At 35.5% G+C, this 144,179-nt stretch overlaps 1 protein-coding gene across 2 annotated transcripts; it reads left to right on the top strand.

The window, feature by feature from the left end:
- Nucleotides 1-49,036: 49,036 nt before the first annotated feature.
- On the top strand, nucleotides 49,037-143,923 carry IBTK (inhibitor of Bruton tyrosine kinase). Of its 2 annotated transcripts, none has more exons than XM_047733565.1 (29): nucleotides 49,037-49,229; nucleotides 63,975-64,683; nucleotides 69,641-69,737; nucleotides 70,918-71,042; nucleotides 75,112-75,222; nucleotides 77,544-77,714; nucleotides 80,975-81,092; nucleotides 81,172-81,352; nucleotides 83,574-83,697; nucleotides 85,728-85,905; nucleotides 88,992-89,166; nucleotides 90,369-90,968; nucleotides 92,303-92,389; nucleotides 92,876-92,958; nucleotides 93,038-93,075; nucleotides 93,506-93,602; nucleotides 102,197-102,298; nucleotides 105,038-105,155; nucleotides 108,711-108,771; nucleotides 109,535-109,656; nucleotides 111,091-111,203; nucleotides 115,287-115,435; nucleotides 116,979-117,142; nucleotides 118,439-118,531; nucleotides 119,204-119,347; nucleotides 128,891-129,037; nucleotides 139,859-139,930; nucleotides 140,337-140,469; nucleotides 141,522-143,923. In XM_047733565.1, the coding sequence occupies exons 2-29, from the start codon at nucleotides 64,363-64,365 to the stop codon at nucleotides 141,651-141,653; spliced, it is 4,056 nt and encodes a 1,351-aa protein (XP_047589521.1). In that variant the 5' UTR covers nucleotides 49,037-49,229; nucleotides 63,975-64,362; the 3' UTR covers nucleotides 141,654-143,923. The 2 variants fall into 2 exon arrangements, with proteins under 2 accessions (XP_047589521.1, XP_047589520.1); XM_047733564.1 differs by having other exon boundaries at nucleotides 88,989-89,166.
- Nucleotides 143,924-144,179: the final 256 nt, after the last annotated feature.

Raw genomic sequence — 144,179 nt, 5'->3', positions numbered from 1 at the left:
TGTTCAAATTTTATTTATCTTCTTTTGGGGACCCTCTATTATTCTGGAATTTTTTTTTCCTGTTTGTTTGTTTGTTTCATTTTTTTAAGTAGGTTCCACACTAGGCATGGAGCCTAATGTGAGGCTTGAACTCACAACCCTGAGATCAAGACCTGAGCTGAGATCCAAAGTTGCATGTTTAACCAACTGAGCCACCCAGGTGCCCCTGTTCTGGAGTGTTTAGGCTAGGTCATTTATGGGAATCCATGAAAAAAGACATACTTTATCAGCATGATTTCATACCATGACTGTATACTTTTATAGTGATTGTCTATGTAGGTTCTGTAACAATATTGCCTTTTTAGCACAAACACACACATATATAAAATAGGGATAGAAGGGAAAATCTCATCCAGTGTCTTAACTTCAGACAAGTTCGAGATCAAGCCTCAGGGAATCCAACTCCTACTTGACAAATGTCCCATGTGAAAGGATGCTGAACCGCCCAAGGCATTTAGTGAAGTTCAAATAAATCTTGACTTTAATGGAGAGATGATCAGGTGTAGGAGCTGCTCTGGTTTAGAAGGCTCTTTCAAGAACCACAGACATGTGGGTACACCCCAGCATAAGAAAGGAAGTCCCTGCAACTTTAAAAGGATTTCAAAGAGTAATAGCAATACTTCTGGTTTTGGATTACTGGAATAGTGGATTTCTAAAATTATGGTAAGCAGGTTTCTGTGGCTGTTTAGCTCACATTCATGCTTCATCTTAGTGAAGAGGAGAACAGAAATAAAGGGGGAAAAGTAAACACAATATTTCATTTCCCTTCTCCAAGGCTTCCTAAACAAATGAACAACTTCCTTGTGGAGGCTTTCTTTAACTATTCCTTCTTTTCAACTTTGTTTTATTTTTTCATAATACTTATGCCTTATTTTGTTTATTGCCTGTATCCACTTCACTGGAATCTATGGTCTGTGAAGGCATGGATTTCTGTCCACACTGTTCATAGCTATTGCCCCCATGCCTAGAGAGTTTCTGGCACTTAGTAAGTGCTCACTAAATACTTACTGAAAGAATGAATAAATTCTTATTAGATTATTGCCTTCCCACAGTCAATGATAATTAGTATATTCTATGCAGTTTTGGAATTATGTGCCCCCTAAATATGTTGGTAAAATATTTAGGGAATTGGATCAAAGTGCAGTGTTTACCCGGCTGCTTATTTCCGGCTTTAAGATGAGGCAATGTAGTCACTGAGAGCTGCAGCTCCGGAGTTAAACTATGTAGGTTTGAATCCTGACTCTGCTGCTAACTAGCTGTGAAATCTCCATCAAGTTAATTCTCTGTCCCTCAATTTCCTCCTCTGTGAAATGAGATGATAATAAGGTAGCTCTGAGTATCAAATGTATCTAAATGGAGTCTTGCACATAGTACTGAAGAGTAACATTTATTGTGGTTGCTTTCCTGTGAGTATCCTGAGTTATATTTCTTCCATTGATGATGCTTTCCATAGACCATGAACACACACTTACATTTATGTTCATGACTTAAATCTGAATTTCTTGGAATATGTAGCTCCATGAACATTATGAACGTCAGAAGATGCCATTTGAGTCCAGGAAAAAAGGAAGGGCACTCTTTGGACAATGAACCCTGGGTCACAACAACGACAATGACATAATAACTATTATTTATTAGTATTTTAAATCTATCTATTCACCCTTCTACCTATTTACCTATCCATCTATCTATCTATCCTAGTATAATTGTATGGCCTTATCTCTTAAGAAGTTATTTGCTTATGGATGTTTTCCCTTTGAAAGACTAAACCACCAAACACACATATAGCAATTACTTTATACCAGGTGCCATTCTAAGCACTTAGAGAAAATTTCCCATTTGCCAGTGTAAACACCCATGTATTTGCTCACTACTTTAGAAATTCTTTTTAAAAATTTCAAACTCAGGGGGCACCTGGGTGACTCAGATGGTTAAGTGTCTGCCTTTGGCTCAGGTTGTGATCTCCAGGTCCTGGGATTGAGCCCCACAACAGGCTCCCAGCTCAGTGGGGAGTCTGCTTCTTCCTCTGCCTCTCCCTCTGCCTGTCTTGTGCTCTCTTTCAAAATGAATAAATAAAATCTTAAAAAATAAATAAACAAAGCAGGATAACAGTAATTTCAACACAGAACACAAAATAACCTTCAACAATTTCAGACATAACTAATCCTGGCATTTATGACCATTTCCCACCACTGACAATTTCTCACTGTTTCCTGTCATATCTTGAGGTTCCTCTCTTCCATGACCACTTTTGCTTTCCTTTCTTTCTGTTTTCCAGGCCCTTTATTCATCTACTCACTCTTATCTTCAAGGTTTCCCCCAAAATATAAATAAGTTCTTACTCCCCACCCAACCCAATGACAAGGGGGGGTCTTTCTTAACCCCTCTTAATCATCTCATTATGATCTTTTCCCTAACATAAACATGTACCCCAGGATTGAATTATGATATCCCTTATGGCAGTTCCAGAATTTCTAAGTAGAAGGGGCTTTGTTGGGAGAGTCTAATCGAAAGGGAATTTAGAAAACTTATCTTCAAATTATACTTGCATAGCAAACGAGCTATTTTTAACTTAATCGTGTAGCAAAGTCCTGGCAGAAATCAAAATTCCATTTAATGGCATTTAAGTAAAGAGACTTTAATTAAAAGAGTGTCTCCAAAATGTGGACAGGTTAGAGAAACCAAAAATGAACACTGAGGCACCCAAGGACAGCAACAGTGGGAAGACATTACACCCTTAGGCCTGAAGGAGCAAGGGAAGGAAATGGTCTCTCTGAGCCTGGTGATGGCTGGAGTTGTGGAAGAGCCAGGAGGCACTGTTATAATAAGGGTTATATCAATAGGGGTTACAGGGAGGGAGTGGGGGAGGAAATATACTGATTTCCCCTTCCTCTTGCTCTTCAGATGCTTCTCATGGGCTGAACCCAACTAGAAGCCAGATTGCAGGGGAGCCCTGCTGAGGTCATTTGCCAGATTCTCTATCCATGGACTAGAACAAATGGGGTGAGTTTGGGTGATGAAGAAGAACCAGAACAGATTCTGTATTTATTTGGGAGTAACTTTGAAAGCAGAAACTGAGGAAGATTAAGGATGGCTAAACTGCTCCGGCCACTTCCTATAAAAGAGAGAGAGAGAGAGAGGGAAGCAAACTATGAGACTCCTAACTATAGAGAACAAACTGAGGGTTGCTGGAGGCATGGTGCATGGGACTTGGGCTAAGTGGTTGATGAGCATTAAGGAGGGCGCTTGTGATGAGCACTGGTGTTATATGTAAGTGAAGAACTGCTAAATTCTATACCTGAAACCAATTTTACCATATATGTTAACTAAATAGAATTTAAATTAAAACTTGAAATAATAAGTAAACAAACAAATAAAAGGCAGAAGCAAATGCAGGTAAGCTTTGTTGGACACAGAAATTTTCCCCTCCTAATACACTGGAAGGCTGTTGGGGAGATAGGTTAGGCCTCCCCTCCTTCCCTACTTTTGGGGAAGCTCGGAATTACAGGCAGAACAAGGGGCAAAGGAAGTATTCAAGCAGTGTTCACCTTGTCTTATCACCAAGATTCCTACGTCCTTTCTACCACACGTTAGGTTGAAACACTCTGTATTGTAAAAAATAGGAAAGCAATATTTGAAGCATAAAACTAACTTGCAACAACCAATCCAGAAGTCAAGCCAAGCACCTGGAGAAGCCAACACATTTGAGGATGTACACTTTTTTAAAAAATTTAATTTTTTTTCAGTGTTCCAAAATTCAGTGTTTATGCAGGATGTACACTTTTGAACTCTAAATTTTTTTTTTTTTGCTTCTAAACTCAGGCTCTCAACCAACCATAAGAGGAGTTTGCATTAATCTTTGAAATCAGCGAGGCAAAAGCAAATTACTAAAATAGGTAGAGAATGGATATAGGATTGATTTTTTTTCTCAGAGCTGAATATTAATATGAAGGATGTCTTTGTTTCTTTGCAGAGAATAGATGCTGCAGTATAAACCCCTAGGTGCTTCCAGCCAACTTGGTTGCCTGCCTGGCCCTCCTTCATCTGGTTGTGTCTGCAATCATTAAGGGAGTGGTGGAAGAATTTCTGAAAGACACTTAGGTTCAACCAAACTCCTTAGATGGGTCAGTGACTACCTCAACTCCTGGGAGCAATCATAGCATGCAGATATGGCCCTAACCTGCACATACGTGGGGTGTACTATGGTGTCAAAGGGAGGGTGTTAAGAAATTTCTAATAGGAAAATACTGTCTTCTGTAAAGTTAGCCCTGACATGACTTGAGGAATGAAAGAAATATCCTTGGACATACATATTGCCTGAGCCTCTCATTCATGATTTTGGTGTCCAGGATGGCCTGTAGGAGAGGTGCTGAGCTGAGTGCTTTAATTTAATCACCTCAAAATAAATCTGGGAGGTACATGTTAAAATATCCCTATTTTACAGAGAAAGCGTGTTTAGGGAAATCACTGGTTTGCTCAAAGATACATAACTTGCACATGGTAGAGACTATATTAAAGTCCAGTTCTGTTTGTGTTCAAAGCTTTCCTTCTAACAACACCACCACCACATTGAATGAATATGTCAGGGAGTTTGGAAGGAGGGTATTGGTGAGATGGTATTTCATATGGATGGTTAAAACTTTTTCCAATATTATGGATCTATAATATTTCTACTTATAAGAAATATATATTTAATCATTCAGATGACCAAAATTTATTGGTCAGATATATTTAGTCTTCATCCACAGGTCCTGGCTCACAGCCTCCAAAACTCCTATAATTTCCTCTAAGTATCGAAAGTAATAAAGATGTCTTTTGTTATTTTAATGAGGTAACTTTTCAAAAGCATCTAAGGATGGGACTCTTACTAGGAGAACCAACCATGTGAATAGAGGTTTGGAACTTTCATTTCTACCCCCTGACCTCTGGGGACAGGAATGGGGTTGGAGGTTGGATCAATCCCAGTGGTTAACAGTGTAATCAATCATGCCTATGTAATATAACCTCCATAAAAGCCAAAAGATCAGGGTTCAGAGACCATCCATTTTGGTGAACATTTGGAGGTTCGAGGAGAGGGACTGACCAGAGAGAGCATGGAAGCTCCAAGCCCTTTCCCCGTATCTCAGCCTATTCATCTCTTCCGTTTCTGAGTTATATCCTTTTATACTGTAAACTAATAACCTAGCAAATAAAACATTTCTCTGAGTTCTGTGAACTGCTCTAGCAAATTAGTCAAACTTGAGGAGGAGGTCTTGGGAACCTCTGATTATATAGCCAATCAGTCAGAAGTACAAGTTACAATCTGGACTTGTGACTAGCATCTGAAGTGGGTGGAGGATTAGAGGGGAGTCTTGTAGGACTGAATCCTTAACCTGTGGAATCTGATGCTATCTTTTGGTAAATAACCATCAAATTTAGTTGAATTCTTAGACACTCTGCTGACATACAAGAATTTCTTGGTGTTGTATGGTAAGTTCATCTCTCCCACCTAATATACATGTTGAAATTGCGTCCAGTAACCCCAAATTATATAAGAATAAATTTAATTAGCCAGTACTCTTGGTTGTAAGTCACAGAAACTGGTTCAAACCAGCTTAAGCCAGAAAAAAAAATGGCTCATTTAACCTGAAAGTCCAAGGGGTGATAACTTCCAGAATAGAACCACATATCTAAAATGAAGGTATCATTCAATACATTATTAATTTACTAATTTTGCTTTTTTTTGGTATTGGTTTTAATTTGTAGGCTGGCTGTGTCTACATAATGGAGAAGATGAGTCCTGACAGCACCAGATTTACATAGTCCTTCTAGTTCATGACTTCAAATGGGTAAATAACCCTGTCTCCTTAATCATTCATTTCAATCTTTGAAAAACTTTCTGTATTCCCTTGAATCACTTGCCCATCCTTAGACCAATCACTGTGTTTGAGGAGGAGTACAATATTCTTGTTGGCCAGCCTGAGTCACCCGTTCACTCCTAGTAGGACTGGTGAGGCCATGAGTTCCATAGCTCTGTCTCTAAAAGAAACACCCAAACTGGAGTCTGGGCAGACAGGGAAAGGTAAGAAAATAAATATGGACTCAAAAATTACTATTTTACTAAATCAACAGGGCAATCTCTAGCTGTGGGTGGCTGAATGAAAGATGTGAGCAACCCAAGCACATGAGAACACATTGCTTGCCACCTCATTGAACAAGAGCTACAATGTGTTAAAAATAACTCCCTTGAAGAGAGTACACTGCTTGAACAAGAAGGGATGTTTTCCTTATTCTTAAAATATAAACCTATGCTACTGGAATAATGATAACTCCCATCCCTGAAACATCTTTTTTTCCTAGGAAGAAAATAAAGAAACTCCATAGACATTAACTCACTTCATTACTTTGAAAATAAAAATCAGTTTAGGAGTAAGAGCTATTATAATTATTTTATTGGCGGCGGGGGAGTGGAAGAGAAAATGTCTTCATCCAAAGTCAATGCCTGGTAGACTGAATACAGGCAACCTTTAATTTAGAAACTCTCCTGACATAATAGCATCTGGATACCTACCTCTGGATTTTCTCAAGCTCAGCAACCCACCAGAGCTGTGCTTTTGGAAGATCAGCTTAGCATTCACCATTTGAATTATTCTCTCCAGCCTCCCCTTCTGACTGGTCAGTGCTCAAGGGATCTTGGACTAAGAAAGTGCTTGAGGTTAGTGCTACAGATGAACTAGCCCATGGAATCCTTTCCCCTCTCTATCCGGTTCCCCTGCTTCCTCCAACCACCTGAAGCACTAACTTCTAGATTCTGATCAACCAGCATCTCTTTTGTGCATTCTTGAATCACAGAACTTTTCTTATTTTGTTATCCTATTTGTTTAATGTGCACCCTTCCCCATTTTCTCCCAGTCCCCAGTATTGACAAGTTGATAAAGCTCACGTTAATTCATCCTTGTTATCTACAGCAGTTTTTACACAGCCTAACAGATAGTAGACTCAAAGTTATTAGTTTATTAATAGTAAAAATACTATTGAGTAAATAATATTTATTCAATAAATGTTGGTTGAGTGAGTGAGAACTTGACCATTATTTGTGAAGTAGGGATTCTTGGGTTTGTTAAGAAATAGAATAGAATTCAGGGAATTTTTTTTTTTTTTTTTTGCAGAATTCAAGGTATTATAGATATCCCAAACTTAATTAAATAGCTAAATGGATAATTTTTTACTAAATTGAGTTCCATACTTGATTTCATTGTGGAAAAGTAGCAACAATATCAAGGAAAGCAGTAAGATGTACAGCTTAAGATGAGCATTAGAGGCCAACAAACCTAGGTTCTGGTATTGGCTGTTCTGGTTATTGCTTCATAATGAATTACCCCAACACTAACATAACAACCTACTAGTACTCACTTGAAATCTCTCATGCATTTGCAGTCATATATAGGGCTGTAGGCATCTGAAAGCATGCCTCTGCTAGAAATTTAAATGGCTTACTTAATGGCTGACAGTTGATGCTGACTTGATGACCAGAGTCTATGGCTTCTCTAGCAGGGAGGTCTCAGATGGTCAGATTTCTTACCTGCCAGTTGGCTTCCACCAGAACAAGCATCACAACAGAGCTAGGTGGAAGCTGTATGACCTTTTCTGACCTAGCCTCAGAAATCACAGTGTCACTACTGGATTCTGTTGGTTGTAAGTGAGCCACTAAGGGGAAAAAGACATAGACTCTGAATGAGAGAAATGTGTAAAAGACTTTGTGGACATGTTTAAATCTACCACATTAGCTCTATTACCTAGTATTTGAGCAGTGTGGGGGAAAATTAGTCATTTTGTTTTTCTCTCTATGTAATAGGGATCCTTGTGAAGATCAGATCAGTTGAGTGTGTAAAACACTTAGCTCACAGTAAGCTCTCACATGTTCTTTTATTATTGAGAGAAGATACGTGGGGAAAACCCTTTAAACCAAGAAAATATCTAATAATTGCATTACCCTGAAAATTGGGGAAAGACCATCAGTCTTTTGTATTTTTCTGTAAAAATTCCTTGTGGGATACCAGTGTCCAATTTTAACATAATTTTAAAAGCATTAAATTCTAACAATATTTTTGTACATCTAATCTTCCAAGTTTTAATCAGCTGACCTAAAAGTGAACTTTTGAAACCCAACTCATTTGTACTTTGCAAAATGATTTCCATATGTGTGCATGTATATCCATTTATTATGCTAGTAATACATAACCTTACTATTCCACCAAAGAGATGAAAGAAAAAAGTTTACCAGAAGAAAATCTGTTAGTCTTTGACTGATACGAGTTTGCATTATGCTAAAAAATACCAGAAGAGAGACAGATGGTTGATCTTCATTTAACACAAAAGCAAGAATTTTAAAGACTATCAAAGCCTTTGCTGAAATATCACATTGATTCAATAGCTAGAAACACAATTAGTGAAGAACAGAAAAATCATGGATGAAGACAATCATCCTTGTAATCAATCTTTTATAAATTCCCTGTGGGTAATTAATTTCATATAATACTATCCAGTGTTGTAATTTCCTCCCTGTTATTTCACTTTCCCAAGCCCAGAAATACTTGAAATTCAGGACAAGAATTCTTGCCACAGAATTATACTAAAAAATTTAATTAACAGGATATTCTGCATAGCATATCTATCAACCACAAGGGAATTATTCTCTATAGAGATCCCATGGATTCCAGAGGAGCCTCTGCTTGTAGAGCCCACTTGCCTCAATGAATCTCTGACACATTGTTTGTCATCCAGAAAAGCTGTGGCAAGACGTTGGTTTGCAATTACTTTCATATTCAACTTCCCAGGGCTTTCTAGAATTTTTCATGTAATGAATCTTGAAAGTGACCAAGAATTTCCTCTTGGCTCTTGGCCTGTGGAATCATCACCTCTCCTCTCTAGAAGCCCTCATTCCATTTTTCTGGCTGTTTTCTATTCATGCAACACCTTCTGGGTATTTGCTGCCTCTGGTCTCGAGGATTTTGTCTCATATTTAGGTTTTATCCACTTTGAATTTATTTTTGTGAATGGTGTAAGAAGGTGGTTCAGTTTCATTCTTTTGCATGTCGCTTTCCATTTATTACAACCCCATTTGTTGAAGAGACTCTGTTTTTTCCATTAGATATTCCTTCCTGCTTTGTTGAAGATTAATTAGCCATACAGTTGTGGATCCATTTCTGGGTTCTCTATTCTGTTCCATTGATCTATGTATCTGTTTTTGTGCTAGTACCATACTGTCTTAATGATTACAACTTTGTAATACAGTTTGAAGTCTGGAATTGTGATGCCTCCAGCTTTGGTTTCCTTTTTCAACATTACTTTAGCTATTTGGGCTCTTTTCTGGTTCCATTCAAGTTTTAGAATTAGTTGTTCTAGCTCTGTGAAAACTACTGGTGGTTTTTTGATAGGGATTGCATTGAATATGTAGAAGGCTTTGGGTAGTATAGACATTTTAACAATATTTGTTCTTCCAATCCACAACCATGGAATGTTTTTCCTTTCTTTGTATCTAATTCAATTGCTTTCTATAGTTTTCAGAGTACAGATTTTTTACTTCTTTGGTTAGGTATATTACTAAGTATCTTAACTGGTTTTGGTGCAATTGTAAATGAGATTGATTCCTTGATTTCTCTTTCTGTTGCTTCATTATTGGTATGGAAATGCAACAGATTTCTGTATATCGATTTTGTATCCTATGACTTTGCTGAATTCATGTATCAGTTCTAGCAATTTTTTGGTGGAGCCTTTGGGTTTTCTACATAGAAATGTCATCTCTGAAGGGTGAAGGTTTCACTTCTTCTTTGTCAATTTGTATGCCTTTTGTTATTGTCTGATTGCTGAGGCTAGGACTTTCAGTACTATGCTGAACAACAGTAGTGAGAGTGGACCTCCCTGTCGTGTTCCTGACCTTAGGGGAAAAGCTCTCAGTTTTTCCCCATTAAGGATGATATTAGCTGTGGGTCTTTTATATATGACCTTTATGATATTGAGGTATATTTCCTCTATCCCTACTTTCTTAAGGGTTTTTTATGAAGAAAGGATGCTGTACTTTGTGAAATGTTTTTTCTGCATCTATTGAGAAGATCATATGGTTCTAATCCTTTCTTTTATTAATATGATGTTATCACATTGATTGATTTGAAGATATTGAACCTCCTGCAGCTTAGAAATCAATCCCACTTGATCCTGGTGAATAATACTTTTAATGTACTGTTGAATTTGATTAGCTAGCATCTTTTTGACATTTTTGCATCCATCTTCATCAGGGATATTGGTCTGTAATTTTCCTTTTTAGTGAAGTTTTGATTGGTTTTGGAATCAAGGTAATAAATGTTTTAATGTTTTTTAAAATATTTTATTAATTTATTTGACTGAGAGAGATCACAAGTAGGCAAAGAGGCAGGCAGAGAAGGAGGGGAAGCAGGCTCCGTGCTGAGCAGAAAGCCCAACATGGGGCTCAATCTCAGGACTCTGAGACCATGACCCAAGCTGAAGGCAGAGGCTTAACCCACTGAGCTCCCCAGGTGCCCCTAATGTTTTAATGTTTTAAACTCATAGAATGAGTTTAAAAGTTTTCCTTCCATTTCTTTTTCATGGAACAGCTTCCGAAAAATAGGTAATTCTTTAAAAGCCTGCCTACTTGTGATCTCTCTCTTTCTCTTTCAAATAAATAAATAAATACATAAATAAATACATAAAACCTTTATTTTTTTTTTAAAGATTTTATTTATTTATTTGACAGAGAGAGATCACAAGTAGACAGAGAGGCAGGCAGAGAGAGAGAGAGAGAGAGTGAGAGGGAAGCAGGCTCCCTGCCAAGCAGAGAGCCTGATGCGGGACTCGATCCCAGGACCCTGAGATCATGACCCGAGCCGAAGGCAGCGGCTTAACCCACTGAGCCACACAGGCACCCCTACATAAAACCTTTAAATAAAATAAAAGCTTGGTAGAATTCCTCTGGGAAGCTATCCAGCCCTGGACTCTTGTTTGTTGGGAGATTTTTGATTACTGATTCAATTTCTTTGCTGGTTATGGATATGTTAAAATTTTCTGTTTCTTCTTGTTTCAGTTTTGGTACTTTATACATTTCTAGGAATTCGTCCATTTCTTCCAGATTGCCCAATTTATTGGCATATAATTGCTCATAATATTCTCTTATAATTGTTTATATTTCTTCAGTGTTGGGTTTGATCTCTACTCTTTCATTCATGATTTTATTTATTTGGGTCCTCTTTCTTTTCTTTTTGATAAGTATTGCCAGGGGTTTATCAGTGTTGCTAATTCAGTCAAAGAACAAGTTCCTAGTTTTCTTCTTCTTTTTTTAAATATATGATTTATTCTGTTCTAATCCAAACCATTGCTCTTCTTCTGCTGGTTTTAGGCTTTTTTGCTGTTCCTTTTCCAGCTCCTTTCGGTGTAAGATTAAGTTGTATATTTGAGACTTTTCTTGCTTCTTGAAGAAGACCTGTATTCCTATATACTTCCCTCTTATGGCCACCTTTATAGCATCCCAAAGGTTTTGGACTGTCATGTTTTCATTTTCATTTGCTTCCGTGTATCTTTTAATTTCTTCTTTAATTTCTTGTTCTTTTTTTTTTTTTTTAAGATTTTACTTATTCATTTGACAGAGAGACAGGGAATACAGGCAGGAGGAGCAACAGAGGGAGAGAGAGAGAAGCAGGCTCCCCACTGAGTAGGGAGCCCAAAGTAGGGTTTGATCCCAGGACCTTGGGATCATGACCTGAGAGGAAAGGAGATGCTTAACCAACTGAACCATCCAGGTGCCCCTCTTCTTTAATTTCCTGATTAACCCATTCATTTTTTAGTCAGAAGTTCTTTAGCCTTCATGTATTTGTGGACTTCCCAAATGTTTTCTTGTGGTTCACTTCAGGTTTCATAGCATTGTGGGCTAAAAATATTCATAGCATATCAACTTCTTGTGCTAGTTGAGGCCTGATTTGTGACCCAGTGTGTGATCTATTTTGGAGAGTGTTCCATGTGTACTTGAAAAGAATGTGTATTTTGCTGCTTTAGGATGAAAAGCTCTGAATGTATCTGTTAAGTCCATCTGGTCCAGTGTGTCATTCAAAGACATTGTTTCCTTGTTGATCTTCTACTTAGATAATCTGTCCAGTGCTGTGAGTGAGGTGTTAAAGTCCCCTACTAATACTGTATTATTATCAATGAGTTTCTTTCTTTAGGTTTGTTATTAATTGATTTATATATTTATCTGCTCCCAAGTTGAGGGCATAAATATTTATAATTGTTAGATCAACTTGTTGGATAGACTTCTTTATTATGACATGGTGCCCTTCTTCATCTCATCACATTCTTTGGTTTAAAATTTAGTTTGTCTGATATGACTCTGCCTATCCCAGCTTTCTTTTGATGTCCACTAGCATAATAGATGGCTCTTCACCCCCTCACTTTCAATCTGGAAGTGCTTGGGCATCTAAAATGAGTCTTTTGTAACCAACATATCAATGGGTCTTTTTTTTTTTTAATCCATTCTGATGCCCCATGTCTTTTGATTGGAGCATTGAGTCCATTTACACTCAGAGTAATTATTGAAAGATATGAACTTAGGGGCACCTGGGTGGCCCAGTCAGTTAAGCATCTGACTTCAGCTAAGTCATGATCCTGGAGTCTGGGATCTAGCCGCACATCAGGATCCTTGCTCAGTGGGGAGCCTGCTTCTCCCTCTCCTTACCCACTTTTGTGTTCTCTCTCAGTATCTCTCCCTTTTTCAAATAAATAAATAAAATCTTAAAAAATAAAAAAGAAAGGTATGAATTTAATGCCATTGTATTACGTGTAAAGTCATTATTCCTGTAGGTTGTCTCTGCTCCTTTCTAGTGTTTGTTGCTTTTGGTCTCTTTCCCACTCAAAGGGTCCCCTTTAATATTTCTTGCAGAGCTGGTTTACTATTCATGAACTCCTTTAATTTTTGCTTGTTTTGAAAACTCTTTGTCTCTCTCCTCCTGTTCTGAATGACAGCCTTGTTCTTGGCTGCATATTTTTCCCATTTAGCACATTAAATATATCATACCACTTTTTTTCTGGTTTGCAAGTTTCCATGGATAGGTCTGCTGCTAACGTTATGTTCCTACCCTTGTAGGTTAAGGACCTTTCATCCCTAGCTGCTTTCTGAATTCTCTCTTTGTATTTTGCATGTTTCGCTATAACATGTCTTGGTGTCAACCTGTTTTTACTAATTTTGGGGGGAATGTTCTGTGCCTCTTAGTTTTGAATGCCTGTTTCCTTCCCCAGACTGGGGAAGTTCTCAGATATAATTTGTTCAAATAGACCTTCTACCCCCTCTTCCCACTCTTCTTCTGGGACTCCTATGATACAGAATTTAATTTACTTTGTGGAATCACTGGGTTCCCTAAGTCCATATTTGTGACCTAGTAGTTTTCATCCCACCTTCTTTCCAGTTTCATTATTTTCCATAATTTTATCTTCTTTATCATCTCGTTGTTCCTCTGCTTCTTCCATCCTCATTGTGATTATATCCAGTCAGTTTTGCATCTGTTATAGCATTTTTTTATTTCAGCCTGATTAGTTTTTAGGTCTTTTGTCTCTACATTAAGGGTTTCTCTGATATCTTATCTGCTTCCTTCACGCTCAGTTAGTGTTCTCATGACTGTTGTCATAAATTCTGGTTCAGATACATTGCTTATATCTCTCTCTTTTTTTTTAAAGATTTTATTTATTATTTATTTGACAGAGAGAGATCACAAGTAGACAGAGAGGCAGGCAGGCGGAGAGAGAGAGAGAGAGAGAGAAGCAGGCTCCCTGTCGAGCAGAGAGCCCGATGCGGGACTCGATCCCAGGACTCTGAGATCATGACCTGAGCTGAAGGCAGCGGCTTAACCCACTGAGCCACCCAGGCGCCCCTGCTTATATCTCTTTTGAAGAAATCCCTGGCTGTGATTTCTTTTTGATCTTTCTTTTGGAGAGAATTCCTCTGTCTTATCATTATATCTAGATTTCTGTCTTTTGTGTATTATGAAAGCTTGTTATATTTCCTGCTCCTGAGAGTAATACTATAGTAAGATGGGGTCATACATTGTCCAGAGCCTGGCACTTCAGGAAGTGTTTCTGGTGTATGCTGGCAGTTACACCATCTTAAAATATCACTAACAGTGCACAATGTTCCAATCTCCTTATCCTCACCAACACTGATTGTTTTCTGTTTTTTCAGTAGTTGGCATCTGAATAGGTCTGAGGTGATACCTCATTGGGGTTTTGATTTGCATTTCTCTAATGATTAGTCATGTTGAACATCTTTTCATATGCTGTTCACCATTTTTATGTTATCTTTGTAGAAAGGCCCATTCAGCTCTTTGGCTGTTTTTAAATTGAGGTTGTTGTTTGTTGTTGTTGTTCTTTATAGTTGTAGGAGTTCTCTATATATTCTAGTTATTATTCTCTTATCAGATATCTGATTTGCAAAGATTTTCTCCCATTCTATAGCTTGCCTTTTCACTTTGCTGTTTTTGTCCTTTAATACACAGATATAAAGTCCCATTTGCTTATTTTTGCTTTTGCTCCCTGTGATTTTGGTATATCTAAGAAATTATTGCCAAATTCATTGTTGTGAAGCTTTTCTCTTATATTTTCTTCTAAGAGTGTTATGGTCTTAGGTCTTACATTTAGATCTTTAATCCATTTTGAGAATTTTTTGTATATGATATAAGATAAGGGTCCAGTTTCATTCTTTTTCATATGGATATCCAGTTTTCTCATCACCATTTGTTGAAGAGACTGTTTCCCATTAAGTGTCCTTGACAGTTTTGTCGAAGATCATTTGACTCTATGTGTGAGAGTTTATTTCTGTACTCTAATTTATTTCTGAATGAACTCAAGTCTACCACAGTTAGGTAATTCTTTGTATATAGATAAAATGCACAGCTTCTTGTATCAGCCTGGATGATTATAAGTACCCAGCATTTACTAATTGTGTGATGTTAGATAATTTACCTTTCTGTGCCTCACTTTATTTATTTGTAAAACAGGAATAATGATACTACCTCCTACAGAATGAGACTGTGAAGATTAAATACATAAAACTTGTTAGAAAAACTTAGTTGTTATTATTGCCTAATTTGCTTTCTTATAATTTTACTAGGGCACATCCAATACAATTATAGCTTTCTAAAGATCTTCAGATCATAGAAATTCCCCCAATTCTAGATATCAACACATTCATGCCTACTGTCCATTCTCCCCTGGTATTCCAAAACCAGGGTTTTTTGTTTTTAATTTTATCTTAACCTCATAAAATCACTTTGCTTGTGCCCTTCTATGCATCCCACACTTTCCCTGAATATAGGAAATAAAGAAAGATCAATATTGGGGAAATATAAAAGAAGATAAAGGTCTCTGTAGTTTCTCAGAGTTGGTATTCAGTATATATTGATCCATGAACCTGAAATAGGTCTAAGAAAGATCAAAGACTTCCTGCACTTTTTTGTAGTCTATTGTGAAGTGACTAAGGTCAAATGGAAAACGTGGCGGGGGGCGGCTAGAGGAAAACTAAAGTTTTGTAGGACAATGTAATTTAAAATTGACAGGTGGCTACCATGAAAATGTTCCTGATTTTTAGAAAGCTGCTCTGCCTAATTCCTTACCTGACTGATACTACTGCTTGAATAAGGCTAAATCAAGCTTACATTAAATTAAAAGGAATATATCCAACAACTATCTTGCACACCTAAAACTAATGTAATGTCATGGGTCAACTATGCTAAAAAACACTCAAAATATGAATGTATGAACTATACTAGCAGCAGAACAAGTCAGAGCAAGTGAAATCATAGTAAATTTCAGGAAAATTGTATAAATCTAAGCAAAAGTAAGCATTAACGTTTTTGCCATTCAATGTGGCGTGGTACAGCTGGGGTTAGCCATATCTCTATACTTACAGTCCTTTTCAGATGAATTCTTTCTGTTAGAACTTATGTTCTTTTCATTACCTTTTGATCTCGTTCCCTTTCCATAATAAAAGACCTCTGGAAAATCAGAAGTATAAATGTTGTTTATAAAGGTTTTTCTTGTTCCAATATTAATGCAAATTAACTGTGCCTGAGATATCAATGTCCAATTGATCTCAATATAAAAAAAACTCAACCATATTACAGTTTTAATTAAATTGATAGCTATCATTAGTTCACATTATTTTATCCCAGAAAAGACAAAAATGTTTAAAGTGGATATTAAATATTAAGAAAGCTTTTATTCCTAATATACTTAATATAGTATTTATCAGCATGTAATTATGAAACATGGAAGGTTAATAATTTTTTAAAACCTTGGAACATAATGACTTCATTGTCAGGGAAAACTTTCATGGAAATTTTTAAAAGCAAAGACTCTAAATATAATTGAATATTGTTTTTGAAATGAGAAAAACTTCCAAATTTATTCAAGAGACTAGCAAGATATTTCCTTCATCTTTCAAAAGTTTCTCTTATAGAAATAAAGAGCATGTATTCTGTGGTTTTACTCAAAACCTGTAGACTCATTTATAGGCTTCTATTGCTTCTCTAACAAAAACAAACTCAAAAGTAGGAGAATTGCATGTTATTTCAAATCAAATGCTGTGTGCATATCTGCATGCATGTGTGGAATCATAACTCACTTTTGGCACCCCCCTCTTTTCCAAATCTAATCCTTGTTCATATAGCCAGCCAGATGCATGGCAAGCATATCTAAAGGACATGTTAAATATTTAAATAAGTGAATTGTTTTCTTTCCATTTGTTTTCCAAAAGAAAAAAAAATGGTTTTCTACTTTTTTCTATTTGGATTTTGATGGGATCGAGAAGAGATGTCATATAGTCATTGATCCAAGGTTGTCAATTTTAAAGTTTTATTTATATATGTAAAAAGAATGATAGTGTGGTGCTCTTTGGTCCTCAGTAATTCTTGTTTCCAAATTATGACAGGGCTCCACATTAAAGTTATATGTACTTGGCAGACTCAAACCAAGTGTTCCAAGGGGTGGAGAGAAAAATTCATCTGCATTTTAGGCTGTGCCACTGGGTTCAGTGCTGTGGGAAAAAAATATGATGTAGAGATCTCTTCCAGGGAGGAAATACAAGGCAAAAATTCTCTTCCCTTCCAGAGGAAGATAGAGCTTGGATATTCAACTCCTGGAGTGGAGCTTTGAGGAAGAAGCAGGTGGGAATAGTGAGGGTGGCACCATGGGCACAGTTACACTTCACTACATGTGAGTCAGAGACCACTTCAGACTAGCCACTGAGGATGAAGACCAACAGACAATAATTAATAAATGCCAAGCAGCCACATTGCTAAGAGTACTTCCCCCTATGGTCGTTATCTTGAGTTTTCTACTCAAGGAACATCCCTAGTAGGGAGCTGATCTTTGAACAAAATATTTACTTGAACACAACTATTTCATCTGGAAATTCTTTTAATTGGCAAGTTTAAGCGTCCCTTGTTCTGCCACTCTACACCTAAAAATGGTTATGTGTGTTTTACCACAATTTTTAAAAAATTAAACGTTAAATGTTTTTATTATTATTATTTTTTAGAATTTTATTTATTTGAGAGAGAGAATGAGAGAGAGACAGCACAAGAGGTGGGAGGGTCAGAGGGAGAAGTAGACTCCCTGCTGAGCAGGTAGCCCTATGCAGGACTTGATCCTGGGACTCCAGGATCATAACCTGAGCTGAAGGTAGTCGCTTAACCAACTGAGCCACTCAATTGCCCAAAAGTTAAATTTTTTGAAGTGTCTATTGTTCTTTCACCTACTTCCCACCCTAGTCATAGGAAGTAAAGGAGTTATCCTTCTTTGCATTTCTAATAAAACAACTATAATTTAACCTTGAACCTCCACTAACGCACGCACACACACACAGATATACACACATACTTTCTATTAAAATTCATTAGGCTTTCCACCCTAGGACCCTTTTCAAACTATCCTTTCTTTTAAGGGTTTTTGTAAGTAAAATTCCTCCAAAGTTTGGGATCACACCTGAAATGTGACCTGGCCCTGGATTTCTTTCTTCTGAGTCCCTCATGGTCATATAATTATATTCACTCACATCTGACTAATAAATTTAAAAGCAGAATTGGGCCCAGGCCTGTGCTCAGTCTTGTCCTCCCCACAAATCCCCGAATCTAGAGTCTCTGAGGAAGTGAGAGCTTTGAGAAAGTCATGTGTACATATCAGATTCCAAAGGGAACTTTGCAGGTGGTTGGTTCCACAAACTGTTTTAATAATAATGTAAACTTTTCTCAGTATTTCTCCATCCCTAATAAAATCTGGTAGCCATTTCCCTAAACTCCTGCTTTTTTCGCATGTAGAACTGTTACCATCCATGTCAAAAACCTCTATCTCTTGGGGCACCTGAAAGGCTTGGTAGGTTAAACATCTACCTTCTGCTCAGATCCTGATTTCAGGGTCTTGGGATCGAGCCCCAGGTCTGCTTTTCCCTCTGCCCTTCCCTCAGTTCATTCTCTCTCTCTCTCTCTCTCAAATAAGTAAATAAATAAATAAAATATTAAAGAAAAAAAAAACATCCTATCCCTAAATAGAAGTAAATAAAATGAACTGAATGTGAAGTCAGGTTGGACTGTACCATTCATGAACTATGAAACTAGACAATTAATTATCTCTTTGACTTTTAATTTTCTCCTTCATAAAATGGGGATAATTCAAACTTCTTGAGGTTTGTTGTGAGGATGAAATAAAATAATGAATGTGGACTGTTTAATCAATCTGTGTTGCTATTATGAGTATCTCCTTAGCCCCTCTCACTTCTATTTCTGAATTACAAAACAATTGTCAATAAATTCTCCTGTACTTCCAATATTTTTAGTCCTTTTCAGAGCACCTACGATAGACCAGATATAATGCTAACTTCTGGTGATCAAAAAATGAGTAAGATACTGACAGCTCAAGATGTCCTTGGAGTAGCTGAGAAAACAAACAAATGCTCCAGAAGCCCAGAATGGGGAACAACTGAGTCTGCCCAGAGTGAGAGGAAGGTGAAGGAAGACTTCTTGTGAGAAGATGCTTGAGTTGCTCCAAAGGGGAGAGTGCAGGCAGCTCATGGTGTGCTCCTTGGGCCTCATCCTTACGAAGGGGGTATCAGAGGTATCCATGAATCTCTGGGCAGCTGGTGAAACCCTGTTTTCTTCAGATGGACAGAAACCCCTCTGCCATAGGACTGAAACATAGAAAGGATGTTTCTCCTCCTCATGGGGAAATAAAATCGTTGTTGTTTCCTTATTCATGCATGTTTCTCCATTCTTTTCTTTACTCACCAAACCTTATAGAGTATCAGTTAAGTACTGAACACTGTGATAGATGCTAGGAATAGAAAGAGACAAGAAACTCAGTGTAGTAAAAGAGACAAAAAAAGAAAATCAAAGATTATAATACACTGATGAGAGCTCTAAGAGAAATACGCTCAGGGAGACTGGGGGAGCAGTGTTAGGGTGAACATCTATTCCAGTTCACCTTCTCCTGTCCCCATTTCAGCAATTAAAGGAAAACCCCTCAGTCCTGTACAAACTGGGATAGTCGTTATCCCTAGTTCCAGGCCAGAGTGGGCTCCCATCAGGCAGCCTGGGTAGGGCGAGGGCGTGGGAGTGTAGTCATATTAGAATTGATGTCCAGCATAAATTTAATAAAACACCAGATGAATGAGGATGTTGAAACCATTTGTTATGTGAACTAATTTAGCACATGGGAACTACATTACATTGAAAGCTTAGGAAAATCCCGGTGCCCACACTATCTAGCGCTGTATGAAGATTAGGTGATTGAAATACTTTTGAGCACCTGTTACCTGAAAAGATCATTCTGACAAAGTCATTGCCTACAAGAAGCTTACAGTTCAATAAAAGATAAAGTTGTATATAAAAATCATGATAGTGTAAGGCAGAGAAGAACCTGAAACCTTACTTGGATTTCAGATAAGGAGTATCTTTGGAGGGCCTAGGGATGACTGCCTGGAATGAGTGTAGGAGAGCAGGAGAGAAGAGCAGAGAGAATGAGAAAGAAGACTCTCGGGTGGAGAAGCAAGACCTCCCCCACAGAAACACAGCAGAAAAACTCACCTGACACCCTGGACCCCAGCACAAAATTGAAGTGTAAGACTGAGAAACTCTGTCTATCCTCTCCTACATGCTTAACTTTGTCTCCCTCAAAATCTTTCACTCCTGCAAAAGATTTCCCAGTAACTCTGAAAATGTGATCATTTGGAGTTAGTTGGACTATGGTTATACTTTTTTTGGTAAGAAACAAAAAAAGGAGTCAGTATACTAGGGTGTTTGTTACCTGAGAGCTTTCTTTACAGTGTTAACGAGTTTAGTTGAACAGGCTGTGGACGCTTTAGTAACTATCCCCAGTGTGTCTATTAACCAGCTAATTTTTCAAGCTGATTCTGAATGATAAGTGGTAGCAAAATCCAAGTTTCCCAATTTCTTTTTCCCAGTTGCTAGTGCTCTGAACTTCCATAAATTCAACCACACCATTCACTGTTGCTTCTCTCTTGGCTTCCCTCCTCCAACTCTTCCTACTACAAAACATAGTGTTCATGTCTCATTTCTCAGCAAAATTATGTGTGGAGTGAATTCACATTAATAATATTTAGCTAACAACACTTTGAAGAGTCTACAGATCATTTACCAAGGAAACTAAATTATTTCAAATACTTGTGTTAAAGTAAATGAACCAAGGCTTTTCTGATGTAATAGCCCAACATTTTATTGTGGGTATAACCACAACTCCCTGATTTCCAAAATTCAGCAATACTTATTAGGTTCCTTCTTCATTAATGAGAGTAAAAAAATGTTCCCCTATAGATTTTTCCATAACCGTTAGTAATGCAATAGGACATTTTTTTCCCTAAAGTAATTCAAACTGATATGAAATCCTTTTCTAATACAAAATTTTCTTTAGGACAGCTTAGAATTATTGTAAACGATAAGTAGAATTTATTAAAGTTATGAATCAAAGAGAAATGTGTGCTCTTGTTGTCATTAAAAAAAAAAAATTAGAGGCTAATCCTTTCCCCATGTTTTGGCTTAGCAATGACTCTAGCTTTTTTTTTTTTTTCCTCTCCTAACAGGTTCTCTTTGGTTCTAAGGTTTTCCCAGCTGCTGAAAGTCACAAATTCTGTCTGAATAGGAGGGTGACCTTTTCAGAGTGGAGCCAATGTTTGTAAGCTAAAATACAAAGGAAGGGAAAAATAGTTTGTTGAATGACTGTGTGCTGAAGGAAGAACGGTCATTCCCAGCAGCTCCCCTCCAGCCCTATTCTTACAGGCACCCAAGTGTCCCAACTCCATCATCTCTCCATTTCTCCCTGACCTGACTGGCTCTGTAGAACAGTCAACTACAGACAGGATCGTCTGCTCAGACTCTTTGATGTCTAAAATTCTGCCTCAGTGTCTGCTTGTCTCTTGCAGGGAGGAAGCGGCATCTGGCACCTCAGCTCTGTGAAACATCACTGACTGCTCCTGGGAAGGGGAGTCAAGAAGCAGCCGACCTGCCTCAGAAGGCAAGTGACCTGGGTTACTCCTACCTACTGCCAGTCACACAGATTACACTTTTCTGGATATGACCAGATGTCCTCAATTCCCCCAGGCCTGAATACACTTAACCTTCCTTCTCCAAATGGCTTTATATTCCTTACCCACCCCTTCTTCCCTCCATTCTTAGCTCTTTAAAAAAATACCACAGACTGTGCAGTTGTCAGGCATCCTCTGACTTTTCATCATAGCTTTTCATACCCCTTTCAAATATTCGCTTTCTCTCCCTCTCTCTCTTTTTTTTTTTAACTTCACAATTTTGCTTTCTGGCAACTAACAGAAGATAACTCTGTATGACTTAAAAGAAATATTATAAGACAAAGCCTCTCCTGGTACAAGAGCTACAAAATTATTTGCATATGTAATCTCTTCCTGTGCCTCCTGCTAGCCTGGGACTCCTCGCCTCCAATCCTCGTGGTGTAACAAAAGAATAAATTATGGTCCCACTGACAGAACATTAAACTGACAATCTTTTGAGGCACCAGCAGTTTTCATGGAAACCAAAGAAAATTCAAGATTATACATTTTCTTGTAAATGTACTTCTTTTTCCTATCTGCCCTTTCACAAGGTACCAGTTTCCTTGCCTTATTATTCAGTTTCCTCTCTGAAATAGGAAACAACACATCTCAAGCTGACTGTGAGCCAATCTCTCATCAACTGAGCTATACGTGCTGATAGGGAATTAAGGTATGACAAATTGGTTACAAGGTATTTAGGCTTATAATTTAAAGATTTAGTTAAAATTAATAAACTGTAGCAATTTTTAAGAGATTAAACAGATTACCTTACCTAATGTTTTTGCCTCCTTCCTGGCTACTTTGGGAAGATGGGAAAAATGAAAATAAAGGTGTTTACATAGTGCCATCTAGTGGCGGGTAATTTTTTTTTTTTAAAGCAGCTCTGGATTGTTTAAAGGAACCCAGAAAACATTTGCTACTTTAGGGTCTGGTCCAGGTTTAATTCTAGTTTTGCTTTACCTCCTCTGAGGAAAATGCAATCCTGGGGGCTTTTTTTGGTGTCTGAGAGTGTTAAGTTTTAATCTGGTTTGTGGAAAGCCAAAAAAGATGAAAAAACTGAAAATCCATAGCAATTACTACCTTAGTATTTTAACCAAGTTTTTCCTTGCCGTCCCACCTCTGCCTGTCTTACTGAAACAAAACACTGATTCTGCTAAGAACAGGAAATGTTAACAATCTAAGAAAACTGCAGTGATCACAATACTTAAAATAGAACTCAGCTCCCCTCTTCTCTCTTACATCTGTAGCTCTAAAATTTTAAATATTATGAATATGAAGAAGCAAAGTTTCCTTCAATTACATTTACTAAAGAAATGCACATCTATAAGGACAATTAACAGAGTGTTCAAAGTCGGTCCACCATTAGCAAAGTTCAAAATCAATGAGCAACCCTCCCCCTCCACTTGAAGAAGGAAAACAAAACTTAGAAAAACAATAGCCCAATCAGAAACTACCGTCTAATTAATTTGTGTTTCCCAGAATCTGTCTTGTCCTTTAAAAGACCTCTCACTAACTTGTAGTTCCCCTGATTATGACATACGTCCAGGACCAACTCTCTCTCCTGTTCCAAACTTACCAGCTGCTGTTTGCAATGCTCTTCCAGCTTCTTTAGCAGGGCTTTCCTCAGCCCGCCTGTGGCAATCATCACCTGCTTCCCAAGTGGCGGCAGAGGTGGATTCTTAGCATGTTGACCTCAGAGGCTTTGAGTTTCTGGGGATCTCTTCCTGTTGTGCATTCTTTCATTCTGTCATGAGCATGGGGATAAACTAATAGTCGTGAATTTGAATTGAAATATAAAACATGCTGAGCAAATCTAAAATGCTCTGAATAGCAGGAGGCAGTTAAATGGATGACGCTCAGACATCATATGATGTTGGCTGAGATATTGTTGTATCTGCTGAGTCAAGGGGCTAAATCTGTAATTTCCCAATACGACCCATCATCTGGAAATTTCTCTGTGAATAAATTTGATCTTCCTCTCACGGTTCCCTGACACTTATGAAAAGGTTTCTTTGGCCTTAATTTTTTCTTCATTAAGATACTCATAACTGGGAAAATGAACATAATTTTTCAGGATGGCAGATTAAGCTTGCTCTACTACTACTGTGTTAATTACAAGGAGAGCAATTGAATGAGGTACATCTGTCGAAAGCAGTTTCAATTCAAAAAGACTCAAAACCTCAGTTCTTAATTTCAGCTAAACTATCACAGAATTTTCCTTTCAGAAACAGGATAGTGACCTCTTGATCTCTCTGGTTTCAGTATCCCCAAAGCCCTCGATTCGAAGCCCCCTGCTTTAGTGAGGGCATTAGCAGTGATTGTATAATTGGTACTTAGAACTGACATGCAGTGAAATTTAAATGGTTGTTGAGGTCTTTGTTGATTAAAGATTTTTAAATTAAATACCAGCTTAGTATCTGGTGTTATTTGAAAGGGCCATTCTTCCACAGCAGGAATTTTAGTGGAAGAATGCCAAGCAATGCTCACTTTACATCTCACTTCCAACCCTCTCTGGTGGTGCCAAGTTTATTATAGGTTAGAAGCTGAACAGGATCTAGCAACCCACTTCTAGAAGGCAGTTTAATTATTTTATAATTGCATAACCAGAACATGATGTGATGCAAGGTCGTGATGAATGTACTATCTTAAAACCTTAAATATGACAAAAATTAAATCATATACAAAGATTCAATTAAAGTAATACATAATCTGTGTTGGCATCTCTTTCTCTCCTTTTGAGGTGATATAGTAAGAGAAATCTTCCTTCTATGTTATTCTGCTTTCTCTTAGTCTTGAACTTTCTAATTACCAATATGACATTACTTTGTGCTGCCATTAAAAGGAGAATAATGAAACCCAATAGTAGGATAGAATAACAACTGGAGATGAGAATACCCTCTTCAAACCTGTCTGCTCATCTCCGCTCTACTCTTGCAAATGACATGCATCTACAACAGGCACAGATGCTGGGCAGTGGGCTTTGTGCCCTTACTCCTTTTCAAAATAAATGAAAATAAAAATAAAACATGTCTGAACTGGCCAAACAATATTTCTAGAATGTATAGATTTCCATTAAAATTTTATGGATTTTTATGGACATAATTAAAATGCAAAAGAACATTTCACCTTATGAAACAACCTCAGAGGACTCAAAGTTGCCCATGATCCCTTATATTACAGTTCTCCTTATTTTTAGGGGATTTAATTCTTCAGGTATAAAGAGAAAGTGACATAGGGGTAAATATAAGCAGATATTTGTCTCTTTGCAGTCTAAAATCCACGGTCTATAGTTACGTTGCTGAAAGAAGCAATATAACTATGTTTTAAAAAAGGATACGGTATTCTTGTGTCTTAGGGACAGAAGTGAGAGGAAGGTACATGGGCAGGAACTGGGAAGGACAGATATTATGGGCTTCACTGGGAAAGAGATCAGAACCTGCCTGGACATTGTGTTCTGCATGGAGAAACTTCAGTGGGAGAGGCAGTGGACGTGTTGCTGACAATCTGGATGCCAGAGCCGTGGCAACAGGATTCTACATGAGGTGTGTGGGCTGAACATAGGTAAGGTACGGGTATGGGGAGGGACTACCAGCCAGAAGATAGATTAGATTTGCATGTCTACAAACAGGAGTCATCCGCATTGCCTTTGGTTATCTGCAAAGTATAGGATGGTAAAATAGCTCAAGGACAATGAAAGTCTCAGTGACCCTAAAGAATCAGCTGATTCACCTAGTTTTCCATTGAAGTCACCCAGTGATCTTTTTTGGTCCATTTCAAAGACTTCCATAATTTTTCCCTGCATTGGCAATCATAAAAACAAGATACTGCTTTCAGATGCTCCACAAAATCCTATTCATCCCTACATTTCTTCATAGATAACTCTAGAAGTTTTTTTCTAATCCCCTTGAATGATTGTGATCTTCCCTTTGTACCTTCACAATGCCATTATCTCTCCTTCATGGCAGTATTTCATTTTACCACCAGTGATAATATGTATCTATCTAATTCCCTTTAGTGGTTTCACTGAATTTAATGTGAAACTTATATCCATTCAGCTAGTCCTGATTGGCTCTCTTCAAGGTAAAGATGGTAGCTTCCTGCAAAGTAAGAGCTTTATATGGAATCCTCTTCCACAGCATTAATATAAATTGAATAACTCCAGACCATGCTTGCTTTAGATCCAGTCTATTCCTAAATCTCTCTCACAAACTACTAAGAGTACATAAAAACACTCCCACCATTGGATTTACTGGTGAGTTTGGTGAATTAAGACATCATCTCAAAAAGGCTATCTCAGTACTGAAAACCCCACTGGCCATTAGCTCCCACTAATAGATGAGCATAGAATAGTTTATTAATCTGATAGGCCTCAAAAGAATGGTAAGGAAAAGGAAGGTGTTTTCCCCCATTTCTTTTAAACAGTGAATGAAGAAATAGAGAACACCTGTGGTTGGGGATACATTGTGTCTGCAATGACTGAAGATGAACAGAAGTCCTTCACAGTCATCCTTATGAGAACTTGCTATTCTTTTCTATGATGAAATTAAAAGTTTAGAAAAAATATTTCCATGAAAAGTGTGAATGAAAAATTTTAAAAACATTTTTTAGTGTGCCTCTTATTTTTTGAAGAACAGGTTAGCTCATGATCATCAGCTAATATGTATAGGTTGGTATTATATTGAAATCTTTTTTATGATATTGGGTATGTGAACAGATTGAGGGAATTTAAAATACTGCCTTCAAAACTAGAAATGAATGCATTGGGACCCAGAAACAGTTGGCATCCTTGCATAAAAGATACTTGGTACCAATTATTTATGCACTAAATGGGTCTCGAGTTCCAGATTAAATTATCCACCGTTTTGATTCAATTAGGTTTTGATTCAGTGCCTATGTCTTTAATGACAAAGTTATTCCAGGAAAAGTTGAGCCCTGAAAAAGTTTTACCTAGCTAAGATTCCCCCGAAGGGAGGATGTGAGTCACACAGTACTTACATTGGCAAATAAAACCACAGTGCATGTCTGCTCCCTGTGGATTTTAATTTGCAGCAACAATAAACTGCAAGAAATGGGTCTTGGGTTAAATAGTTAAATATAAAGTTCAAATCAGAATTAAGAGATCTTTTCTTGGAAAGGTGAGATAAATGTCATAGGCCAAATGATCTAAGAAGCCTTACAGAAATGCCTTCCCTCTCACATCTAAGTAGTCTGATTTTATCTCCCACCTCACATATCTTCATATGAGCCTGTTCACTTTAATTCTTTCAACTCAGGTAGTATCTTGAACTCTTGGCCACAGGGGAAAGGGACAGTAATTATGACCAGGAGAAATTTTTAAGTTATCAAAGTGTGAATTTCTCAGTTAATACCTCCCCTTAGGGTACGCTTACAGTGTTCAAGCTGCTTTTCTCCCTCTTTTATTTGTTCATTAATTTATTCGTTTATTTTTACATCATTCATGTTTATTCATTCCTTCAGTAAACAAATACTGAGAATCTATGGTGTTTCTTAATGGAGATGATATAGGTATTGGGTCAAAATAGTCCTTTGGAATAATTTTTTGTATGGGATTGTCCAATATATTGCAAAACATTTGTTGTCTCTGGGACATATCCACAAAGCAGGTCTCAATCATAAGCAACCTAACCCTACTCGCCTCTTCCATTTCCAGACATCACAGGAAAAGAACCCTGGGTATGACCCACTACCAGAGGATATCAGGATGAATAAAATAAGACTGTGGACCTCAAGAAGTTGGTTGCCTTGTGGGGAAAACAAGTAAGCACATACAGTACAGTGTGATACATGTTATGAGAGAAAAAAATATACAATAATGAACATTCAGGGATTTTCAAAAGGTTTCTCAGAGAAGAAAATGCTTGAGCCAAGTCTTCAAGAACAAGTAAAGATTAACTAGATGAAATAGGCTTCTAGGCATCCAAAGACCATGCCAGCGTTCAGAAAAATGCTTTAGGAGAACTACAAGCAAATTTACCAAGAATATTGCATGGAACTGGAGTTGGGAAGGTAATGACTAATTGCACAGGAGGGTAATTATAAGGAGGATGTCACAGGTCAGGCTAAAATATTTAGACTTTATTCTTAGGAATACGGGGAAATGGAAGTGACACAATCCTATTTGAGTTTCAGAAGATCACCATGGAAAGGATGCTAGAATGTTGATTAGAAGAAATAAGATGGGGGACAGAGGAAACCATTTTGAGGATGTTGAAGTAATTCAAAAGAGAAATGAAGGATGTTTCAATGGATTCTAATGGCTACAGTAAGGGCTGCCAACTCCCTCTAGTCAAAGACCACCAGAAACACACCTGTAGTTGACCAACTTGATTTTATTACTTAGCGCAAAATGGAGGAAACTAAAAGGTATTTCAGTATGAGGGTGTTAGAACCCTATTTATCAGATTTGAGCTTTAGTTGGGTAATTTTGAGGAGAGCCTAAGAAAATGGGGATTTACTCACTATCAAAAAGGACAATTATATGATGAGGTATATCAATAAATCTTACCTATAGGGACGGCAGGCTAGAGGGAGGATTGGTTAAAAAAAAAAAAAAGTAGCACTCACACTAGCTGGGAGAGGAGGTGTTTGATATTTTGTGGGCTTCAGGGCCTTGTTTTTGTCTCTTTTTTTATGTTTTATATTGTGTGTAAACCTCATATAGTTGGTTGTGAGGGGAGAGAATCAAGGTAGTTAAATCTCTGGTTTGAGTTTTACTCTTTTTTGTGAAGAGAGATACTTGATCAAGTTAAACTGAGGAAAAGCACTTAATAAAGTAAAATGAGGGTGGGAATAATTAATGTAATAATCCTGCAGATGTTGGAGAGCACAATTTTCATGTGTGCATTCCATGTGTTTGTTTGGTCTCTTCTATTAACACCTATCAGCCAAGATAAAGGAAAGTGCAGAACATGTTAGCTCTATAGTATCTATTTTTCTCTTTCCAGTAGCTACCAATTCCCACCAGAAACCCATATGATCCCAGGAAAATTGATTCCATTTCTAGCTCTAATATGAAACATAGAACTGAGTTTAAACTTTTCAGTCCATTCAATTTACCTGGCTAGAGTGATTGGTTCAAAGGTGGTACCTAATCTAGCACTTTATTGTGAATACTGGGACACATATTTGCTTTTCCTTGCTGGATATGAGTGAAGGAGGATTATTCTGAAATTTTAGAACCCTAAGTCTTCCAATGGGGGAAAAAAAAATAGGTCACATACCAAGAACTGGGAACAAGAATGGCATAATTCTCGATAGCACTACTGAAAACCAGAAGGCAGTGGAGCAATGCCTGGCCTAAGGATGAAGCCAGCTCTGAGAAAGAGTGAAAAGACAAAAAGAAAGTCAGCCTTACTCACATCATTTGAGCTGCAAGATCAAGCCTCATTTGAAGGCTGATTGACCTTGGACTTTTCCAAATTTATTTAATTATTATTCCAATTATTATTCCAATATTATTATTCCAATATTAATTAATTATTCCAAATTAATTCCAAAATTATTTTCCAAATACCCTTTATTACTTAGGGAAATATATGTTAATCATTCTATTCCTTGTAACCTTGTCTTTAGCCTCACCAAAATAAAGAGTGAAGAATGCCTATTTGTAGGTTGACCCAGGGTTATGACTGAGGTGAGATATGCAACTAGGTGAAGGGAATTAAATGTCTTGGCAAAAGAACGATCAGACTGATCTTTCAGTGATTGACTCCATAGCCATGAATGTACCTTGTTGACCTCCACTAAAATTGTCCTTTTCTCTATCTTACTTTCCTAGGGCAAAGTCTATTTTTCCATGCTATTCTCTACTCTAATTAAACTCAAATAAAAAAAATTATTTATAAGCATTGCATGATGCTCAATTTTGTAAGAATACAAAAGTCTAGGTTCTTGTTTCTAACATTTGTACTATATAATTAATATTTGTACTATATAATATCTGTACTGTATAATTTAGCACAAATATAATATTCGTACTAAATATAAAGTACTATGTAAGACACGCACACGCGCACACACACACACACACACACTATTCATCCATACATTTATTCAACTCTTAAAAGCAAGACAAAGCGAAACATGAAGAAGAGCTCAAGTGAATTTTACAGATGGCGAGTGCAATGGGATTTGAGAGGAAGTAGAAGGCAATCTGTGCTTTTCAGCTAATGTGGGGTGATTAGCGGAAATTCCCCAGGGCTCTCTCTTCTCTAATTTAATCCTTAGCATTAGAAAGGGCAGCAGGCTTACTGTTTCCGATGTGAGTGATGAGGGATCTTTTTATGAGCTCTGTGACCTTGAGAAAGTCACTTAACCCCTCTAAGAATCATCTTTTTCATTTTAAACCTATTGATAATAGTTTAAGTCCCTACTTCTTTCTCAGGATTGTTTTAGAGAAGCAAAGTCATAATGGGAAACAAAGGATGTCAAAATACCTTCTAAACTGGGAAGAACCAAAGAAATATAGGCAATAATAATGTTTAATGGTGGAATGGTGGCCCTAGGCAGACTCAGAGCTACCAACTTTCCAGTTCTTTGGTTTTTTGTTTTGTTTTGTTTTTGTTAAAAACTTAAATAATGAATGGTAGAAATTTTAGAAGATGTAAAAGAACAGTGACAAAGCTATAAAGAGGAAACTGTTATACACATCATAGCATGTATACCTCTGATGATCCTATCGTCTCCATTTGGAGGAGTCCCATTGGGCAATTACATTTAATTTTAGAAAGTGCTTATTTGGCTACATTTTACCTACAAATGTAAAACTGAGATCAAAAGACAGATGTAAAATAAAACTGGCTGTTACTATTTGGGACCTGATAAAAATCCCATTCCAGTGAAGTTGTCTGTGTGGTTCTGCTCTTGTAAACTTTACAAATAAACTTCTTCACATCATATACTAAGTAAATGAGGTACAAAGTCCCAACACAAGCAAAGATCCTAACGTATAAACACACTTGATACAAAGCAATAAAAAGGGGAAATTGTAACCATGAGATCCTTAAAGATCCTGCCTCAGCTCTCTTCCTCATTCTCCTTTCACTTAAACCAGGATCATTTCTGTCAGTCTTTTTCCTTTTTTTCAGAACTCCATTTCTCATTCTTTTCTCTTGCTCTCTTCTTTGGTCCTTTGTCCTCTTGTCCATTCCTGACCTGCTTACAGTAGAGGGCAACTGTAAAGCCCTCAACATCCCCTTTGCAGAGCTCTCATTTATGGTGTGCTTAAAGCAGGAGGGTTTTCTAGGCATAATTCCTTCCATCTAAGAACCAGTATGGGCCACTCTTAGGGGGTTTATAGGGCTAGTGCTGTGTATCGTAAGTGAGGTATAGAAGAAAAATCCGTGTTCTGGACACAGAAGCACACACAAGCGTTCTGGTTTTTTAGGGATTTCAGAACAACAACAACAACAAAAACTCAGAAAGAGTGAAGAATGCCTATAATGCATGGCAACATAAGCTCCAGTTCTCTTTACTTCTAGAGGTAACCAAGCATCTATAATCAGGGTCATAACAAAGAAATTCCTGGGGCGAATTGTATATCCATTTATTCATATGTAGCCTGGTAGAGATTTCTAAGTGGGCTCAGTGCGTAGAGATACATTTTAGCTTTATTTATCACTCCTTAAAATGTCTTAGAAAATTTAGATGCAGTTAAAGTAATTAAAGTAAAAATCAGCCAGTGCTCAAAGCTATAGACAACAGAGCCCATATTGTCTAGTTTAAGTGGGAGAGGAATGTATTAAGATGTTGGATATCTTACCAGTCTGAAAGAGGGCCTGCTCATCAGGCTTACAGGTTACATGGCCTGCAATAATTAGGCTACTGTGCTTTCCAGTGAAGGCTCTACACCTCCTGCTTTCTGGTTAAAGAAAGGAATCTTGGACTTTTTGCATTGTCAACACTGGATATGGGACTCAACTGCTAGTGCTTTCATCCTAGCTGCCTTTGAAACCTGGATGCAAGGGGTGCCTGGCTGTCTCAGTTGGTAGACCATCTGACCCTTAATCTGGAGGTTGTGAGTTTGAGCCTCACACTGGATGTAGACATTACCTTAAAAAAAAAAAATCTACATGACTTTTTCTAAAACTTTATTTTCATTTCTTTACTTTTTAGAAAAAGTTTATAATTTGTGATAGAGATTCCCAGAAAGTTTTAAAAATAGCTCAGAAGGGTTCCTTGTACCTTTCACCCAGTTTCCCATAATAGTTACATTTTATGTAATAGCACAAATTCAAAACAAGGAAATCGATATTGGTACAATCCATAGAACTTATCTAGATTTTTCCAGTTTTATATGAACTTAATTGTGTATATATGCCTGCATGTCAGTGTGTACAGGTCTGTGCAAATATATGGATTCAAGTAACTACCACCACCATCCAGATATAAAATTGGTCCATTGTCTCCTTTCTGCTACCCTTTTATAGTTAATACCTACTTCCTCCTGTCCCTGACCACTGGCAATCTTTAATCTATCTCCGTCTCTATACTTTAGTCATTTCAAGAATGTTATATAAATGGAGTCATATCTGATCTTCTGAGATTTGCATTTTTCACTTACCATATTGCCTTTCAGATCGATTCAGGTTATTAAGTGTTATCAATAGTTAGTTCCTTTTCATTGTCAAATAGTATTCCCTCAAGGTACAGATAAATCATAGCTTATTTAACTTATTTAACTGCTAACTGTTAACTTATTTAACTTATAACTTATTTAGCTTATAACTTATTTAACTGTTCACCTATTGAAAAACATTCTGGTTGCTCTAGTTTGAGGATATTATAAATAAGGTGGGTATGAATATTCTAATATAGATTCTCTGACCAACTTTTAAACCGATATCTTCCTCAGGTGAGTTGGCTTGGTAAGCCCAGCCAGAGTTTGTGCTCCAGCTTCTCCATAGATCTTTTTTTATCATCAGTAGCCCCTACAGGTCATTTTCAGTACAATTTCTAAAATTTGCAAAGTAGACAGTAGTATATAATAAACATAGATGTCCATCACTAAGCTTCAGTGGTTATCAGGAGTCTATCATTATTTCCATCCCTACCTATGTCTACTCTTCCTACCAACACTTGATTATTTTGAAACAAATCCCAGATAATGTCATTTTATCTGTGAATAGTCTTTTATTGTGTTATGTTAGTCATCATACAATACATCATTCATTTTTGATGTTGTGTTCCATGATTCATTATTTGCATATAACACCCAGTGTTCCATGCAATTGGTGCCCTCCTTAATGCACATCACCAAGCTCACCTATCCCCCCATCTCCTCCCCTCTAAAACTCTCTGTTTGTTTCCTGAAATCCATAGTCTCTCATGGCTCATCTCCTACTTCGATTTCTCCCCCTTCATTGTTCCCTTCTCCAAATGTCCTCCCTGCTATTCCTTATGTTCCACAAATATGTGAACCCATATGATAATTGACTTTCTCTGACTTATTTCATTTAGCATAATCTCTGCTAGTCCCATCCAAGTTGATGTAAAGATTGAGTATTCATCATTTTTGATGGCTAAGTAATCCATTGTGTATATGGACCACATCTTCTTTATCTATTCATCTGTTGAAGGGAATCTTGGCTCTTTCCACATTTTGGCTATTGTGGACATTGCTGCTATGAACATTGGGATGCATATAGCCCTTCTTTTCACTACATCTGTATCTTTGGGGTAAATCCCCAGTGGTGCATTGCTGGGTCATAGGGTAGCTCTACTTTTAATGTCTTAAGGAACCTCAACACTCTTTTCCAAAGTGGCTGCACCAATTTGCATTCCCACCAACAGTGTAAAAGGGTTCCCCTTTCTCCACAACTTCTCTAACATTTGTGGTTTCTTACCTTGTTGATTTTTGCCACTCTAACTGGTGTAAGGTGGTATCTCAGTATGGTTTTGATTTGAATTTCCCTGATGACTAATGATGATGAATATTTTTTCAAGTGTCTGTTAGCCTTTTTTATGTCTTCTTTGGAAAAGTGTCTCTTCATGTCTTCTGTGCATTTTTTGACTTGATTATCTGTTTTTTTGGATGTTGAGTTTGAGAAGTTCTTTATAGATCTTGGATACCAGCCAAATGAAATTCTATAGTGTCATTTGCAAATATCTTCTCTCATTCTGTGGGTTGTCTCCTTGTTTTGTTGACTGTTTACTTTGCTGTGCAGAAGCTTTTGATCTTGATGAAGTCTCAAAAGTTCATTTTCGCTTTTATTTCCCTTGCCTTTGGAGATGTGTCTTGAAAGAAGTTGTTGTGGCTGATATCAAAGAGGTTACTGCCTATGTTCTCCTTTAGGATTTTGATGGATTCCTGTCTCACATTGAGGTCATTCATCCATTTCGAGTTTATCTATGTGTATGGTGTAAGAGAATGGTCCAGTTTCATTCTTCTGTTTATAGCTGTCCAATTTCCCCAGCACCATTTATTGAAGAGACTGTCTTTTTTCCATTGGATATTTTTTCCTGCTTTGTCAAAGATTATTTGACCATAAAGTTGAGAGTGCATATCTGGGCTCTCAACTGTGTTCCATTGGCCTATGTGTCTGTTTGTGTGCCAGTACCATGCTGTCTTGGTGATCACAGCTTTGTAGTAAAGCTTGAAATCAGGCAACAAGAGGCCCCCAGCTTTGTTTTTTTTTCTTTTTCAACATTTCCTTGGCAATTCAGGGTGTTTTCTTGTTCCATACAAATTTTAGTATTCTTTATTCCAGCACTTGGAAAAATGCCTGTAGAATCTTAATTGGGATGGAATTGAAAGTATAGATTGCTCTGGACAGTATAGACATTTTTAACGTTTATTCTTCAATCCATGAGCATGGAATGCTTTTCCATCTTTTTGTGTCTTCTTCCATTTCTTTCATGAGTGTTTTGTAGTTCTTAGAGTATAGATTCTTTAACTCTTTGGTTAGGTTTATTCCAAGGTATCTTATGGGTTTTTGGTGCTATTGTAAATGGAATTGATTCTGTAATTTCTTTTTCTACAGTTTCATTGTTAGTGTATAAAAAAGCAACTGGTTTCTGTGCATTGATTCTTTCTCCTGCCATATTACTGAATTGCTATACAAGTTCTAGTAATTTGGGGGTGGAGAGTTTTGGGTTTTCCACTTAGAGTATCAGGTCATCTGTGAAGAGAGAGAGTTTGACTTATTTTTTTTTTTTTTTTTTTTTTTGCCAATTTGAATACCTTTTATTTCTTTTTGTTGTCTGATTGCTTTTGCTAGGACTTCTAGTACTATGTTGAACAAGAGTGGTGAGAGTGGGCATCCTTGTCATGTTCCTGATCTCAATGGGGAGACTTTCAGCTTTTCCCCATTGAGAATGATATTCACTGTCGGTTCTTCATAGATGGATTTTATGAAGTTGAGGAATGTTCTCTCTATCCCTAAATGCTGAAGAGTTTTAATCAGGAAAGGATGCTGTATTTTGTCAAATGCTTTTTCTGCATCAATTGAGAAGACCATAAGGTTCTTATCTCTTCTCTTATCTATGTGGTCTATCACATCAGTTGATTTGTGAATGTTGAACCACCCTTGCATCCCAGGGATAAATCCCACCTGTTCATGATGGATAATCCTTTTAATGTATCTGTGAATATTTTAATACATACTTTCAAAAATCAAAAGAAAATAACAGAAATGCCATTATCCCAATGTCTTACTGTGGGTTCCTTCAAAAGCTGATACTGAAACAAAGGCTTAGAGGGAAACAGTCTATTTCAGAGGGAAGACAGCAATAGGAAAGTGAGAGAGAGAAGGGAAGTTTGTAAGTTAGATTTGGGCAGATGGCTGCTCTGGAAAGCATGAACTCCCCAGCATTTGCAGGCAGCCACATGAGCCACATTTAGCAGACAGAGAACGTACTCAGGCAAAGACATGTAGGTGCTGCTGGCTGAATTCTGTGTAGCATACACTGAGGTTGTAGGGGTGAGGGACTATGGAGCCTGAGAACTAACAGCATATCCTAAAAACAATGAACAAGTAACGAGTCAGTGCCCACATTTTCCCTAGTGTCTCATAATATTTTACAATTTATGTGTCCAAATCATGATCCAAATAAAGTCTGAAGAGCGAAATTCTTTTGTATGTGTTTAAGTCTCTTTCCTCCAACTTTTAATTTGAAATCATTAAATGTGTAACAAATTTGGAAGAATTTTACTGTGAACAACTATATATCCATCAAGATTATAGCATCCACATTTTTAATATACTTTCTTTATCACTTATCTACCATCTATTCTCCTTTTTTCCCAAATAATTTCTTGACGTATTTTGTAGTAAATTGTAGGTTTCAGTTAACATTTAAACACTTCAGCATAAAAATTATTGCTTAATTTCACACTGTTTATTGGGATCTGAGTAAATTTTACAAATGCACAAGTGTTGTTTACAATGTTCTCTTGCTTCTAACGTCTGTAGGATCTATAGTGATGATTACTTAAAACATTCTTTTAATTTTAAGTTTTAATTTTAATTACAGGTACTTACATGCAATGTTATATCAGTTTCAGGTGTACAATAGAGTAATTCCACACTTCCATACATCACCCAGTGCTCATCATAAGCTCTCCTTAATCCCCATCACCTATTTCATCCTCTCCCATTTCTCTTCCTTCTGGTAACCATCAGTTTGTTTTCTATAGTTAAAAGTATCTTTCTTGATTTGTCTCTCTTGTTCTTTTTTCCTTTTCCTTGTTAGTTTAGTTTCTTAAATTCCATGTATGAATGGAATCATATGGTATTTATCTTTCTCTGACTGATACATTTCACTTAGCATTGTACTCTTTAGCTCCGACCATGTCATTGTAAATGGTAAGATTTCATTCTTTTTTATGACTGAATAATATTCCATTATAATATATTTACCACTTCTTCTTTATCTATTCATCAATTGTGGACATTTGGGCTCCTTCCATATCTTGGGTATTGTAAATAATGCTGCTATAAACATAGGGGTGCATGTATCCCTTTGAATTAAGGTTCTTGTGTTCTTTAGGTAAATACCTGCTAGAGCAATTGCTGGATCATAAAGTAGTTATATTTTTAACTTGTTGAGGAACCTCCATACTGTTTTCCACAATGGCTGTACCAGTCTGCATTTCCACCAACAGTGCAAGAGGGTTCCCTTTCTTCACATTCTCACCAATATGTGTTGTTTCCTATGTTAACTTTAGCCATTCTGACAGGTATGAGGGGATACCTCATTAGAGTTTTGATTTGAATTTCTGATGATAAGTGATGATAAGCACCTTTTCATGTGTCTGTTGTCCATCTGTCTGTCTTCTTTGGAGAAATGTCTGTTTTAGGATTCTGCCTTTTTTTTTTGGCCTATATATATATATTTTAATTTAATTTATATTCAGTGTAACAGATTTCATTGTTTATGCATCACACCCAGTGCTCCATGCAATATGTGCCCTCCATAATACCCACCCCCAGGCTCCCCCAACCTCCCACCCCCCTCCCCTTCAAAACCCTCAGATTGTTTTTCAGAGTCTATAGTCTCTCATGGTTCATCTCCCCCTCCAATTTCCCTCAACTCCCTTCTCCTCTCCCTCTCCCCATGTCCTCCATGTTATTTGTTATGCTCCACAAATAAGTGAAACCATATGATAAATGACTCTCTCTGTTTGACTTATTTCACTCAGCATAATCTCTTCCAGTCCCATCCATGTTGATACAAAAGTTGGGTATTCATCATTTCTGATGGAGGCATAATACTCCATAGCGTATATGGGCCACTTCTTCCTTATCCATTCATCCCTTGAAGGGTATCTTGGTTCTTGCCACAGTTTGGTGACCGTGGCTATTGCTGCTATGAACATTGGGGTACAGATGGCCCTTCTTTTCACTACATCTGTATCTTTGGGGTAAATACCCAGTAGTGCAATTGTAGGGTCATAGGGAAGCTTTATTTTTAATTTCTTAAGGAATCTCCACACCATTCTCCAAATTGGCTGCACCAACTTGCATTCCCACCAACAGTGTAAGAGGGTTCCCCTTTCTCCACATCCTCTCCAACACACGTTGTTTCCTGTCTTGCTAATTTTGGCCATTCTAACTGGTGTAAGGTGGTATCTCAATGTGGTTTTAATTTGAATCTCCCTGATGGCTAGTGAGAGCTCACAGCCTTCCCGTTGAGATCAGGAACACACAAGGATGCCCACTCTCACCACTCTTGTTCAACATAGTATTAGAAGTCCTAGCAACAACAATCAGAAAACAAAGAGAAATAAAAGGTATCCAAACTGGCAATGAAGAAGTCAGACTCTCTCTCTTCGCAGATGACATGATACTTTATATGGAAAACCCAAAAGACTCCACCCCCAAAGTACTAGAACTCATACAGCAATTCAGTAATGTAGCAGGGTACAAAATCAGTGCACAGAAATCAGTTGCTTTCTTATACACTAACAATGAAAATACAGAAAGGGAAATTAGAAAATCAATTCCATTTATTATAGCACCAAGAACCATAAGATACCTGAGAATAAACCTAACCAAAAAGCTAAAGGATCTGTACTCGAGGAACTACAGAACACTCATGAAAGAAACTGAAGAAGACACAAAAAGATGGAAGACCATTCCATGCTCTTGGATTGGAAGAATAAACATTGTTAAAATACTGCCTAGAGCAATCTATACTTTTAATGCCATTCTGATCAAAATTCCACCGGTATTTTTCAAAGAGCTGGAACAAATAATCCTAAAATTTGTATGGAATCAAAAGAGACCCTGAATTGCTAAGGAAATGTTGAAAAAGAAAAACAAAACTGGGGGCATCACATTACCTGATTTCAAGCTTTACTACAAACTGTGATCACCAAGACAGCATGGTACTGGCATGAAAACTGACACATAGACCAGTGGAACAGAGTAGAGAGCCCAGATATGAACCCTTAACTCTATAGTCAAATAATCTTTGACAAAGCAGGAAAAAATATACAGTGGAAAAAAGACAGTCTCTTCAATAAATGGTGCTGGGAAAATTAGACAGCTATATGTAGAAGAATGAAACTCGACCATTCTCTTACACCGTACACAAAGATAAACTCAAAATGGATAAAACACCTCAATGTGAGACAGGAATCCATAAGAATCATAGAGGAGAACATAGGCAGTAACCTCTTCGATATCAGCCACAGCAACTTCTTTCAAGGTATGTCTCCAAAGGCAAAGGAAACAAAAGTGAAAATGAACTTTTGGGACTTCATCAAGATCAAAAGCTTCTGCACAGCAAAGGAAGCAGTCAACGAAACGAAGAGGCAACCCTCGGAATGGGAGAAGATATTTGCAAATGACAAAAGGCTGATATCCAGGATCTATAAAGAACTTCTCAAACTCAACACACACAAAACAGATAATCATGTCAAAAAATGGGCAGAAGACATGAACAGACACTTCTCCAATGAAGACATACAAATGGCCATCAGACACATGAAAAAATGTTCATCATCACTGCCTATTTTTTTAAATTGGATTATTTGTTCTTTAGGTTTTGAGTTGCACCAGCTCTTTATATATTTTGCATACCAACCCATTATCAGATATATCCTTTACAGCCATCTTTTCCCATTCGATAGGTTGCCTTTTAGTTTTGTTGTTTATTTTCACTGTGCAGAAGCGTGTTATTTTGATGTAGTGGCAATAGTATATTTTTGCTTTTATTTCCCTTGCCTCAGGAGACATATCTAAAAGAAGCTGCTACAGCCGATGTCAAAAAAATTACTGCCTGTGTCCTAAGATTTTTATGGTTTCAGGTCTCACATTTTGTTCTTTAATCCACTTTGAGTTTATTTTTGTGTATCATAAGAGAAGATAGTCCAGTTTCATTCTTTTGTGTGTTGCTGTCCAGTTTGCCAACAACATTCGTTGAAGAGACTTTTTCCCATTTTATATTCATTTCTCTTTTGCCGAAGATTAATTAACCATATAATTGTGGGTTTATTTGTGGATTTTCTATTCTGTTCCATTGATCTATGTGTTTATTTTTGTGCCAATACCATACTGTTTTGCCATATACCATATGCCAAATGTCATATATTTGCTATATGCCATTACTATAGCTTTGTAATATAACTTGAATTCTGGAATTGTGATGCCTCCAGCTTTGCTTTTCTTTTTCAATGTGATCACTGTTTTTTTTTTTTTTTTAATTCCTGATACTAGTTATTGAAGTTCTTTTTGAGAGACAACTACCTATGGGTCTCTTCACATTTCTGCACATTTTGTGAGCTCAATCACTGACAACTTTGTCCTCCACTATCTCCTCAAGGACATTGTTCCAGCAGAGAGCCTTGGTATATCATGATAGTGCCTCTCTTCTGAGCAGAGGATAGGTTTGTTTATTGTACAGTGTAATAAAGATAATTTTTACCTCAGGGGTAAAAGACAGGCAGGATTGTTTGCAGTCTATTTTAAAATGTTAAGTTTCCGTGTTTGGAGTTCCTTTGTTGGTGTGCCAACTTACTACATTTGCAACATCTACCCAGGCCACTGTGTGTCATTCTTGAGGGCCTTCGGGGCCAAAAGAAAGTGATGCAAATATAAGCTTATGCTGCTTGTTCCACCATGAGTAATAAAGTCCTATCTCTGACCCAGGAATCTCTGTTGGTTAACCAGCATCCATGAAACTGGCAGGCTAACTTGTTAGCTTTGCAAATAGGGTACAATCTCAAACCCTCAAAATTCTTGACAGTTCCCAATTTTCATTTTTTTCTTGACAACTAACTCTAGCAAGGAGTTTATGAATCTTGTTGATCTTTCCAAAGAACAACTTTCAGCTTTGTTGATCTTTCCAAAGAACAACTTCAGCTTTCTTTCCAAAGAACAACTAAGCTTATTTTCTCTATTATTTTTTTATATTCAATTTGATTGATTTTTGCTCTTTATTTTTTTCCTCCTTCTGCCCACTTTGAATTTACTTTGCTCTTTTTCTAGATGCTTAGTGTGGAAGCTTAGGTCATTGAGTTTTTTTTCTCTCTCCTTCTTTACTAATATAAGTATTTAAAGCCACAAATTTCTGTATATAAGTGCTGCTTTAGCTTCATCATAAAAATGTTGATATGTTAAATTTTTATTTTCATTCAGCATGAAATGCTATCTAACTCCCTTTGTGACTCCAGTCCTTTTAAATTTACCAAGGCTTGTTTTAAGATCTACTATATAGTCTATCTTGTTGAATGGACCACGTACACTTGGAAAGAATGTGTGTTCTCCAGTCATTGGATATAGGGACCTATAAACATCAGTGAGGTATTTGTCAGGTTCTGTAGAGAAATGGAGCCAATAGGACAGAAATATATCTATCTATCTATACACACACAGACACACACACACACACATATGTATTTATATATAATACACACATATAAGTGTGTTTATATAATTTATATATATAATTTATTATATTTATTATATTTTATTTTGTAAATATATATCATATTATATATGTAAATATATATTATGTATATATGTAAATATATATTATATTATTTACATAATACAATATATATATTATTTATATACATAATACAATATATATTATTTATATATTATTATTGTATATATGTACTTATTATTATAAGAAATTGGCCAGCATGATTACTGAGGATAACTCCCAACATCTGCAACTGGCAAGATAGAGACCCAGGAAAGTGAATGGTGATCAATACAAACCTTGTTTTATGTGTGTTTCTGTTTGAAGACACTTTCTTTAAGTATATTGTTGATTCATTAACATTGAACTTGTGGCTAATAACACAACTCATGCTTGAACAAAGCTTATTTAACAGATGCATTGTCTCCATAAAGTATATTACAGCATTGGGCTTAGGAATACTAGACTAAGTTTGAGGGCCATTTCCAAGAGTGAAATCATCAAGAAAACCATACAAATGCAAAAAAACATGGCACTAAATAGACCAGGAAAAGGTACCTTTTTGCATGACAGCTGAAACAAGGAGGCAGAGCATTGTCTTGTATGAACTCAGCTGGAAACATACTGGGAGTGTGTGCAACTAGGCAACTTAAGTTTTTTATTGTTCTGCATATGTTCCTGAATGACTGTGAAAGCACCATGATAACTGACTTTGGAGTTACAAATGAATTTTAGGAAGGGGGAAAATTCACAAATATGGAATCTGTGAATATATGTGTATATTATTTTATTGGATTTTTATTGCATTTTGCAGACACTGTTTTTTACAAACTGAAGGTTTGTGGCAACCATGCTGGTCTATCGGCACCATTTTTTTCCCCCAACAGCATTTGCTCATTTTGTGTCTCAGTGTCACATTTTGGTAGTCCTTGCAATATTGCAAACTTTGTTATTATTGTTATTGTTATTATTATTATTATGCTTGTTATGGTGATATGTAATCAGTGATATTTAATGTCTTATTATTTAAGAAATACATGGTTTCACTTATTTGTGGAGCATAACAAATAACATGGAGGACATGGGGAGATGGAGAGGAGAAGGGAGTTGAGGGAAATTTGAAGGGGAGGTGAACCATGAGAGACTATGGACTCTGAAAAACAACCTGAGGGTTTTGAAGGGGCGGGGGTTGGGAGGTTGGGGGAGCCAGGTGGTGGGTATTAAGGAAGGCACGTATTACATGGAGCACTGGGTGTGGTGCAAAAACAATGAATACTGTTACGCTGAAAAGAAATTTTAAAAAAATGGAATAAAAGAAATACATATCAAATGGCTATAGCTGCCATAGATAGTGATTCCACCTGTGGATCTGGGCAAAATAAATTAAAAATCTTCTGGAAAAGATTTACCATTTCAGATGCCATGAACATTTATGATTCATGGAAAGAGGTTAAAATAGCAACATTAACAGGAATTTAGAAGTTAATCCTATCCCTCATGGATGACTATGAGAGGTTCAAGAGTTCATTGGGGGAAGTACATGCAGATGTGGTGGAAATAGCACGTCAACTAGAATTAGAAGTGGAGCCTGAAGATGGGACTGATTTGCTACCATCTCATGGTCAAACTTGATGGGCTGAGGAGCTGCTTTTCATGGATGAGCAAAGAGTGGTGTCTTGAGATGGAATATACTCCTGGTGAAGATGCTATGGAGACTATTCAAATGACAACAGAAGATTTAGAATATTTTATAAACTTAGTTGATAAAGCAGTGGCAGGGTTTGAGAGGATTGACTTCAGTTTCTAAAGAGGTTCTACTGTGGGTAAAATGCTTTCAAATAGCACTGCCTGCTACAAAGAAATCATTCAAGAAAGGATGAGTAAATAGATTTGGCAAACTTCACTGTTGACTTGTTTTAAGAAATTGCCATAGATAGGGGCACCTGGGTGGCTCACTGGGCTAAGGCCTCTGCATTCGGCTCAGGTCATGATCCCAGGGTCATACGATCGAGCCCCGCATCGGACTCTCTCCTCAGCAGGGAGCCTGCTTCCCCCTCTCTCTCTCTGCCTGCCTCACTGCCTACTTGTGATCTCTCTCTGTCAAATAAATAAAATCTTAAAAAAAAAAAAGAAAAATTGCCATAGATATCCTCACTTTCAGTAACCACCACCCTGATCAGTCAGCAGTCATCAAAACTGAGGCAAGACCATTAACCAGCAAAAAGATTGTGACTTGTTGAAAGATCAGATGAAGCTTAGTATTTTTTAGCAATAACATATTTAAATTTTCTATTTCATTTTATTTTTTTATTTTTATTTTTTAAAGAGCTATTTATTTATTTATTTGACAGAGAGAGCAAGCACAAGCAGGCAGAGTAGCAGCAGAAGGAGAGGGAGAAGCAGGTTCCTCACTGAGCAAGGAGCCAGATGTGAGGCTCAATCCCAGGACTCTGGGATCATGACCTGAGCCGAAGACAGTCATCCAACCTACTGAGCCAACCAGGCATCTTTTTTTTTTTTTTTTAAATTTTTAAAGGAAATTCTATGCCCAACAAGGGGCTCAAACTCATGACCTTGAGATCAAGAATTGTATGCTTTGGGCGCCTGGGTGGCTCAGTGGGTTAAAGCCTCTGCCTTTGGCTCAGGTCATATCTCAGGGTTCTGGGATCGAGCCCCACATTGGGCTCTCTACTTAGCTGGGAGCCTGCTTCCCCCTCTCTCTCTGCCTGCCTCTCTGCCTACTTGTGATATCTCTCTCTGTCAAATAAATAAATAAAAATCTTAAAAAAAAAAAAAAGAATTGTATGCTTTACCACCTGAGCTACCCAGGTACTCCAATAAAGTATTTTTTAAATTAAGGTATGTACATAGTTTCGTTCTTTTGGACATAATTTCATACTTAATAGACTGCCATATAGTGTAAAAATAACTTTTATATGGTCTTGGAAACCAAAAGAAATTTTCGACTCACTTTATTGTGATATTTGCTTTACTACAATAGTCTAGAAGTGCAGTATCTCTGAGGTATGCATGTAATGGAGATTGACTTTATTTCATCAAGTCTTGTCCATTTCTCATGTTCTTCCTTCTGCCTTGAAATTATGACTTTCTGTCTGCAACATGCCCCTCAGGCTAAAGAACTTTCTTTAGAATTTCTGATGGGGGCAATTCTCATGGCTACTATTTCTTTTAATATTTGTTTCTCTGAAAATATCTTCATTTGCCTTCAATATTGTGGAAGATTTTTCTGGGTTGACAGTTTATTTCTTTTGCTCTTTAAAGGTATTGATCTATGGTCATCTTCACAATTCCTGTGTGAACTCCATAATGTTTTAAATCATTCTTGTTTTATGTAGTATTCCATTTTTCTCTAAATACTTTCAGATTTCTCTTTATCTTTGGTTTTCAACAATTTGATTATGATGTTTCTAGACAGTTATTTTTGTATTTATTCTTCCTGGGGTTTGCTGAGCTTCTTGGATTTGTAAATTCATGTCTCTCAGGATGTTGGCCTTCCTCAAATGTTTGTTGATTCTTGCTTTTGTGGTTATCTGTGTATTTGAGATTCTTTTCTTTTTTTTCTTCTTTCTTTCCTTTGTCCTTTTTTTTTCTTCTTCTTTTTGGGAGGAGGCTTGTTGCACACAATCTCTGGGGGAAGGATTAAGACACATGACTACTACCTGAATACCTGTCTTTTCTTTAGATGTATGAGGAAGGAGTGGGGCATGCAGCTGAACGGGAAGTGCTAGAAGCTGGTGTTGTGGGTTTAAGAGCTTCCTGATTTCTTCCAGGTTTCACCAGCTACCAAGACGCTGGCCTATCTATTAAACTAAAGGTCCTGTATATTCTACTTATGGATAGATACCCCTGTTGCCATCATGGGATGGGGCCTGGGGAACTTCATTGGCTCACCTGCTTCTGCTGTGAGACTCTAATTATTTTGTGGTTTAGTGTGGACTCCTTCCTGCCTCCTATGGTTACCTCTAGATGTGCAACACTTTTGGTACTGCTATTACCTTTTGTAACATTTCTCTCTTTTTTGGGGGGCTATTACTCCTTTATTCAGTCCAATCCAGCTTCCTATCCATTTTTCAGTGAATTCTCATAAGTTCTGTCCCATCGACAGTTAACCTTTTTGTTTTGCAATGCATTTATGAATTTGATTTTTAAAAATATGTGTTTTTTGCCAGGTCGAGGGGTTTGTGGCATCAAGAGAAGGTTGTATTATGCACCCACTCTGCCATTTTAAATCAAACTTGCTTTTCTTCTCCATTTTAAAAAAGGAAACAGTAGTGTTAACAGCTTGATTTAATTTTATAGTTAGGTAAAGAAGGAACACAAGCAATTCCAAGAAAGGAACACTACAAATTCTTAGTCATTGTAGAGGGGAGAGAGAGTTTAGGGAGTTCACATTGTCCTGGTTATGAAATGATGCTAAGCTTGCCAAATTCATAGGTTTACTTTCTCATGGATTTGCTTGTTACATGTAGGTTTTGTGAATTTGCCTTGAATTGCCTTAAAGTTTTCATTTCTTCGGTGGATTCTTTCAAGCTTATACAGTTCTAAAGTTATATTCAAACGCTGCCATCTTGTGGGTCATTCCCTTTGTCTCCCCATCCCACACCTCAAATGCTCCCTCACACAAATACAACCAGAATGGTTGAGGTATGTCAACTTTTGTTAGTGCTACGAGCTCTCCTGAGAGCTTGAGAGCTATCTCATTTAAACTTCATAAGAACTTTATGCATCAACTATTAATAATTACATGGTAGAGATGAGGAAAACTGAGGCCTATGTGGGTTATGTAACTTGCCTAAAGTCTCACATAAGAAGAGGAGTAAAATTTTATATTCAGGTGGTATGCCTCTGGAGTCCCTGCTTTTACTGAGTCCACATGTCAAATAATAAATTTAAGAATAATACAGTGTGACATAATAATATTAATAAGTTATAAAAGTTAAAGATGAGGGGATAACTGTTAGGAAGGGGCATCAGGGAAGTCTTCACAGATTTTTAAGGAAGTAGCTTCTTCTACATGAGGAGTTGAAGGATAATCACTGCACAGGAAGAATGTAGCTAGGACCATATCCCCTGGATCTAATAGTAGAGAAATACCCAATTATCTGTTATTTTGCCTGCCTTGTACCCTGCCTTCTTGGGGGAGCTACTTATTACTCTGCTTCAAGCATGACTCTCCTAGAAGCTGTCAAACATTATACCCTTGACTCCCCACCTAATCTGAGCCAATACGAACCCATCAGGGGCTCTGGAATTTTTGTGCTTAAGGCAAAGGGCACAGTGCTGTGTTTCCTAATGGAAAAGCTGTGGTGTGTGTCAGAAAGCTGCAGCCTGCCAAGTGTCCTCACATGGAAAATGGTCTGGAGCAGGAGAGAATAGGGCCAAACCATGAGGTTCCAGTCATCTCTAGGCCAGCTGCACTGCTGACCTTCTTATAGTAAAAACCATTCTTGCAGAACGTCATCGGGCTTGTGTTTTGATCCATTGCAACCATACAAGTTCTAACATTCTTATTTTAGCAGCTGAAGTAGGGACAGCACTGTCTATATACAACTTGAATGACAGCACAATATATCTTGATTATGAAGGATAGCACTGTTAATTTATTTTAGTAAAATGGGATGTAGGGAGTATTACAAATGCTGCATTGCTTTAAAATATTTCTGCAGTTCTGTATTCTGGCTTCATCTCAAACTCCATTCCTGATGCCTGGACTATTTTCCTACTTCTCCACATTTCTAGCACTGCAGTCTTCTAAAGCCATCTCTGGATCTATTTCTTGCTTTAAGTCTACTTCAGGAATTCTAGTCAATTTTGGGGGTAAATTTTGATTTTTTTAAATCAACATTTAATTATTGCAAAGAAAAATAAATAATAAAATCCAAAGAGATCGAAATTTAGAAACACCCCTAATTCTACCACACCAAGATAATCATTGGTATATGGCTATCTCTTCTTCTATGTGTAAACACAAAAATGTTTAAAAAGTCTCACAAAATGGTTAATTTTGGACTCCTCCCTTAATAACACCTGCAATGCATTTTTCATTTAATTATATTTCATTTGCATTAATTATTAATCATTTCAATAATTTTTATGAATAACCGATATATTTGCAGGCATTCTGTTTTCTAGGGAAATGAGGGGCAATTCCATATCACTTGACTGGAATGTTCTTTCTTCTGTGCTTCATCTAGTTATTGCCTACTCATTCCTAGGATCATATTTCAAGTGTCACTTCTTTGGGAATTCAGATTACATTGATATTCTTTGTAGTATTTGTAAAGGTTGCAATTTATTCTTATGTTTGGGATTATCTGGGCTTGGCAATTGTTAAAATGAATGAATGACTGCTTGGAATAATTCCTCTGCTATGGAAATACTTTTTTTTTCTTTTAAGATTTATTTTTAAGTAATCTCCATGCCCAGCATGGGGCTTGAACTCCTAACCCCTGGATCAAGAGTCACACACTTTTCTGACTCTGCCAGCCAGGTGCCCCTGGAAATACCTTTTGATTTATAAAAGTAAGATTTATTATTCATGAAGTGCTAGGCACTCTATGAGCTGTATATCTGTATCTACGTGATTACGTTTTTCACAAATATAAATGCATTTTCGCTTCTAAAATACATTATTGTTCCTATTTTACAAACAAGGAAAGTAAGTTTTCAGAAAAGCTACTTAACTTGCCAAATGAAAGCGATCAATAAAAGATTTGAACTTAGGCTTATGAATTTATTTACATTATTTTCTTTACTTGCCATTACTGGTTTCTTTATTCCTTATTATAAGTCATCATATATAGTTTATTTTCAAAATCACTTAATTTTTACAGTACAAACTGGTTTTTGTTACATCAAAGTAGGAAATAGGGCACCTTGAATAAGGGGCAAAGAAAGAGACCATTGTATTGGGAAGGGCAGCAGTGGGAAGGGCAGCAGAGGGGCTATTCTCACCTTTCCCTTTCACCAACCAGCTGTTTGGTTTTGCGCTTCCACAAGGAAGGCTGCAAAAAGACGGTAAAGCTGAACTGGTGCACCTCAAGAAGACACGTATTCCAACGCCTTCGTGCTATACAGGAGAGAAACTAAGAGGCTCGAGCTGTACTGTCAACTCCTAACTGCTAGTGTTGTTTGTTGTGAATCAAACTATCCCTCCTTGAACAAACATTTACCGAATGCCTACGGTATGAGGCATTTTGTTGCAGTGTTTCCCATTCGGTAAACTAGTACTAATTTCCTCTTCCTCCTCTTAATACTGCTACTTTCTTTCCTAGCCGTCCCCACCCCCACCTCGCCTTTTTTTTTTTTTTTTTTTTTCTTCTTCACTCCAGCACTTTTAAAACCGGCCTTGGATGTGGAGTTAAATGGGGAAAATCGGTAGTGCAAGCCTGGTGTCAGGCACTGACTGACGTGACACTGGTGTGCAGCAGGTCCCAGTAACAATCTAGGAAGGCAGTGACGCCTTCGGACCAAGGGAGTGACTCTCAGACAATCTGGGTGCTTGAGCGGGAAGGCAAGTGTGATGCTGCGTATCTGCGCTTTGGCTTTCCAGTGACTCCACTGGTAGGGCAACGCGAGAACTCTTCTGAGCAAGATGCCTACGCATTTGGCTTCTACTGCATGGTGACTGGCTGCACAAGGCATTTGGCCAGGTCTCCAGGACACTCTCTCCACCCGGGTTTATCCGGAACTCCAAGTCCGCACCTGACGTTTCAACCTAGGCCGCGGCTGACCGCAAAAGGCACATTTCCACCACCTCTGTTGGCTGAGAATCCTCAGCTGCCGCGTTTCCCCGCCCCTGGCTTGCGCCCGTAGTCCGAAGGCGGGCAGGGTCAAGTTCTCTCAGGGCTCCTGGGAAAGGCCACAGCTTAGGTGCTGCCACGCGAGGCCTTCTGGGCAGACACCAGCCAATCCTCATGAGGCATACACGAGCCTCGGCCAATCAACGCCTGTCTTATTCCTGAGTTCCGCCCGCACCGGCCTTTTCTCCCAGCCCCCTTCCCGGTGCCTGTAGTCGCGGCTGAAGCTGCAGCCACCTCCACAGCTACCGGGCCTGGGGACCAGCCTCCCCCCTGGCACTGTTCGGTTTCTCCAGTTGTCTTCACTGAGGATGAGTCCCCGCGCAGCTGTGTGCCCGTCTCGCGGAGTACACCGGCGCACTTTCATCTAGCGACTGGTGAGGGAGTGCTCTGCGCGGCCTCACTGTGCGGAGTAGGCTGAGGCGACAGTGTCTCTTAAGCCGGTGGCGGGGGGGTGCGGGGGGCGGGCAATGGGACAGTATTCAGTTTCCGGAGGGTGCGGGTGACCGGGGATGCCGGTGGCATGGATACCTCGCGGGGAGAGAGCCCAGTGGCTCCGAGGGTGCCGCGCTTCGAGCGAGACTGCGGAGAGCGGGCCCAGTGGTCTGGGTCCCAGCGTCCGCCTTCCTGCAACCTCGCTCAGCTTATGAATGGGCTGTTCTGCGACGCGCTACGTTGCTGTCCTGCCTGACACGCCCTCCAGCGTTGTTGCTTTGCTAGTTTCAGTAGTTGTGTCACTTCCCTTTGAGCCTTAAATTTGAAGCCGTTTCCCTTCGTGGGGTCATATAGTTTTACTCCACTATGGGGATACTGAGTCTGGAATCCTGTGTGAATTGACCATTGTGTGAAAAGGGATCAGTTCTTGGGATTGAGGAAGACAAGATAGAGGCTTTTTATTGTAACACGTTGTGTGGTTTTAAAAAGTTTTAGGTCAGTAGTGAAATTGGTAAGCCCGGACATCCTTGACTACTGTTCTCCAACATAGTTAATAAAACTTAAAGATATTTTTTTCGGGAAGCAGAAATTGATGTAGCACTCCCCCTGCTCCCCTTCCCTCCATGCTTCGAAATAGGGCGTTTGAAATTCGAAATCTATCAGAATTTCTGAAAGACTGGGACTTTTATGAGTGATAGTGTTTCTCCACCCATAATGTACCAATTCACATCCTTGCGTAGCTACTTGATCTTTTTTTTTGTTTTGAATTCCTTGATTTTTATTGGGTTTAGAAACAGACATAGATGAGGGCAAAAAGGTGTTTTCTAAAAAGAATTTGTTACAGGTATCTGCAGAAGCTTTAGTTAGAGCAGAGTTTATCTCAAGAATTTTTAAAAAATGGATGTTTCATTATTTATATAAAAAAAGGAACTTGTATTGAGGGTTCTTAGGATGCTAAATTCTGTGAAGGAACTTACTACATTGTTTTACTCTCATTATATTTTAGGACCGTATGTAGTTCAATAGACCATAAATGAATTCACCTATTACATAAAGGAGCTCATTATTACTCGGTTTATTATTATAAATGATATCAAAATCAGTTTACCGTTATTAATAGATCAGTAATTTTTTGCTACATGTAGAGATGTGTTTGACCCCTAAGATTTGCGGAATTTTTCTGTTGTGAAACTGGATATTGCACCGGTAAGGTGTTGAAGTCTCTATCTTTAGTACCAAGAGAGTATTTGAGATAACGTTTACTAAAATACAATACTGATGAAGGGAAATTACTAATCTCTTAAGAAAGCAAGTGCTTGTGTTTTAAAATTGTTATGTGAACTATTTTCAGGGCTTACAGAAGGAATTAAAAATTTTTTAAATTTAATTTTGAGTTATAATTTGTAGCTTTGTAACAATTTAATATAGATGCAAGTTTAAAAGGAAGATATTTTGTTTATTGAATATACATATATATATGTATATATATATATTTTTTTGTGTGTGTGAGAAATATGAAGAAATAATGACAACCCTGTCCCCAGTTCCCCCTTCCCCAAGAACTTAAAATCTTTGTGTAATCAAGGTCCCTCCTAACAGGACAAGTTATTATCACCAACTTTGCAGATGGTGAAATAGGATTAGGGAGATTTAAGTTATTTGGCCTAGGTTTTAGGTAGTAGGAGCCCAATTCTTCTGACTACAAATAAGGGTAATTTTTTTGTAGTACACTGTTCTACTTCTCATTAAAAAAGATTTCCTAACTGCATTTTGAGAGAGTAATTTGGGTAGAGTAGAATAGGTAGAATCTAGAGTATACTTTTCTATATTTGTAATTTAAACTTTTTTATATTTGTAATTTAAACTTTCATGTAAATTTCCTCATTGTAAAATGAAGGTGCTCATATATAAAAAGGCAATATGAGGTTGAAATTTATGTAGGTTGTCCATATCAAAATTTAAAAGATGATAGATTTTGGGGCGCCTGGGTGGCTCAGTGGGTTAAGCCGCTGCCTTCGGCTCAGGTCATGATCTCAGGGTCCTGGGATCGAGCCCCCGCATCGGGCTTTCTGCTCAGCAGGAAGCCTGCTTCCTCCTCTCTCTCTGCCTGCCTCTCTGCCTGCCTATGATCTCTGTCTGTCAAATAAATAAATAAAATCTTTAAAAAAAAAAAAAAGATGATAGATTTTCTGTAACTAACTCATGGACACATTGGCAGTCTTGTAAGGGTTTGGGTGAAAAGCATTCCAAGCAGAAAGGACTCTAATAAAGTTATGCCATTTTCTGACCTGTATATCAATATACCTCGCCCCTCTTTTTTTAAAAAACATTTGTTGGGTGCTTACATATGAATTAACTGTTTCATTTGTTTTTCAGAACAACTCAAGTTATAAATATTTGTTGCCACTTTTTCTAAGTGAGAGAATTGAAACTTAGGAAATTGTGATGTGCCTAGGATCATTTGGTTAGTGGTCTACCTGGGTTCCTACCTCTGGTGTTCTGAATTTAGAGTCTGAATTTTATGGGCTGTGTGGTCTCCAGGCTTAATTGATGTCCTCTTCCTGACGTCCCAAGGCTAACCGTCCCAAGGCTAACCGTAACACATGGAATGTAGATATTAGGCTTGGACTTGTCAGAATGGCATGATCAGATTTGTGTTTTAGGAAGATACCTAAATTCCTAATCAAGGATAAATGGAACAATTATGAGTCACTGTTGATGGCTCAACCTCTACTGGCTAACGCCTTTGTGGTGGGCCAGTTCCTAAGGTTGAACAATTGCCTGTAGCTAGCTGTACTGTTATAACTCAGTTTCCCATCAGCATTTTGTATTCGTCATATAAACAACTTTTCCTCTTTAATTTTTATTTGTTGCATTTTCAAAAGTTTTTTCTTTTTCTAATTTCCAAAGTATTTACCCCCTACTCTACTTCTTGGCTGCCATTATGTATAATCTGGCTAGAAATTTGGGAGTTATCACCACATCTTATATATTCAAGATCTTAAATATCTAAATGTGTCTCTGAATTGCTCGCTTTCTTTATCCCTAAAGAAAGGCACAGAAAGCTGTCCATAATCTGTCCCACCCTGGTGTATATATTAGGCCTTGCTGTTTTCTGTCTTCTGAATTACTTGGAATTTTCAGAATAGACTAAAATGATTCCAATGCTTTTATTTATATTTGTTCTCCCTGCCTTGAATGCCACTCACCCTGAATTTATCAGGGTGTACTCATTCTAATGTGGGAAATCTTCCCTGTCTCTCTCTTCTCAACTCCCTATTCCTATGAGTCACTTGTTTTATCTTTACCATAGGTTTATAATCATATGTTTTTATTATTTGCTTAAATGCAATTAGTCTTCTCTATCAAACTGTGACCCTTTGATGGTAGAGACAGTAATAGATAATAAATTTTGTTCATTGAATACAGATGTTAAATGAGCTATACTTTCACTTAAGTATTATCCATGAACCTATATTTTTATTATGTTATCTAAAATATTTAGACCATATTTATTTTGTATTCCCAGTACCTGTGAACTACTGTGGATGCACTGGAGAGGCAGCGTAGTATAGAAGAAATAGCTTGTATTTTGCTGTTAAACAGATCTGTGCTTGAATTCTAACTTCTCTTTTATTAGTGCTATGATTTGGGTGGCTTACTTAACCTCTCTGTGATGTAAAATATCCAGTATGTAGTAGGTGCTTAGTAAATGTTTATTTCCATTGCTTTCTTTGCCGTCAGCAAGCATTTGTTGAATGCATAAATAACATTTACACTGGTAATTGGAAATATGGGCCTGGAATTTAGAAAGATGTGAGGGTAGAAGACATATTTGGGGGTTATGAGCATATAGGTTACAGTTAAAAGGTAGAAAGAGATTGAAATTATTCAGGGAGAATATTAAGTAGAGAGGAAGAGAAGGCTGACGATGGAACATTGAGAGAACTCCAAAATTTGAAGGTAAGGGGAAGAAATAATGTCTTTGGAAGAAGGGTGAGAGAGAGCCCATGCTTAAATGCTTCAGTAGTTCCCTATGCTTTCAGTATCCCTTCTTAGATACTTAGGAGAATGTGGTGTTAATGACTAAAAGCAGGGAAGTAAATTAAGACAAGAACTGAAAGTATCTAAAAGTATTTGTAGGTTTGGGGGTCATTTTGGTAGCCTTAGTGTATATGTTTTAATTGGAGAAATATGCATGGAAACCAGGTAGCAGAGGCAGTGAAACTCAAACATGAATTTTGAGATTAAATTTGTTACCCTTTTGTTACTGAAGAAATAATAGTAGTAAAAGCTACTGTTTGTTGCATGCCTATTTTGTGCAGGTATCAGGCTAAGCAATTTCATTTGTCATTACAGTAATGCTATGAGGTTGGTGACATTGTTTCTGTTTTTAGATGAAGAAATAAGAGATTTATGTAATTTTTAGAGTTACATAACTAGTAACAGCTGGCATTGCTGTATTTGAATCCAAATATGTAAGGCTCTAAGAAACACTAGCTCTTAGTCACTTCCATATTTATGTTCATAGTATTCTGTATGTTTATCTATATATTATAGTATACTACCATTTTTACATTTAATATTCCCCTTTTTGTTCATTGTAATTGCTTATGTATAGTAACAATTAGAGAATTTTCTTTGGTTGTACTTTGATTCTTTCATGTAGTGTTTGAGTTATTTGCCAGGAAGTAGTTCTTTTCAGGTATTATGAATACACTGAAAATACAAAGGTGAAAATATTTTAGAGCCTCAAAAGAATGAAATTAACTATAATTGACTATTTTGCTATGCATATTTTTTTCCAGTTTTCACCTTTTAAACTACTTAAGGCTTTGTTACTTTTTTCTTCATGTCAACTAAGAAGCGCTTTGTTTTTTATACCAATCAACAGTTTAAGGTGGGGATAATGTTATAAGCCTTATATCAAATTATAAAACATACAGACTTGTAAAAACAACTGGAGCTAGAAAAGATTGGGAATCCTAATTCTATGCTGTCACCTCTGGATGGGGAAGTCAGAATAGCAAAGAACTAGTTAGATTTAGGACTTCTGACTCTTAGTGTGGTTTGAAATGGGAGTTGAAAGTGCACATTTGCAATGTTTCTTATCTATCTATGGTGCACAAAAGTTTCCCCTACACTTATAGTAAACTCATATATGTCCTTCCAAATAGTCGCCTCATAACTGTTTTTTTCTTTTGTCATTCAAAATACATATTTAAAAACTAAAATGAGAAAAGTGTTTTGGGGAATTTAAGTTTTATTTTTTAAAATTTATTCAGTTTATTTAGAACAAAAACAAACCAGTTTATCCAGTTCTGCCCTCCCACCCTCAATCTGATATAAGAGAGTCATATGCTATTTGCTTCCCTCTTATTCATTTCACTTAGCATAATGCCATTGAAGTCCATCCATGTTGTTGCAGATGGCAAGAGCTCATCCTTTTTAATGGCTCGGTAATATTCCATTGTATCTATATAACTTTTTAAAAAAAATTATTTTTATTAACATATAGTGTATTATTTGCCCCAGGGGTACAGGTCTGTGAATCGTCAGGCTTACACTCTTCACAGCACTCACCATAACACATACCCTCCCCAGTGTCCATCCCCCCACTCTCCCCACAACCCTCAGTTTGTTTTGTGAGATTAAGAGTCTCTTATGGTTTGTTTCCCTCCCGATCCCATCTTGTTTTATTTTTTCCTTCCCTACGCCCCCAAACCCCACTCTGCCTCTCAAATTCCTTATATCAGGGAGCTCATAGGATAATTGTCTTTCTCTGATTCACTTATTTCGCTCAGCGTAATACCCTCTAGTTCCATCCACATCATTGCAAATGGCAAGATTTCAGTTCTTTTGATGGTTGCATAATGTTCCATTGTATATAGCTACAACATCTTTATCCATTCATCTGTTGATGGACATCTAGGTTCTTTCCATAGCTTGGCTATTGTGGACATTATGCTATAAACATTCTGGTGCATTTGCCCCTTCAGGTCACTACACTTGTATCTTTAGGGTAAAAACCAGTAGTGTGATTGCTTGGTCATAGGGTAGCTCTATTTTCAACTTTTTGAGGAACCTCCATACTGTTTTTCAGGGTGGCTGCACCAGCTTGCATTTCCACCAACAGTGTAGGAGGGTTCCCCTTTCTCCACATCCCCTCCAACATCTGTCGTTCCCTGACTTGTTAATTTTAGCCATTCTGAGAGGTGTGAGGTGGTATCTCATTGTGGTTTTGATTTGTATTTCCCTGATGCCAAGTGATATGGAGCACTTTTTCATGTGTCTGTTGGCCATCTGGATGTCTTCTATGTGGAAATGTCTGTTCATGTCCTCTGCCCATTTCTTGATTGGATTATTTGTTCTTTGGGTGTTGAGTTTTATATTCTTTATAGATTTTGGATAATAGTCCTTTATCTGATATTTGCAAATATCTTCTCTCATTCTGTTAGTTGTCTTTTGGTTTTGTTGACTTTCTTTTGCTGTGCAAAAACTTTTGATCTTGATGAAGTTCCGATAGTTCATTTTTGCCCTTGCTTCCCTTGCCTTTGGCGATGTTTCTAGGAAGAAGTTGTTGCAGCTGAGGTTGAAGAGGTTGCTGCATGTGTTCTCCTCAAGGATTTTGATGGATTCCTTTATCACATGAGGTTTTTCATCCATTTTGAGTCTATTTTTGTGTGTGGTGTGAGGAAATGGTCTAGTTTTATTCTTCTGTGTGTGGCTGTCCAATTTTCCCAACACCATTTGTTGAAGAGACTGTCTTTTTTCCATTGGACATTCTTTCCTGCTTTGTCGAAGGTTAGTTGACCATAGAGTTGAGGGTCCATTTCTGAGCTCTCTCTTCTGTTCCACTGATCTATGTGTCTGTTTTTGTGCCAGTACCATACTGTCTTGATTACAGCTTTGTAATAGAGCTTGAAGTCTGGAATTGTGATGCCACCAACTTTGATTTCTTTTTAACATTCCTCTGGCTATTTGGGGTCTTTTCTGGTTCCATATATATTTTATGATTACTTATTCCATTTCTTTGAAAAAAGTTGATGGTATTTTGATAGGGATTGCATGGAATGTGTAGATTGCTTTAGGTAACATAGACATTTTCACAGTATTTGTTCTTCCAATCCATGAGAGTGGAATGTTTTTCCATTTCTTTATGTCTTCCTCAATTTCTTTTACGAGTACTTTATAGTTTTCTGAGTACAGATTCTTTGCCTCTTTGGTTAGGCTTTTTCCTAGGTATCTTATAATTTTGGCTGCAATTGTAAATGGGATGGACTCCTTAATTTCTCTTTCTTCTGTCTTGCTGTTGGTGTATAGAAATGCAACTGATTTCTGTGCATTGATTTTATATCCTGACACTTTACTGAATTCCTGCATGAGTTCTAGCAGTTTTGAAGTGGAGCCTTTTGGGTTTTCCACATAAAGTATCATATCACCTGAGAAAAGTGAGAGTTTGACTTCTTTGCTGATTTGGATGCCTTTTGTTTCTTTGTGTTGTCTGATTGCTGAGGCTAGGACTTCTAGTAGGATGTTGAATGGCAGTGGTGATAGGGGACATCCCTGCCGTGTTTCTAACTTTAGTGGAAGAGCTCTCAGTTTTTCCCCATTGAGAATGATATTTGCTGTGAGTTTTTCATAGATGGCTTTGATGATATTGAGGTATGTGCCCTCTATCCCTATACTTTGAAGAGTTTTGATCAGGAAGGGATGCTGTACTTTGTCAAATGCTTTTTCAGCATCTATTGAGAGTATCTTATGGTTCTTGTTCTTTCTTTTATTAATGTATTGCATCACATTGATTTGCGGATGTTGAACCAAACTTGCAGCCCAGGAATAAATCCCACTTGGTCGTGGTGAATAATCCTTTTAATGTACTGTTGGATCCTGTTGGCTAGTATTTTGGTGAGAATTTTTGCATCTGTGTTCATCAAGGATATTGGTCTGTAATTCTCCTTTTTGGTGGGGTCTTTGTCTGGTTTTGGGATCAAGGTAATAAAATGAGTCTGGAAGTTTTCCTTCCATTTCTGTTTTTGGAACAATTTCAGGAGAATAGGTATTCTTCTTTAACTGTTTGGTAGAATTTCCCTGGGAAGCCCTCTGGCCCTGGGCTCTTGTTTGTTGGGGTGATTTTTGATGACTGCTTCAATTTCTTTACTGGCCATGGGTCTGTTCAGGTTTTCTGTTTCTTCCTGGTTCAGTTTTGGTAGTTATAAATCTCTAGGAATGCATCCATTTCTTCTAGATTGTCAGATTTGCTGGCATGTAGTTGCTCATAATATGTTCTTATAATTGTTTGTATTTCTTTGGTGTTGGTTGTGATCTATCCTCTTTCATCCATGATTTTATTAATTTGGTTCTTTCTCTTTTCTTTTGGATAAATCTGGCCAGGGGTTTATCAATATTACTAATTTTTTTCATAGAACCAGCTCCTAGTTTCGTTGATTTCTTCTTCTGTTCTTTTAGTTTCAATTTCATTGATTTCTGCTCTGATCTTTATCATTTCTGTTCTTCTGATGGGTTTAGACTTTCTTTGCTGTTCTTTCTCCAGTTCCTTTAGGTGTAGGGTTGGGTTGTGTACTTGAGACCTTTCCTGTTTTTTGAGAAAGGCTTGTATCTCTATATACTTTCTTCTCAGGACCGCATTTGCCATGTCCCACTGATTTTGAATGGTTGTGTTTTCATTTTCATTTGTTTCCATGAATTTTTTCAATTCTTCTTTAGTTTCCTGGTTGACCCATTCATTCTTTTGTAGGATGCTCTTTAGCCTCCATGCATTTGAGTTCTTTCCAACTTTCCTCTTGTGATTGAGTTCTAGCTTCAAAGCATTTTGGTCTGAAAATATGCAGGGAATGATCCCAGTCTTTTGGTACCCATTGAGACCTGATTTGTGACCCAGGATTTGATCTATTCTGGAGAATGTTCCATGTGCACTAGAGAAGAATGTGTATTCTGTTGTTTTGGGATGGAATGTTGTAAATATATTTGTGATGTCCATCTGGTCCAGTGTGTCATTTAAGGCCTCTCTTTTCTTGTTGATCTTTTGCTTGGATGATCTGTCCATTTCAGTGAGGGGAGTGTTAAAGTCCCCTACTATTATTGTATTATTGTCAGTGTGTTTCTTTGCTATTGTTATTAATTGGTTTATATAGTTTGCTGCTCCCATGTTAAAGGCATAGATATTTAAAATTGTTATATCTTCTTGTTGGACAGACCCTTTGAGTATGATATAGTGTCTTTCCTCATGTCTTATTATAGTCTTTGGCCTAAAATCTAATTTATCTGATAAAAGGTTTGCCACCCCAGCTTTCTTTTGATGTCCATTAGCATGGTAAATTGTTTTCCACCCCCTCACTTTAAATCTGGAAGTGTCTTTGGGCCTAAAATGAGTTTATTGTGGACAGCATATTGATGGTTTTTTTTTTTTTTAATCCATTCTGATACCCTGTGTCTTTTGATTGGGGCATTTAGCCCATTTACATTCAGGGTAACTATTTTTTAAGATTTTATTTATTTATTTGACACACAGAGAGAGATCACAAGTAGGCAGAGAGGCAGGCAGAGAGAGAGGGGGAAGCAGGCTCCCTGCTGAGCAGAGAGCCCAATGCGGGGCTCCATCCCAGGATCCTGAGATCATGACCTGAGCTGAAGGCAGAGGGTTAGCCCACTGAGACACCCAGGTACTGCATATATTCAGGGTATTGAGAGATGTTAGTTAGTGCCATTGTATTGCCAGTAAGGTGACTGTTACTGTATATTGTCTCTGTTCCTTTCTGGTCTACTACTTTTAGACTCTCTCTTTGCTTAGAGGACCCCTTTCAATATTTCCTGTAGGACTGGCTTGGTGTTTGCAAATTCTTTTAATTTCTGTTTGTCCTGGAAGCTTTTTATCTCTCCTATTTTCAGTGATAGCGTAGCTGGGTATAGTATTCTTAGCTGCATATTTTTTTCATTTAGTGCTCTGAATATATCATGCCAGTTCTTTCTGGCCTGCCAGGTCTCTGTGGATAAGTCTGCTGCCAGTCTAATATTTCTACCATTGTATGTTACAGACTTCTAGTCTTGAGCTGCTTTCAGGATTTTTCTCTTTGTCACTGAGACTTATAAGTTTTACTTTTAGATGACGGGGCATGGACCTGTTTTTATTCATTCTGAGGGGGTTCTCCGTGCTTCCTGGATTTTGATGCTTGTTCCCTTTGCCATATTATGGGAATTCTCTAGTGTAATTTGCTCTGATATACCTTCTGCCACTTTCTTTCTTCTTCTTCTGTAATCCCAGTTATTCTAATATTATTTCATCTTATGGTGCCACTTATCTCTCAAATTCTCCCATTGTGGTCCAGTAGTTCTTTGTCTCTCTTTTGCTCAGCTTCTTTATTCTCCATCATTTGGTCTTCTCTATCACTGATTTCTCTTCTGCTTCATTTATCCTAGCAGTAAGAGCCTCCATTTTTTTTATTGCACCTCATTATAGCTTTTTTTATTCCAAGTTGATTAGATTTTAGTTCTCTTATTTCTCCAGAAAGTGATTTTATTCCTCCAGGGAGGCTTTCTCTAATATCTTCCATACCTTTTTCAAACCCAGCTAGCGCCTTGATAATCGTCATTCTGAACTGTAGTTTTGACATATTACCAATGTCTGTATTGGTGAGGTCTCTAGCCATTGGTACTGCCTCTTGTTTTTTTTTTGTGGTGAGGTTTTCTGCCTTGTCATTTTATCCAGATAAGAATATGTGAACGAGAGAATAAAATGCTAAAAGGGTGGCAAAGAGCCCAGAAAAATGTTGTTTTGGGATGGAATGGAATGGAATCAGTAGAGACCCAAAACTGGGGGAGAAGCAAGGGGGAAAAAAATGTACATATATATATTAGAATGGTGGATAGAACAGAGCCACCCATTTGATTTTGGGTGTATTTTGGTCTCTTAGAAGAAACTACCTCCCAAAATTTTAAAGAAAGAAGAACATATATATGTACAAAAATGAAGGTAAATACAATGAAGGGATGGACTATCACCCTAAAGATGAAAATTTTTAAAAAATTCTAAAAAAGGAATTGTTAAGATAAGCTGAACTCCTGGGACCTGATGTCATATCAATCTGCTACTCCTCCACTGTTTTGCCTCTCTCTCCTTGTATATAATTTTTTTATCAATTTATCCATTGATATCCATTTATCCATATCTTGGCTATTGTAAATAATGTAAATAATGCTGCAGTGAACATGGAGTTAGTGTTTTGTTTTCTTTGGATAAATACCTAGAAGTGGACTTGCTGGATCATAGGTTAGTTCTATTTTTAATTTTTGAGGAAAGCCCCACACTACTTTCCATAGTGGTTATATCAATTTGCATTCCCACCAGTAGTGTATAGGGTTCCTTTTCCTTTATGTCCTTGGCAACACTAATTATTTCTTATTTTTTTGATAATAGGCATTCTAAAGGAGAAAGGTGATATCTCCTTTTGGTTTTAATTTACATTTCCCTGATTATTAGTGATGTTCAGCATTTTTTATGTACCTGTTGGGTATCGCTATGTCTTCTTTGGAAAATCTACGTAAATCTTTTCGCCATTTTTAAAATTAGATGGTTTAGTTTTTTGCTCTTGAATTGTATGGATTCTTTGGATACTTTATATAGATTAGCCCTTTATCAGAGGTATGATTTGCAAAAATTTTTCTCCCATTCAGTAGGTTACTTTTTCATTTTGTTTATGGTTTCCTTTGCTGTGCAGAAACTTTTTAATTTGGTGTGGTGCTACTTGTTTTTGCTTTTGTTGCTTTTGCTGTTGCTATCAGATTAAAAAAATCATCTTCAAGACCTATGTCAGGGAGGTTACTGCATGTGTTTTCTTCTAGGAGTTTTATGGTTTCGGGTCTTAAATTTAAGTCTTTAAACCATTTGAGTTAATTTTTGGGTATGGTGTAAGATAGGGGTCCAGTTTCATGCTTTTGCATGTGGCTGTCCAATTTTCCCAACACCCTTTATTGAGGAGATTGTCCCCTTGCTATTGTATATTCTTGGTTCCTTTGTTGTAAATCATATATACATGGGTTTATGTCTGGGCTCTCTATTCTGTTCCGTTGATCTATGTGTTTCTTTGTATGCCAATATCATACTTTTTAATTACTACAGTTTTGTAACATAGTTTGAAATTGGGGTGTGATGCTCTACCTTCTACTTTCTCAAGATAGCTTTGGCTGTTTGGGTTTTTTTGTGGTTTTAGGATGGTTTGTTCTATTAAGTATTTATGATCAATACCTTGGAGAAGAGAATTAACATAGAATTTCTATTGTATCTAACCATTATGAAATGGATTCACTAATTTAAAATCCAGAGGACTAAAATAAAATAGAATGAACTTGAGAGTACAAAAATATTGAAAGAAAAATAATTAGGAGATGATAAATAAAAAGATGAAGAAATGTTGAATGTAAAGTCATCCACTCTAGTTATAAAATTTCTGGTATATGGGTGGTTAGTTTTCTTTCTGGTAGTTAAAAACCTGAGGGATAGTAGTTTATCAAATAGTTGACAAATTGTATTTCATTTCTCCAGATCCAAACAGGGCAAAGCAGACAGGGTAGCGTATTGGAAAAATACTAGAGGCTCTTTATTTGGTGGCTGAGTTTTCTGTATTTTCCTACAGCCTCCCTAATCAATATATTAGCATTTCTTTTTATTTTTTAGGTATTTATTTCTGAATAGGTAATCATGCTTATGGTGAAGCATTCAGAAGTGGTTTGTAGTAAAATACAAGTAAGATTGCCTTCCATTTCTGTCTCCAGCTATTGGTGCTCTTCTCCAGAGGAACCACTCTTAACCATTTTGTTGTGTCTTCTTCTAGACATCTTTCATACATGTTCAAGCATAAACATGTAAATGCATATACAACTTTTCCATAAATGGTATTGATATACATCTCATTTTCAAGGACATTGTACAATGTATCTTGCAGATTATTTCATATCTGAAAATATATAGCGGCTTCATTTGATACATGAGTAATATTCTGTTTTATGGACATAATTACTTCTAACTATTTAGGTTTTTTCCATGCTTTACTATTTCAAACAATGACTCAGTGGATATTCTTATACTAAGATCATTTCACACATAGATACAGTTTTCCAAGATAAATTCCTAGAAGTAAAATTGCTTGGGTCAGAAAAAAGGTATATTTTACATTTTCATAACTATATTAAATTGCCCTCCAGACTGTATGAGTTTATATGCTTACTGGCAATGGAATAGAGTACATATTTTCTTACAGTCTTGTCAGTACATAGTAATATCAAACTTTTTGATCTTTCCTATTTTGATGGATAAAAAATAGTATCTCATTATAGTTTTTTAAAAGTCTTTATTTTAATTCCAATTAGTTAACATACAGTGTTATATTAATTTCACGTGTACAGTGTAGTGATTCAGTAATTTCATGAATCACCCTTTGTTCATCACTGACAAGTATACTCCTTAATCCCTATTTTACCCATTCCTCCCACCTCCTCTCTGGTAACTGTCAGTATTTTCTCTATAATTAAGAGTCTGTTTCTTGATTTGTCTCTCTCTCTCTTTTTTCCCTTTGCTCATTTGTTTTTTTCTTAAATTCCACATAGGAGTGAAATCATGTAGTATGTCTTTCTCTGACTGACTGGCTTCACTTAGCATTATACTCTCTTGCTCCATTCATGTTGTAGCATGGTATCTCATTATAGTTTTAATTTATATTTCTTTTGAGTGAGGTGAGTCTCTTTTTAAAAATCTGTTTAAATTTCCTCTTTTTTTTTTTTGAGAAATGTCTTTGAGTTTTATTTATTTGGTCTCTTTATTTGTAGAGATTATATATTTAAGAAGCTTTTTCTCCTTTTTTGTCTTAAAATTTTTTAATGTAGGCTTTAAACAGATTAAATGTATTAATCTTTTATTCATAACTCTTGAATTTCAGATCATACTTATTAGAAAGGCCTTTTACTTTGAAATTTTAAAAAAGAGTCTTCCATGCTCTCTTCTGGTGCTTTTATGGTATTTTTATGTTTGTCATTGATCTATCTGGAATTTATATTGGTGTAAGGTATAAAGTAAGTATCTAAAGTTCTTTTTTTTTTTCAGATTGATACCTAGTTGTTTTGCTACCTGATAATTTAATTATCATCTCCTCCTATGGTCCTATGGTAAAGGACTTTCCAGGCACAGAGAACATTATCACAGCGCCTGGCCCTTAGTAAAAAGTGAATGATGAGAGCGTTGGTTATTGTGATGGTGATGGGTGGTGGGTGCAGTAAGACAATTTTAGGGGGTAAATTACAGTTTGAGATGCGATTGTTATAAAGATGGTGGATTTAAGTGTGCTTATATCTGGTGGGGACATAGCTAGTAGAGTGTAAAAATACAAAGGAGAAGAAACGAAGCTTTTGGAAAGAAAGAGGTGAACTCCAGAGATACAGAGGTTAACCTTAAGCAGAATAGAAAAAAAGGAGGTGAAGATGATTAATGTAGTTCTAGGATACTATGGATGTGAAGCTGAAAAGTTGGTACACTTTTATTTTTTTGAAATAGGAATTAGGAACACTTATTTATTTATTTTTAGGGGCACTTATATATAGAGGTGGTTGTAAAGTATCTGAGAGCAAGAGGCTGATTTTGTGCTTTTTTTTTTTTACTTTCTCTCTCTTTCCTTTTATAGGTCACTCTTGCAATTATGGATATTTAAAAGGATCAGACAGTGTGGAGGGGGAGTTCCCCTCCTCACTCCCCCTTGGTGCTTGACTCCAAGAATAATTTATAAACTGTGGAAAGGTTTTTTTTTTTTTTTTTAATAAAGGACTTGTATTTGATATAAACTTTATAGAACTATTTATAATTTTTTGATTTAAGTGCCAAAGTAAATTGTACAAAGATATATAGTTTTATACTGTTGCCATTGAGGATTTAAATTATAATCCTAAACAGGTCATTTATTCTCTATAAATCTTTCTGAATAGTACCTTTTTGTCCTGGCTTTTTAATTTTTAAAAATTAGTCTTAACTGACTACTTTAAAGAACTAAACTAAGGAGTATAAAAACAATTAGGATGAATTCTTCCATCCCTGACTGCACATCAAAGTGTCGATCCCTGAAACATGCTTTGGATGTCCTTTCTGTGGTAACAAAGGGGAATGAAAATCAGATTAAGGCCTTCCTCTCCAGTTATTGTTACAATGCTGCAACTATCAAAGATGCTTTTGGCAGAAATGCCCTCCACCTTGTTTCCTCTTGTGGAAAGAAAGGAGTGTTAGATTGGCTTATTGAGAAAGGAGTGGATCTTTCGGTGAAAGACAAGGAATCAGGATGGACAGCTTTGCACAGAAGCATTTTTTATGGACACATTGATTGTGTTTGGTCTCTATTGAAGGTAAGTGTCATTTGTTTATTTAAAACTATTTGGTCTGGCATATATTTTTCTTAGTGTTTTTCAAACACCTCATTTATTTTCCAGAGATTTGAGTTTGTTCTTTTTAGTCGTTTGAGGTCTTTTACTGTTGTAACTGACTAATCGTTAGAATTCAAATCCCATATATATTTTTATTTAGATTTTTTATGATGTAGAATTTTAAACATATACCAAAGTTTATAATACATAATGCACTGTTGGTTAATTGTGTCTTATATATGTCTCTACCACCTTTGTTTATCTCACATTATTTTGAAGTGAATCCCATACCTTTTATCATTTAACCCATATTATATATCTTTTAGTATTCTTGAGAAAAATGGTTTAATTTTCTGTAACTTTTATTAGCTACTTTAAAAGGGCACTAGTTATTGAAATACAACATTTGGGACTGTTTTTTCGGATAATATGCTTATTTCTTGTTTGGCTAGGATAAAGTGTTTATAGTTGTAAAAAACCAATAATTAGAATCAGCTTTATTTACTTGAAATTTCCCATCAAGTAGATTCAATCTAGGTTTGTTATACTGTATAGTCAAATAATGAAGTGTTTTGAGATGCACTCCAAAGTCATTTCACTAATGAGTGCCATTAAAAACTCAGAAGTCATGAGTTTTAAATTAAAATTTTTTTTTTTTTTTTTTTTTTTTTTTTTTTTTTTTTTTGGGTACAGGCATTTTATCATGCTTGTAGAGGACACAGAGAAGAACAAAACACTTCCTGTCCTCAAGGAACTTATGGTCACATTAGGGAGCTTATCTTCAGTGTCTTCATCTATTTTTGATTTTAAAAAAGTTTACCAGTAGTTATGTTAATTCATTCCTCTTACATCTAAAACATTTGATTTAGATGGTTTAATTCTCTTACTTTAATCTATTTTATATAGAAAGCTAGGTTGGTAAGAGTTAAAACAGCTTATCAGCCCTACTCTTACCCTTTCCCACTTCTACAGACTCAGCTTTTTTCCTGTTTCTGCTAGAAATTTGGATGATTGCCAGTCCTGTCAAGCTTGAGAGCATCCTTGGATTTTCTGTTGTCATAGGTGTTGCCAATTCAGGTGTCAGGATTTGGGGCTTCAGTTTGAAACAGGGTCTGGTCTGAATTTTGGATCTTCCTTCTCTTTGGGGTTTCATATCCCTTTAGAAATCCTCAATCATTCTTTCCTCCTTGGCTAAGAGAAGCCAGGAAATTTTTGCCTTCGGCCTCCTTGCACTTATCTTGACTGTCTTTTATTATCATCATAGGCCTACTGCTCAGTTACAGATACCTAATAGTGGATACATTGCACTGATAAAATTTTCCCACACAGAAACCTTTTCCTAATCCATTTAGTAGTCAAGTCTCAACATAGCATATCCTTTTTCCCTTTGACCTTTCAACATCATTAAATTGGAAGAGCTGCAGCGATTGGAGTGTGCATGTCAGTTCCACTTCTGGACACCTGTAGCATATAAGGTATTATGACAACTATAGTCCTTAAGGTATTATGGTTGGCAGAGAGAGACCATACACAAATACATTTTAAATATATTGAATTTGATAACAACGTTATAGCTGTAAGACTTTATAATTGCCAAAACAAATTGTACAATAAATATACTCCCACACTGTCAGTTCCTGATTGCCAAAGTTAAAAAAAAACAAAAACCAAAAACCTCAGCAGAAACTATTTGTCTACCAAAAGCTGGAGGAAAGACAGCCTATCTTATGCATATCTTCTTTGACTCTGATTCCATGACAAGATGAGAGGCTGCCAAAGAGTGTTTATGCTTGTAGGGTCCTGCTGTATCTGTTTTGCTATACTATTGTTTTTTCATACTGGTGGTTTACTTACTATTCTGGAAAAACTTGCTTTAATTTTCTTCATTTGGAAATGGAATCATCTTATTCATAAGGTTGTGTGGATTAAATGCTATGCTATTTGTACAGTGTTTGGAACAAATGTTTTTTTGAGTACGTGATGTGTGCCAGGCACTAATCTAGGTTCTAGGGATATGTAACGAACATGACAGACAGAATTCTTTTTTTTGTTGTTGTTTGAGTAGAAGGAGATAGACCAAAACCAAGTAATTAAATAAATAAATAGAGTTCTTATTTTATAGAAACAGAAGCTAAGTTTCCCTGAGCAAAAGCTATTTTATTAGAGGGATATCAGATACCTCACAAAATAGAACAGGTCATGAGCCAGAGCAATACAATTAATTGTCAAATTATAAACAAGATAAATCTCCTCAAACTAAAATGGAATAGTTATAAACTAAGTAGAACTGATCTGAAGGGCCCTCCCAACTCCCTGCCCTAGGATAATTAGACAGCAAGGGCCAGTTTATTAAAACTATTCCTAGTTTATGGTTTTAAAACTGTCATTTGAATATAAGAGAATGCTTATTTTTCTGTTTTCTTTAGTATGAGGGCATCTAGCCAGTGTATCCAAAAGTACTATCAAAACTTTAAAGAATAGACTTGAAAGAAAGAATAGACTTGAAAGAATAGACTTGAAAGACTTTCCCCACTGGAAATTATAGTCTCAGGGTAGTCTTTTGATTCTAACTTTTTTGGCAGTATATGGGCAACAGTAGTGAGGGAGCCATATTAAACTCATTCAGTTTAGCTCATAACCAATTCAGAAAAATTAGTGTGTATCAAGTACTTCTGAACACTTCATCTAATTTTGGCTTCATCTAGCCAGTTGTGCACAGACATCTAGCATTTTGTATAGGTATAAATCTGTACCTTGTTTCTAGCATCACTGCTTGCCTCTTATTTTATGTGCCAGAGCTTGGCATTCATGCATGACCAACCGAAAGTACAGGAGAGTTAAATCCCTTTTAGAGCAACTCTTTGCTAATTAAGAATGGGAACTGGAGGTAAATCCTTACCCCTTTTATTCCTCAACTGGAGAATTATTCTGTGATATATTGTATAAGGTTCCCATAATTTCCTGGCAGAATCATGCACAAACAAGCCTTAGCAGTGGCCTACTTGATAACTCATCCTTGTATTGGTTTTTCCACCTTTTATTTACTCTTCTGGTCCTCATTTTCTAGGATCTCTTCCCAAGAAAATTACCTGCATGCCGTCTTTATCTTATGCTTTGCTTTTGAGGAAGACAGTCAAAGTAAACAAAAATAGTTCTCTGTATTTGCAGAGAGACCTATCCAGTAATGTTACTCGTGGTTCTGGTTCGTAGTGGAATAGCTGTGTCTAAAGTGCATCTGCTCTTTATAGAGCATTCCCATGAAATGCTCAGGCTTATAAGCCTGGTATATACTTAGATGCTATTTAACAAGGTAATGAATTTACTTACTGTTTTGGAGATATGTAAAGAGTTGATCTTTAAATAAATAGGATAGACTACACACTAGACCTTCAACCTTTAAAGTTCAAGATGAGTGTATTAGAAAATGTCAAAATCTACCATATCTAAGGAGCTCTAATGGCCAAACAAATGTAGTCTTATGCAGTTGGGGCTCCTTAGGATGATGCAAATATATGTAGTCTTACTAGTGTCCAGTTGATTGTATGAAGTTTAGGAAAATTTATAAAACTGGCAAAATAAACTCTCTAGGGATCTAAGTTTCTGGGATCCCATTTGTCACCTTCATAGCTTGGAGCACTTTGTCTTGGAATCTACCTTCTTTTCTCTTAAAAGATTAAAGAAACTCAAGGCTTCTCACATGATTTATTATATCTAATTTTTTTTTAAATAGTAGGTAACATATGATTTTAAATTCATTAAAATCTTAGATCACTTCTTTTTTTGTTTTTTTACTGGTTAGCTCATTTTAGTATTTTTTGCTCGTTGACAATCCTTGTGACATCAAGTATTATAACCGTCTAGAACATAATGAATTTTGAATTGGTTTTAGTTTATTAGGAATATGTTGTTATAAGAGGAGATTCTTCTTTCCTAAGTAACCTAAAACAGAGGATTCCAACACGTCACAGAGTTTAATAACTTTATAGTTCTCTGTCTGTAACTACCCAAATGAACTGTGTACAGATAGGCAGTGATGCCTTGCACAGGTTAAAATAGAAGTCTAATTATTGGATGTCTTATTAAACTATCAGCAAATACCAAAAGTTATTCTTGAAAACAATATTTTATATTTAAAAACTAGTCAGATAACAACAATAGGAATTGACCATTGCTCTCTGTCCCTCCTGCCTCCCCCTACCATTATATTTTAAAAGATAGAAAAGTATGGTGATAGGGATAGGGTGTGCCAACTGCCTTAAATAAGTGAGATAGAAAATGTTCTATTTCATGTTCGATTCTGAACTGTGAAGATACAAAGATTACTTTAAATTCATCCTTAAAACACATATACACATACAGTCTCAGATTTTTTAAGGATACTGTTATACATGATTTATAAGAAGTCACAATTGAACTTTTTTTAAGTTCAAATTGTATTTAAAAATTTAAATACAAAGATGAAAATGTATCACACAAATAGAAATAAAGTAATATAATTGTCTTAAATGTAAATACTGGATATAACAAAGTTTAAGCAAGAAGAGAGGTGGCATGTGTGATCACATTATATTTATAAACAGTAAATTCTAATATTAGTGTTGTTGTGTTTACCTTGATGTCTTTATAGCTCTTAACTGAACTAGACATGGAGCATGGCTCTTTAAATACATAAAATGTAGTACATGCACAGGCACAGAGAAACCCAGAGCTAAGGCCTTCTAGGCAGCCAAACTTGCCTCATCATAGAAAATTTTCATATCTAGTTCATTTTGATTTTAAATGTTACTTATTTTATTTCTTCAGGTTTTCTAGTTCTTGAGAATTAGATATTTGATTTTTCTTAATTCTCTTCTGTGTGTGAAAAAATATGGGCGAGCATTGGAAGTAACATTTTTTTCCCTTTTTTTTTTTTTTTTTTTTTTTTTTTTTTTAATTTTAGCATGGTGTTAGTCTGTATATTCAAGACAAAGAAGGCTTATCAGCTTTGGATCTTGTAATGAAGGATAGACCAACTCATGTAGTATTCAAACCTACTGGTGAGAAAATTCTACAGATATATTCCATTACAGTACAACTTAGAAAATTTTAATGAAACTTTGTTTTTATTAAAATAACTGAGAACATTTGTGTGTGGATATCTGCAAAGAACTTTTACCTTGGTGTATGTTAGCTGATAATTTTGGGCATTTATTCAGAACATTGATTTATTTTGCCTTTTCAGTTTCAATCTATATAATGTCAGTTTCAACCTATATTATGTCTGTAAGAGTAAAAACACACCCTATGTGGGAAGACAGAATTGTAACTACTGTTACATCCGGAAAGTGCATCCATCCAGAAAGTAACATCAGTACTTGCGGTAGAGGGAAAAGAAGTGATTCTTCTGCCCTCACATCCTTCTGATTTTACTTATTTCTCTAATTTGTTTGCCTTTGAATTTTGGAAATGGAGATTGGTGGAAAAGGAGAAGAGTTTTAAATGGGCCACTCTATACAGTTTGCATTTAAGCAGTGAGCAAGCTAAGTAAGGACACATTTTTCATTTTTATTTCTACCTTGGGTACTGTATTGCAAGTTATAGTTATAATTCTATTCAAGAAATTTATATGCCTTCCAAAGTAAAAATGAAAACTTAGATCATAAACTTGGCTGCAATTAAGTTTTTCCCACTTTAAAATAGTCATTACTCTGATTATAAGTGTGATTTTTGCATCTATCAAGAGCATACTATTAAAGTTAATGTTTCTGTAGGAACAGTAACTGATAACACATTTGCTTCATCTAGAACCCTTACATGTATGTATATAATATATAAATAATATTACTGTATATTATGTATCTGTTGGTAACATTCTGTATTTAAATAACTATAATTATTATTTTCATAGAAACTGAGTGGCTACAGCAGGTGGTATTTTACTCCTTTGGCAGTTAAATTAGCTGCTAATGAAACAAGGAACAAATGTTAGATTCCTAACATTGAGATAGCCCTGTGCTGATTTGGATTTTCTCGTTTCTATTCCTAGAATTAGATAATATGTTAATAGTATCATAATGTAAAAAATAATGTTGGCAGTGTCTTTCTAAATATGCTGGTTGAATTAGTTCCTATGAAGAGTCTCTGTTTGAGGTAAACTTATTAGTAGAGTGTATATATAATTGAACTCAACTGATACTTGTTTTAAAATATAAAAGTAAAAATTAATTTACATTTTAGATCCTACAGATGTCTACACTTGGGGAGATAATACAAATTTCACCCTGGGGCATGGAAGCCAGAATAGCAAACATCATCCAGAGTTGGTGGATCTGTTCTCCAGGAGTGGGGTTTATATCAAGCAGGTATTTTGAGTACGGTCTGAGTACTTTCAGAGGTTAAAGAGAGCTTTTGTGTTTGATAGTTTATCTTTTCATTTGGATTATGTTAACTTGGTTGAAGGGATAATAACATTTTAATGAAGAAATCCAACAGAACTTCACGAATTCTATTTTAGATTTTGTGTTAGCTTTAATCATATTTAGATTGTGTTAAATACCATGAAACTATGAGATGTTTGTGCAAGCAGTGTTGGAAATTAGAAGGCACTATAGAGATATTACTTTTAAAGGTTGAGCTTCTACTGATTCTCTAGCATTTGTTTTCATTTCATAAAATAGAGTTCTTCATATTGTTTCTCAAGTGGATTTGTTGTTGAAACTCAGTGTTACTAGTTTTAGGTGAACGAACTTGAGTTCTTAAATGTAAGTAATTATAAAATTTGAGTTGATATATTGGAAAGTTTTGGTCTTTGGTCTTAGTTCATTTTGCTGGATGATGTCTTCCACTTCCATGGATTTTGCTACTGTTGACATACTGATCTTTTTCCATAATGCAGCGTCTGTGTGTGTATGTGTGTTCATCTGAGCTTAACTAGGTCCTCAGAATCCTTAAAATGCTCTTCTACCCGTTTGCAGCCACTAACAATTGATCACAGTTGGGGCACTTAAAAAATTTTCCTGTTTTCCTTTTCTGACTTAATACATGATCTAGTCATCTTTCATGAGCTGAGCTTTTTCAGGAGCAAGAATTTTTAAATAAGAGTGAAGGAATAAATGATAGCATTAGGAAACCAGAAACATTATATCTTCTGGTCCTAGGATATATGTGCTGTGGAGGAAATGAGCATATTCAGGAGAAGGCTACACTTAAGGCAAGAAAGCGAGAGTATTTTGTGAAGAGATTAAGAATATAAGGAATTTTATATCCTTATTTGAGGATTGAATGAGGTTTGAAGCAAGCACTATGGATAGGGTAGGAAGGAAAACAGTATAAATAACAAAAGAGAAGGCAAGTTTTATGGAAATATTTATTGAGCACCAGTTATGTAGAGAGCCCCCATTAGTCACTGAAATGAGCTAATGCTATACTACCATGGAGCAGAGATTATTAATCTCAGCATAATATATTCCAGAGTATTAAGCTAATCATGTATCTCCTTAAAAAATTCAGAGGTTTTAAGGTTGGAACACTTAAACTCTGGTATTGGTTGCTGAATATAAGTCAGAAATTATAAATGGCATTCTAATATTAACTATAAAATTGAACAAAATGTATTATTTCTGGCTTCAAAAAATGATTTTTCTTTTACACATTCTAAGTTTATACTATAAATATGAATATAATTTTGGGTTTTATTTTAAAAGTATTTGTGTTATAGTTAAATGAGATAATGACTTTTTACATTACTTATGATAAGTATATGTATTCACAGAAATTACCAAGTAGTTAAAGGATACGTGTAAGTAGAGCTTGTAATTCAGCTTCTAATTTTCTTGTTTTCCATAACTTGACTTTCTGGAAAATAATTTTAAGATTTATTTCATAATCACTTTTTGTGTCCAAAGTTAGAAAAATATTTATAGATGACATAAGAAATGTATATGTACATACTTATTTAAAAGTAAGAAAAAAGGATTTTTAAATAATATTAAAGTAAAATTTAATATACTCAATATTAGATGCTTTGAAAAATAGCAGTGCAGTATAGAGGTTATGTGTGTATGTACATGCAAATAGGCATACTTTGTTTTATTGCACTTCACTTTATTGGACTTTAAAGACACCAGATTTTTTACAAATTGAAGGTCTATTTGAGTCCTACATTGAGTCTTTCATTGCCATTTTTCTAATAGCACTTTCTTACTTCGTATCTCTATAATTCTCTCAATTTTTCAAACTTTTTCATTAGTATTATACAGTTGACCCTTGAAGAAATTGGGGGTTGGGCACTTGACCTCCCCATGCAGTCAAAAATCCATGCATGACTTCTTACTCTCCAAAAACTTAACTTTTCTGACTGGAAGTCTTACTGAGAACATAGTCAGTTAGCACATACTTCTATGCATTATATACTGTATTCTTAGAATAAGGTAAGCTGGAGAAAAGAAAATGTTATTAAAGTCATAGGGAGAAGAGAATACATTTAATTAAGTACTGTACTGTATTTACTGGAAAAAAATCTGCATATAAGTGGATGCATACTAAAGTTCAAACACATGTTGTTTAGGAGTTAACTGTATTTCTTCTTGGTGATCTGTTATCAGTGATCTTTGATATTACTATTGTAATTGTTTTGGGGTACCACAAACTGCATCCATATAAGATGGTGAACTTAACTGATGATTGTGTGTGTTCTCTCTGCTCCACTGGCCATTGTTTCCCTCTCTCTCTACCTCTTCTTGGGCTTCCTTAATTCCCTGAGATTTAAATTATTGAAATTAAGCCTGTTAAGAACTTGGCAATGGCCTCTAAGTGGTTAAGTGAAAGGAAGAGGTTGATGTCTTCTCACCTTAAATCAAAAGCTAAAAATGATTAAGCTTAGTGAGGAAAGTGTCAAAAGCTGATAGGCTGAAAGGTGGGCCTTTTGAACCAACAAGTTGGCCAAGTTGTGAATTCAAAGGAAAATTTCTTGAAGGAAATGAAAAGTGCTTAGTCCAGGGAATACCCAAGTGGTAAGAAGGTGAAACAGCCTTATTACTGGTATGGAGAAAGTTTTAGTGGTCTAGATAGGAGATCAAACCAGCCATAACATTCCTTATAGCCAAAACCTAATCCAGAGCAAGGCCCTAACTCTCTTCAATTCCATGAAGGCTGAGAGAGGTGAGGAAGTTGAGAAGAAAAGTTTGAAACTAGCAGAGGCTGGTTGGTTCATGAAGTTTGAGGGAAGATGCTTTCTCTGTAACATCAGAGTGCAAGGCGAAGTAACAGGTGCTGATGTAGAAGCTGCAGCAAGTTATCCCAAAGATCTAGGTAAGATCATTAATGCAAACGGCTACACTAAACAAGATTTGCAAAGCAGGCAATGAGCTTTCTTTTGGGAGAAGTCAAGTGAGTGGCTTCAGAGTTTCAAAGGACAGGCTGACTGTCTTGTTAGGGCCTAATGCAGTTGGTGACTTGAAGCTGAAACCAGGGTTCATTCTCTTAAGCATACTGAAAATCCTAGGGTTCTTAAGAATAATGCTAAATCTCTGCCTGTGCTCTAAAACTGGAACAAAACCTAGAAGACAGCACATCTGTTTACTGCATGGTTTACTGAATATATGTTTTAAGCCCACTGTTGAGACCTAGTGCTCAGAAAAATAGATTCTTTCAAAATATTACTGCTTATTGATAATGCACCTGGTCAGCCAAGAGCTTTGATGGACATGTACAATGAGATTCATGTTTTCATGCCTGCTAAGACAGCATTCATTTTGTGGCCCATGGATCAAGGAGTCCTTTTGACTTTCAAGTCTTATTATTTAAGAAATACATATCAAATGGCTATAGCTGCCATAGATAGTGATTCCACCTGCGGATCTGTGCAAAATAAATTGAAAGTCTTCTGGAAAGGATTCACTGTAATGATATTAAAGATGTATTTGACAAAATCAGAAAAATTAAAAGGATATACTATCTAACTACCAATACCTATATAGGTGATGTTGGTTTTTAAAAAATGTGCTTAAGCCATTGCCATTATTTTCTTTAATAACATATATCCATATTTGTTTATCTTTGTGCTTTCTGTTGCACTGCCCAGTTCTCATTGTTTGGGATTCCATAAAGTTGGGAAACAGCTGGCTACTGCTTTTTGTAGTTGAGCATTTGAGATTTGCATTTCCTTTATTTAGTCTCTTTTGTGGGTAACATATGCTAATTTCTTTTTTGTTCTTTTTCTCATTTGTCAGTGTTTGTAGACATGGTTTTAAAATAGAGTGTGTACATTTTTAATTTTTATTACAGAACATATTCAAAGTAGAGAGAACATATAATCCCCATCTCCCCATCATTCTGCTTCAACAGTTAGCCGTATTCTATAATTTATTTTTTTATAAAATAAAGGATATTTTATTCAGAGAAATTTAATAATAATCTTTTGTTTTCTCTTAGGTGGTGCTTTGTAAATTTCACTCAGTGTTTCTGTCTCAGAAAGGGCAGGTTTATACCTGTGGTCATGGTCCTGGAGGACGTTTAGGCCATGGAGATGAACAGACATGCTTGGTAATTGAAATGTCATTACACATTTTAGGTAACTTCAGTAAAATTCCCATAAAATGGAGACTTCAGTTAAGTTAAAAAAAATTTCTAATCTACTATAAGCAGATAGTAATATAGCAACTGATAGTAGAATTTTAAAAAAATCAGTTATTTGGGTCACTTTGGTGGCGCAGTCAGTTAAGCCTCTCTTTCTCAAGTCCTGTTCTCCAGGTCAGGGAACAGACCCCTGATATGGGCTCACTGCTCAGCAGAGAGTCTACTTCCCCTCGCCTTCCCGCCCCCCCCCCAACTTATGTACTCTCTCTCTCTCCGAAATAAATAAAATCTTTTAAAAAATTCAATTAGTTTCTTGTTCTATCATGTTCAAATTAAAGGATTTAGATATGCCGAATTCTAAAGCATCAAAGGAAAATTATATTTTGCATTTGGCAAATACTGGGACAGGAGACCATATAAATAAGCTTTAAAATGTTTCCATAGTTGAAATTGTAAAAGTCAGACTAATTTTTTTTTAAAGATTTATTTATGGGGCACCTGGGTGGCTCATTGGGTTAAGCCTCTGCCTTTGGCTCAGGTCATGATCTCAGGGTCCTGGAATCGAGCCCCACATCGGGCTCTCTGCTCAGCAGGAAGCCTGCTTCCCCCTCTCTCTGCCTGCCTCTCTGCCTACTTGTGATCTCTCTCTGTCAAATAAATAAATAAAATAAAAATAAAAAGATTTGTTTGTTTGACAGAGAATGTGAAAGAACACTCGCATGTGCATGAGCAAGGGGAGTGGCAGAGGGAGAGGCAGATTCCCTATGTAGGGACCTCAGTACAGCTCTATCCCAGGACCCCAAGATCATGACCTGAGCTGAAGGCAGACAGATAACTGACAGCCACCCAGGTGCCCCATAAGTCAGACCAATTGCAAAACCTTGGTGTTTTAATTTTTTTTAACTTCTCATCAAAGTATTGTGGTCTAAAAGTTGAGTTGCGGGTGCCTGGATGGCTCAGTTGGTTAAGCCTCTGAATCTTGGTTTCAGCCCAGGTCATGATCTCATGGATTGTGAGATTTATCCCTGCCTAAGGCTCTGCACTCAGGGGAGAGTCTACTTGAAGATTCTTTCCCTCTGCCCTCCCCCCAACTTGCATGCAGACACATGCATGTTTTCTAAATAAATAAATCTTAAAAATGTAAAAGTTGAGCCCATATTTTCTTTGTATAATCACAAAATTGAGTCTTATGGTACAGAAACTTAGTGCTAATTGGAAACCTAATAATTATTGCATTCAATAATGTTGCCTCAGTAGGTTATTTTTTTTTTTAAGATTTTATTTATTTATTTGACAGACAGAGATCACAAATAGGCAGAGGAGCAGGCAGAGAGAGAGGGGGAGGCCGGCTCCCTGCTGAGCAGAAAGCCCGATGCCGATGCCGGGCTTGATCCCAGGACCCTGGGATCATGACCTGAGCCAAAGGCAGAGGCTTTAACCCACTTAGCCACCCAGGTGCCCCTCAGTAGGTTATTTTTAAGGTAAATTTTTTTGACGGGATTACTGGTGTATTTATCTATTAAAGGGTACTTTAAAAAGAGAGAGAGCTATGACAACAGCTTTCATTTTTCATGGGTTTATTATGTTCTAGATATCAGTGATGCTTTTCATGTAGTATCATTACCTTGACTTAAGCCTCACAGCAACACTGTGAGATTACAGGCATTATTATCTTCATTCTGTGCAGTGTCAGAGACTGTTGTTTTTTATACTTACCAACTCATTTACTCCTCACACCTGTATTTTCCCGTTTATTTATTTATTTTTTTCAATACATCAGTGAATACTTTGGCTGAAGAGCTCTCTTTATTTATACCAACCAAATTTGCACTTGGTGTATGATAAGGGCTCAAAAATCATTTGTTGGGTTGAATTATTTTACTGAAATGTCATACTGGGGTTTTGTATTTTACTCATAAATCAGTGTCCATATCCTGTTAAACTCACCTATCTTTGCTAAACTGTAGAGTTTACTTATGATAGATCAGCCATTTATTAGTCATATCATTTTGGATATAGAATCACCAGATTCTCTTTGTATTTTTGTATAAATGGTTAATATATTAAAGATTTTATTTATTTATTTGACAGAGATCACAAGTAGGCAGAGAGGCAGGCAGAGAGAGAGAAAGGAGGAAGCAGGCTCCCTGCTGAGCAGAGAGCCCGATATGGGGCTTGATCCCAGGACCCTGGGATCATGACCTGAGCCGAAGGCAGAGGCTTTAACCCACTGAGCCACCCAGGCGCCCCGGTTAATATATTATACTAAAGTTAATTTTATTTTGTAGATCCCTAGGCTTGTGGAAGGACTGAGTGGTCATAATTGTTCCCAAGTGGCAGCTGCTAAGGATCATACTGTGGTACTGACTGAAGATGGATGTGTTTATACATTTGGTCTGAATATTTTTCATCAGTTAGGAATTATTCCTCCACCCTCTAGTTGTAATGTACCGAGACAGGTAAGCTTCCTTTTTCAAAACAAGGTGACTTTTTGCTATAAAACCTGTATGACAAAAGGTGGAAGGTATTGATAGGCAATTTATTTTACTTATATTTGTGGTATATACTTTATTTTTCACAGGAGACATTAAGCATAATACAAATTAGCATTTGTTTGGAGTAAGGGAGAAGGCAATTGGGAAATTAGGCCCCAAAATGCTTTAGTTTCAGCTTTTAAAGTATTTATAAGCAGAGAGGGATCCACATTTTTGGGGTTTGAAACAAATAATTTTGAGGCCCTCCTTAAGAAAAAAATATGAAGTTTTAAAATGCAAAATGGCCATGTAAGTGAGTTACCCAGAAGACTAAGCTTATTGGCCTCATGGAAAATGTGCCTTTGCACCAAAAACATACATGGCAAGTTTATGTGAGGTGTGGACATGTGTCCAAAGCCACTCTTCTTTGTTCTGATTTCCCCCTCCCAATTGCACAACCACTACCAGAAGGTACCCTTTACTCAGCTTCACAGACCTAGTTCAAAAAACTAGGACTGGTAATCTAATATGTTGCTAGAATCATCACTCAATAACAAGTGAGATTTCAGATCATAAAATTTTGTATTTTCAAAGGTGAAGTTTCTTTATTGATTTAATCCTCTGGATTTAAAGTTATTATTAGGTATATATTTTTAATTAATAAGCTTTTAAATCTAAGCTTTTCCATTCTGGATGACTAATGAATCAATAGGAATTACTGAGAAATTGTTTGAGGCAGTCTCCAATCTGTGGTACTTTTTGGTTGGAAAAATCCATTTTCTGTAGTCATGGACTTCATGGATATTTAACCATTTTGTAGATTTCTTTATAAATGGTAGATTTCTTTCCTGCTTTTATTCTTTTTTTTTTTTTTTAAAGATTTTATTTATTTATTTGACAGAGAGAAATCACAAGTAAGCAGAGAGGCAGGCAGAGAGAGAGGAGGAAGCAGGCTCCCTGCTGAGCAGAAAGCCCGATGTGGGGCTCGAACCCAGGACCTGGGATCATGACCTGAGCCGAAGGCAGCGGCTTAACCCACTGAGCCACCCAGGCGCCCCTCCTGTTTTTATTCTTATTGTGTGGCTGTCTTGGAGCTTTAGGTTGATATGGACATATTCAGTATTCTCAGTTACTTTTGCATCCCCAGGAGCCATCTGACAACGTGCAGAGACCTTTTTAGTTGTAACAACTGGAGTGGGGGTGCTACTGACATCTAGTAGGTAGAGTCCAGGGATGCTGCTAAACCTACAGTTTAAAAGGTAGTCCCTTACAACAAAGATTCCTCTGAATATTAGTAGCGCCACTGTTGGGAGACTCTGAATATGTCCAGTATTTTTTCTCTCTTTTTTTTTTTTTTTCATTTTCTTTTTTATTTCCCCGACATAGTAAGTGTACTCTTTTAATCCCCACTTACTTGTTTCATTCATTCCCCAATCTACCTCCCATGTGGTGACATTAGTTTGGTCTCTGTAGTTAAGGGTCTCTTTCTTGATTTGTCTTTGTCTCTCTTTTTCCTTTGCTCATTTTTTTCCTTAAATTCCACATATGAGTGAGATCATATGGTATTTGTCTTTCTCTAACTGATTTCTTTATTTCCCTCAGCACTGTATTCTCTAGCTGTATCCATGTTGTTGCAAATAACAAGATTTAACTCTTTTTTATGACTGAATAATATTCCTGTGTGTGTGCGCGTGCGTGCGTGTGTGTGTGTGTGTGTGTGTACCTCTTTATCCATTCATTTTTTGATGAGTACTTGGCTGTTTCCATAGTTTGGTTATTGTAAATAATACTGCAGTAAACATAGGGGTGCATGTATCTCTTTAACAAGTGTTTTTGTATTCTCTCTGTAAATACCCAATAGTACAATCCCTAGATCATAGGGTAGTTCTATTTTTAATTTTTCGAGGAAACTCCATACAGTTTTCCACAATGGCTGCAGTAGTTTGCATTCCCACCAACAGTGCAAGAGAACTTCCCTTTCTCCACATCTTTGTTACCACTTACTATTTGTGTTTTTTATTTTAGCCATTCTGACAGGTGTGAGGTGGTATCTTATTATAGTTTTGAATTCTGTTTCCCTGATGTTGAGCATCTTTTTATGGATCTTTTGGCTGTCTATATGTCTTCTTTGGAGAAATGTCTCTTCATGTCGTATGCCTATTTTTTAATTGGATTATTTGTTTTTTGGGTATTGAGTTGTATGAATTCTTTATATAGTTTGGATACTACACCTTTATTGGATATCCCATTTGCAGATATCTTCTCCCATTCCATAGGTTGTCTTTTAGTTTTGTTGGTTGTTTCCTTTGCTGTGTAGAAACTTTTTGTTTTGATGTGGTCTCAGTAGTTTATTTCTGCTTTTGTTTCCCTTGCCTCAGGAGACGTGCCTAGAAAAAAGTTTCTATGGTCAGTGTCAGAGACCTTACTGCCTGTGTTATCTTCAAGGATCTTTGTGGTTTCAGGTCTCACATTTAGATCTTTCATCCATTTTGAGTTTATTTTTGTGTATGGTGAGAGAAAGTGGTCCAGTTTATTTTTTGCATGTTGCTGTTCAGTTTTCCCAATACCAAGAGACTGTCTTTTTCCCATTGTAAACATTCATTCCTCTGTTGTAGATTAATTGACCATATAATTGGTTTATTTCTGTGTTTTCAGTTCTATTCCATTGATCTATGTATCTTTTTTTGTGCTAATACCATACTGTTCTCATTACTGCTGTTTTGTAATGTAACTTGGAATCTGGAATTATGATACCTCCAATTTTAGTTTTTTCTTTTGAGATTGCTTTGGCTATTCTTGGGATGGAAGGGTAGTTTAATATTCATACAAGAATCAGTGGAATACATTACATCAATAAGAGTCATCTGGCTGAAAATGTCATTAGTGCCACTGTTGAGAGACCCTGAATATGTCAAATTTAAAAGTACTTTATTTTCTGATAGAATGCCTGTTTTGCATATTGCTTGGTGACAGGTTGGATGATTTGGCTTTTCTACCGTGTTAATTTTTTATATGTTAGAACTGCTGACTTGAAGTGGCTACATCAGAATATCTTGTGTTCTGAGAAGAGTTGGAGTCTTAGTGTTAGTGCTAAGATCTGTTAATGAATTCTGCCATTAGAACTTAACGGGGCACTGGTAGTTAGTGTGCCATATATTTGCTACTCTGGTTTACTGGATCTTTGAAATATTTTATTTGTTCTTAATAATATAATAAACTGTTGTCTTAATTGTCTTTTTGAATAGATGCAGGCAAAATATCTAAAAGGAAGGACAATCATTGGAGTAGCAGCAGGCAGGTTTCATACAGTGCTGTGGACTAGAGAAGCTGTTTACACTATGGGGCTAAATGGTGGACAACTGGGTAAGAAATCTTGATGACATCATCTGAAAAATAAATTGAATTTTTGGATATTTTGTGATTTATTTGTGTAATTTTTTAGGTTATTTGCCAGATCCCAATGGAGAAAAGTATGTAACTGCTCCTCGTCAAGTCTCTGCCCTTCATCATAAGGATATCACTTTGTCTTTGGTTGCTGCAAGTGATGGGGCCACAGTCTGTGTTACCACAAGAGGAGATATTTACTTGCTTGCAGACTATCAGTGCAAGAAGATGGCGTCTAAGTATGTGTATTTTTGTAAAGAAATATAACTTTAATAATAATTCAGTTCTTCCGGCAAAACTCTGAGGATTCACTTTATGCTATGCTCTGGAGTGTCAGATGAAGAAAACTGGACAACGACAATTTAAAGCTGAAAGGAAAAGTTAAGAGTTTTTGCCTTTGATAAGCTTAGTCTTTGACATGCACCCAGGAAACATATGTAGAAGTTCTCTGAAAATCATAAAAAAGTATTTCTGAATTATATTTACCATGTGGTTAAATGTGACCTATAAATTTTTCTTCCTTTTTTTATGCTTCAGGTACACAGATCTAGATTAATTATAGTTCTTGGTTTGTGACGCAATCATCATTGGTTCATATGTAGCCTTTTTTTGTTATGTACCTATTTATTTTGAAAAAAAAAAAAAGTTACATATCATGGATTCTCAGTCCCTGTGTTTGTAACTGACTGGTATATTTTTTATCTTTAAATTTGTGTAGCCTTTTGTTACCTGAAAGTAGGTTATAGTAGCATGCAGTAGATTAGCAGTTGATTGGCTCATTGAAAAGGTCAGGTAATGCAGGGAACCGTAAAACCTAGGTTTAAGTTTGGATGGGTCTGCCAATTGGAGTTCCCTAGCTTTTGTGCATAAACCATACCTGTAATGTGTCATCTGTGATTTCATTTGAACAGTTTAAGGAGCAAGCTCTTAAAATCAATTGTGAGGTAAATTAATATGGTAAGAGTCCTTTACTTCTCATATATTTCAGTCTTATATAGTTGACTAATTTATTTCTGATTTGACAGCAGTTTTTGCTGTGCATTTTTTTTAACAGATTTTATTTATTTATTTGACAGAGAGAGAGCACAAGTAGGCAGGGAGGCAGGCACAGAGGGAGGGGGAAGCAGACTCCCCGCTGAGCAGAGGGCCCAATGTGGGGCTCGTTCCCAGTACCCTGAGATCATGACCTGAGCAGAAGGCAAAGACTTAACCCAATGAGCCACCCAGGTGCCCCTTGCTGTGCATTTTTATTGTGTCATTCCAAAGTATTCAACTTCTTTAAAAAAAAAAAAAGTCCTTTAAGACTAATATTTTATTAGTTAATTTAATATTTCATTCTGTGATTACAGTAATAAATACAAGTAGAGAAATAGATCTTGGAACAAATAAGATGAAATTCAAATACCTGGAAGAGTATAGCTCAATTAGTGGAAGCAGTAGTGTGCAGGAATTCTAGAGATTTCTCATGTGAATTTTTAAATAAGCAGTCAGGTTTTTAAATTGATACTGAAATGCAACAGAATCTGCTTTTGCTATTGTAAATGAGATAGTACTTCATAGACCTATAGCATCCATGAAATAAGCTCATGAACAGAGAATGTCAGCCATCAGTTTGTCACAATTCAGCTTCTATGTGTAACAATTGGAAGGGTATCAGTTGTAGGTCATATTTTAGTTTTAGAAACATGAAAATGTGAACATAAGTGTTTCTTAGAACTGACTGACTAGGTTTTTCTTTTGAGCATGAGGTGATTTGTGGGATGTTAGGTTTTGTTACTGATTAACATTTATAAAACTTGCCCTGATAACATTAAATTACATAAACATAAGTTATATCCAGGTTTTAAATAAGAAAATTTTTTGTTGTAGATTGTTGTTTTGGAAAGTAAAAATCTTTTAATGCAGGCAAATATCTGAAAGGGAGGACAATGATTAGAGTAGTAATAGGCAAGTTTCACACAGTGTTATAGGACTATCCCATGTATAGGTATAATGAAATGGCTAGTAGACGAGTTATTAAATTAGCAACATTGCTGATGATTTTCCTGGTAGCTATAGCTATTTAGGCTTGTCCATATTTGAAATTAAGGATTTCTATTTCATTTTCAGGTTTAAAGTTTTTCTTGTCTGTTAAAATGTAAATACTCTTAGGAGCTTTTAGTCTTAGCAGTTATATCCAGTAGAGTAAACGTGTGCATTCTAAAGTGGGGCTTTAGGTGTCAGAAGTGTGTATATGTATGGGTAGAGGCATTTGGGAGGGAAGTACTTGCTATGAAAAGAAACGGCCATTATATAGGGGACACATACAGAAAGGAGAGACTAAGGTTACCAAAGGCCAAATCATCTTACTTCACCTTTCGTAGTAATCACCCTAGATTATTGTTTGATTAGTAATTTCTTTAAAATTGAGTGTGTCTATTTTAAAGAACATATTAATGAAGAATTTTCTTTTTCACTTAGACAACTAAACTTGAAAAAAGTTCTTGTTTCTGGGGGGCGTATGGAATACAAGGTTGATCCTGAAAATTTGAAAGAAAATGGAGGTCAAAAAATTTGCATTCTTGCAATGGATGGAGCTGGAAGGGTGAGTGTATATTTATGCAAAAGTGTTTTAAAGTAATTTTATTCTGAGTTGATAGCTATAAGGACCTGATAATGTGAACATGTATTACTAGATAATGATGATTCCTGTTGACTTTGTTTCTCTACCCATTTTTGACGTCCAGCACTAATTAGTATGGACCTGGTATTTCAAAGAAAATTTGATGACATTTAACTAATATTGCATAGTATAGCTTTGTTAAACTGTAGCTTAAAATTTCATTTACTGTGGTTGAAATGGAAATCAATAGGGGATTTTGATGGATTATTTGATATGCATATTGAGTACTGATGAAGATAGCAAATTACATAGATAGGAGATATTTTATGTAACTGCTTCTTAAATTAAAAGCTAAACGGGTGATATTAAAAATTTGTTTCATAATTAGAAAATTTTTCCCAGATTTAGTTTTCTTTTTTTAAGATTTAAAAAAATTTTTTAAATTTATTTGACAGAGAGCGAGAGATCACAAGTAGGCATAGCAGGCAGAGAGAGAGGAGAAGCAGGCTCCCCACTGAGTGGAGAACCTGATGCGGGGCTCAATCCCAGGCTTGATCCCAGGACCCTGAGATCATGACCTGAGCTGAAGGCAGAGGCTTAACCCACTGAGCCACCCAGGTGCCCCCCAGATTTAGTTTTAAGTAAATGTACACATAATGTATATTTTTAGAGATTATAGCTGTCATATTTAAGATAATGCCTTCATGGATCACTATAGAAAGAATCGCTAATCTCTTTCTGTTTAAGTAGAGTTCAATTAGTTCCCTATGCAAATATATCAGTACATTTCTCTAATGAAATTGTTAAATTAAAATTATATTATACATAGTAACAAAGAGTTTTACACTGTAGCTAGAAAAACACAGATTGCCTTCTGCTTTTTGCTTATCAAATAGAAAAAACAAGAATGTTTTCTGAGGTTTATAAAGTGCTATAAAATACATTTTGGAAATTGAAGAATTAATTATAAAGCTCCATCTACTGGTATAAATCTGTGGTCTATCATTTTAATATAGGGAACTATAATAGAATTAGATCTCTAATTTTATACTAATAGGAGGAAGCAGCAGTGGCATGGGATTACATAAAATAGTGAGTGTAAAAAACATTTGACTCTAGCATGTGTTTCATTTATATTAATAGAGATCTAGTCTATACCTTTCATTGTTACTTTCTGGAAAATTAGAATCTTACTATGAAAACCAATCTCTGAAGGAATCAATCAGTATAGTCTTTTTTTTTTTTTAAATTTTTAGCGTAACTTCTGAGTGACCTTGGCAGGTACCATTTTGTGTTTTACTTTTCTTAAATATGAGGAGAATTGAACTTTTAAAAATCAGCAGTATTAATTTTTCAAATAAAATCTTTCTTGGAATGCAAATATATGAAGCAGATAAGAGTTACTGTTCTGGATAAAGCTGAATTGGGAAACTCAAGACCATACCTCTCTTTATTCTTTCCATCCCTGTGCAGTGGGTTCTAAGTCATTTTTTAGGAATCCTAAGGTTTGTAGAACCATTTGGAAACCATTGAACTCTGTTTTAATTTTTCTATCTGTAAAATTTTGTTTTAGTTATAAAATAGGGTTATTCATACCACTGCTTTTTTTCTTGAGAGTTAAAGTTTGGATTTTCAGTAGGCTGATTTTCATTCTTCTTGCAAACAGATGGTATTATAACAAGTGTGATATCTAAATTTTAGCTTTCATACTTTTGTTTTCCTTTATCATTGTAGTAGATTGATTTGTGAAAAGCAAGTAATACTGAATGATACTTCTTAAGAGGAGTGTCTTTTAAATATTTTTAATGTTTTATATTTGCTTAATGTATTTTTTCTGAAAGATACAGTCTTTAAAAATAAATTGATTTTTATAGTATCTTTTTCTGTGAAAGAATGAACATGATACATTAATCAGGGCTTTTGTTTTAGAGATATTATTTCTTGATTTCAGTTTTTGGTTGGTCAGGTGATGATGGGAATATATATTCCAATGTAATTTGGTTTTATTTTAGGTATTTTGCTGGAGATCAGTCAGCAGTTCTCTGAAGCAGTGTCGATGGGCCTATCCACGCCAGGTCTTCATTTCTGACATTGCTTTAAATAGAAAAGACATTTTATTTGTCACACAGGATGGAGAAGGATTTAGAGGGAAATGGTTTGAAGAAAAAAAAAAGAATTCTGAAAAGAAAGGTCAGTTCATATATGTGAATAATGCATAAATTATCTTTCAGTTAATCTTTAATTTTGCAAGTGTTTATTACTAGGTTTGACAAGTGTTACTAGGTTTTACCTTTAAGTCTCCTCTTTCGATTTTTGGGGTGTGTGTGTGTGTGTGTGTGCGCGCGCAGATAAGCTGAATTCAGTTCACTTAAATCTGGTTTTCAACTGTTTATCTGTCTCAGTATATCCTGAGGTCTTGGCTATAGGGCCAGGGAAGTGTAAATTTTAAAGAAAAAACTTCCCAGATACTTTTAAATCATCTTCCAAGCTCCATTTTTTCTCTTCTTTAAATTGGGAATTGAGTGGCTTATACGTGTGTGTGTGTGTATGTGTAAAATTATATATATATAATTTACCCACTTGTATATATAAAATTAAAGTTTTTTAAATGTACATTTCATAGCTTAAAGGGAAATTATGGGAAGAACAAAGTCTATATTAATGAGAATTAAATAAAAGTAGTATTAAACAGTTGCTGAATAGAGAATAGTTTTATTTCATTACTTGGTGAATATAAAGGATAGCTTTAATTAAGATGCCATGACTGAAAATAGAAGTTATTCATTATGTAGTTCATTTTTTTTTAAATTTTTTTTTTAAAGATTCTATTCATTCATGAGAGAGAGAGAGAGAGAGCACAAGCAGGGGGAGAGGCAGAGGGAGAAGCAGGCTCCCCAAGGAGCAGGCAGCCCAATGTGGGACTCGATCCCAGGACCCTGGGATCATGACCTGAGCTGAAGGCAGACACTTAACCTTCTGAGCCACTTAGGCGCCCTATATACTTCATTCGTAATTTTATCTGATTATGAATTTATAAATTTTTGGATTACTTGAATTGTTCTTTTAACTTAGGTTACCAACTTTTTTCTTTCATCCATAATTATTAATCTGTTGATTTTTCTGCTGGAAAAACTAGAATTCGTTTACCACTTCACAGTTCGTTGGTCCCACTCTGTCCCTACTCACATGGACTACTGTAAAAAATAGGTTTTCCTTAATCATACTCTTATTTCTTTTTATTTATTCTTAATTGATAATCAGAATGATCTTTTAAGATCTGATTCTAATATTCCTGTGTTCAGAACTCATTAATGGTTTCTCCACTTCCTAAACATTATCCTGAAAGCTCCTGCTCTGACCCTTGTTTGTGTCTCTGAACTCCCTTTCATTTACCACTCTTCAGTCAGATTGACCTTCAGGTTTTCAATTTTTTTCAGTAGTACCAGGGCTTTTTCTAATTTTTCACATCTCAGCTTTATTTATACTTCATCAGAGATATTTTCACAGATCTCTTAATCTAAATTGAAGTACCCTGTGCCCTATTCCCTTGGCATTTTCAGGATACAGGTCATTTTTACTTGTTATTTATTTATATTTGTGATTAATATTTCTAATGCTTACCTCCTATCAGACTGTAAGATGGCAAGGACCTTGACTATTTCACTGTATCCTTAGCATTCAGCATATTTCCTGACACATAGTAGTCCCTTATTAAATCACCTATTAAATGAATAAATTCGTTATTGTATGGTAAAACATATATAAGGAACATTTAAAATTATTCAGAAAATTATAAACCTATTCTTCAAAATCGTAAAGCCACAGTGAAGTCATTACTGATTTGTTGTATTTCTTTTTTTTCTTATAGATTATACAAGTGTATAAACTTTTAAAGTAGATTTACTATGTGTCAGATATAGGGCTATGCTTTATTGATAACAAAATACATCTAAGATAGGCTCGTTTTCAGACATTCATAAGTGTAGTGACAATAGACATATACCTAACTATTTATAGTTTACAAATACTAATATGTATATGTTAGGTTTGAGAGTATAGAAATTGCAATAACTGAGTGTTTGGGAAAGATTAGTGAAGCCCCATAAAACAGAAAGAGAGTAAATTTTGATGGAGTAACCAAAATGTTGAAACTTGTAAATGTTGAAAGTCTTGGAATTGTATCTTAGTCATATTTAGTGGTCTAGAACTGAATTCATGATCTCATGCTCCCACATTTGCTTTTCAACGTTTTCTAAGTAAATGGTTATCTTTGACACCTCACATCCCCCCACTCCAGTATCTGATCAATCATCCAGTTTTTGTCACTTCTGTCTCAAATGTTTCTGAAATCTTTCCACTTTTCTCCGCTTGTATTGCTGCAACTTCAGTGTATTATTTATTCTTTTTTGGACTCTTATAGTTTCCTAAGTGATCTTGTTTTCTTTATTTTTAATTTCTTTCAGCATTCTTCCTATTGCAGCCAGAATCATTTTTTGCATGCAAATTTCATACTTCTTTTTATAGCCTTAATCTGACTTGTAATGAAACAATCATTTGTTTAAATGTCTGTCTTCTCTGCTGGATTGTGTATTCTGAGATGGTAGGGATGCCTGTCTTGTTCACTACTGTATCATTAGGAACAGATTGATGATTGCTGTATCACAGTAGCACAGTATGGTCACTCAGATATTTGGAACAAATAAACATGCAAACAAATTATGAAAAGGCTAAGTTTACATATTTTTAATGCAAGCTGAGGAATTTTAGAAGCCAGTATAGTACTAGATTTGCTTTTTAGAAAGATAACTTTGGTTGCAGTGTGGAAGATGTTTTTGTTGAAAGAGATAAAGTCATGGATAATTGAGAATTGACTAGCCAAAATTTCATGTATAATACCTGTACATAGGGTACAAATTGTGTTTAAGAGAGAGAGGATATAATTCTTCAAAAAGACATATATGAGGGGCGCCTGGGTGGCTCAGTGGGTTAAAGCCTCTGCCTTCGGCTCGGGTCATGATCCCAGGGTCTTGGGATCGAGCCCCGCATCGGGCTCTCTGCTCCGCGGGGAGCCTGCTTCCTCCTCTCCCTCTCTCTACCTGCTTGTGATCTCTGTCTGTCAAATAAATAAATAAAATCTTTAAAAAAAAAAAAAAAGACATATATGAAAGATATTTCTATATTTTAATTGTTTTTCTATTTTCTTTACTCCTAAACCATTTTAGGATTTTCAGTAAAGCCTCCATTAATGGAAGTTTGTTTATTTTTCTTTTTAGCAGAGATTTTATCAAATCTCCATAATTCCTCATCAGATGTGTCTTGTGTCTCTGATATAAATAGTGTATATGAAAGAATTCGGCTTGAGAAACTTACTTTTGCCCATCGAGCTGTTAGTGTCAGCACAGACCCAAGTGGATGCAACTTTGCAATCTTGCAGTCAGATCCTAAAACAAGGTACACTCGTATGTATTAAATTTCATTTTTAGAAGGGATAATCACTGGGTTTTCTTTTGTTTTTAGTAGCTCCTGGAGCAAATTTAATTGAAATGCTTTTGCCAAGACTTGTAGAGGCTTTAGACATAAAATCATGTTACCTGGATATCTCAAAGGTAGAATTTGTTACAGTGGGAATGATAAGTGTTTCTCTTAGTTTGTAAACTGTTGTTTATTGAAAGTATTAAAGATATATATGTATATGCACAAAGTTTATATCTTAGTACTTTATGATGTACTCTAGGTTCTCAGATTCTGAGACATATATAATAAGCATTAAATTGTTTGCAAAAATTTCTAACACTTGAATATGATAATTAACAAAAGAGATAGTATAGAGTGGTTTGTAGGGGAGTTTGAATCTCAGTGCAAATCTTCTCTAAGTCACATTAGTAGGGAGATGACAGGTTAAGATAAATATCAGGGGTACTCTTGGAAAGAAGTCCTAGAAGTAGGGTGACCATCCATACTGGTTTGCCCAGGTCTGTCCCATATTTAGCACCAAAACTCTCATCTTCTGAGAAAGCTCTCAATCCAGGGCAAACCTGAAGGTTTGTTTCCCCTACCTGGAAGGGTGAATAGTGGATTGGGAAGGTGTGATAATCATCTTACAATACTGAAAGAACATTCTGTATGTCTGTATGTGTATTTATCTTTATATTTAGTTTCTGAGTTTCTATCCTATTCTGGGATTTGGTTGAAGTATTTGCTCAGTTCTTTGTAGATTTAGTTTTCTTCACTTAAAAGGATAAAGGATAAAATAAGAGAATATAAAAGGTTGAGGACTGTATTCTTTTTTGGATATTTTTAGTTTTAAAGTCATTTGTGTTTAGTTACAATCATTTAAAAAATTTCTGTGAAATGGTCATTTGAATTTATATCCTGGTATTTCCTTGTAGAAATAGAAAACACTGCTTTAGAAGGAAAACTTAAATCTTGTCATTTTAGTGTAGCAGAAAAATATAAAAAGGAATAAAAACATTTTAATGTGTGATATGGTATATAAGACTTTGCAATATTCTTATATTTTAAGAAATGCCAGATTTAAAATCTTGTAAGTTTAATAACGAAAAAAGAAATTGTACTTTAAAAGGAGAATTGATTAGGGATGCTTTTTTTTTTTCATTTCTTGAAAGTAAAAATGATTTTCGTTTCATTTCTAGCCTTTATGAAATTCCAGCTGTATCCTCATCATCCTTTTTTGAAGAGTTTGGCAAACTCTTAAGGGAAACTGATGAAACGGACAACATACATGATGTGACATTTCAAGTTGGCAATAGAATCTTCCCTGCACATAAATATATTTTGGCAGCGCATTCTGACTTTTTTCAGAAATTGTTTCTTTCAGATGGGACCTCTTTAGACTTTACAGATGTTTATCGGAAAGATGAAGATTCTGCAGGATGCCATCTCTTTGTGGTAGAGAAGGTTCATCCTGACTTGTTTGAGTACCTTTTACAATTTATATACACAGATACTTGTGACTTTTTAATTCATGGCTTCACACCAAGAATAAACTTAAACAAAAAGCCAGAAGAATATCAGGGCACTATGTATTCTCATTCAAATAAAATGAATTGCCATGAAGATAATCAGAAGTCAGCATTTGAAGTTTATAGAAGTAATCAAGCTCATATGGTTAATGAAAAGCAGAAAAGCAAACCAAAATCTTCCAATAAAGGGAAAAGTGTTGGGGAAGATGATCCTGTAAGAATGTTGCAAAATGTTGCAAGGAAATTTGGTTTCAGTAATTTGAGTAGTAGGTATGGCTTGTCCTTAATATCTATTCTTGAACCTCTTTATGTCCTTTTAAAAATTCTTCTCTTTTTCTTTACTACCCCTCTTCCCTCCCTCAACTCCTTCTGTTTTGGATGTGTTTTTTCTCCCATTTTTTGCTAAAACTATCTCTGTAGGACTCTCTGGATTAAAACTATGGAGGCTGTTAGTGGGTTTGAACTCTCCATGGTGTTTGTGTAACAGGAATCTGGAATGGTAGGCACTGTAGTATACTGGAAAAAGTACTGTCAGGAGTTAAACCTGTATATGCCTCTTAGCTTTTCTATGGCTATGGCAGATTTCTTAGTTTCTTTGAACTTCAGTTTCTCAATATATAAAAGGGAGGATAATAGTGATCTCAAATTGTTGGTGTAGTTCTGTCATGTAGCAAGTGTAAAGTGCCTAAGACAGATTTGTCATTTAAGCCAGATTCTTTGGAATTCTCTTTTTTTAAGGTATGTATGTTGCTTATGGCAGTATAACTTCTAATGTGTGGGGTAGAGAGAGAATCATATATCAGGTTTTCTGTTTAAAAACACTGAAGGACTTTGTGCTATGGCTTTGATATGTTTTATTGTCAGTAACTGTATTTAATGTGCATTTGACCCTTGAAAATCATGGGTTTGAACTGTGCAGATCCACTTGTATTAAGATTTTTAATGATAGGGGCGCCTGGGTGGCTCAGTGGGTTAAAGCCTCTGCCTTCGGCTCAGGTCATGATCCCAGGGTCCTGGGATCAAGCCCCGCATCAGGCTCTCTGCTCAGCAGGGAGCCTGCTTCCCTTCCTCTCTCTCTCTGCCTGCCTCTCTGCCTACTGTGATCTCTGTCTGTCAAATAAATAAATAAAATCTTTAAAAAAAATTTAAAAAATTAAAAAAAAAGATTTTTTATGATAAATTCAGTATGGTACTGTAAATGTATACTCTCTATGATTTTCTTAACATTTTCTTCAGCTTTTATTGTAAAAACAACATGTAATGCACGTAACATACAAAGTATAAAAATCTGTTTATGTTATTGGGAAGTCTTCCAGTCAACAGTGGGGTATTAGTATTTAAGTTATGGGGGAGTCAAAATTTTATGCAGATTTCAACTCTATAAGAGGGGGGGTACATAGTGGTGACTAACTGCTGCGTTGTTCAACAATCAACTGTACTTTGAAGTAAAATTGAAGAATATATGGTACTCTTTTATCACAGAGTAGAGTTTGTTGAGATCCTTTTCTGGGTGATATAAATTATATGATTATATAAGGTAATTTGTTGGATTTCTGTTGTTTGTTTTGGTCCACCAACTGTTAATTTTTATCTATTCTTGATAGGTTAGATGGAGTCAAATTTGAAAATGGAAAAATTAATGTTATTGAGAAGAAACCTGGTAATAAATCGAAGCTAAATCAGAAAAAGTGGTAAGTTAGGAAATGGAGATAAACTTTTCATCCTTAGATTTTGAAACCTAAGTGTGAAAACAGAGCTCTTCTGACATATGAAGCAAAATATATGAGTAGATACCATTTTATCTTTACTAGTCTTCATTTCTAGGAATGTTGGAGAGATGTTGAGGTAAATGAATAAAATATTAACTAGTAACACCTGGTCTGTAATGCAAAAGGAAAATTAGAAGGAATTAGAAGGAAGAACTTTTTTTTGAATATTTATCAACTGAATATTATCAGTTCCCTTTAAATATTATCTTTATTGTAAGGCCCTTATTATCATTCCTCAAATGGAAGGAGATGAAGTACTTTATCTGTATGTATATCCTCAGGTTGTTTATTCTCTGCTGTCTTTAATTAAAAGAAAATCAACTTAAGCCAAATCCTATAATAAATTCCCTATTTGCTATATATGTAAAGAAATCATTCTCATTTCAATTTAAAAAATTTATTTTTCAGTTCATTTCTATGTGATGTGACCATGAAATCAGTGGATGGAAAGGAATTTACTTGCCATAAGTGTGTTCTTTGTGCTAGACTTGGTAGGTATACTTCTTAATTAATTGCTGACTTCTTAGTATTGTTAAACTGTTCTAATGAATTGTACCTTTTCTTTCCCAGAATATTTTCATAGTATGCTGAGTAGCTCATGGATTGAGGTAAGTTTTAAGTTGAAGCCACATGGCTGGTTTTTCATTTTTGGGAAATTATGTACTAAAGAAATGCAGAATGGGAACTGTATATTTTAAGTCAGTTTCACTTTTGTTTTAAACTTCATTTATGCTCTGGCCTGCTGGAAAATAGAAACATTTGGAATTAAAAATTGTTACAGAAAAACTTCTTAGGTCGGAATTTCCCCTTTATTATTTGGACATGTGTTTGGAATACCAGTGTGATTGGTTTTTGTTTCAATTTTTCTTGATTCCCCATGTTACAAGGCATTTTAAAATTAAATGTATGTCATTTTAGATTTGTGTTTTATAAATGTTCTTTTGCATTTGATGTTATTCCTATTCAGATTTTCTGTTCCAGTCAGAATGAGGTAGTTTTTATAGTTTAAAATTAATTATTTTACTTTATTTTATTTAGGCTTCCACTTGTACAGCTTTGGAAATGCCAATACATTCTGACATACTAAAAGTTATTTTGGACTACCTCTATACTGATGAAGCTGTGGTGATAAAAGGTATTAATAAGAGGATGTTTTATATATTTAAGATATAATTGAGAAATGGCAGAATCAACATGAATCTTAATTTCTACTCTAATTGAAATAAGCCATCAACAGAGGCTAAATTTAGAATCAGCAATAGGGATACTTACTAATATTAAACGAGTGGAAAAAGAAAATTTTCAATACTTATGTGAAAATGAACTCTATAAGGATTATGTATAATGGTTGAGATTAGATTTAACAGTTTCATACCCAGCTGCTTCTGTGATTGAGATCAGGAACAGACAATAGGGAATAGTTTTTGACAAATACTTTACAAGTCTTTTCTTGTTTGTTTTCCTCCTTGTGATAATATCTCTGAAGTAAAAGAAACAGACTAAGAATTGAAGCAAAATTTATGGAGAGATTGCGTTTATATACTTTTTCAAGTAACACACCAATCTTTTAGTTACAGAGGGTTTTCAGTCACCCTTGGTGTACTACTGTGTTTAATTATATGTGTATACCACATTTTTTTAACCCTTTCTTTCTTCAGTGGACATTTAGGCTGTTCTATATCCTCACTGTTGTTAATTGTGCTTAGTGAACATGGGAGTGCAGATATATCTTCAAGATCCTGATTTCATAAGTCAATCGGAGAAAGACAACTATCATATGATCTCCCTGATATGAGGGAGAGGAGATGCAACATGGGGGGTTGAGGGGGTAGGAGAAGAGTAAATGAAACAAGATGGGATTGGGAGAGAGACAAACCATAAGTGACTCTTAATCTCACAAAACAAACTGAGGGTTGATGGGGGGAGGGGGGTTGGGAGAGGGGGGGTGAGGTTATGGATATTGGGGAGGGTATGTGCTATGGTGAGTGCTGTGAAGTTTGTAAACCTGGCGATTCGCAGACCTGTACCCCTGGGGATAAAAATATATGTTTATAAAGCTGTAAAAAAAAAAAAAAAAAGAAAAAAGAAAGGATGAATACCCAAGTTTTGTAGCAACATGGACGGGACTGGAAGAGATTATGCTGAGTGAAATAAGTCAAGCAGAGAGAGTCAATTATCATATGGTTTCACTTATTTGTGGAGCATAACAAATAGCATGGAGGACAAGGGGAGATGGAGAGGAGAAGGGAGTTGAGGGAAATTGGAAGGGGAGGTGAACCATGAGAGACTATGGACTCTGAAAAGCGATCTGAGAATTTTGAAGGGGTGGGGGGTGGGAGGTTGGGGGCACCAGGTGGTGGGTATTGTAGAGGGCACGGATTGCATGGAGCACTGGGTGTGGTGCAAAAATAATGAATACTGTTATGCTGAAAAAATAAAAAAAAAAAAAAGAAAAAGATCCTGATTTCAATTCCTTTGGCTAAAAATCTCAAAGTGGGATTGCTATATCGTATGGTAGTTCTATTTTAATTCTTGGAGGATCCTCCATGCTGTTTTCCATAATGGCTATATCATTTTACACTCCCACCAGCAGTGCACACAAGTGTTCCCTTTTCTGCACATCTTTGCCAACACTTGTTATCTTCTGTTTTATTAATAATAGCCATTGTGACAGGTGTAAGGTGACATCTCTTGTGGTATTGATTTGCATTTCCCAGATAATTAGTGACATCGAACACACTTTTCATGTACCTGTTGGCCAATTGTATGTTTTTCTGGAGAAATGTCTATTTAGCTCTTTTCCCATTTTTTTATTTGTCCCAATTTTTTATTGAGTTGATGAATTCCTTATATATTTCTGATATTAATCCCTTATCAAATGTAATTTGCAAATATTTTCTTCCATTCCAAAGGTTTCCCTTTTTTTTAATTTAATTTTTTTATTAATTCTCTTTGCTTTGCAGAAACTTTGTAGTTTCATGTAATTCCACTTGCTTATTTTTGCTTTTGTTGCATATGATTTTTGATGTCATGTTCAAAAGATCACTGGCAAGACTAGAATCTTTTACCCTGTTTTCTTCTAAGGGTTTTACAGTTTCAGGTCTTTTGTTTAATTTTTTAATCCATTCTGAATTGACTATAGTGTATAGTGTAGGTCCAGTTTCATTTTCTTGCATGTGAATGTTCAGTTTTCCTAGCACTCTTTATTGCAAAGGTCATCCTTTCCCTACTTTGTATTCTTTATACCCTTATTAAAGATTAATTGACTGTAAAATGAGGGTTTATTTCTGGCTCTCTCTTCTGTTCCATTGGTATATATGTCTGCTTTTTATGGAAATATCTTAAGATTTGATTACTGCAGCTTTGTTACATATTTTGAAGTCAGGAAGTGTGATGTTTCTAGCCTTGTTCTTCTTTCTCAAGGTTACTGAGGCTATTCAGGGTTTTTGTGGTTCCGTATAAATTTTAGGATTACTTTTTCTGTTTCTGTGTAAAATGCCATTGGAATTTTGATAGGATTTTATTGAATCTATAGATTGTTTTGGGTAGAGTGGATGTTTTAACAGTATTCCTTCAGTCCCTGTACATGGAATATCTTTCTATTTATTTTTGTCTTCAATTTCTTTCATCAGTGTTTTATAGTTTTTAGAGTACAGATCTTTTATCTCTTTGGTTAAATTTATTCCTAAGTGTTTTATTCTTGATATAATTGTGAAAGAAATTGTTTTCTTAATTACTTTTTTGGATAGTTCATTGTGCATAGAAAAGCAACTGATTTTTGTGTTGATTTTGTATCCTGCAATTTTACTGTATTTGTTTATTACTTCTGATTGATTTTTGATGCATTTAGGTGCATTTAGGGTTTTCTAGATACAAGATCTTGTCACCTGCAGAGACTGTTTTACTTCTTCCTTTTCTGTTTGGATGACGTTTGTTTTATTTATTTATTTATTTATTTTCCTCATTACTCTTGCTAGGACTTCCAGTACTATATTGAATAGGAATGGCATGAGTGAGCATCCTTATGTTGTTCCTGGTCTTAGACAAATAGCTTTTAGGTATTTACTGTTGAATATGGTGTTAGTTTTGGAGTTGTTGTAGATGGCCTTCATTATGTTGAGGAACATTTCTTCTCTCCCTAGTTTGTTGAAAGTTTTTATCATGAATGGATGTTGAGTTTTGTCTTAATGCATTTTCTGCCTGTACTGAAATGATCATGTGATATTTGTTCTTTATTTTGTTAAGATAGCATCAACATTCGTTGATTTGTATGTACTGAACCATCCTTGCATCCAAGCATAAATCCCACTTGATCATAGTGTATGATCTTTTTAACATGCTATTGAATTTGGTTTCTTACTATTTTATTAAGGATTTTTACAGGTATATTCATCAGGGATATGGTACTGTGATTTTCATTTCGGGTAGTGTCCTTGACTCCTTTTGGTAACAGGATGATCTGGCCTCATAAAAGAAATTTGGAAGTTCTCCCTCTTCCTCAGTTTTTGTTTTTTGGGGTTTTTTGTTTTGTTTTGTTTTGTTTTGTTTTTTTGGACAAATTAGAGAAGGATTGGTTTTAATTCTTATTTAAATGTTTGGTAGAATTCATCCATGAAGCCATCTGGTCTAGGGTTTTTCTTTTTTGGGAGATTTTTGATTAATAGATTCAGTCTCCTTACTCTCTTATTGGTGTATTCAGATTTTCTCTTTCCTCATTCAGTCTTGGTAGATCATGTTTCTAGGAATTCATCTGTTTCATCTAGGTTATCCTATTTGTCTGCCTACGATTGTTGAGAGTAGTCTTTAAAAATTTACATTTCTATGATAACACTTTTAATGTCTTCTCTTTCATTTAGAATTTTATTTTTGAGGGGAATCTTTTTTTATAAGGGTTTGTTAATTATATCTTTTCAAACAACCAACTCTTAGTTTTGTTGATCTTTTTTGTTCTTGTAGTGTCTAGCTCATATATTTCTGCTCAGGTTTTTTTTTTTAAGATTTTATTTATTTGATAGAAAGCATGAGTGGGGAGAGGAGCAGAGGGAGAGGGACAAGCAGACTCCCTGCTGAGCACAGAGCCCAGTGTGGACTTTAGTCCCAGGACCCTGAGATCATTATCTGAGCCTATGTCAGATGCTTAACCTACTGAGCCACACAGGCACCCCTCTGCTCAATCTTTATTATTTTCTTCCTCCTGCTGACGTTTGGCTTTGTTTTTTCTTTTTGTAGTTCCTTTGTTGTATAAAAACCTTCAGTTCTTTCTTTCTTTTTTTTAAAGATTTTTTATTTATTCATTTATTTGAGAGAGAGAGATCACAAGCAGGCAGAGAGGCAGGCAGAGAGAGAGGGGGAAAGCAGGCTCCCCGCTGAGCAGAGAGCCTGATGCGGGGCTGAGATCATGACCTGAGCCGAAGGCAGAGGTTTAACCCACTGAGCCACCCAGGCGCCCCTCTTTTTTTTTTTTTTTTAAGATTTTATTTATTTGATAGAGAGAGACACAGCGAAAAGAGGGAACACAAGCAAGGGGAGTGGAAGAGGGAGAAGCAGGCTTCCCACTGAGCAGGGAGCCCGATGCAGAGCTCAATCTCAGGACCAGGGATCATGACCTGAGCCGAAGGCAGACGCTTAACGACTGAGCCACCCAGGCGCCCCTCATTTCTTTCAAGATCTTCCTTTTTTGTTAAGGCATTTATCAGTATCAACTTCCTTATTAGAAGTTCTTTTGCTGTATCCCGTAAGTTTTGGTCTGTTTTATTTCCATTTGCATTTGTCTCAAGGTATTTTTTGCTTTCTCTTTGATTTCTTCTTTGAATTACCGTGTTAATTTTCACATATTTACTCATTTCCCTATTTTCGTCCTGTAATTCTACTTTTATGCCACTGTAGTTGGAGAATATACTTGGTATCATTCACTCTTAAATTGTTAAGGCTTGTTCTGTGGCCTCATATATGATCTATCCTGAAGAATGTTTTATGTGCTCTGAGAATATGTATTTTGCTGTTGTGAATGGAATGTTCTGTATATATGTGTTAGGTTCTTTTGGTCTCTAGTGTTGTTCAAGTCAGATGTTTCCTGGTTGATTTTCTGTCTCCATGGTCTGTCCATATTTGAACATGAATATTGATATTCAAGCTCTCTTATTACTGTACTGATGACTGTTTTGCCTTCAGCTTATATATTTTATGTATTTAGGTGCTTCACTATTATGTTTGTTGCATGTTTCTGTACAGCTGTTAATATCCTATTGATGAATTGACCCCTTTATTATAATGACCTCTTTGTCTTTTCTATTTCTTACTTGAAGCCTATTTGTCTCATAGAAGTATAGTCACTCCAGCTCTCCTTCAGTTACCATTTGCATGGAATATTTTTTTCTATCCTTTCACTTTCAGCCTATGTGTGTTCTTAAAGGTAAAATGAGTCCTTGTAGGCAGTATACAGTTGAATCATGTTTTTTAATCCATTCAGCCACTTTGTCTTCTGATTAGTGAATTTAATCCTTTTAAAGTAATTCTTGAAAGGGATTTAATAATGCCATTTTGTCATTTTTCTGACTTTTACAGTTCCTTCTTTCTTATTATCTTCCTTTGTGATTGAATGATGTTTTGGTAGTGATATACTTTGATTCCTTTCTCTGTATCTTTTGTGTATCTACTGTAGGTTTTTCCTTTGTGGTTACCATTAGGCTTACATATAACAGTCTATTTTAAACGAATCATGACTGAATTTCCATTGCATACAAAACCTCTACATTGTACTTCTCCCCACTCTGCCTTTATTTCTTAAAATATTCTTTATGCCTTTTTTTTCTTTTCTCCTGCAACTCTCATATGTATCTTGATATGTTAGTGTTCCATAGGTCTCTAATGCCATGTTAATTTGTGTTCATTGTTTTTTCTTTCTGTTCTGTTCTTCAGATTGGACAGTTTCAGTTGACCCATAATTTCTGCTTCTTCATTGATGTTCTTAATTTGAGGAGACATTACTGTCATACTTTCTTTTAATTTTTTAGACATGATTTCCTTTAATTCTTTAATTCCTTTATTAAAAGAATTAAAATAATTAAAATAGCTGATTTTAAAATTTTATTTATTTATTTTTTTTAAGATTTTATTTATTTGACAGAGATCACAAGTAGGCAGAAAGGCAGGCAGAGAGAGAGGAAGGGAGGCAGGCTCCCTGCTGAGCAGAGAGCCCTGTGCAGGATGATGCAGGATGATCCCAGGACCCTGGGATCATGACCTGAGCCGAAGGCACAGGCTTTAACCCACTGAGCCACCCAGGCGCCCCTAAAATAGCTGATTTAAACCCTAATAGTTCAGCATCTTGGCTTCCTCAGGGACAGTTTCTCTTTGTTACTTTTTTCCTATATATGAGCCATACTTACATGTTTTTTGCATCTTTCATAATTTTTAATGTATTTTAAATAATATAATGTGGTAACTCTTGAAATCAGATTCTCCTCCCTCCCCCAAGGTGTGTTGTTTGTGCTATTTGTTTATTTTTCTGAACTGATTAATTCTGTAAAATCTCTATTCTTTGTCTTGTGTGACCACTGAAGTTTCTGCCGGGTTAGCTAATAATTAGAAATTTCCTTAAATGCCTAAAACAAATAAATTCCCAGTCTTTACCATGGATTCTTTGTGTATTTTGGGGCATGCTTTCATTTCTCAGGCAGGCAATTTATGACTCTACTTTAGCTCTTACTTCCTGCTTTAGCAGAGCCTCATGTCCAGCCAAAGGTAAAACTTTAGGGCCTAAGTTTTTCCTTGGCCTGTATATAGTTGTCTGTATGTGTGTGTGTGGCCTTCTAGATTCACAGCATTGTGTTGGAACTTTTCAAAACCCCCTAGGGACATCTGCATTAGTCAGCTGGAACTGCTATAACAAAATACCGTAGCTTATATTAGGTGGCTTAAAGAATAGAAATTAATTTTTTCATAATTCTGGAGGTTAGAAGTCCCAGATTAGGGTTTGGCAAGGTTGGTTTCTGGTGAGGACTTTCTTCTTGGCTTGTACACGGATCCCCATATGGCCTTTCCTCTGTGTGTGTGTGTTTGGGGGTGGGGGCAGGAGAGAGGGAAATAGACACCTCTTTGATACCTCTTCTCTTAGAAGGACCCTAATCCTATTGGACCAGAGTTCTACCCTCACAACTTCATTTTTCCTTAATTACGTCTGGAGAGGCTCCATCTCCAAATACAGCCACATTGGAATTTAGTGAATTTTCAGGGGATTTTCAGGGAATACAAACACCCAGTCATAACAACTTCTCTTTCCCTACCTTTTTTTTATTTTTATTTTTTATTTTTTAAGATTTTATTTATTTGAGAGAGAACAAGAGCACATGCAGGGGGAGGGAGAGAGAGAGAAGCAGGCAGGCACCCTGCTGAGCAGGGAGCCTGATGGGGGCTTGATCTCAGGACCCCCAGGATCATGATCTGAGCCAGAGGCAGAGGCTTAACTGACTGAGCCATCCTCCCTTTTTTCAAAAAAACAACAAAAAAAAACCTTTCTTGGTCTGCTTCTTGTTTCTACCATCTGTTATCATTGTCTCAGTCAGCTTCAGTGTTAAACAATTGCTACTGATTGTTTTTGATAAATGCCGTGAAGGAAGTACCTCTTATCACCAGTAAAGCTTTGAGTCAGGTCAAAATAAAGACAAACCCTGCTAGTAGGATTTCCAGGAAACTGCCAGGCATGTCAAATAATGACAGTTCTTTGATAATGTAGCTTCGTAACTCTTCTGCCTCCTTTAATGGCTGTAGTTGTTTGTTTCCACTGTGATTGCAAGGTTATTGGTTTTTAAGACAACTGTGGAGGAGGGGAGAAGAGGATTTAAATAGAAAAAGCTACAGTATCCCATCACTCCCTTTTCCTACCAAGATTCAGCCATTTTTTTTTGAGTCAGCACTCCCCAGATTATTGTAAGCCTTTGACTAATTTCTTGAATTTTGAAAAAGTTGATTTTGACAGTTTTCATAGTATCTTCATTGCTTTTGTGGAGCAGTTCTAGTAGTCCTTAGTTTGCCATTCAGTGACTTCACCTCTTCCTTCTTTGTTAAAAATGGTTTTTCTATTTTTTTTTTCTTTGTAATCTTTTTTTCCCCTTTCCTATTGTGGTTTTGTTTTGTTTTGTTTTTGTGTTTATGTTTTTATTCTGGCAGTGTGTCAGGGTGATTGCTCAAGGCCATTAGTAGTACTCAGGACTGAGTTTATTTTAAATTAAGGAACTCCTATAGTTTAAAAAGAAAATATACTCTTAGGTTTCTTTATTTAAAACAAAAATGGTTATCTAAGAGCATTATTCACCTCTCTCTCCATATATATGTATATATTTGTTCTTATCAAATGCAAATGTATTTAACATGTACCTATATAATTTTGATACTGAGATTTGGATTTTTCTTTATTAGATTGAGAAATGTTTAACAACATGGGAGATTTTAAATAGGTCATGCATTCTTGTAGCCTTCTAGACTTAAAGATCAATTCAAGTTGCCCATTTTATGTCCTAGTGTGAACCAGGGCATTTTGGTGTGTTTCTTTCCAGCTTTCTACTTAAAAGGTAGAAAATTCTCACATTATTACTATTTATCAGAGTTGCCATTGCAACATTTAGAAAACAGTCATAATCCTCTTTCTTTGTGTCTTAATTACTTGGAGAGCTTTTTTCCTAGGTATAACGTTTACAAAGTAATAGTTTTGCTTGTTTTCTTTTTTTTTAGAATCTCAAAATGTGGATTTTGTTTGTAGTGTTCTTGTGGTGGCTGATCAGCTTCTTATAACTCGATTGAAAGGGATGTGTGAAGTTGCATTAACTGAGAAACGTGAGTACTTTTGAATTTGAGTATTACTACGTTTTCAGGTTGGTATAGGATTATTCATTGACTTTATGATTCCATTTGTGGTAAAATGCACCATTATTTTTTGAATCATGGAAAATATTAAAACATTTAAGCTATTTTGTGTCATTGTAAGCACATTCTTATTTCAGATGTGTTGATAGGTGAAAATACGTACATCTTATAATTGAAATATGTTAAGTTTTTTGAAATGTTGTAAAACCTTGAATTATGAAGATGTTAGGAAATTTATTTTGAAATTTCAAAGATGAGTGTTTGAAAGAAATTTTTTCCTTTTGCCCTGGTCTTGGCTGTAAGTCTGTGTTTAGCTACCTGTTACTATTTGCTGGAAGTTTTATATAATTGTCTCATTGATGTATTTGATCAAAACACCTCTCTTTTCTCTTAAGCTCTTATTTCTTTCTCTGTTCATTATTTCATTTAATGAATACTTCATTTTTAAAAAAATGCTATTTATTTATTTGTCAGAGAGAGAGTGTGTGCACGCACAAGTAGGGGGAACAACAGGCAGAGGGAGAACCAGGCTCCCTGCTGAGCAAGGAGCCTGATGCAGGACTTGATCCCAGGACCCTGGGATCATGACCTGAGCGGAAGGCAGATGCTTAATCAACTGAGCCATCCAGGTGTCCCTGAATACTTCATTATTTTAGTGAATTGTATTGCTGTCTTTTTGAACATTCAGCTTTTGAAACCCAAAGCTGTTTTTTATGTTATTTTGTTCTTTGCATCCAAATTCTTTCAGTTGCCAGAAATGATGCATCTTTAACTATATTTATTGACCACTTTCCCCCCACCTTTTTATTCTGTCACTCTGCTAGTTGAGTTCACTGATATCTGTCCCTTCTGTGTAGTGTCACGGTAATCTTTTAAGTCCTCTTTCTCTCTACTTCTCTTTTTATTCAGTCTTTCTGTTGGAAGTATTATATGTCTTTCTCTCTTTAGGTATTTTTAATTGCTTACTCTAAGATAAAGGTTAGGTTTTCTTAGCCTGATGTAAAAGCTTCTAATTTTATCTTTGTTCATCTTCATTGTCTCATTTCCACTTTAGAAAATATGAAGTGATTTCCTGTCAGAATTTCTAATTTGTACTTGCTGATAATTTGTCTTAGCTCTAGTGTCTTACTTAATTACTTTTCTTGAGCTTTATGGAATATCTTCTCCTTGGTTATCAAAAAGAAATGTTTGTTGCATTCTTTATTTTAATATAACAGGAATAAAGTATACATATTGGAGATATTTTCAGCTATTCAATTGACTTTCCTGGCACTGCTTGGATATTTTTTTTGGCCTATGCTGCACAACTATCCTATAAATGAATAGCTTGATCATCCTAGAACTTAGCAAGAGAAGGGTTCAACACAAGTCTGGTCTCTTAGTATAGGGCAGTCCTTGTTACCAATTCTAAAATTTTTGTATGATCCATTTTCATGAAACGGGAGACTTTGGGTTCATAATTAGTCAAAACTTTAGGTTTGGTTAGGAGTGGGACAAAGACCATAATTGACTGCAGTTGTACCTTTTGATGGAGTTATAAGGAAGAAAGAAAAACAAATGTGGAATATGCCAAGTATAGAAAACAGTTGTGTTCCTCTGTTGGTTAGAACTCACAGTAAATAAAGAATAGAGGGGTTTGAGAAGCCAAAGTTACATGCTAGGTAGGTAGAATATTCTGAGATGGTCTCTAGCAAATTAGGATACTTCATATGTAAAGTTACTGGGATTGTAATAAAATCCAGAGTCTTTTGTACAGTATGCCAGATTCTGCACTGGCATAAATAATAATACAGTGATATTTAAATGCAGTTGTTTTCCAAATATATAGAGTATGTATTTGTATAAATACACCCACATAAATTCTGATGGATTACTCAATATAAATATGTTTTATAGACTGATTTCATTAGTTTCTCTTGGTCTTTTTTTAAAATTACCCTTAACATTACCTTGACTTTTAAAAATTTATTTATTTATTTATTTATTAAAGATTTTATTTATTTATTTGACAGAGAGAGATCACAAGTAGGCAGAGAGGCAGGCAGAGAGAGGGGGAAGCAGGCTCCCTGCCAAGCAGAGAGCCCGATGCGGGGCTTAGTCCCAGGACCCTGAGATCATGACCTGAGCCGATGGCGGAAGCTTAACCCACTGAGCCACCCAGGCGCCCTTAAATTTATTTTTTTAAGCATATTCTATTTTTTAATTTTTGAAAGTCATCTCTGTGCCCAACATAGGCTCAAACCCATCCCAAGATAATAGTTGCAGGCTCTACTAACTGAGCCAGCCAGGTGCCTCTAGTTTATCTTAATCTTAAGATCTTTTTAGTTTTATAGGAGAGAGAATAACAATTCTGTGTTACATAAATGAAAAGGAAAGTTATTTATCGATGGAAGTTGAAACTGTTCTAAAAATATTAGGTGGAAGTTTGTCAGTTATTACGTGTTTGTTTTCAGATGACACTGTAACACGTCATCTGGATTTTCTTTTGGTGTGCTTATTTCTCCTCATAACCAGTCATTTAAAATTACTTTGGCACACTGGGATGGAAAGTAGCTTCTAAATTTGCCTTAGTATAAGTTATTTTGGCAAGAAACTACTTTCACTTTTTCTTGTTCTTAATGTTCAAAGCTGACAACTTTAAAAATAAGTACATTGTATTTGCTGGAGTAACATGGCTTTCATCTCATTTTGAGTATCTTTTCTTTGTAGTTACCCTAAAGAATGCTGCTATGATACTGGAATTTGCAGCAATGTATAATGCTGAACAACTGAAACTGTCTTGTTTACAGTTTATAGGACTGAATATGGCTGCTTTACTTGAAGCAAGGTAGGTTGGGTGCATACATTATATGACTGTTGTAAAAGCAATTATTTATACATGATAGCAGATATATTAGTAATTTAAAAAAGCATAATGATAAATTACAGCTTTGTAGAAAATAAAATATAAGGGATTTCAGTCATTCCATCAATATTTGAGTGCCTAATATATGCCAGCCACTGCTAAGATACATCAGTGAGCAAAACAGACAAAATCCTTGCCCTCAACGGAGAGCTTCCATTCTTATTGGAAATTTGTAGGAAAATATTATTACAGGTATATTCTTTATATGTATGCATATCTCTTTGCTTGTCTAGGCTGATTTACAACTATGTAATTGTTACCTAGGCTTTTGGAAACTATATATAATACTAATTAAGACAGCACATAATTATTTCACATGTAAACGTGAAAAATTTGTTACTGGTTGATTTCCTTTTCTCTTTGCATTTTTCTCTTTCTTATATTACATATTGCTTCTTTAGTCAAACTTAGGCTGCAGCAGATGGCCTGAAAAATTTAGTTGGTTTAGTTTGTTGGAAGCTGGTATGAATATTTAAATCTTTATGTTGAAATTAATGAGTGATGAAATGATTCTTTGAGAAATGACACATTTTATATAAAACAATTGGCTGAATATATACACCCTATTTTATTAGCTAGTATTTCATATTACTGATGTTTACTTGGATTGAAAAGATTTGTTAATGCTAATAATTTAGGAGTCATAGGTATTTTAGAATTAGACGGACCTTAGAAACTTCATCCCATTGTTTTTCATTATTTTTAGTGGAGTTGTTTAATGAAATAAATTTACAGATTCTGTTTTTAATATAAGGTCAAATTTTTATTACTATAAAGTCAGTGGTGAGAAAAATGAGTGTTCTGGGGAAGTTTTAGATGAGAGTTCTTCATGCATTTAGCATTTTTCAAGCTCCAGTATCATTTATTTGTGTATTTTATTTTAGCCATAAAATGATAACTAATACTATGTGCCAGGAAGCATCCTAAAAGTGCTATGCAGATGTCAGTTGATTTTCATGGAAACTGATGAAGTAGATTCTGTTTATATCCTCATATTACAGATGAGAAAACCCAGGAACCCTTTTTTTTTTTTTATTTTTTTTAAGATTTTATTTATTTGTCAGAGAGAGAGGGAGAGAGAGCGAGCACAGACAGACAGAATGGCAGGCAGAGGCAGAGGGAGAAGCAGGCTCCCTGCTGAGCAAGGAGCCTGATGCGGGACTCGATCCCAGGATGCTGGGATCATGACCTGAGCCGAAGGCAGCTGCTTAACCAACTGAGCCACCCAGGCGTCCCAGGAACCCTTTTTTTTTGCAAGGAATCAAAATCTTGATCTATATAATTTATTATAAATGAAAACAGGTTTTTAAAAAAAGAATTTATTTATTTAACAGAAAGACACAGAGAGAGAGGGAACATAAGCTGGGGGGAGTGGGAGAGGAAGAAGCAGGCTTCCTGCCGAGCAGAGAGCCCGATGCGCAGGGAGCCCAGTGTGGGACTGGATTCCAGGACGCTGGGATCATGACCTGAGCCAAAGGCAGATATTTTATGACTGAGCCACCCAGGTGCCCCTGGAAACAGATTTTTGATATCTCACCTTTCACAGTCAGGATAATCTTAATGAAACTGATTCTAAAATATGATTGAAATAAGAGTGTTCTGATTTTTAGAGGTGAATCACTAATAGGTTCTTAATAATTGCTATATAGGGTTAAATTCAGAGGAAAGTGTTTTGGCAATGTAATGCTTTGTTATTTTGTGAAAATGCTTTTCAAATGTAAATTAATGTTATGGGATGTTAGGCCAATAGGATTTTATTTCAGTTTTTAAAAGATTTCATTTATTAGAGAGTGAATGAGAGAGCACATACAAGTGGGGGGAGGAGCAGAGGGAGAGGGAGAAGCAGACTCCCCACTGATCAGGGAGCCTGACATGGGTCTTGGTAGCAGGACCCTAAGATCCTGACCTGAGCCAGAAGCAGATGCTTAACCAACTGAGCCACCCAGATGCCCCTTCACAATGTGATTTAAAATGCCTCTGGTGTTTTAGTATCAGAACCTGGCTAGGTTTCAGAATAAATTTCTTTGCTGACATTACATTAATAATTGTAATCAAAGCAGTTTTTTTTTTTTAACTTTGCCTTGCCAAATTTAAGCTCATGCAGTTTCAGACAAGAAATCAATCAAAATACAAAACAGACACCAAATCTATCTAAGATATGATATTGGAAAATGATGTGTCTCAGTACCATTGTTCGGTTGTTATGTTATGACAAGTGTGTCAGGCAAACCATTAAGAATGGCACTTAGTAGATATCACTTGTATAATTTTACACGAGTAGGCGTGCATAACTTGCCATAAAACAAAGATTTGTACAAATTTAACCATTCCTTATCAAATATGTGTTTCCTAGGGGTGTAAATAAATATTTACAGAGATGTTAAAAAGGAGAACTGCACCAAAACAGGTTAATTATCATCAAAATGTTAAGAACTGTTATGGTACAGATTTGAATAGGCAAGTTGTTTTGCATTTGTAAAGATAGTTTAAAATATATTTTAGAATATAAGTTTTGATTTAAGTTTTCACTGATGCTTTAGAAGTATTTCTTTGGAACTTGGGAGTTCCTTGAAATTTACTTTGAATACAGCTGATCTAGTCCAAACATTATTTTATGCATCATGAACGTACTAAAACCTAAACAGGTAAATTGAGTTGCTCAAAGTCATGCAGTGATAGTTCTAGATAGAATTAAGGTATCATGTTAGGCCATTGTTCTGTCAGTATAGTGTACCTACTGTAGCTAAAGGTCGGAAAGTTGGAGAATGAATACACATGGTCCCTGATTTACCATGGTTTGACTTAGGATTTTTCAGCTTTATGGTGGTGTGGAAGTGAAACACGTTTAGTAGAAACTGTCCTTCGAATTTTGAATTTTGATCTTTTCCTCATGCTAGTGATAAGTAGTACAATACTCTCTGGTGATCCTGGGCAGTGGCAGTGAGCCACGGTTGCCAGTGACATACAGGAACACAAGGGTGTAAACAACTGACATGCTTGTTTTTTACTTTCAGTACAGTAATGAATAAATTCATAGGATATTCAACACTTTATTATAAAATAGGCTCTGTAGGCTAATGTATGTGTTATGAGCATGTGTAAGGTAGTTTAGGCTAAGCTTTGATGTTCAGTAAGTGGGTATATTAAGTGTATTTTTGACTTAAGAGATTTTTAACTTTTGATGGATTTATTGGGATGTCAAGGAAGAACTGTAGTTGCTATTTTGCTACAATATAAATGATAGAAAAATCTTTTCGAAGAGTTGAGTTTTATTGAAGATGCTTGAAGATTGCTGTTTATTTGAAATATATAACTATACATACTTCCAAAAAGAATTTATAGCAGCTGGCATATTAATGATTTAAAAAATAACTGTTGCTTATTTAGAAATGTAAAATGTCTCTACATATTTGAAAAATCTTGATAAATATTAGGTTACTTAAGTCTTAAAATAGAATTTTGTATCTTGTTTTTTAGGTCTCTTGATGTTTTAAGTGAAGCTGTTTTGAAGGATCTTTCTGTCTTTTATAGAAAAATGGTAAGGTTTATGTTTTTTTCAATAATATGATCAAACTAAAGTAGTATTATTAGGTCAGACTTCTCAGTGGAGTAATTTCCTAATGAATTCTAACATATTAGGATCTTTTAAAAATGAGGATATAAATTTTTTTACAGATCTCACAGATTAGTATGATAATTTTATCCTTAAATATTTTCAATTTTGATTATTTTAATTGCTTTATAAATGAAAGTTCTTGAAAGCTTTTCTTTAGTTATTAATTTACCAAATGTCAAGGCAGTAAAAGTACGTGGATTCACACGATTCCTAAGAAATAGATTAATTTGTATTTGATAAAAAGTAGCACTTTTTTGAGAAGGTGACAGTTTTTTAGAGTAAAAATGAATGAACCTAACCAGCTTTTTCTCATTATCGTGAATGTAGGAAGTCATTAAGCATTCTAGACTTTTCCTTGTTAATGTTACCACATTATCAGTATGAACAAGTGGGATATACCTATTTTTTTTTTTTTAAAGTCTTTATACAGGCGCCTGGGTGGCTCAGTGGGTTAAGCCACTGCCTTCGGCTCAGGTCATGATCTCAGGGTTCTGGGATCAAGTCCCGCATGGGGCTCTCTGCTCAGCGGGGAGCCTGCTTCCCTCTCTCTTTCTCTGCCTGCCTCTGTCTACTGTGATCTCTCTCTGTCAAATAAATAAAATCTTAAAAAAAAAAAAAAAAAAAAAAAATAAAGTCTTTATACATTTTGTATTTAACAAGGGACACTTTTTTTTTTTTTTAATAGATTCCAGCAATGGATAGAAGAGTCATTACACCATATCAAGATGGACCAGATATTAGCTATTTGGAAGTAGAAGATGGAGATATCTTTTTGAAAGAAGAAATAAATTTAGAACAGAATTATTCGTAAGCTCTGTTGCTCTTTTTTTTCTTTTCCTTCTTTTCTTCTCTCCTCCTCCTTTGTCCACCCCCAATCTTTTACACTAGTAACACTTCCATGCTTAAAAAGAAAAATTGGAGAATCCTGACGTAAGTATGTATTTATGTTTATTCTTAGCCTTATTATAAGAGAATAAGTGCATAATTGTTTGCAGATGTAACAGAATTAACTGTAAATATAAAAGGAACACAACCTTCAAGTTAACAATCTGGTTGAATAAGTGCATTTATCTTAGCTACCTTCCCAAATCCTGCTGAAATTATAATAAATAAGAAAGGTATATTGCACTAGAGAGAACAGGAAAGGAGAAAATAGAGGATTTATGGTTTTTGAAGTTGGAAAGGGGTTGCTGAGAGTAATGACTTAGAACAGAAAAAAGACTAAAACAGAAATCCAGAAAGGCTTAAGAATTAGAGGTAGCAGATTTATGAAGATTAGGGTGAGTCGTTAGATTCAGAAAAGAACATTTTTAGAAATTCTGATATAGAGCATTGACCTCTTTCTGAATCTCATTTACCCAAGTGATTGCCTCTCCCATCCATCTTGACAGAAAGATTTGCTCTCTAGAGAGTTTGAATCTAAGAGGAGTGCACTATGGATTTTTTTCTATGAGAACTTGACTGGTTCAAGAGATAGGGCCTATAGTGACTGACATTTGGGAATTCTCCAACAAAATATCCCATTATCTCCCTGCAGTGTGGCCAGCCATTTAACAAGCCCTGTTTAGAATTTCCAATCTTCGTCTTAGACTCAATTATCAACTGGTTACAGAATTACTTTCCTTCTACTTGATAAATGACTTGTTAAAATCTTTGGGCATTCAAGTCATTTACTATATATATACTATGTATACTAACTATGTAGCTTACTGAGAAAGTAGTCTTGGGTTCTAGAGGTTTTTTTAAACCCCTTTAGCATCTGGGTTACTTGCAGTTTCTGATACCTGATTATTTTACTTTTCAAAGTATTTTCCTATATACTATCTTCTTTTTTTTTTTTGAAGATTTTATTTATTTATTTTGAGAGAGAGTGAGCAAGAGCATAAGCAGGCCGAGAGGCAAGCAGAGGAAGAGGGGGAAGTAGGCTCCCTAGTGAGCAGGCAACCTGGTGTGGGACTTGATCCTAGGACCCTGGGATCATGACTTGAGCCACTCAGGTGCCCTATACCATCTTATTTCTAACTTTCACAAAAATAGTAGAGCCAGAACAAGTAAGATTATCACACTGAATTTCACTAAAACTTCTAATTTGCTCTGGGCCACATAGATAAATGCAACTAGAGCATGTATATTTTTTGTGTTCTTTGACGAAAATGCTGTATGTATTCATTTGCTCAAAATACATAGTTCTGTTAATCTGTAACTTCTAAAAAATGAATTTCATATTTGCTTTTTTCCTAGGGAAAGTTTGTTCAAGAAGGCAAAAACAAAAGCAAAAAAGAAGCCACGTAAGCGTTCAGATAGTTCTGGAGGTTATAACCTTTCAGATGTTATTCAGAGTCCACCATCCACAGGTTAGTGAAAATATCTTAGGATATATTTCCTGATCTAATCTTTCATGTCTCTGTTCTCTAATTCATTTAACATGTATTAAATACTATTGTATGCCACTTGCCAGGGTTAGGGTTAGCCTATTGTAATAGAAAATAGTCTTTGTCTTAGGGAGGCTACAGAAAACGATAGTATATTGTAATAAATATTCTGATTGAAGTTTGCTTTGGGAGCACAAAAGAAGAGCCCATATTAGTCTGAAGAAATCGGGGAAGACCTCTTAGAGGAAAATAATACGTTAGTTGCATCTTCAAGAATGAGGAGTGGGCCAAGAAAAGGAGGCAGGCTAATAGATATACTAAGCAAAGGCGGCAATATGCTCCCAAGACTAGAGGCACTAGAGAGAACTGCACATTTCTTATGCTTGTGGTTCACCTGAGCCAGCCATGTAGGGTATGTGCATATGGGTGGTAGTTGAAAACTGGTCAGATTTTAGAGGCATTTTATGCTAACCTAAGGAATTCTAATTTTATTCTGAAGGCTGTGGGTAGTTAGTTGATGGAGGTCTATCTATCTATCTATTTATATATATATTTTTGGGGGGTGGGGAGATGGAGAGATGGGGGAGGGGAAGAAGGAGAGGGAGAGAGAGAATACCAGCCAGACTCCATGCCCAGTGAGAACCCCGACACTGTTTGCTGTCACACCCTGACATCATGACCTGAGCTGAAATCAAGAGTCAGACCAGTTGAGCCTCCCAGGTACCCCTAGTTGATGGATTTTTAAGGCATCTGATGTGAATGGATAAAGTTTATGTTTTTAGAAAGACCACTCTGTCTAGTGGCATAGAGGGTTAGAGATATACAAAATGTGGCACAGATACTATTATCACATGGATTAATTTCATTTATATCACCAATGTCATGTGCATTAGGTTATAATCTAATAATATAACACATTTCATATCTATGCATTATGTGAGCTGTTTGAAAGTAAAGGTTTAGTTTTTCTAAAATTTTTGTTTATTTTGGAAATCTTATACTAAAAAGATGAAGAAAAATGGAAATCTGTATACCCTTCATTCAGATGTATCATTAACCTCTTACCACGTTTACTTTTTCTTACAGACTTTCTATTGCTATTTTCCCTCATCCTCCAAACCTTCTATACATTTTTTATAGATCCACTTGGAAGTTGTAGGCATGATATTTTAATGTGAATTAATATTAATATGACTCTCCTAAGAATAAGGATATTATTCTACATAACCACAGTATCACTATCACATCTACAGTATCATCGCATCTAAGACAACTGGCATTGATTCACTAATATGTAGTATTATAATCTCTGTCCAGATTTCTCTAATTGTCCAAGAATGTTTTTATAGCTTTTTATGTTTTGACCTTAAAAAAGATCTAGTATTTGGGGCGCCTGGGTGGCTCAGTGGGTTAAAGCCGCTGCCTTCGGCTCAGGTCATGATCTCAGGATTCTGGGATCGAGCCCCACATGGGGCTCTCTGCTCAGCGGGGAGCCTGCTTCCTCCTCTCTCTCTCTCTCTCTCTCTCTCTCTGCCTACCTCTCTGCCTACTTGTGATCTCTGTCAAATAAATAAAATCTTAAAAAAAAAAAAATCTAGTATTCTATGAAGATAGACATTGTCTTTGCTTATAAATGTCTCTTTAGTCTCTTTTAACTAGAGCAGCAGTTCTCACATCTTTTTGTTTTCAAAAGTTCAAGCCAGTGGTATACTAGATTCATTTGATTAGATCCAGATTAAGCTATCTAAATTTTAGTAGTTTCTTTAGATAAAAATACGGAAGTATGACCATAAAATACTGAGACTGCAGTATGGCTTTAAGAAATGATATGTGTGTCTATAGCAGTAAGACATAAACAGTTACAATTTCTATAAGCAGTATTTTCATAGTCAATCAGCCTGATAAGGTAAGTTTGAAAAATTCAAGTGCACAGTTTTTGTCCCTGTCGGGGTAGGGGAGGAGTTGTCATTCAGAGTAAAGAAAGAATGTCTTTTTATGTTTAACATGATGTACAAATGAGGTACTTGATGTTTCGGTAATGCTCAAAGGATAAATCATGTCAAGAATAATTTTAGATAACACAAAAAGATATACAAAGGATAATATACCTAAATATAAAAAAGATCATATACCTAAATTGATTGATGAAGCACTGAAGATAGGTCTTTCACATTTACTACATCTCCTGATTCCTATTTTAGGACCTTTCAAAATGTAAAATTCTGTGATTTTGTGTTCTCTGTGTTACATGAGTTACCTCTAGTCCTTAGAAGGACACATGGGTGGATTGATGGAAAGATGGAATAAATGGAGAGACAGTCATGAAACTAGTGATTTTTCAAGTCACCTAAAAGACTTAGGGAAAAAGCAGATATTTTATTTTATTTATTTATTTATTTATTTGCGAGACCATGAGTGGGGGGTGAGGGGAGGGTGGAGCAGAGGGAGAGTGAGAACAACAAATAGACTCTGTGCTGACCGTGGAGCCCACTATGGGGTTGGATATCAGAACTCTGAGATCCTGACCTAGCTGAAACCGAGAGTCTTACAGCTTGACCGACTGAGCCACCCAGGCACCCCATTTGGTTTGCTTTAAGTTGTGATATTATTAGCACATGTGTTAGAATCTTAGCATTTCATAACTGGAAGAGACATTAATAATGACCTAGTTTATGTCTGTTCCTTTAAACCTGAGGAAACAAACTCAGAAAACTTAAGTGATTTGAGGCAGTGACAGGCAGAAATAGAATTTATTTTTTTAATTCCAGCTCTGTGTTCTTTGTGCTGTACTACTCTTTTTGTGGCCAAAGCAGATGATGATTTAGAGGTCAAATTTATTTAATTTTTTAAGCTTTTATTTATTTGAGAGAGAGAAAGAGTGAGAGAGAGAGCACATACCAAGGAGAAAGTCAGAGGGAGAAGCAGACTCCTCACTGAGCAGGGAACCCCATGTGGGTGGGACTCAATCCCAGAGCCCTGGAATCATGACTTGAGCAGAAGGCAGATACTCAACTGACTGAGCCACCCAGGTGCCCCTTAAAGGTGAAATTTAAACTGAGGACCAAAAAGACTTTTGGAAGTAAATTTATTTTTATTGATCCTTAACATTAGACAAAAGACATTCTGTGAAAATGTTTTATACTAAAATTAGTTGTTGGCCCCTTTAAACCTCATCTTTATTCACTAGATTTATTTCTGACTGACTTTTGGGAGCATTCTGGCATTAAATATACTCTCTTTAGATAAAAATTTGCTGCTGGGGTGCCTGGGTGGCAGAGTTGGTTAAACAACTGTTCTTGGTTTCAGCTCTGGTTATTGATCTTGGGGTCATGCGATCTAGCTTGTGTCCTGCTCCATGCTCAGTGTGGAGTCTGCTTGGGATTCTCTCTCCCTCTGCCCTCTCTGCTCATGTTCTTGCTCTCACTGAAATTAAAAATAAGTCTTTAAAAAAAATTTGGTGCTCTTAAAAACATTTAAAAGATTGCAGGGGTGCTGAATGTTGATTCCAAACTATTTTAGCAGTGACAGCAATGAAAGGGGCATTGTCAAAGTGATTTACTTTAAAGAAAACATACTTACTTGAATATGTGAGAGATATATTTTATTTTGAAGTCATTTGTAAAACTTTTAGTTACTTGTGGTTATAGCTCATATATGTGTTAATGTTTTTTTGCTACCTCATATAGATTCTACTACAATTGAAATATGTGAAAAAAACACATGAGCTTAAACAAAAGTTTATTGTTTCCCCTTTTTACATCTGAAATGACTCTGATGTATGAATGAATACAGATACCAGATATGTCAGGGAGACATATTGCTGTGTAATTGAATGTAATTGAAATGGCTGAAACTGTTCTTTAAAGTCTTCTCCATTTCAGTTTTTTACTTTAACTGATTTTTTTCATCAGTTAGCTTGAATTGTCAAGATTTGATACAGTGAATATAATATAAATGTTATTAAATCTCTGGATAAATGGAAGTTTTTACCTCTAGTTCACTGAATGTAATATACATGTTTAATGTATATGTGTTTAAATATTTTTTTAAAATTTTACCTTTCAGGATTATTAAAGTCTGGTAAGACCAATTCTGCAGAATCTCTTCCAGAACTGTTGACATCAGACTCTGAAGGAAGCTATGCCGGAGTGGGTAGTCCTAGAGATTTACAGTCCCCTGATTTCACAGCAGGATTTCAGTCAGAAAAACTCGAGGTTTGCTTTTATTTATTAATGTACTGTTTTCTTCAAATTTTAGATCTACAGACAATTTATCTTTAGTTTTTTATAATGTTTTGCTCTAACTTCAAAATACTGTCCTGGCTGGTTTATAAAAAAAATATGTAATATGTGTAGTATTAGTTTTCTCAAATTTGCATTATGTTTCTAGTTTTAAAGATTCTAATGGCAGTTTAAGCCTTTTATGACATTATATTTCTAATCCTCTTTCTGCAATTAAAGTATAATGTTGATGTAAAATATAGCAACACTGTATAGACCTGTGGAAAAATATATTTATAGCTAAATTACTTGTCAAAAAAACTGTCAAGGGGCACCTGGGTGGCTCAGTTGGTTAAACTGCTGCATTCGGCTCAGGTCATGATTCCAGAGTCCTGGGATTCGAGTCCCGAATTGGGCTCCTTGCTCGGCAGGGAGCCTGCTTCTCTCTCCCCCTCTGCCTGCCACTCTGCCTGCTTATGTGCTCTCTCCCTCTGACAAATAAATAAATAAAATCTTAAAAACAAACAAACAAACTGTTAAAACAATTTTGAAAGTAAGCCTAACTTCAAATTCCACATAGTCTCTTTCCTCTATCATGTTGTTAGGAACAATACAGTCTGGAATGGAGTTCTCCTATTCTAGCACAACTGACATTATGCTGCAGAATTTTAGTTTGGTTAAACTCTGGGGAGGCCATTTTAAAGATATATCTTAACCTTTTATTCCATAATTGTTAATCTACAGGAAAGGAAAGTGTCTAACTTATTAGATACTGTCATTTTTCTCTAACCCCTAGACCTCCACAGAACTATTAGGACTTTGAGAAATTTATGAGACAATGCAAAATTTACCCATTCTTCTTGGTATTCTAGGCCTCAAGGATTGATTTTTTTTTAATGTGGTTTTTAAAATTTTATTTTTATTTTTTTGTGTGTGTGTAGTATAGAAGTTTGGGGGCAATTCATATTAACCTCAAGGTGGTGTAGAAGACAGTTGAGGTTTAAAAGGAAGATTAAAGGCATGCTGTCAGTGTCTGGCAATAATCTTCTATCCTGGCAATGGAAATAGCCATTTTAGTAACTTCTTTGACCTACTGTAATGGCAATTCTTTCAGGGTTTCTTTTGAGCTGTCAATATTATTTAACTTTAATTTTAATCAGAGTGAATTATATGACATTAATATGAAACAAAACGAAAGTTCGGCATAAAAGTCATGGACATTAATTTTAAAGTTATTGATTTATAACTTATTTGAACAACTTCATTAACATTTTTCTTTAATATTAATGTTAATAGGGATTTAATGTGCATACTTACTTCCCAAAGATTATTCCCAAAGCTCATGATAATTGGGTTATAGTCACTGATAAGTTTTGAGAATTGGTTAAGGTACTAAACTAGAATGCTGGATAACTATTGTTATATTATGCTTTAATATAATTTAACCAATATTTATTAAGTACCAACTATATGTTAGCTACTATACTAGGTGCCTGCTCTTACTCATTTTTAAAATTTTTCTTTTTTTTATCTCCAGGGGAAAATTAAACCATATGTTAATGGTATACCTCCTACATATTCTAGAGAAGATTTAAAACCATGGGAAAAATCACCAATTCTTAATGTATCTGCTCCACAGACCATTCCAAGTAACAGAATTGATACTACAAGCTCTTTAAGTTGGGTTGCTGGGTCTTTCAGGTAGGATTTTTGTTTTGTTGTGTGCCTATTTGAGAAATATTCATTTTAGTCCAGTGGAAATTTTAATGAAGCACATTTTACAAGTACTAATGTAAATTTCTAATACACAGAAAATTACCTATATGCATACAAATTAGTAGCCAGCTAAAATAAGCACTTTTTTCCCCAGAATTTAGTTCCCTTTGTACTGTCATTTGTGGAAACTGGCAAATACTACATGACACAGAGATATCTATATCTAGATGTATTGATTTAATAGCTGTTTTTTTGATAGTCTTCCTGAATGGGAGTTTTAACTAATATATACTATTTTGTCATTTGTAGGCTTATTTTATCTTTTTTTTTTTTTTTTTAGCACATTAAAGGGTATTTAAGTTCTCACAAAATGTATTGTTTTTCAGAGGACATTCATTTAATATTTTTCAGAGGACATTCATTTAATATTACACTGTGCTTTGACTTGCCTATATTAAATCCATGTTTTTCTTTTGTTTGGAAAAGTCAATTTTTTAAATTGGAGTAGATAGAATGCAGTATTCTTTTGAAGTGTTTATTGAGTTGTGCTTCATCTTTATATTACCTACTATGGTTTATCATAGGCTAAAAGTGTTAATTGACTCACAATTATATATTATATAATTATATATATATGACTCACAGTTATTTATATTTATGTAATTATTTTGAAAGTACTGTATTTTACAAAGTTGGAAGACCAGAACTAGACTGTTTTATTAAATATGTTTTAAGACTAATTCGCTTGGGGTAATGTCAACAAAATAGATTGGCTATGTCTAAAGGTTGTAGAATTTTTTTTTTCTCATTATATTATGAACTCCCTCAGCTGGGTTTCTAATATTATTGAGCACTCCCAAGCTTCACTGTTAAATTTTTTGCTGTTAACATTAGACAGTAGTAAGACTTTTGTTAGAATATAATTTGCAAAAAAAAAAGAATATAATTTACAAGTTCTGTTCATCTTAAAGGATAAGAATTTATGCATAACTTTGATTACTTCTGTGTGAGTTGGATAAGAATCAATCTATCACTCTATTGCTTGGCTTTTTTTTTTTTTTTTTTTGAGTTTCAGTTAGATATCAGATGCATTTTAGTTGTTTTATGTATACATAAAAGTAGCTTGCATTCAGAGTATCCTTTTTGAATTTGGCCATAGCTGACAAACCTAATCGTCTTATTATCAATCTTATTTATAGTTTACAGTTTCAGTGAAGTTTGGGGGTTGGACTTTATGGAATCAAGAACTGTGTTGTAAAGTACCTTTTATATGTATTTTAGTCCTATCAGCCCTCCTGTCATGGATCTCAGAACCATCATGCAGATTGAAGAAAGTAGACAAAAATGTGGAGCTACACCAAAGACAAATTTGGGGTTGGTTAAAAAAATCATAAAAAAGGAAAGACTGTGTTGTTTCATAGTTCTGTTCTAAAGAATTGGAAAGGCCTACTGGACTTTTTTTGTTTTTTTTATATTTGATATTTAACTCACATTATAATCTCTTTCCTAGGCATTCTTAACATTTCTTTTTTTTTTTTTAAAGATTTTATTTATTTATTTGACAGAGAGAGATCACAAGTAGACAGAGAAGCAGGCAGAGAGAGAGAGAGGGAAGCAGGCTCCCTGCTGAGCAGAGAGCCTGATGCGGGACTCGATCCCAGGACCCTAAGATCATGACCTGAGCCGAAGGCAGCGGCTTAACCCACTGAGCCACCCAGGCGCCCCATTCTTAACATTTCTTAAATATATGCTAAAGATTGAGTTGGATTGATAGTCCAGCTCTTGTGGAATATGGTGTTGATTGTCAAAAATAGGCCTCTAAAATGATCATTGTAGATATTTTTGATGCAAGTGTAATATATTAGTAGGAAGCCTCATTTGTAGCTATTATTTGATTATTGATAGTGTAAATTGTTAATGTCTCTGTTGAATCTTGTGGCCATTTTGATCCAATAATAGTAAAATCATATCAGATAAACAGAAAGCAATATAATTACCTATAACCTTCATTAAGTAGAAATTAATGCTAATTCATTTAATTTCTAGCAAAGTGATTTCTCATGGAGTTAAACTTTCTCAGAAGCAACGAAAAATGATTGCAATGACTACCAAAGAAAACAGTTCAGGAATGAATAGCATGGAAACAGCTTCACCTGCTCCTTCAAAAACTCCAAAACCAGCGAATGCATGGTATGCTTTAAATTCTATTAAAATAAACAGAGATCTGTGCATTAGCTTGCAAGGTAGTTCTTGGCTTCTCGGTCTCCCTCCCATCTTTTCAAATATGTCATTCCTTTCTTTGCTTTTAAGTTAAAAATTAGACCTTATATAGTAATTTTTTGTTTTGATATTTACATCATGGTTTCCAAAATTTTTTGTACATAGATACAATTTCTTCTTAGTATTCTTTATTTTTTGTATTTGAGATAGAGCAAGAGAGAGAGCAGGAGCTGGGGGTAGGAGCACAGGGAGAGGGATAAGCAGGCTCTCCACTGAACAGGGAGCCTGATGTGAGGCTCATTCATACCAGAGCCAAAGGTAGATACTTAACCTACTGAACCACCCAGGCGCCCAACTTCTTAGTATTCTAATTAGTGTGTATAGCTAAAGTAATTTAAGGAAGCAGTCTTATTTTTTTCGTTTGTTTTAAGAAACAATGTATATCATAGAAAAATTAGATAAACACAATTTTTTTTTACCACCTTAATTTCTTTGTCCTTCTGGATACATCATGAATATCTTTATGTTATAATTACGGCTTTCATCATCACTTTTAAGCAGGGGTATTTACTTGCTCTAAGTTTACTCCATTAGAGTTTACCTGAAATGGCAGGATTAATAGGAATAATCTCCAAACAAAAAGGTGAGCTAGCAATTTGAGGTATATAATATAGGTTGTACCTCCTGCTTCCCTTCCAGCCTCCCTTTTCTTTGTAGTTTATATCATTAAAAACTAAAAAGGAATTCTAGAGGAAAAGTATATGGATAGTGTGAAGGGCAAGAGATTCATTGAACTCCCATTTCCTCCTGAGGACTGAAGAGGGTCTTGGAGTCTACCCTTTGTTGGAGGGAATCCTTTCTTTGCTTCTTTTATTTATTATTTATTATTATTACTATTATCTTTTTTTTTTTTTTTTTTTTGAGAGAGAGAGAGAGAAAGTGAATGGGGTGGGGAAGCGGGGAAGGGCAGAAGAATAAAGAGAATCTTAAGCTACAGGCTCAGTGCAGAGCTGTACACGGGGCTCAGTCTCATGACCCTGAAATCATGACCTAAGCTGAAATCAAAGGTTGGGTGGGTAACCCACTGAGCCACCCAGGTGCCCCACCTTCATTGCTTCTAATGCCACATTTTCCTACTTGTAAGATAATAGTTTTCCTAATTCAAATGTAAGTTACTTTGAAAAGCGTGGCAGCTCATTTTGAGTGCTACCAAATGGACTAAATCAATGTCAGAGCTACTTGTAGATCTAAAGCATGATCACAGGAAAGAAGGTAAAGTAAGAGGTGGGAAAACCCAAGTAAAAAGGAGAAAAATTTGAGAGAATTAGTTTAGTAGAATGTTTTAATTCATCAGTATTTGTTGCATACTTCTATATATGAGACAATATATGGTAGACTGATTTGGTCATGGCCTCTGTAGAGTTTGTGGGAACACTGAATTGTGTTTTCCCTAAAGTATGGAAGAGTCCCCAAAAGTTCTTGGATCAGTTCTCAGGACACTATACTGCAGTCTGAGAATGAACTATGCACATGAGGAAGCTTTGGGCCTAGTAATATAGTTTTAACCATGCTATTAATCAGTTTCATTATTTAAAAACAAAAAGTAGAAGAAGATCCTAGGGAAGATGGTTGATTAGGAGGACTAGAAGAAAAACTAGCTGGTAAGCTCTTGGATATCGGTCTGAGCAATATTTTTTGAAGATTTATTTGAGAAAGAATGTGTGTGCACAAGTCAGGGGAGGCACAAAGGGACAGGGAGAGAATCTTAAGCAGACTGCTGTGCTGAGCAGAGAGCCTGATATGGGGCTCAGTCTTATGACCCTGAGATCATGACCTGAGCTGAAACCAAGAGTCGATGCTCAACCAACTGAGCCACCCAGGCACCCCTGAGTAACGTATTTTTTTGAATTGTCTCCTCTGACAAGGGCATCAAAAGCAAAAATAAACAAATGAGACTACATTAAACCAATAAGCCTTTGCGGAGTAAAGAAAACCAACAAAACGAAAAGGCAACCTACTAACTAGGAAAAGATATTTGCAAATGATGTGATTGATAAGGATTTAATATCCAAATTATATAAAGAACTCCTATAACTCAATATCAAAACAAAAAAACCCAACCAAATTTTAAAAAATGGTCTGAGGACCTGAATATACATTTTTCCAAAGATGACCTAGAGATAGCCAACAGATACCTGAAGAGATGTTCAACTAGTCATCTAAGAAATGCAAATCAAAACCACAATGAGCTATCACCATACACCTGTCAGAATAGCTGTTGTCAAAAAGACAATAATAACAAGTGCTGGTGAGGCTATAGAGGAAAAGGAACTTGTTGCTGGAATGAAAATGGTGCAGCCATTATGAAAAACGGTATGGAGGCTTCTCACAAAATTAGAAATAGAGCTACCATATGATCCTGCAATTCCACTTCTGGTATTTATATGAAGAAAATGAAACACTAATTTGAAAAGATAAATATAGAATCCTGTGTTCATTGCAGCATTATTTATAATAGCCAGGTTATGGATACAACTAAGTACCATTGATGGATGAAAGGATAAAGATGTGGTATATATACATAAAGTGGAGTAGGAGCCATTAAAAAGAATGAGGTCTTAAAAAAAAAAAAAAGTTAAAAAATGAAAATTTGCCGTTTGCGTAAGATTAATGGATCTAGAAGGTATTATGCTAGGTGAAATAAGGAAGAGAAAGACAGATACTATATAATTTCCCTTATATGTAGAATCTAAAAAACAAATGAACAAAACAGAAACAGACTCATACATACAAAGAACAATCTGGTGGTTACCAGCTGGGAGAAGGGGAAGAGGATTAAAGAGTCAAAATAACACACTTCTGGTCATAAAATAAGACACGTAGATACAATGTGTAGCATAGGGAATATAGTTAATAATGCGTAACTACTTTGGTGAGAGATGGTGGATTTATGGTGGGTGATCACAATGTGTATAAATATTGAAACACTATGTGTTGACTACCTGAAACTAATTAATGTATGTCAGCTATACTTTAATAAAATTAAAAAATATAAACCAATCAATAGCAGTTTTATGGATCTTAGGATACCAAATAAACTTAATTATAATTTTATTCTGAATTATCAAAGTGAGTTATAAAATTAATCATTTATGTCCTTATAACTTAAGACTATTTTTGGTATCTGAAGTATCTTTTAAAGTTCATTTCTGCTAAATTCTTCTGAATATATAAACTTCTTTCATTTGTACTCATTAAACAGTGGGCTGAGGTAACTTGATAAAATATATGTGTATAAGTTATATGTGCCAGTATGTACATAAAAATAATTATATATGGGTGTCTGGGTGGCTTAGTCAGTTGAGTGTCTGCCCAGGTCATGATCTTGGAGTCCTGAGATATGAGCCCTGCATTGGGTTCCCTGCTCAGTGGAGAGCCTGCTTTTCCCTCTGCCTGCTGCTCCCCCAGCTTGTGCTCTCTGTCTCTCATGTTCCATCTCAATTAAATAAAACTTTTAAAAAAATTGTATATATATAAAATAAGGATATAAAATATATATATATGTATATATATATTTTGGTTATGGACATTTTATAAGTTAATGGCACACATAGGGCATAAATACATGTAATATATTCTAAAAAATAGAATAGGTTTGCTTTCCTGCAAATTTATAATTATTTATAATTTATAATTTATAATTATATAATTATAATTAAATTTATAATTTATAATTCTTGCCAGTATGAATTTAACTTTTTTGGGAATTAATCCAGTGATCATTTGTGTCCACTTAGTAACATGACCACTTTGTTCTCTGAGTAAAGAAAATAGAAAAAAGAAATTAAAGTTAGGCATAGAAATTATTTACATTATTATTGCTTATAATTTTGACTCTAATGTTAAGGATTCTGAAAATGATGCTAAGGATATGATGTAGTTCTAGTGTATTAAATAGTAGCTAAGGGTTATCTTTTAAAAGTTATTTTTCTGAGACTTTAGAAGGAAAGAGATACTAAGCCTGTTATAACTGATTATATGTCTTCATGTCAGAACTTCTTTGTTCTCATTGTCTCCTTTTTCTTTTAGATCACAGTTTTGTTAAATGCTCTGAAAATCATTGATAGTAAGACTTAACATTGCATTTCTTTGTATCAGCTACTGGTTTAAGTATTTTTTTATAAATTAACAATTTGATCCTCATAACAGCCATTATGATGATGGAGATGGTATTAGTAACCTCATGTTATTGATGAGGAAACACAAAAGTTAACTTCCCAAGGTCAGAGCTAAAATTTGAACCCAGGCAGCCTAGCAACAGAGCTTATATGCCTAACTCTATTATCCTGCAAATTGTTTTTGCATTGATTGTAAAATACAACACTGATTGTTGAATTAAGCAATTGATATTATAAAAATCTGAGTAGCAAATCTTTGAAAGCTGAATTAGTCTGTATAGATTTTTTAATTTTTTCCTGTTTTTTGGTATTATTCTAAAATATATTTCACTTTCAACTAATTATCAAAGTATTACATCTGTGTGGGTGTGATTCATTTTGTGTATTTAGATCAACCTAATTTTTATATCCTCTATTTTTTCAATGTAAAATTAGGTTTGCCTTTTTTTTTTTTTAAGATTTTATTTATTTATTTGACAGACAGAGATCACAAGTAGGCAGAGAGGCAGGCAGAGAAAGAAGGGGGGAAGCAGGCTCTCCCCTGAGCAGAGAGCCCGACACAGGGCTCGATCCCAGGACCCTGAGATCATGACCCAAGCCGAAGGCAGAGGCTTAACCCACTGAGCCATCCAGGTGCCCCTAGGTTTGCATTTTAAGTAACTTTTTATTAAAACAATATATCCTTAGAAGTACAGTTATAATAAGTGTATAGGTTGAATTTTCACAAACTGAACACATCCTGTGCAACCAGCACTTAAACCAAGAAGTAACATTACCAACATCTTCTGAGTCCCCTCCTGCCACCTTTCTACGTCTCCTCCCCCTGCACCAATCTACTATCTTTTTTATCATCCACTATCCTGACTTCTCTTTCCATAGATTTTTCTTTTAATGCATACCGATAGAATTATGTCTGGCTTCCTTTTGTTCAGCATATTTATGAAACTCATTCATATTTTGATGAGTACTAATTTCTGCTGTGTAAATATACTGCAACTTACTCATTCAGCTTTTGTTTGCATTTGAATATCTTTGTTATTTTACTATTAGGATTAGTGTTGCTATAGATGTTCTAGTTCATGTCTTTGTTGAAGTACTTTTGTATTTCTGTTGGGTATATAACTAGGAATAACTGGATCATAAGATATGCATATATTTATTTTTAGTGGCTGTCACAGAACAGTCTCATCAATGGTATATGAGCTGTGCTTTCTCCACCTCTTTACCAAAACTTGGCATTTTTTAGCTTTATTTTAGTCATTTGGGAAGGAGTTCAGAATTATTTTTCTATTCTTTTTTTTTTTTAAAGTAACTTTATCAAGGAATAATTTATGTATGGTAAATGCATTAATTTTGTGTATAGGAGTTTTGACAAATGTATGATCTGTGTATTTACCACCCCAATGAAAATAAAAAATATTTCCATCATTCTAGTACCTTTTCTCAGTCTCCACCTATGCCATCATTGATGAAATTTGTCACTATAACTTAGTTTTTGCCTGCTCTCAAACTTTACATAAATGGCATATAAGTACAGTTATGTTCTGTATTATGTCTGGCTTTCTGTCATTCAGTATAAAGTTTTGGAGCTTCATCCATATTGTTGCATTTATCTGTAATTTCTTCCTCTTTTGTTGAGAAATACTGGGTTTCCAGTATATTTTTATGAAAAAAAGTTATTATTTATGTATAACTCATAATAGACATGTTTTTATTTCTCTTGGGTAAATACTTAGGAGTGGAATTGCTGGATCATATGTTAAGTGAATGTTAGACTTTATAAGAAAAGCACTAAACAGTGTTCCCAAATGGTCATGTTTTATATTCTGCCAGCAGTGAGTGATAATTCTTGTTGTTACATATCCTTTCCAATACTTGGTACCCTTAATCTTTTTCATTTTAGCTACTAATAGATGTGGTTTATTTCACATTTCTCGAGGGCTTATTGGCTGTTTTCATATCTTTGGGATACATATTCAGATCTTTGCCTTTTGTTGGTCATATTTTGGATCATAGGCCTTTTCTATAAGATTTTTCTACTTTTTCCTGTTAATGTATGTTTTATATTGCTTTTTTTTTTTAACTGTTACACCTACCTTGCATTCCTTGGAAAAAACCTCACTTAGTCATTGTTTATTATCTTTTTAATAAATTGCTGAGCATTACCCTTATCCCAGGATGTTTTCTTCAGAAAGTTCTCTTTTATCCTGGCTGCCTCCTCCATTCCAGTGTCAATCACTCGTGATTTTTCTTCTTTAACCACAGATTAGTTTCAAATCTTATAGAACTTTATATAATGAGAGTGAAACATAATGTAATTTTTTCTGTCTGGCTTCTTTCATTCAGCATGTTTTTCAGTTTCATCTGGCTTGTGTATACCAAATATTTATTCCTTTTTATTATTCAGTATCTTCCAAGGTATGAGTATACAATTTGTGTTTATTCCTGTTGAATAGTTTTTTGCAGTTATGAATAAAGCTGCTGTTAACATTCTTGTTTGGGCCTTTTTACAGGCATATATTTTAATTTCTCTGGATGAATAGTAGAGACAATTGTTGGATTATACAGAAGATGTATGTTTACTTGTTAAGAAACTGCCAGACCTTTTCCCATAGGATTAGTACCATTTTATCTTCCCACCAGCAAGAGCATTGGTTATTTGATATTCTTACCAACATGTGGTATTGTCAGTTAATTTTACCCATTCTGGTGGGTGTGCAGCAGCCTCTCATTGTGGTTTTGTGTTTCCCTGATGAATAATGAGGACTGTTTGATGTGCTTATTGGTCATTAGCATATCCTTATTTGTGAAGTGCCTAGTCGAATTGTTTTTGCTTGCTTTTTGAAATTGCCTTGTCTTTTACTACTTATTTTTTAGTTTTGAGTTCTAGGAGTACTTTAAAAAAAAAAAAGACTAGGGGCACCTGGGTGGCTCAGTGGTGCCTTCAGCTCAGGTCATGATCTCAGGGTCCTGGGATCGAGTCCCACATCGGGCTCTCTGCTCTGCAGGGAGCCTGCTTCCTCCTCTCTCTCTCTCTCTGCCTGCCTCTCCGCCCACCTGTGATCTCTCTCTGTCAAATAAATTAAAAAAAATCTTTAAAAAAAAAAGTATTTATTTATTTGAGAGAGAGAGAGAGAATAAGCAGTGGGGAAAGGGATAAGCAGGCTCCTCACTGAGCTGGGAGTCCCATGCAAGGCTCAATCCCAGGACCCTGGGACCATGACCTGACCCAAAGGCAGATGCTTAACTGACTGAGCCACCCAGGCACCCCTCTAGGAGTTCTTTCTTTTTACAGTATGGATAGAAGCCATTTGTCAACTATGTGTTTTGCAGATTTTTTTTTCTTTTTTCTTTCCCTTTTTTTAAAAAAAAATATTTTATTTTCTATTTTCTTAATGTCTTGTGATCAGAAATTTTAATTTTGGTTAAGTCTGATTCACCATTTATTTGGTGTTTATTCCTGTATAAGTCCTAGAAACCTTTGCTTACCACCAAGTTATGAAGAGAGTGTTTTGTTTTCTTCTAGGATATTTAGTTTTTACATTAGGTGTGTGATCCACCTTGAAATAATTTTGGGATATGGTGTGAGATAAAAGTAAAGGTTTTTTTCTTCTATCAATCATTTATTATAGATAAAATACTTTTACCACTGAATTGTTTTGGGAATTTAATTAAGAAATTGAAATGACTGTGTATATGAGGATCTATATTTGAGCTCACTATTCTTTTCCACTGATCTGTTTGTTAATCCTTATGTCTGTACCCCTCTGTCTTGATTACTCTGACTTGTTCTGTCTTCTTCCAACTTTGTATTTCTTTAAGAATACTTTGGCTAATTTAGGTTTTTTATATTCCTCTATAAATTTTAGAATCAACTTGTTAATTTCTACAGTTAAAAAAAACTGGTGGGATTAATTCAGTTTTTAAAATAGAGATAGGTCTATATATATTTTTATTTCATATTTTTGTTACCTTTGATAAATATTTTTTTAAAAGATTTCAGAGAGAAAGTGCCTGAGGCGGAGGGGCAGAGAGAGAGAGGGGAAGCAGACTATACTAAGCACAGAGTTTGACCCCATAACTACAGAGATCATGCCCTGAGCTGAAATCGGATGCTTAACCAATTGAGCCACCCAGGCACCCCAATAAATTGTTTTTTATCAAATGTATTTACATAAAGTAAATATAAATACTTATAATCTTTACTTTTTTAATTCCAGTGTTATCTTATATTAGTTAGATAACCCTAATTAATGTATTATTTAGATAATCCTTAGATTATCCCTAAACAATGGCTTAAAACAATCAGTTTATTGTCTTATAGTTCCTTTAGGTCAGTCTTCACTGAGTAATTGCTTATGGGTGTCCCTGGCTCAAGTATCCCACACTGCTGTAATCAAGGTTTAGCCAGGGCTATTGTCATTTCTGATCCTGACTTGGAGAGGATCCTTATCCAGGTTCACTCAGATGGATATAGAATACTGGATTGATAGCATTTTTTCCTAGCTTTCATCAAATTAAAGATGTTGTTCCATTGTCTTTTGGCTTTCCTTGTTTCTAATAAGCTAAGAGTTTCATACTGTGTTATATTTCTTTCAAGATTTTCTTTTGATCTTTGGTTTTTAGCAGCTTGCTTATTACATATCTTAGTATGGTTTTCTTTAGATTGATCTTCTTTGGAGTTTGCTAAAATTCTTGAATCTTTATATCTTCCACCAGATTTGGGAAATCCTTGGCTATTGTTTCATTAAATATTTTTGTCTGCCATATTTCTAACCTCTCTTTCTAGTGCTCCCAGTTACGCTTATGGTAGACCTATTGATATTATCTTATAAGTACCCATGGCACAATTTTTCTTCAGTCTTTTCCCTTTGTTTAGTTTTAAAAATTTCTGTTGATTTATCTTCAGTTTTACTGACTCTTTTCGAATTGGCTATTACATCCATCCAGTAAATTTTGTTTTTTAAATATTGTATTAAAAGTTCTTAAATTTCTATTTTGTTCTTTTTCATAGTTTCTTTTCCCTGAGCTTATTCTTCAATTTATTCTGAGCATTTTTTTTTGTTGCTGCCTGGGGCATAGTTATAACACTTGTTTTTAATATCATTGCTAATTTCAGCATCTAGGTTATTTTCAGTGTTGGTCTCCATTGTTTTTTATCACATCATTTTGATTAGTTCATGACTGACAGCAAGAATTTAACATCACATTAAAAACTAATTTATATATCATCACTGTGAAATTTTTATATACATTCTCTCCCCTTTCTCCTGGTAATTCCTAACAATGACCTTTTAAAATGGATGTTTTAACTGATTTTTGTTCTTTTTTGCAGGGCATCTTCTCTGCATTCAGTTTCATCCAAGTCATTCCGGGATTTCTTAGAAGAAAAAAAATCTATTACTGGCCATAGTTCAGGAAATCATGTCAAAAAAGTTTGTTTTAAAGGAATAGAAAATTCCCAGGCTCCAAAAGTTGAAAGGTAATAAGTTAAAAATTTTTTACCTTAAAAAATTCTGTGGTGGTTTTACATTCTGAAATCTTTAAAAATTTATCAGGCAGAGTTTTACATATTCTTTTACATTCAAAATTAGCACATCTACTTTTTTGAAGCTTTATTTTGGTATAATTTTCTTACAGTAAACTGTATATACCTTGAGTGTACAATTTGATGTTTTGGCATATGTATGCATTTGTGAAACCATTACCAGCTATATTCAAGACAATGACGATATAACCATCATTCTCAGAACTTTCCTCATGCCCCTTGGTGATCTCTTTCTCCCTTCCTCATTTTGCTCTCTATGCAGCAGCTAATCCTCTTGTGTCAGTAGAGACTATGTTGTATATTCTAGTTTTATACCTGTAGGATCATGTAATCTGTACTTTTAAAAATTCTCTTTTACTCAGTATATAGTTTTTGATTTATCCAAGTTGCTATGTGTATCATTAGTTCATTCCATTTTACTACTGGGTAGTATTTCATTGTCATAAAGCAACCTATATCTATCTGCATCTGTTGATGGACGTTTGGGTGTTTCCAGTTCTTTCTCTACTTATTTTTGATACTAGTTTTTAAAGTTCAGTGTATTTTTTTTTTAATTTTATTTATTTGACAGACACAGCGAGAGAGGGAACAGAAGCAGGGGGAGTGGGAGAGGGAGAAGCAGGCTTCCTGCTGAGCGGAGAGCCCGATGCGGGGCTCGATCCCAGCTCCCTGGGATCATGACCGGAGCCAAAGGCAGATGCTTAACAATTGAGCCACCCACGAGCCCCAGTTCAGTGTATCTTAAAAGATGTTTCATAGGGCGCCCGGGTGGCTCAGTAGGTTAAAGCCTCTGCCTTCAGCTCAGGTCATGATCTCAGGGTCCTGGGATTGAGCCCCGCATCGGGTTCTCTGCTCAGCAGGGAGCCTGCTTCCCCCTCTCTCTCTGCCTGCCTCTCTGCCTACTTGTGATCTCTGTCTGTCAAATAAATAAAATCTTTAAAAAAAAAAAAGATGCTTCATATTTTATTTATTTATTCTTTTATATATTTATTTATTTATTTTAAATTTTTTAAAGGTTTTATTTATTTATTTGACAGACGGAGATCACAAGTAGGCAGAGAGGCAGGCAGGGAGAGAGAGGAGGAAGCAGGCTCTCCGCAGAGCAGAGAGCCCGATGTGGGGCTCAATCCCAGGACCCTGAGATCATGACCTGAGCTGAAGGCAGAGGCTTAACCCACTGAGCCACCCAGGCGCCCCTAAAAGATGTCATATTTTAAATGACTACATGGAACATGAAAATCTAATCATAATTTAAAAAGCAATTTTCTAATAAAAATAGCTTTTCTGCCATGGTATGTAAATTCTCTTAATCATTGTTCAAAAAAGAACATTCTTGGAGCATTAGATAGTCCAGTGTTGGAAGAAAAAACCGTGTTTCAAGTTGGTTGACTAAATGGAATTTTTTTTTCTTCTTTCTGCTAATATGACGTCTCCCAAAGATACTATTCCTTAAAGTATTTTAGACAAAACAAAAATGTAATTAAGAACGTCATACTGTGTGGGGCACCTGGGTGGCTCAGTGGGTTAAAGCCTCTGCCTTCGGCTCAGGTCATGGTCCCAGTGTCCTGGGATCGAGCCCCACACCGGGCTCTGTGCTCTGCAGGGAGCCTGCTTCCCTCTCTCTCTCTGTCTGCCTCTCTGCCTACTTGTGATCTCTGTCTGTCAAATAAATAAAATCTTTGAAAAAAAAAAAAAAAGAACGTCATACTGTGACCAGATTAATATTTTACATAATGATAAAGCTTTTTAAACACTATTTGTTAGGCCTTTTTCCTCTAAGCCAGTTTTAATGTGAAATCTTATGTCTAATGTCAGTATTATCAAATAGGTTAATATAAATTTCTCTGATTGAATTAAGAAGAGGGGTCTGGGAACAATACTATAGTTCAACCTTATCATATCTGCCTTGTAAGCAACTCCGGAGGAACTATCAAAGTCTTCTAACAACATTGGAAATTACTGATTTAGATGAACTCTTTAAACATTTTCATTGTTGATATTGTGACCGCATGCCTTATTATAATGTACATTTGGGACCAAAGATCTTGAGCCATTTACTTAAATGATAAGGAAAATCAGAGATCAGAAAGAATCTGAAGAAATCATTTTGTCTATCTCCCTATGTTTTTGAAAACTTTTATTAGTGGAACACTACAAAAATCTTAAATGTAATTCTAACATATAAAATAAACTTTTTATATGTTTACTTATGAAAAAGTGAGAATATTAAGGCTGGTTTGTTAGGGTGATAAATACAGAATTGGTTGTGATTTAAGACATTTGTAGTTTTAAAATTGACAAGTATTTAGAGTTACAGTGATAAAATTAATTTAGCCCCTGCCTGTAGAGAACACAGTCCAAAAGAGAAACCTCACACTTGTAATTAAGTGTATAAAATATAATGAAAAATTGTATCAACCTCAACTTTTATTTCAGCATTTGTCTGATATTAAGAAAATTCTGACTGAAATTTATAAATGGTGTAAGATTCTCTAAGAGCATACTTCATTTAAGCAGAGATGGCGGAAGAAATTTTCTTCTTGAATTGGTATAGAAATGAATTAACCTGGCAACAGAAGTTAACATGTCAGTGATCTTTAATGTATTAAAAGTATTTGGAAAAAAAAATATTTGAGTGCATATTTTTTTATTAGTATCAAAATGTATTTCAGAAAAATACTAACAAAGTTTGGTGAACATTTTATGATACACTGAAAATGACTGAACTAAACAATGTAGAGCTATTCAGTATTTTGTAAGTTGTATTCTTAAAAGATGTTGAGTGAGGGGCATTTTATTCCATTCCTAAATGATAGGTAGGCTTTTAAGTGTTAATAAATTCTCAGAGTAAAAATGTTTATTTTCAACTACATTTGAGTGCCACTGTACCCATACACTTGGATTTATGTTTATATATTTATTTCATAAATGTGTCTATTAGGTACATAATTCTAAACAAATGTTTTAAAAAGTCATTATCTGTATATCTCATTACATATTTTGATTCCAAAATTTTTTAGAAATTTAAAAAAAATTGGTTGTCACACACTGTAATGATCCTGCATCTATCACAATATTTTTAAAAATTGAATACAGTATAGTCTTTTTATTGATATTAGAGAAACATAAGATTACTACTGGTTTTTGTAAGTTGTGTGATGAGTGGTGTAGACCAGGCATTTAAATAGAAGACGTGTAACTTCCCTATTTTCTTACTGTGAAACACATTAAGTCTGCCTCTATTTTTATTCATTTTTTTCCTTTCTTATTTTGCACTCAAAGAGTTATTTTTCCTATGTATGGTTAATATTTATACCTGTGCTGATATCTTCTCTCCTTTCCACTTTAAAAGCCTTAAGCTGTTAATTATCCCTCTCTTTTCTTGTGGATATTCAGCTTTGTCCTTTTAGGTAGATACCTCCCATCTGGTTGTATACATGCTTATTAGATCTCTCTCATGTGGGCTGGATGAGGTAATGAATCCCTCAGTCATCCCCCACACTTTCTTCTAACAGTTGTCCTATCATTACCAATCCCCTAATCCCTTCACAGACAGATTTCTCAAAAGAGCTATCAGCTCCCAATCACTTCTTAATCCAGTCTGACTTCCGGTCTCCCATTACTAAACTGAAGCAGTTCAGATTAAGTTCAGCAATGACCTCCATATTGCCAAAAACATGAACTTTTTATATGACTCATTCTACTTAAAGTTCAATTACAGGTCATATTCTCATTTCATTCTCATTCTTTCTCCACCATTTCATGAGCTTCTATTTTCAGTTATCAGCTATACACTAAAGACTCAAAAATCATATTGCCTGCTCACAACTGTCATCTGAGCTTCAGACTTATTCAGCTTTCTTCTTCATAACTCCATCCTACTTAGATGTTCAGAAATATTTTAACTTTGTCTAAAACTAAACAGTGTTTTCCTCAAACCCCTTTCATAAAATCAAAATTACAAAGCAGCCCATTCTTCCTGATTTTTCTTCCAAAATTCTTCCTGATTTACCCAAAGAAAACAAAAACATGAATTCAAAAAGTTACATGTACCCCTGTATTTATTGCATTTTTTTTTACAATAGCCAAGATATGGAAGCAACCCAAGTGTCCGTCAATTGATAAATGATGTGAGAAGATTGTGTGTGTGTGTGTGTGTGTGTGTGTGTGTGTGTGTGTGTGTGATGGACTATTACTTAGTCATAAAGAAGAACTAGATCTTGTCATTTGTGAGAGCATGGATGTATCTAGAGGGTACTATGCTAAGTGAAATAAGTCAGACAGAGAAAGACAAATACCATATAATTTCACTTCTAAGTGGAGTCTAACAAAACAAAAGAAATAAGCAAAACATTCATGTCTATAAATGGGTTTGTTGGTGCCAGAAGGGAGGGGGTTGGGAGAATGGGCAAAATAGATGAAGGGGATTAAGAGATACAAACTTCCAATTATAAATAAGTCATGGAGATGAAAAGTACACCATAGGGAATATAGTCAATAATAAGTAATAATGTATGGCAATAGATGGTGACTACACTTGTGGTTAAGCATAGCATAATATATAGAATTGTTAATCACTCTTGTACACCTAAAACAAATATGACATTATGTTAATTCTACTTCAATTTAAAAAATGCATATATGAAGTCCAGTTCTTCATGAGAGGAATGGAATATTTTATGGTTAGCTGGAAACAAAAAAGTGTATCATAATGCTTAGTTTAAAATAAAGATAAAAGTTCTCTTTAAAAAAATCCATTCTTCCTGAATTTTCTTCCTTGTTATATGTCAAGTCTTTACTATTCCATCTTCCTTCCTTCCAATATTCAGTCTATCATCAGGACACTCCAGTTTTAACTCTTAAATATTCCTTAAATCATATATTAAATTGTATCTCCACTGTTTTTACCTTCATTCAGATTACTATGATCTTTCACCTGGGCCACTTTGAGTAGCCTCCTAACTGGTCTTGCCATAACCTATCTTCCTCTCCTCCAGTATATTGAAGCAGTTATATTCTTTTTTGAAATGGCAGATCTTACTGCTCTTAGGGTAAAAGCTAGAATTCTTATCTGGGCTTTAAGGCCTTCATAGTCTATTTTCTTCCAACCTCTTATCTTTCTCTTTTAACATCTCTGGATTTTCTCTATCTTGTCCTTCTCTCAGTTTCTCAAATACCATTTACTTCTTGCCACTACCCTTTAACTAGTTGACTCTGATTCTTTCAGTCTCTATTCAGTTATATTCTTTGGAGAAGTCAGACTTCCCTTACTGGGTCAGTATTTTATGATATGTTCCCATAGCATTTCTCACTCATCACACTTTTCACAGTTATTAGTGTGATTCTTTGTTTAATGTTTTCAACTATAAGTATTTTAATGTCTGTATATCTAACTATATGGTCAATGAAAGCATAGGAGAGTCATCTCAATGAGAGATTGATCTCTGCTCCTCACTGAATTACCAATGCTTAGAATATTTTCTAGCATGTAATAGAGCTCAGTGAGAACAAGATGAATAAGTTGAGGTAAAATTGTAGCTGTTTCAGGTAACATTTGTTTCTAACGAGTAAGTTATACTGTATGCCTTTGGTGTGTAAATTGTAAGTTATGAGCATTAAGTTCATTTTAATATTTTTACATTTTAAAGATTAACACTATAGATTGAAATTTCTTATTTTCTTTGGGTAAGTCTGTCTTAAAATATTGAATATCTGTGGTTTCATAGTTGATCACTAGAGTGTGCTGTAACATCAAGGCTCTTAATTGTGAAAAGTGGATTCTGCTATTATATGGGTTCGGAAATTGTAAAGGAGTGTATAATAGTATACAGTATTCTACAGGAGTATTATAACAGTATATACTATAATACAAGAGTATTATATAGGAGTGTATAATGGTGTCATGCCATCCATAGCTTGTCTGTTTGGTAAGTGGAAGTTAATGTTTTAAATAGCTGTATATTATCACTGATCACTGTATAATATCATATGATCACTGAGAAGGGAAATTGCTTGACTTTCATTTTTTAATTTCATTATAGAAAATGTGAAATCGTAAGTGAGCTTTTTAAAAAAGAAATAATGAAACAAAGTAAAATATTAATTCACCAAATTATATATGAACAACATTGTGCGTGCCTCTATTAGGTGTATACATAGCAAGTGTTAAATATAGGCCTAGTCTCTTAAATGTTTGAAATATCTAGTTGGTAAGTCTAAATGTGCACACATGAAAGGTAAATGAAAGGTCAAGAATGAAATTGGAATACAATATAACAGTATTAAGTCACAAGCAGTATATGGTTTAAGTGCCAAGTGAGTGGTGAGAGGGGGAAAAAATGACTATGGGTTAGAATTATCAAGAAAAACCCAACTGAAGAAGGGCTTGAGTAATAGTTGATAAACACTTTTCTTATTCAGTGCCAAATATTTGATCATTATATGTATGGCCATAATGAATAATGTCAAAAAAATATTGATCTATTGCCACAAGCTTTTGAACACAGAATGGGATTTTTAAGAGAGCAGAAGTGTAATAGAGATGGTGTAAATAGAGGTAATAGTGAGAATTATAGCTGGAAGACAAATGGTATGTTCCTTTTGGGAATTTGTGTGGCAAGTATAATGGAGTTCGTCTTAGGAAATTCCTCAAATCATGTATTCTTGTTTTAAGTGTAGAAAATACGATTCCCTTCACCCCCCCCATCCCCTCCCCCCACCCCCGCCAAGGCTAGGGAAATCCAGGAATGGCAATGTTATTTGGGGATGTTAAAATGCAGAAAAGAGGGATTTGTGGAATTTATGTGTTTATTGTTACTTATATGTTCTTTTTCATTTTCATGTGTTTTCTTTCATTTTCCTTCCACTTAGGCATCCCTTTATGTAATTCTGGGCAGAAAATTATCTTGTGTTTCTTATTGGTAAGGAAAGCTACTTGCGAGGCAAAAGTTATTCTGTCAGCTCTAAACATAAAAATCTTTGTAATTAAGCTAATACAGAATTTCTTTAAAAAATTATAAGTCAGTGGTATGAGTAAGAAGTAATTTAGTTATTCTCAAAGTCTAAATTTGGTAAGATTAATGTTGTTCAGTTTGAACAAAAATCCCTGAAAGTAGATTTTATTTTAGCCAGCCTTTTAATGTTGCTTTTATTTTCAGAAGGCTAAATTTTATACAGATTGTCTATTGAGATGTCTGTTTCTGTGTTGCAAATACCTACAGCTTAACAATGCTGTATTTATTATCTGAAAGCTTATCATGTTTTTGATATTTGTTTAATCAAAGCTCTAATAGTTTTGCTTCATTCTAAGATGAAATTTTCATGAACTTTCAGTTGTTTGGGTAAATTTATAGCTAATGAGATTATCCAGTGAAAAAATCAGTAATGGAAAGAATTCTGGGATTACAATGTTAGAAAACAGATTTGAGTTTCAGTCTAACACAGTAGCCCTCTGTGAACCTTTCTGAACAAGATTAATCACATCTAAAATAAGAATAATATCATACAGGTTTATTATAAGGCTTAATATCTGTTAATGCATATGGAAGTACTTTATAAATTATAAAATGTTATACAGGTCAGTTGTTATACTTAAGCTCTGATTGCTTAAGTTTGATTTAACAAGACCTAAATAAGATATTTTAGTCCTGATACTCAGTTTGTTTTAGCCAGTACCATACCATTTTTCACAGCTTGTAACTGCTCTTCTTAATTAAATAATAATGGATTCTACAATATTTTTCCATTTCATTGAAAGTGTCAAACACTTTTAGCCAATCATAGACACTAGAGGGATTTTTGAATAGCACTCAAGTCATTATCTGTGTTTATTCCATGTTATGCTTTAGTGCCCCAGAAGACCTCTAATCTCTAATCTCGGACTGACTTTAGGACCTTTCTTTTCTTTCTTTTTTCCTTTCTTCTTTCTGTCTCTCTCTCCTTCTTTCCTTCCTTCAAGGTCTTTTCAAGGAACTTAACCATGGAATTTGCATTTAGTCACTAAAGTAGCACTCTATTCCATCAGAATGTAGAATTTTTTTCATTCATTCTGTAGCTATTCTAGTCTAGATACTCATCATCTTGTAACATTTATTCCAGTAGCTTTCTAATTCATTTTCTTAGCTTCATTTTTCTCCCGGTTAAACGTTTTTTACTTCATCTTGGAGATTTCTCTTATTTTGATTATCATAGGTCAAGCATCCTATAGATTTCAAGTCCTAGAGCTTAAAACTAAGAACCTATAACTATACCTATTTTCAGTTCACTCAGTACCTACCATCTAGAAGAAAAGAGTTATCCATAATTCAAAGGAATTAGGAACTTTAAAAAAAAAACCTGTTTTCATTTCATACTTAAAGTTCTCTGGCTTTCTTATTCTGTTATTTATTCTTTAATTCCGTTTTTACAAACAACTGTGTTCCAGGTATTCTGTTCGACACACTAGTGAGGCACAGTTCTGTACCTTGAGAGACTAGTCTAGCAGTTAAGACAGATGTGAAAACAATAGCAACACAGTGTGGGAAGCTCTGTAATAGTAGTTGAAAGTTCTGTAGGAGTAGAGAGAAGGTGGTATTTGAGCCAGTCCTTAAAGAATAAGAAGACATTTGTAGTGGAATGGATTCTAAACTAAGGGAAATTATAGAAATAAAGGCAGGTTTATGATAATGGAAAACATACTGTACTCTGAGTGAAAAAGATCTGCTTCATGTTCTGCTTCTGTTACTTCCCAACCTGTGAATCAGACAATTATATATAATATTCTTTGAGTTTGAATTCCCTAATCACTGTAATGGAAATAATACATGTTTTCTTTATAGAGTATTGCAAAGATTAAGTGAGATAAAATATTTGAAAATACTCTCAGTGAATTTATTTGCCCATACATCAGGTCTAAATGTTTTAGCTTTCAGTGCATTTTGTACTCTGGCACTCATGGTTCATTTTAACTTTAGTTCTCTTTTAATCTCTTCCAAACTCTAATCCTGTCATGCTATTAATATCTTTACTTAAGTTACCAAAATCTTTTACCATTCCATATATTTTATAGCCAAAAACCCTATTTCAGTGCCACTGTCCTCAGCTCATGTCAGTTTCTCCTATGAATCCATACTACTTTGTGCAAATTGGTACAAGTATCAGTTGTTTATCTCATATTGTTTTATTATTGTTTATAGATTTTTAAAAAGATTTTATTTATTTATTTGACAGATCGTAAATAGGCAGAGAGGCAGGCAGAGAGAGAGAGAGGGAAGCAGGCTCCCCACCCAGCAGAGAGCCCAGTGCTGGACTTGATCCCAGGACCCTGAGATCATGACCTGAGCCGAAGGCAGAGGCTTTAAACCACTGAGCCACCCAGGCACCCCTACAAATAGATTTTTAAATCTTTCCTCTCAGAGTTTTTAGAGGAAAAGGGACTGAGGTTTTTGTTTTTGTTTTTGTTTGTATCTTCAGTTAGCCACTAGATAGTATTAGTTTTTGACATAGTGTTCAATGATTCATTGCTTGCATATAACACCCAGTGCTCATCACAACATGTGCCCACCTCAGTACCCAGCATATGCCCTCCTCAATACCCATCATCTGGTTACCCCATCCCTCCCACCCCCCTCCTCTCTGAGACCCTCAGTTTGTTTCCTGGAGTCCATAATAGTCTCTCATGGTTCATCTCTCTCTCTCTGATTCCCCCCCCTTCAGTTTTCCCTCCTGAAGGGACCGAGTTTTTAATCAGCCTGATTTTCAGCACCATAGTGCTACACATACCTAACAACTGTACAAATGATCCATAAATAAATCAGGAAGTCAATATTTTAGACCCTGTTTGTTCATTCTCTGACTTTGTATTAAACCTGCCTAGGCCTAAATTTGCTCATTCCTGAAAGAGGGCATTTGATTAATCCTGATAAACTCTAGGTACCTTTCTAGCTATAAAATGCCATAATTAGGCCAGTCTCTGTAGTACCTTTGTTAATTTTTTTTCCCTTACAGGAAAACTTCTACCGCCTCATCCTATACCTCTTTTATTGTCTTTTCCATGAGGCCCTCTCAAATACCAAATCTTTTTTTTATTTTCATAATCCTTGTTAGATAGAGTCTAAATTATTTTCTGCTATATATCATTTTATATATTGTTTACTCATTTTGTGAGTTTGTAGAACATAGAAATCATATCTTATATGTTTCCATCCTATAATGCCTGGCTTATTAAAGTATTTACTCTATTAGTTGTTCATATAGTTTGGCTAATTATCTGGTGTCTATGTATTTTGAAACTTAGTGCTAATTTTTCATTTTTATTCATAAACTATTATTAATGTAAAACTTTATTTACAAAGTTTTCCATATTTCCTAATGTATGTTTGATAATAGTAAATAGTTGTATGAATATTATTAGAAAAAATAGACCATTTCTTGCAACATCTTCCTCTCTGGTATTTTATACACAGGATTTTATAACTACCTGTAGATTCTTTTTTAACGGTTTTTATTTATTTGAGAGAGGGAGCCTGGATGCTGGGCTTGATCCCAGAACACTTAGGTCATGACCTGAGCTGAAGGCAAACGGTTAATTGACTGAGCCACCCAGGCACCCCTGTAGATTTTTTTTTTACTTATAATTTTAAAGGTAAGTCTGACTTCCTCTCATTAGCTTGAATCCTGAGTCAGGACTTGTAATTCTTCCTCTGTATTTCTATTAGTAAACAATTTTACTAATATTAGTAGAAGTTTTAACCTCCAGTTTTGGCATTTGTTTTGCAGATGCTCCACTCATGGTACCCCAGGACCAGAAGGCAACCATATTTCAGATTTACCACTTCTAGACAGTCACAAGTAAGGCTAATTGATTAGCTTTGGAGCCTCCAAAGCTAAGCTGTTGTTTAGTAGTGAAAGATAATACTAAAAATTGGGAGTAGTATACTGAATAGAATGAGTTTTCTGACTACTGTCTACTCCATAGTTTGAGTTACCTTTCTGTTTGGTTATATCATTTCTGTTCCATCCAGCCTTTTGGTGTTTCCTAAAGTTTTCTCTACAGCACTGATCCAAATAAAATATTAATTCTCCTTGCTTCTCTTTCTCACCTCACCATTCTGTAAAGAGAATGCAAAAGCTTCCAAGTCCCTTCATATTGTAGGTCACTGGGAAAAAAATGTAACACTGTTTAATATTTAAGAGGAGAACTTATATGCAAAAATTTGCAGTGATGAATGAGAACTCATTGTTACTATTCTTTTAGTCCCTGGCTGTCTTCTTCATTGACTGCTCCTTCCATGGTAGCCCCAGTCACTTTTGCATCTATTGTAGAAGAAGAACTACAGCAGGAAGCAGCTCTTATCAGAAGTCGAGAAAAACCCTTGGCTTTGATTCAGGTAGGTAGTGTGCCTTTATGGATTTAATTTAGAGAAGGGCTACATTACATTTCATCTTGAGAAAATTGTTTTCATCACAAAGGTACATATATTTATCATGTTAAAATGTAATATAAAACTAAGGGACTCAATAGTATTAATTGAAGGAATTCAGGATAATTAATTTAGAACAAAGAAATTGTCACAGGGGTAACTTTTTTTTTTTTTTTTAGCACTAGTGATGCTTTGGACTGTTTTTAGTTTTTTTAAAAGTGATCAATAGGGCACCTGGGTGGCTCAGTCTGTTAAGCATGTGACTCTTGGTTTCGGCTCAAGTCATAATCTCAGGGTCATGAAATCAAACCCCTTTTCTGGCTCCACACTGGGCAGTGGAGCTTGCTTAAGATTCTCTCTCTCCCTCTCCCCGTCCTGCCACACTCATGCATGCTCTCTAAAAAAAATAATAATAATAAAAAATTAATAAAATTCTATATACTATATAGTATATATATTTTATTTTATAAATATATTATATATATATATATATATATATATATATATATATATATATATGAAAGTGATCAGTAATGAACTTGGCATTATCTAGTACTTATGGATCAGTAAGTGTTCTTAGGTTGTAGGCCACAGATACCAACTTTGGCTAACTTATGGAAAAGAGAAATTATTAGAGGGATATTAAAATTCCACAGATTTAGTTGAAAGACCAGGGAGCCAGGGTTGGAAACAGATAAGACCCATAGTTGTCCTGAAGAGTTAGGAGACTTGGAAGCAGAAAGTATCTCACTGAAATTATTGGAATGAATGGATTCCAACAACTATTTTCAGGGGTTTTTTTTCTTTCTGCTTGAGATTAAAATTCAAGGGCGGGTGGGTATCTTATTATTCTTCTTTAGGCTTTAAGCCTTCTACTTGCAAAGGGAATAGCAGGATACCTAATTTAGTTCTGCTGCATTGTATTCATAGAAAGTGGTACTTCCACAAAAGGAAATTTAAAAGCTAATATAATCCTGCTGAAAGATTAAAGCAAGTTTTTTTTTTCACCCTTTTTTCAGATTGAAGAGCGTGCGATACAAGATTTATTGGTTTTTTATGAGGCATTTGGCAACCCTGATGAGTTTGTCATTGTTGAAAGGACACCACAGGGACCACTAGCAGTACCTATGTGGAATAAGCATGGATGCTAATTTGCTCTGGAGATGAAATGCATTTTTCATCAGTCATGATTGTTATAAAGAAGAGCTATGGAAAAAGAGTTCTTACAAATTTGGTAACATCATTCTAGATAGAATGAGAAAGGATCTAATTTCTTTAGTGCAGCTTAGGTATGTAATGTTTGTATGATAAAAACAAATGCCACAGAATTGTGATTTAATAACTTTTTATGTAAAAATGTGAGGGGAAAAACTTCACTAGGTTAAAAGTTTAAGTAGAATTATTTCTTCTGAACAGTCTGAAAAGGAAAACATGAGTGATTGAAGTATAAAATTTAAGAGTGAGGAATGAAAAATAACTTTCCATTTGAGAATTTGGAATAAATAATTTAGAAGATATTGCCAAATATCTGTTGTCACTCTTTTTTTTTTTTAATATATTCATGAGCTTAAAATATGAGTATCAGCCATTACTTCTGATCCATTAATTGCCAAATTTTGTGTTTGCAGTTGTAGTTTGTTTTCATTCTTGTCTTTTAATCAGGCCGTCAATGTTCCAGGTCTGTTTTAAGTGTAGACTGCTCAAATGCTGCATTATTTCAATTTGTACAGCACATTTTGCATTAAATTATGAAATACAGTGAAAAGAGAATGTGAATACTATTCTGAAGCTTAGTCCAAGATAATGGTTCCTTTATTAAATTTGGAGTCATTGTGTGTTGTTTGGTGGGGAGGGGAGACCGTATAAAAACCTGATTATAAATCAATTTCTCGAAATATTAAAGTTTTCCAAAATAGATGGTTAATTATACATACAAGAATTAATAGTTTTGAAGACTCTTTACAATATTATGTAATCAGAAGTTCTCTGAGCCTGAGTTATATGAATAGACATATGCATTGTTTTCTTTACAGTATGATGTTTGGTTTTGAGTGGTTAAATTTGTTAAAAACAAATGTTAAATCTGTGCTCCAGTAAACTAGACAAATTGAGAAGGTTAATGTTCTCATTTCTGAAACATAATCCTAGGGGAACATGTAGGCAATTCATTGCTGTAATTCAGGTGATGGAAATATATCTGATACTAACTTAATACTTGAGGTTTAGCTCTATCTAAAACAGCAAATTTGTAAGCATATGTGCAATAAAAAATAATCTTGATCCATTTTAGTGTTAACATGTCTTTGGTACTATATTGACATCTACCATAGGAGGAATTACTAGCCGGTGTTGTTTGCATTGATGCTGTGTGTTCATTCCTTCAGTGCTTGAAAAAGGCAGTTTTCCTAAGATGCATCTATGATAAGTTTTATATTATGTTTAACTAAATTGAAAAGAAATGGATTTTGTAATGTTTTATTGAAGTTGCAGGAAAGAGGCCTTCTGAAGTAATTGCTTTATTTCATATGAGGCTTTGATTCTTAATGCATATTGGGATCGTTAACATTTAAAGATGCTATAAAGTGGTGGTTTTCACAGTGCACTCCATGTTGCCTGGAAAGCACCCTAAAAAGCCTTTGTTGGATGAGATTTGAAGGAGGGACAGGGCTAACTGAGTCTGTGGGTCTTTAGGCATTTACAAAGCTCCACCGGAGTGTTGCACTTTCTGGCCCATTTTATATAGTGAGGTGTTACATAAAATTTCATTGGGGGGAAAAAGGAATTCTTTTGCTAGTGAAATGAAAGATAAGCATGCTATACACTGTAACTTCCATAAACAGTTCCATGAAGATAGTAACCTACTACTTTACCACCAAAAAGCCCAGGAAAGGGATGGTCCCCCTCCCCCCCCAAAACAATATTATTCTGCCTGTAGTATTTAATTCATCTTTAATCTCGATTTCAAGACTTAACAGAATTGAAGAAAATCTGGATATTGTCAATTTAAAGGATCAGAGAGTGAAGAGGTTTTTAAGATTGACCAAAACAATCGTAGAACTCTTCAGCCTGGAAAGGTGATGGTTAATGGAGATAGAGTGGTAAAATAAGAATATTTTGAAAACTTGCAAAATTGCCAAGTCTACCAGTCAAGTAAATTTTTTGAAAAAATACTAGGATTTCGGACCTCTCTTAAAGTTCAAAAGAGGTAACTTTTAAAACAAAGTTAAGAGATTCCTACTTTATATTATATAGGAATGACAGAGACAGTTGAGAAATACTGCTAGTCAATATCTAGGTTTGTTCTATAGCTCTTGGAGATTGGGTGTATGTGTTTGTGCATGATAAGGGTGTTAATAGCTATTTCATAAAATTTTAGATCTGAAGAAGTCTAATACATTAACCTTGCATATTGTCTTCATTTTATTAAAAAAAAAAAAAAAAAAAGCGAACTCCAGAGAAAGTGACTAAGAATGAAGCCTATCTTTTCAGTCTGATTCCCCTAGAACTGTGCCTCCTAGAAATTAGCAATTTAACCAAGACTGAGAACAAATTTAAAAAGCACTTAGAAAAGATAAATGTAACCAGAAGCTTTCAGAATTGTCTAAGAGAGCTTTTCAGATGAAACTAAAACAACCTTCTACCAAAGAATTGAGAACAAGTGATCCAGGTACTGCTTA

The sequence above is a fragment of the Lutra lutra genome, chromosome 6 (genome assembly GCF_902655055.1).
Source record: "Lutra lutra chromosome 6, mLutLut1.2, whole genome shotgun sequence".
Lineage (NCBI taxonomy): Eukaryota > Metazoa > Chordata > Mammalia > Carnivora > Mustelidae > Lutra > Lutra lutra.
This window is presented reverse-complemented; position numbering and strand designations above follow the sequence as displayed.

Excerpts from the sequence above, each read along its gene's own strand:
- IBTK (XM_047733564.1), top strand. The coding sequence starts at position 64,363 with ATGAATTCTTCCATCCCTGACTGCACATCAAAGTGTCGATCCCTGAAA. Across the intron at positions 71,043-75,111 it reads GTGGGGTTTATATCAAGCAG|GTGGTGCTTTGTAAATTTCA; the intron begins GTATTTTGAGTA and ends GTTTTCTCTTAG. Across the intron at positions 77,715-80,974 it reads GTTGTAATGTACCGAGACAG|ATGCAGGCAAAATATCTAAA; the intron begins GTAAGCTTCCTT and ends CTTTTTGAATAG.